The sequence below is a fragment of the Schistocerca americana genome, chromosome 8 (assembly GCF_021461395.2).
Source record: "Schistocerca americana isolate TAMUIC-IGC-003095 chromosome 8, iqSchAmer2.1, whole genome shotgun sequence".
NCBI classification, from domain to species: Eukaryota; Metazoa; Arthropoda; class Insecta; order Orthoptera; family Acrididae; genus Schistocerca; species Schistocerca americana.
In genome coordinates this window covers 60,074,394-60,202,548 of record NC_060126.1, presented here as the reverse complement: position 1 = coordinate 60,202,548, position 128,155 = coordinate 60,074,394, and the positions used below count along the sequence as shown (strand labels likewise).

General features: G+C 41.3%; 1 protein-coding gene across 1 annotated transcript; it reads left to right on the top strand.

Moving 5' to 3' along the window:
- Positions 1–7,929: 7,929 nt before the first annotated feature.
- LOC124545479 (sorting and assembly machinery component 50 homolog B) lies at positions 7,930–114,212 on the top strand. The gene is made up of 10 exons (XM_047124412.1): positions 7,930–8,086; positions 8,250–8,324; positions 8,413–8,466; positions 30,710–30,928; positions 59,843–60,054; positions 84,243–84,348; positions 95,531–95,800; positions 98,149–98,310; positions 110,031–110,157; positions 113,935–114,212. The coding sequence occupies exons 1-10, from the start codon at positions 8,066–8,068 to the stop codon at positions 114,120–114,122; spliced, it is 1,434 nt and encodes a 477-aa protein (XP_046980368.1). The 5' UTR covers positions 7,930–8,065; the 3' UTR covers positions 114,123–114,212.
- Positions 114,213–128,155: the final 13,943 nt, after the last annotated feature.

Below are 128,155 nucleotides of genomic sequence, written 5' to 3'. Positions count from 1 at the left end.
CGAACTGAACATTTATTTTCTCACGTTAAAGCAAAAATATTTTTTGTGAATCCTCTGTAAAGTACTGATCTATGTATTTATTTATTGAAACAAAGAGTACCTAATTTGTGTAGAATGTTTTAATTTCCACAGAAGGTAATTATAGTGTGCCTGTGAATTCACAGCTATTTGAGTATTATGTTCTGTTTTTACAAGATTTACTTCTCTGAGAGGCAATACCTCATCATTTGAGAGCATTATTTTGATGTGATGATGAAAGTGACAAATTTCTTAATTCTGACATCCACAAAACTTAGTGCTTGGATCATATGAAAACATTAAATAAAACCTGCATGGCAATGTGAACTGAAGCTGATAAACTAAACAACAAAAATTGAGAGTAAATTAATGTAGCCTAACAATTTTAAGAAGCACTAAAAATTGCATGAAAGCATATTATTTTTTATATTTGGTAAAAGGTTTTTCTCCAGAAACATTACTTTCTTTGTATGTCTAAAACAATACTAATTATGTCCAGGAAAAAAGAATGAGTCGGTCCGTTTTCTTTGTTCGGCAAAAAAGCGAAGCTTTCAGTGCTTTGTCACTAAGTTGTTGTATTGGTTGTTCTTAATCAGGGTGTGTGTACTGGAACAGAAGAGGGTGCAGTGTAATATGTACTACTACTATTTGTCAAGAAATAAGCATAAGTTGCATGTGTGCTAAGATGAATGTGGCTTATGGGACTGCTGTTTCTGTAAAGGATTGCATTCCATTACATTTAAAGAGAATACTGTCACATCCTATGCCTATGAATGCTAAAGTGTCTTTTGCATTATAATTAAGAATGGCTTTCTGGAAGTATTCTCAATTGTAAAAAGTGTTTTTCCCTTTTCGGAAATGGTGTGTCCTTTAAGTAACATGCTAAATATCATGATTCAGGCTGTGGAAACTTGTCTTCAACATCACAGATATGGAATAGCTTTATGAAGTCCTACAATACTGCATCTTCTCAAAGTTTCATTGAATAATGTAAAGTGAAATGTAGTTTCTTGTACCCGGGCATTGTATGTTTTCAAAACTGAACATGTATGAAATTTGTTGGAAAAAATTACTTGATTAGTGAAGTGATTCATTTATGGCTAGAGTTTTGTGGCGCCAACTTACATGGAAAGCCAGGATGTACGCTGGGTAGTTAAATTTGTTTGCTTGTCAGGTACCTGGCTGGCTAATTTCGATCAAATTAATATTATTGTATTCCATAATTGTTTTTTCTTATCCTGTTCGAGCCATACATTTAGGTAATTGTGTAATTTATTTAATGACAGTGCACCACTTAAGACGGTTAGTAGTTTATATAATTATTGTTAAAGTATATTTTAAGAATGTGTGTGCGTACCAGCACTTGAAAAGCGAGCTTATCTTTAATGAACTATTTGTTATCGATTGGTAGAAGAAGGGGTAAAACAAACTATAGATGCCTCTTTATACATTACCACCTCTGTAGTTGTTGAGCATATAAAAACAAAATGCATCCTTCAATAAAATGTTTCATTTCAACCTCCCTTCATTGTGATTTATCAAAATAATTTGTGAATTAAATTAATTAATATTTACCACTCTGTGTACAAAATAATTTTTTGTGATTAATGTGACAGGTAGCGAGTGGATCGACACCACAGATCAGTGCGCCCTGCCCATGTTAATCACCATTTTGTCATGAGGCTTGACACCTATACATCTATCTTTAGGAACCCCCATACTGTCTGCTTTGCTTGTAAGCTTCCCCTGCTGGGTTTATTAAACTAAAAAGAAATTGTGCAGAAAGAATTCCTCTATCAGCATGCAGAAGAGCTCCGGCAAATGTATGACTTAATAAAAATCTGGCTCATTTCGTCTGTGTATGAGGTAGATCATCATACATTTTTACCCTATGACCAGCTTTTCTGCTGCAATTTATAAGCTGCCCTTGTTTGAGTATACCGCACATGCATTCACTTGAAAAGTATTAATACCAGTTAGTGCAGTTAATTATGATCCCTGGCATGTGTGTTGAATTTGTCCACCCTGTAGGTACTTGAGTTTTAAATTGCTCCACAGTGGTGACAATTATGTTAGACATTCTCCGTTTTTTCCTTATGCTTAAGGGAATATCAGGGAATTTCAAACATGTCAGGGAAATATTGGGGAATTTTGGAAAAAAAAAAGCTGGAAAAATCTCGTCTTTGCCTCAGTAGATGCAATGGTTTGTTTACCGAGATGCCGTGCATTGTAACTGGTTGGGTGCAGCTGAGCACATGTGCTGCTTGCCTACTCCCTCATCCCTACTACTTCTCCCCTTCCTACCTCTCCCCTCAGCTTGCAGTCAGTGCTGCCACCACTTCTCGCCACTAGCGTAGCAACTACAGATGAGGAGGCAGGGAGGCATGAGGAGAGTTTGTTTGGATCTGATTCTTAGATACTGTAAATGCAGCGAGCAGAGACGGCGGTCATGTGTGCACGATTCGTCTCTGAGTGAATGTGTGTGCTCTTGTTATCTGACAAAGGCTATGGCTGAAAATTTAGTTGTGACAGTGTGACTGTCTTTTCTACGTGCCTGTCTGTGGCTTGGTGATCGCCTTTATGGATATTGATTTTTCAGAGTATTTGCACAAGTTATCTGTTGCATGGTTTGATCAATGCGGTCCCATTTCATCAACATGCTGTCGGTGACTCACTGGACACACTAGTGGATTTCTCCTACAGGCCAAAGCTGCAGGCCATTTCTGCGGGTATCTCTAATGGTTCGGGTCTACCTTTCGTTTCCCACTAATGTGCACGTACTGCTGATCAGATCTAATCTAACCGATCTGCACAGGCTGGGTCTGTTTGAGTGTGGCGTAAGGTAGTGAATTTTCGTGATTCGTGCATGGACCCAGGAAGCAGCACTCGTTGGCAGGTCAGAGGCCAAAGGTGACGGATTTCAGAAATTGTGACTGTCTCACGGCAAGTATGTTGCAAGATGCGGCATTTTATAGACTTACTTATTCTAGTACATTTTGACACTTTCTTACTTTATATATTAGAACAGATGGACGTTAAGAAGAAGAAAATTGTGGCAGTTGCTGGCGATTTGTACACTCTGTACTCAAATATTTCTTGAAAGAAAAATAATACCTGTAAAGAAATTGTGACACTGCTTAGAAACAGCAAGACTGGGCAGGCTTTTAGAAGTGTATGTCTGAGAAAGTCCAACTAGGCAGCTGCACCCTACCTGGCATAATTGTTCAGGTCGAGCTTAGAGAGAGGGAGGTAACAGACCAGATGACTGGTTGCCATTGTGAGGCCTGTCAACAAAAACTGGTGAGGCTGGGAAATACAGACCAGCCAAGTCTTGATTTTTGTTGTACTGGCAGTGGGCCATTATCTAAGACATGATTCTCTGCCTACCATTTTGCCTTCTAACGCACATTGACCCTACGATTTAAAAATATTGGCTATAAAAACCTACATAGGCCAGACTGTCCCATATTATTGGTCAGCAAAATGTTGGAAAGGCTAGTAATTAAGTACATCTACACAGTACACACAACAACACAATGGCTTAAGTAACATCTGGACAGATTTAGGGAATAACATTACTGGGAATCACAACTTGATGTTGCAAAATCATTAGATTGCACAAGGGTGGGGGGCGGCAACCAGAGTACTCGTCACAAATTACAAACTGCTGCAGTAATAGAAGACAGAGTAGGAGCTTGGGTAAGATTGTTTCTGCAGGAGAGAACAGAGGGTAATTTTTGCAAAGGAAGTCTCAGAGAATGTGGCAGAACTATTACTGGATTGAGTGATTTCGCTGGCATTACCTTGCAACAACATAGAGCTGGGTGGATACAAACGGCAGGAGCATTAATGTAAGCTAAGAGCCAGTTGGTTACTTTCTGTTGAAGGAAAATCCAGGACCACATTTGGATCCAAGTTAGGGTACGAGATACTTTTATCTGACACCTAATTTTAAGTAAATCAAACAATTAAAAATCCAGGATTGAATGTAACAATTTGTTGCTAATTTTAAATGTATAGGAGTGAAACTTCATACCAAATTTCATTAGGGTTTCCATGTGAGAGGGGCAGTTTGTAAGACACATGAGGTCCTCTTTCTGTTTATGATCAAGCTAGATGGACCAGTGGGTAGCACACTGGACTCTCATTCGGAAGCCCAACGGCTCAAACCCATATCTGGACTCTCAAATTTAGTTTTTCCGTGATTTCCCTAAATATCTCCAGGCAAATGCCGGGATAGTTCCTTTGAAAGGGCACAGCCAATTTCATTCTCCATTCGAGACTCAATCCAAGCTTGTGCTCTGTCTCTAATGACCTCAATGTCGACGGGACATTAGACCTGATCTTCTTTCCAGTAATGTGAATTTTAGGGGATGTTGAAGGAGAAGCAAGAGAATTGTTTCTTGACATGTCCTCATCTAAGCATAGTTTTTATTTATTTATTTATTCATTCATTCATCCAGGGAACACCTATGATACAGTATACATTATAAAACAATGAAAAACAATCTCTGCTATACATGTTCACAGAATACATATGTATATTTGGTGAATAACAGATCATCCACAATTGTGGTCGATTGCATCATTTACCAACTATCATTAACTGCTGTGGCATTCACGAGATCCAGCAGGGACTAAACAACACGTTTCAGGAGGATAGGACAGGTACTTGGCCATGACGTTGCTGAAAGAATCATCCTGGAATTTGCCTGAATGTAAGAAAACCACGGAAAACTTAAATCAAGATGTCAAGACAGAGTACACTCCATCGCAAGCATGAAGTCACTGTTATCAGCAGAAATGCTTCATTCCTTTTTTCCCCCATTGTACAACGTTATTTTGATCATACACAATTTGAATGAGAACTCATGCACCATAGGCATCCAAGGTGACTCCAGCAAAAATAAGAAGGGGAAAAAAATCCTCTGTTCAGTCCATTTGGAAAACTGAGTCAGCATCCCTACTAATGAGAGAGATGTTGAGTGCAGGATAATGACAAAACATTTCTATCATGCACCATGCATCTTGGCACATTTGCTTGTAAGAACATTTTTAGTTAGTTTCACGTTCCACAGATCATTTTGCATAGTAATTACGCCCCACCACCTAATGCACTTTGCAATAATAGAAATTCTTCTATGGAACAAGAGTTGTTAAGGAGAAACTTTTGGTTTGTTTTCAAATTTTACTTTGCTGTCTGTCAGACATTTTATATCCCTTGGTAAGTAATTAAAAATTTTAGCTGCAGCACTGTGCAGTCCTTTTTGTACTAAAGACAAACTTAATATGGAGTAACAAATGTAATTTTTTTCCTTCTGGCACTGTAATTTTGTACATTCCTGTTACTTTTGAACTGCAGTGCTACAATAAAATTCACTAGGGAAAAATACACTGTGAAACAGTAGTTAGAACATGCAAATTCTCAAACAGATGTCTATAAGATCATTAGTGAGCATCTTGTATTATTCTTACAGCACATCTTTGAGCTATGAAGACTTTCTACCTTAAAGATGTTACCCCAAATAATTTTTCCATATGACATTGTTGAATTAAAATATGCAATATATGTCAGATTATTGATTTCTCCCTTCCACAAGATTTCCAATGATTCTAGAAGCAAATGTGGTAGAATTGAGTTGTTTTAAGAGTTCCAAAATATGCTTTTTCAAGTTTATAAATTCTCATCAGTATGGGCAGCTTAGAATTTTAAAGGTACCACATTATTTTCTCACCATGTGTTACACTTATCATTGGTGTAGTACTGCTAGGTGTTTGGAATGAATATGTTGTCTTTCTAAAATTGAGAGGCCATTTGCAGGAAACCAGCACTGTTTACTGGTCATTCCTTCTGTTACTGTGTATATGCTTGGATTGATTACAATAAGTGTTGTCTGCAAAAAGAACTAATTCCGCTTGTCATATTAGTTGATCAAAGTATTATTGCACCTGGAAGTTTTTGTGAGATTTCATGAGGACATGCAGAAGCCCTTGATAGTATATGCACATTTGTCTTGAAATCATTCACAATGTGATGCATTTTCCTTACACACTATAGTATTTGTTTAGGGTAACACCATTGCCTGTTTTCAATAATGCCCACCAGAGGCCAAGTGCAATAATATCATGTCGGAGAAACATATTAGATGAAAGATCATTTACAGATATGAGGAACAATAGTGGACCTAAAATTGACCCTTGGGGAACTCTACACATGATTTCTTCCCAGTCAGAATAACATGCCTGGACTATATTGGTTGGATTACTAAGTACAACTTTCTACATTCTTTTGGTTAGATGACATTATCCATTGACTGGCTATACCATCAATCCCATAAAACCTCAATTTATCTAGGAGAATACTCTGATTCACACAGACACCTTAGGTTGTAGAAAATACCAGTTGGTACTATTTTTTATATTTAACGCACGCAAAATCTGGTAAGTGAACATGGAGCTGGAACATTATGATCATATACTGTAGTGTGACAGTGTTCTAGTTGCCCATTTTCATTATTAACTCCTACTCTGCCCTCTAGGTGATCTTTGTGCAGTACGCATTACTTATGAAGTATGGCTGCTCTTTTATAGAGATGTATTTTAGCAATTTTTTTGTCTCTTTGCACACTTCGTTATATAAATTTATTACCTGACAGAAGAAAATGCTGGTTTGAGTTTGGTTTTCAATGCAGTTCTTATAGCACGTGTAGCCATTTTACAAAGATTAGCCACAGGTTTTTTTCTGGGAAAATTTGAGGAATGCAGCCATTATTTTCATGATGGAGGAGCTATAATGGAACTCTTTGGAAAACTGGAGAAAAAAATAAGAGATAACATGTTTAGAGCCGTCGCTTGTTGCAATGCATGGGCTGGTGTACGTTGATTATGGAGGAGAGGCCAGATGCTAGAACATTTGCACAAAATAAATGTGGTACATTGAAACAAATATGTGGTCATATAGCCTTTAACTTGATTTTTTTTACATTTACACACTAAAGACTTATACGGACCAAAATTAAAAAAAAGCATTAAAGCTTCATTACAATTAAATGTGTCAATAATAATAACAAAAACAAATGAGGATGGCAACAATGGTAGTTATTCAAAGGCATCATGATAGCAATGGTGGTGTCTTATTATAATCAATTATTATTCGGCACTATTTGCCAATTTCGATCACATAGTAATTATCAAGAGTGTAAATGTATTCCGATGTTAAATAGTCAATAAAACAGAGCTGAATGGAGGCATGTAGGCTTACATAGTATCACAAATGTGAGAATACCGTAGGCGTGCATGCAACCATATAAACACAAGTAAAATCAACTGTTCGTGGTTTTATTGCTTCTTCCGCTCACACTCATTGTCATACCGTATATATAATAAAGGACGTATCATCTGCCATGCACTTCACTTTTGTCTGCACAGTATGGACGTAGATGTAGAAAGGTATGTGCAGGTATTTTCAAGTTAGTGACCACCAATTATTTTAACGACACCCATACGTCCCATATTTACTTACGCTCAACAGAGATCCTGTTTATCCAGTTTTCCAGTGATCATTGCAATTTTCAAACTAAATATAAACTCTGATTCTCATAAGTTCACTGGTATCAAAAACAGTAGTTAATGGTCTATTAATTAAAGAGTGGGCTAAAAAGAGAGGGTTTCAAGCTGCTCTTCGCTCACTTTGATTGAACTCACTTGCTACTGTACGAAAAGTAATTTTTCAACATGTTCCACAACTTGGAATAAACTGGCCATTGTCACAAATCTGAAAGATTCCTGAACTCCATAGAAGTTTGTTTCTGTTCTCAGAAAAAACCTAATAAAAATAGCGTGGGAACTATTCTCGTCAATAACACGTGTAATAAAATATGTAGGTCTCCTTTTTGAAATACATATTACTCCCGTCTGTGTGTTTACATCAGAGGACTATATCAAAGATGATGTAAGGGTGGGTGAGGTCGTACGCTGCTTCAAAAAATAATAGTAGAGACGCCGGGTTTGCGATTATGTGCAACATAGGAAAGTGACAGTTGGAACGATGGGGACAGTTTACGCAAAGGTAAAGGTTGTGTCTATTTTTCTATGTTTTTGTGTATTTTTACGTGAATGAGCTTCGTACTGTGTATTATGTGGTTATGGGTACATTTAGGCTTCATATAAAACAACTGATTCATTTGATAGGCATGTACTAGTTATCTCGCATGTATTTATTTGTGTTTTAGGAACAGTTTATTGAAAAGAACGAATCGTTCGGGAGTGGTAAACCGAGACATCTAAATTTAGGAACCAACGACCAAGTATGCTGAAGTCAACATATGAATGGAAGCTGTGTTTCAACGTTTGTATATGTGAAGAATACTATTTCAATGCCATTTTCGTTTACAGGAAGCCGAAGAATGCACAAGCGGTAAGAAGACAATAAAGTTGGAAGGCATACAGGTATGCGAATTACTTCGTAAAGCAGGGTATTGTAAATCGCTATACAGTAAATGATTACCATTATTAAAACGTGTGTACAGGCTGATGGTAATAAGGACTTGGGGCACTTGCGGAATGTAGGCTACGTTAATTATTGGAGAGATGCAATTGTGTTCGCTAGAGGGCATGATTATTTTGAAGCCCGACACAATCATCATGGGATAAGGGAGGGCAGTATTTTGTTTTTACTGCCTCACATGGTACATACGGCAAGAGAGTGAACCCAAAAGTGTCAGATGTCAAAACTATTTGTAAATTTCTTAACACGGAATTATTGTTGCCTGCTTTGTGGGAATGAAATGGGAGAGTGTCTAATATGAGTAGGAAGCATGTTCCCCACGTGCCCCATACATTGGCATGTTTGTGAATGTATAACAGTACACAGTTGCTGCTGATGATGCCTCAGCCCAGTGTAACATCCATCGCACGGCAATACTGGTATTGAAACTGCTGTGGGAACTACAGAAGATCCTCCAGCCAGTTTCCCCATTCCGAAGCTGTTGATACATATAGTTGATGTGTGATCTGTCAACTTCAGAGTGTAAATTGACAGGAGCTTCATCCAGTAATATAATGTAGGTACACTTATATGCAGTTGGTAACTGTTTGCTCCACTACCCTCATCAAGACGTTTAAATGAGCACTGATAATTGCTAATACTTTGGCTGCGCAACACTGTTTTTCCAATTCGGGTGTAGATGTAGAGATGTGCATATGATACAGCAGTTAAGGGAAGTTTGTCATTTAAATAGATGGCTCAGAGCAGAGTGGGCACTTAAGGTTAGAAATATCGGTTAATTATATGTTCATGGCCATTAAATGGTTCCTAGCCAATTCTTTGCCATTAGACTTTGAAAAAGCACATAATGTGCAATTCATAATTTGTAGGGCAGTGCCTGCTTAAAATATGATGAGCAGATAGGAGAAGCTGACTGTGTGAAGTTCTTGGGAGTACAGCCTGGTACTGGATACAATGGGGTGAAGCTTACCACAGAACTGCTGAAGTGTGTGAATAAATTTTTGTTTTGAATGCAGATGTCAGACGGGTATCTTCTGCAAATTCTTTAAAAAAGCTTTCATGAAAAATATCGTGTTCTAAACCAGATAAAAAAACGAGATTTGGTTTTGCAGTGCGAGAATATAAGCTCCCCACACCACTGTCCCCCTCCCCCCTCTCCTCCCCCTAAAAAAAAAAGGTGGAGGTGCATTTAAAATAAGCCCAAATTCTGATGACACTCAAATAAAATGTGACGTTGTTGACTGTGTTCTACAATTGTTTAGTACTCTGAGGAAGGTAATACTGAAAATCCTGATGGTTAGGAAGTGAGATGAGCCAGAACAACTTGGGGAAAAAAAACCGCTGTCTGTCTTTTGTCATGACTTATCATGACATATTTCAGCCTGTTTTCCTGTTACGCTAACTATAGAATCAAACTGATTATAAATTTAAAACACTGGACATCATGGTTGTAAAACTATTACAAAGCTTTACACCATTGTCACATTGTGGAACTGTGGGGAAATTCATAGCAGAGTGTATGACTTTTTTGGAAAGGATTTATGATATAGAAAATCTTGAGTATGTCTTTTTATTATGCAATGCTATTGACATGCTAGTTTAATTCCAGTTTAAAGTATAGCATATTGTGTGTTCACATAGTTTGTGGTTTATGTAAACTGAGGAAAAATTGTGTAAATGAGTTGCTATGCCCCATTGTGGTTTAACAACTGCCAGTTTCTTTCAGAGTGAGAAAACTGTCATTCCCATCGTGAAAAGGGGCTACGGGTGATAGCTATGCAGCAGCAGTTTCTTTACCACAGGTTCTCAAGAGTGATACGGGTTTACTTATACAGGATTTCAGACCTGATTGTACGTTTCTTGAAGTGTCAGAGAACAAAGCTGGAAAAGGCCTTTTTTAGAATTCTAAGATTATGTTTCTACTTTGAATTTTTTACAGGTTTCATTAATTTGATGTAGAATGCCATGAGGGAAACTATACTGCCAACGAGGCAGTGTCACTGAGAGTGCTGGAATAAATGCAGTAATGTGATGTTCCAAGCCCAACCCTTGTCACTCCTTGATGGCCAATAAATGAATTTTTTGGCCACGTAGGTGCATAAAGCTTATTAAACATCCTTTTCCTCAGCAGAATCCCGCAGATATTTCCAGTTCACCACTCTTTTTCATAAATGCATGCTGCATGTTGTCCTGGCTAGAGGCCCGATATGTTTCGCATCTACACTAAGAGCATTAATGGCCAGCCTGTGGTGATCCTTGTTCTTCTGCTTCTTGTGAGAGGTAGTGTGTCTGGAGCCGCAGTTCAGCTGCCTAAGGAGACACTGTAGTGAAAGTGAGGTTCAGCTATCATATCCAAGTATCTGCAAAAGTGTTATCAAATTTCCTTTAATCAACTAAAGAAGAAATTTAAGGAAATAAGTGTTACAAGAAGAGTTGTTTTAACATGGCGTACTTCAACAGGAACTAGATAAAATCATCATTTTTTGCCAATTGCTGAATCAACAATTCAGGTCAGCATATTTTCAGATGATGCAGATTCTGTTAAGGCCAAAATTAGTGACAGTAATGAAGGAGATATATCAACATTGTATCTCCAGCCAGGGCAACACACTACATACGTATATGAAAAAGAGTGGTGGATTGGAAATATTGAGAGACTTTCGCTGAGGTGATGGATGCTTTAATAAGCTTTGTGGACCCACAAGACCAAGCAAATTTATTTTAGTTTCCATCAAGTAGTGACAAGTGCTGAGTTCAAAAACAGCACATTATTGCGGTAATTCCAGCACCCTCAGTGACATCATCTGGCAGGCAGTATAGTTTTCCTAATGACATTCTACAGCAAATTAACCAAACCTGTAAAAAATTCAGGCAGCCTGAAGGAAACACAAGTGTAGAATCGTAAAAGACACTTTTCTAGCTTTGTCCTCTCGACACTTCCTAGAAATGTGTATCCAGGCCTGGGAATGTGTGATAAAGAAACCCACTGGTGGTTGTACTCTAAACTGGAATTAAACTAGGAAGTCAGTAGCACTGCTCAATAAAAAGACGTACACAGAATTTTCTGTAACATGAATCTCTTGTAAAAATTGTCAGGACATAGTCCATATCAATTCACGCAGACTAGGACAAAATCTTACCTTGTTATTGAATTTAGCAAACATTAAAGTGAAGGACTAAATAAGGAACATGTATTTTTTTTGTTTTCTATAAAAAAAAATTCTGCTCCGAAATACAGTCCTCCAAAGATGACGCTGCGCATACCATTTTGAAGAGAGGAATTTTGGAAAAAATTTAAAATGCTGTATCTCTGAAACAGTTCTAGATATTTTGTTGTTTTTTTTTTTTTATTTGAAATATAATTGCTTTACAATTACAAAGGAAACCCCCATTTAGACATTCTTTCACTATAGCATTCTAAACTTTTTTTTATAATTAGTGGATTTTTTTTTTTTCAAAAGTGCCAGTTCATAAAATTTTGATTTTTTTTTTTTTTCTCTCTCTTCTTTTTCTGTTGATTAATACCATATGGTTCTACATTCCCTGAAAAGGAGAGCCTCTACTTTTTGGTTGAACGGGTTTTATAAACAGTTGAAATTTTTGCCGTACATAAAACCTGTTTTATTACCACATTATTACATAACAGGCTCATAAAAATCAAAACTTAGCCGTATTTAACATAATTTTAGTTTTGAAAGGTGAGTAAGAGACTCATTTTTTCAAGCATTTTAAATGGTTCCAAAATGTATGTGAAAGGTCCGAAGACTTAGATTTAAATTTATACAACTTCTGTGCAATCTGTTTTGTACTTGGTGTGGAAGGATTGTTTTGTACCATGGTGCTTCAGCAGGCCGCCTACACCACCACAAGGCCCCTTCCCGTGACCAGAAGCACTGTATACCCAGCAACACTTGCTGTCTTTTTTTGAAAATATGTCACTTCTATAAAAATTAAAACCTGGTCATTACTCCAATGATACCTTTTACTTCTTGTGGGAGAATTACAGACCAGTTCTCAGCAAAATCACAGTGAAGCACTAAACATAATTCTTCAGCCTGTACACCCCCCTTTCACTTCTGCAGTGTGTTATTGTTGCAATTTCTTCAGATGCTGGTGTGCTACTGCTTTCACTGGCCATTTACCAAGTTCATCAGTGAAACTGTCAAGGCAACAGTTATCTTAATTGGTTTATTTTCCTCCTATGTCACATATGTAATTTCTGCTGAGCTATCTGCTACGTCTTCCAGGCCAAGAGTCTGTAAAGACGGCCTCCATTTCCGGGGCAGTCTCTTGCTTTACGTCACAGACTACTAATGACTTCACACCCTCAACCAAGGTATCATGTGTCACATGCTCCAGTAAGTTCTTCAGAGTTACCACACAAAGTTCAAACTCCATGCAGGATGCACATAAACAGACATCTCTAGATGGGTGTGGAACTACCCACTCAGGTTGTAGTGCATGAAAGTTTGATCTTCCAATATGTGAAGTTGTATAGTTGCTCTTAAAAATTACAAAAGTTTCTTTAATACTGCGAGTCATGTACCTCTTCACTTTCACAAGTGTTTGACCTTGAGCTGTTACAGTTATAGTGTCTTTTTTGTTGGTACTCTGGCGAGAACAGTCCCATTTATCTTCCAGATAAAAAGACTGCACTATTGAGACTTGAGCTGCTTCTACTGGATGACTGTAATAGGGATCTGGTCTTCTAAAGACTCCTTTCACAGACCTCACATTTCGTGATTTGTCTACCATGTACTTTGATACTGATGAAATGTGATTCAAAATTGTTTTCTTTGAAAATGTCTTAGGAATAATAGTTAAAACTTGCACCTTTTCACTGTTGGATGCACAATATTCAACAGCTGAATTGATATTTGTGAAAAATTCCTAGCAAGAGGTGCTAGAGTGATTTGGTTCATTTTCTTCTGAAGATGAAATTTCTACTTTGAAGAGTGTGGTCAGTTTTACTGTACTGTATTCATCCATAGCTGTAGCAATTTCTCTGCACTTTCTTGGTGCCTAGAGACTTCACTGTCAGTACTAACACCTACCTCTGTATTCGACTAAGTCAAGGTATTTAATTCTTCCTCTATTGATGCAAAATCAGCATCATCTGCACCATGGGAGTTCACCTTGTTCAGATATTGTCATTGTTGTTATTCTGTCAAAACACTTAGAACACAAAGAGTTGTCACTGGAAACCTCTTCACTTTGAAACATAGACTTCAAATGAGAACACTTATTCCCAACCTGAACAAAGTTTGCTTTTCTTTTTTTGTTTGTCTTATATATTACTCTTTTATGGTTATGCAAATAGTCAGCACACTTCACTCTCCTGTCCGCCCCTGGTAGCTGAGTGGTCAGCGTGATAGAATGTCGTACCTGACGGCCCGGGTTCGACTCCCGGCTGGGTTGGAGATTTTCTCCACCCAGGGACTGGGTGTTGGTGTTGTGTTGTCCTTATCATCATTTCATCCCCATTGACAAGCAAGTTGCCGAAGTGGCGTTAGCTCGAAAAACTTGCACCAGACGAATGGTCTACCTGACAGGAGGCCCTAGCCACACAACATTTCCATTTACTTCACTCTCCTGTGGCCCCAGTCAGAAGACATTTCAAACTGTGTCAACTGGCAAATTCCTCACAGAAGCACAGAACTCACTGGATGGCCTCAGATTTCTTAGAAGCCTCTTCAGTAAACAAATTAGCATTGAACAACTACAATACAGTAATCTGCAATGAACAACCACGACAAAGAAACTGACAGGGAACTACAACTAAGTGTAAGAAATGTCTGCAACAATGAAAGTGAAAAGAAATAACTGAAACAAAGAAAGTGGTAAGAAATAACTACAAGAAAGACAATAGAAATAAACATTGTAGTGAAGAAATTAGTAAGAAACAACTTCAGTGAACACACACATTACCCTTGAAAGTTACAAAAAATGATTTAAAAAAAAAAGTAAAACCTGTACAACTTAAAAGCAGAAGCTCTCCTATACAGAGAATATAGTACTGCATGGTGCTAATCAACAGAAAAAAATCTAACTTTCCTGGATTGGTATTTTTGAAAAAAAGTTTTTTCTTAAATTATAGAAAAATTCAAAAGGTGACAGTAAAAGAGCTTTGAGAGATATATCGAAACGGAGGATTCCATTGTAATCATAAAGCAGTTGTCTTTCAAATAAAAAAAAACTCTAACAAAATATCTAGACCTGTTACAAAGATACAGCATTTTAAAAAATTTTCTGAAATTCGCGTCTTCAAAATGGTGTTCACAGTGTCATCTTTGGAGGCCTGTATCTCAGAGCAGGAATTTTTTTTGGAGAAAAAAATACATGTTTCTTACTTACTCCTGAATTTTAACATATGCTAAATTCAATCACATCTGAGACTATGAAGGTAACGCCCCTGCCTGGAGTGATATGGATTATGCCTCAGGCAGACTGCTGTGAACTTCCCCCCAACTTGCACTTGCCAGTCATCAGTTATTTTGCTGCCCAAATAGCAAAAGTCCCCTTCAGGTGTCTCATTTATGAACCTAATTCCCTCAGTATCACCTTATTTTATTTGACTATATATCATTATCCTCTTTTTGCTTTTGTTTGTGTTCATCTTATATCTTCTGTTTAAGACACTGTCCATTCTGTTCAACTGCTCTGCCAAATTACAATGTCATTGGCTAACCTCAAAAGTTTTATTCTTCTCCCTGGACTTTAATTCTTACTCCAAAGTTTTCCATGGTTTCCTTTGCTGCTTGCTCAACGTACGGATTGAATAACATCGGCGGTAGGCCACAACCCTGTCTCACTCCCTTCCCAACCACTGTTTCCTTTTCATGCCCTTTGACTCTAAGGCTGTCTGTATTCTGCACAAGTTGTAAATAGTGTTTCACTCTCTGTGTTTTACCCCTGATGCCCTCAGAATTTCAAAGAGCATGTTCTGGTTAACATTGTTAACAACTTTTTGTAAGTCTACAAATCCTGTAAATTTCTTGAGAAGTGGTAGGGTCAGTATTGCCTCATGTTTTCCTAGATTTCTCCAGGATCCAAACTGCTCTTCCCCCAACCAATTTTTTCATTCTTATGTAAAGAATTCGTGGTGATATTTTGCAGCCATTAATTATTAAACTGGTAGTTCGGTAATATTCACACCTGTCAGAACCAGTCTTCTTTGGAACTGGAATTACTATGTTCTTCTTGAAGTCTGAGGGTATTTCACCTGTCTCATACAGCTTGCTCACCAGATGGAAGAGTTTTGTCATGGTTGGCTCTCCCAAGGCTATCAGTAGTTCTAATGGAATGTCATCTACTCCTGGGGTCTTGTTTCAAATTAGGTCTTTCAGCGCTTTGTCAAATTCTTCTTGCAGTAACATATCTGCCATCTCATCTTCATCTACATTCTCTTCTATTAACATAACATGGCCCTTGAGAACATCTCCCTTGTACAGAGTCTCTGTATACTCCTTCCACCTTTCAGGTTTCCCTTCTTTGCTTAGTACTGGTTTTCCATATGAGCTCTTGATATTGATACAGGTGGTTCTATTTTCCCCAAAGGCCTTTTTAATTTTCCTGCTGGCAGTATGCATCTATTCCCTAGTGGTATATGCTTCTAAGTTCTTACATTTGTATTATAGCCATTCCTACTTTGTCAGTTTGCATTTCCTGTCAATCTCATTTTTTAGACGTTTGTATTCCCTTTTGCCTACTTCTTTTACTGTATTTTTATGATGTCTCCTTTCCTCAGTTAAATTCAATGTATCTTGTGTTACCCAAGGACTTCTACAGCCCTCTTCTTTTTATCTAGTTGACCCTCTGCTGGCTTCACTATTTCATCTCTCAAAGTTACCCCTTCTTTTTCTACTGTATTCCTTTCACCTGTTCTTGTCAATTGTTGTGTAGTGCTGCCTGTGAAACTATCAATGATTTCTAGTTCTTTCAGTTTGTCAAGGTCTCATCTCCTTAATTTTGTATTTTTTTTGCAATTTCTTCAGTTTTAATCTACAGTTCATAACCAATAAATTGTAGTCAAGAGTCCACATCTAACCCTGGAAATGTCTTAAATCTTAAAATCTCTGTCTTATCTTTATTTAATCAGTTTGAAACCTTCCGGTGTCTCTAGGTCTCTTCCACGTATAAAACCTTCTTTCATGCTTTTTAAACCAAGTGTTAGCGATGATTACATTATGATTTGTGCAAAATTCTACCAGACGACTTCCTCTTTCTTTCCTAACATCCAGTCCATATTTACCCACTACTTTTCCTTCTCTTCCATCAATTTCTAGTTCCCCATCACAATTACATTTTTGTCTCCTGTAACTATCTGAATAATTTCTCTTATCATATGTTTCTTCAATCTCTCTATCATCTGTGAAGCTAGTTGGCCTATGAACTAGTACTGCTGTGCTGAGTGTGGGCATTGTGTCTGTGTTGCCTACAATAATGCGTTTACTATGCGGTTAATAGTAGCTTACCTGTGTTCCTATTTTTTTATTCATTATTGAACCTTCTCCTGATTTACTGCTATTTGACTTTGTATTTATAACCCTGTATTCACCCGGCCAGAAGTCCTTCTCCTGCTGCCACCGAACTTCACTAATTCCTACTATATCTAACTTTAACGTGTTCATTTTCTTTTTTAAATTTTCTAAGGTACCTGCCAGATTAAGGGATTTGACAGTCCGCACTATGATCTGTTTCTCCTGAGTAGCCCCCGCCCAAAGATCCAAATGGGGGAATATTTTACCTCCAGAATATTTTGCCCAACACAGTTCCATCATAATTTAACCATACAGTAGAGCGATGAAAAAAAAATTATGGCTGTAGTTTTCCCCTTGCTTTCAGCCGTTCAGAGTAGTAGCACAGTAAGGCTATTTTGGCTATTACAAGATCAGATCAGTCAGTCATCCCGACTGCTGCCCCTGCAAGTACTGAAAAGGCTGTTGCCCCTCTTCAGGAATCATACACATGTCTGGCCTCTCAACAGATACCCTTCTGTTGCGGTTTCATCTACGGTACGTTTATCTCTATCGCTGAGGCGCACACGCCTCCCCACCTCGGTTTATGGGGTGGAGGGGCAAGAATCACAAAAAACATAAAAGATACTGGCTACCTCCTTGGCTTCAAAAAATATGGTTACAAGTTAAATGTTCCCCCTCCTCTTGTTGCTCATTCTTCCACTCCTTATTTTTTGCTTCTTTCTTTGGTTTTACTGATTCCTCCTGGGATTGACTCTGGCACACCCTTGAATTGTCATAAATGTCTGGCATGTGTAGCTGTTGACCTCGTTAGCAGCTGTAGCTTCACTTTCACAGATAACGTGGTTTCAGTAACTTTTTGTGGCTCTTTGTGCCGTGTCAAAAGCTTCTGTCTCCTCCTTTTGGAGTATATGAACTCTACACCACCATCAACTGGTCCACATTGTATTGAAGTTAAGTTCCCATATGCTTCACTGCCTCTTCTTGGCTTTCCAATGCCATGGTGTTTGCTTATTGAACCTTTCCCAACTTGTCTCATAGTTCTCACAAATTCTTGGACTGACACTCAGCTCCAGTTCCCTCTTTGCTTAATCGTATTGAATGACAATGGCTTCTTTTTGCCATATACCATCTCGAATGGTGAAAATTCTGTGCTGGCATGTACTTTGAATTCTACACATTTACTACAAAAGATGAATGTGTCCCAGTCGGTATGGTATGAGTTAAAATAATAAGTAAGCATCCTTCCAGTTGTGCTGCCACTTGACTGAGATGAGGTGCACTAGTTCTTAATTTTTTGTCTTTCAACAACTGTCTCAGTTTCTTCATCATGTCTGACATGAAGTCTGTCCATTGATCCATTATTATTGTCTCTGGCACCCCAAACTCCAACACCCATATATTGACAAATGTTTGCATGACTGACTGCCTACTGGTCTGGCATCGACACCACCTCAATATAACATGAAGATGTCTGTTATATTAGCACAAAAGATCCCCTGCTGGAGTTTGGTTAAACAGCTGTAACATATCCAACCCAATAAGTGGAAATAGTTCAGTGTCTTCCAGCAACCTCTGCAGTAGTACTTGTTTCTGACGTAGATCTGCTTCTGATTTGTTAATCTGACTCTCCATGGCCAGACAAAATGTGATCGTGTATTTCACTTAGCTTCTCTGGCACAACAGCTTGTGGTCCTAATCCTGTCTCCTTGCATAACAGCCTGTCACACATGCTGAACTGCCGCTGCTTACTTAACTGCTCACATTCTCCATCAGCACTCTGCGCTGCTTGCCACTTGGCAAGGTCTAGTGCATGTACAGTTTCTACCTTCCTGGTTAGTGCGTCCACATTTCTGTCTCTCTTTCTAGTTTGTGGATTACTTCTTACACAGATTCACTGAGTTTTAATGTCCACTCTATAATTTCTTCAAACCTAGTAACTACTTCAAAGCGGCATGGTAAGTCACTCCTCCCAGACAGATAACACCCGAAGTATGTTACTCCATACATCCCTAATGTTGCCACTAAAGTTCCCATTAACAATGTAACTTCCTTGGTGCCAAAATTATCCACATTGATGGTTATTACCTTTCTTCCAACCCCTTTCTTGTATGTGTACAATACTTCGTCTTCCTAAACTACATCCAACAAATCATTATCCCCTAGCAGTTCCACTATACACAACTTACCAACTGGTAAGCCAGGCTCCACACTCACTCATACTGACTTCCCAGTGTATTTTGACACATAGTCATGTTAATTAAGCCTTAATGCTTGTGCTTAAGGTTTAACTGGACTGCCTTGTACAACAGACATTCCTCGTCACAAATCAACAGTGATGACATCTTTCCCTAGCTGTAATATTTGCCCACTAAGTTCCTCCACATGTCGTCAAAGGTCAATTATAAAATGGTGCTGTAGTAGAAAGTCCAACCCTAGAATCATTCTTTAGCCCTTGCTTACATGAGACACCTCTTCTATGTACTGCCTGAAATTGATTGCTTCCAATTGAAAATTCACCATTATCGATCTGACAAGGAAACCTCCCCATCGCACCCCTCTCAGATTTAGTTATAAGTTGGCACAGTGGATAGGCCTTGAAAAACTGAACACAGATCAATCGAGAAAACAGGAAGAAGTTGTGTGGAACTATGAAGAAAATAAGCAAAATATACAAACTGAGTAGTCCATGCGCCAGATAGGCAACATCAGGGATAGTGTTAGCGCAGGAACGTCGTGGTCCCGTGGTTAGCGTGAGCAGATGCGGAACGAGAGGTCCTGGGTTCAAGTCTTCCCTCGAGAGAAAAGTTTAATTTTTTATTTTCAGACAATTATTATCTGTCCGTCCATCCGATGCGAGGTAACTGCGCCGTAGTATGGGGACGCTACACCCAAACAAACATCGAAACACACGACGTCAGTCGACTACAGTGCACGGAAGAGAGAGTATTCCTGCTAACGAGGCTCCCTGGCTGGCAGTTGACTAATCGCTACTTTGGACGAAAGTGCATTAAATACGTGAGATGTATTCCGTGGGCAATATGAATCTAGCAAAACACAGAAACTTTGCGAAAATAAAGAAAGTAAACTTTTCACTCGAGGGAAGACTTGAACCAAGGACCTCTCGTTCCGCAGCTGCTCACGCTAACCACGGGACCACGGCGCTCCTGAGCTCAAATTATCCTTGATGTTGCCTATCTTGCGTATGGACTACTCAGTTTGTATATTTTGCTTATTTTTTTTCATAGTTCCACACTACTTCTTCCTGTTTTCTCGATTGATCTGTGTTCTGTTTTTCAAGGCCTATCCATTGTGCCAACTTATAACTAAATTTGAGGGGGGTGCGATGGGGAGGTTCCCTTGTGAGTGACTGTACATCATTATCCACTAACTCATGCAAATTATAACAGGATGAGCCCCGTTGCCTCCTTACCCACTAAATCTCTTGAGGCCACCGACACACAGGCCACGTGTCCAGCTAAAACGTATACCTTTTCCCATCTGCTGCACCCATTATGGCACGCACTGAGAATGCCTTGTGGCAGTTCTGGGGTGTCCTTCTGAGTTTATGGGTGGTTGTCATTACCCTGATGACCCCTACCATGGTTCCAGCAATACTGCAACTTGCTCCTACCACCCCTACTGTTATTACCATGAAACCACTGATAGTTCATTCCATTCCTATTATTCCATGATAAATGTTATTGCCTCTGCACCTTATATTTGCCACACACACACACACACACACACACACACACACACACACACACACACACATTTGCTCACTCTCTTATCACTGTCACAACATTGTTCTTTTCGGATTCCATTGCTAGTCTAACTGCTGCATGGAATCCCTGGTCATTTCAAGTGCTAAATCTCTCAGAAAACCATTGAATGCTCTGCTTGGTTTCCTGTAACAACACCCTGTTTGCCTCATCGTCCTGTGTCAGTTTATATGGATCCACATTAATTTTGCTACTCGTGTTCACAAAATCCTCTAGTGCTTCATTAGGCCTTAACTGATTACAAAAAACTGCACACTATTTTGTTCCTTACATATTTGCACCAATCCTTTTCCGAGCTGTTCAAAAGTTTCTGGCTTGTCCATTGCCTAGTTGCATCATACAAAGGACTTTGCTTCTTCTGACAGTGACAATCTTGCAATTTGAAATGACTTATTGTCCAACAAGTCCTCTCTGCTGATGACAAGAGATCCTCCACAAACTATAACACATTCTTGGATGACTATCACAAAAGGAAGTAGCGACATTTGCAACAGCTCGAACAATCCCTATACTCTGCAATTTTTACAACTTTAACTTCTCATTTTTCTCTACTAGCTCATTATTCGCAAATGTATTGTCTTTTCTTAACCAAACTACCTGATCAACTAACTATTGCATAGCTTCCTCACCATCTACATCTACATCTACATCTATACTCCGCGAGCCACCTTACGGTGTGTGGCGGAGGGTACTTATTGTACCACTATCTGATCCCCCCTTCCCTGTTCCATTCACGAATTGTGCGTGGGAAGAACGACTGCTTGTAAGTCTCCGTATTTGCTCTAATTTCTCGGATCTTTTCGTTGTGATCATTATGCGAGATATATGTGGGCGGTAGTAATATGTTGCCCATCTCTTCCCGGAATGTGCTCTCTCGTAATTTCGATAATAAACCTCTCCGTATTGCGTAACGCCTTTCTTGAAGTGTCCGCCACTGGAGCTTGTTCAGCATCTCCGTAACGCTCTCGCGCTGACTAAATGTCCCCATGACGAATCGCGCTGCTTTTCGCTGGATCATGTCTATCTCTTCTATTAATCCAACCTGGTAAGGGTCCCATACTGATGAGCAATACTCAAGAATCGGACGAACAAGCGTTTTGTAAGCTACTTCTTTCGTCGATGAGTCACATTTTCTTAGAATTCTTCCTATGAATCTCAACCTGGCGCCTGCTTTTCCCACTATTTGTTTTATGTGATCATTCCACTTCAGATCGCTCCGGATAGTAACTCCTAAGTATTTTACGGTCGTTATCGCTTCCAATGATTTACCACCTATGGCATAATCGTACTGGAATGGATTTCTACCCCTATGTATGCGCATTATATTACATTTATCTACGTTTAGGGAAAGCTGCCAGCTGTCGCACCATGCATTAATCCTCTGCAGGTCCTCCTGGAGTACGTACGAGTCTTCTGATGTTGCTACTTTCTTGTAGACAACCGTGTCATCTGCAAATAGCCTCACGGAGCTACCGATGTTGTCAACTAAGTCATTTATGTATATTGTAAACAATAAAGGTCCTATCACGCTTCCCTGCGGTACTCCCGAAATTACCTCTACATCTGCAGATTTTGAACCGTTAAGAATGACATGTTGTGTTCTTTCTTCTAGGAAATCCTGAATCCAATCACAAACCTGGTCCGATATTCCGTAAGCTCGTATTTTTTTTCACTAAACGTAAGTGCGGAACCGTATCAAATGCCTTCCTGAAGTCCAGGAATACGGCATCAATCTGCTCGCCAGTGTCTACGGCACTGTGAATTTCTTGGGCAAATAGGGCGAGCTGAGTTTCACATGATCTCTGTTTGCGGAATCCATGTTGGTTATGATGAAGGAGATTTGTATTATCTAAGAACGTCATAATACGAGAACACAAAACATGTTCCATTATTCTACAACAGATTGACGTAAGCGAAATAGGCCTATAATTATTCGCATCTGATTTATGACCCTTCTTGAAAATGGGAACGACCTGCGCTTTCTTCCAGTCGCTAGGTACTTTACGTTCTTCCAGCGATCTACGATAAATTGCTGATAGAAAGGGGGCAAGTTCTTTAGCATAATCACTGTAGAATCTTAAGGGTATCTCGTCTGGTCCGGATGCTTTTCCGCTACTAAGTGATAGCAGTTGTTTTTCAATTCCGATATCGTTTATTTCAATATTTTCCATTTTGGCGTCCGTGCGACGGCTGAAGTCAGGGACCGTGTTACGATTTTCCGCAGTGAAACAGTTTCGGAACACTGAATTCAGTATTTCTGCCTTTCTTTGGTCGTCCTCTGTTTCGGTGCCATCGTGGTCAACGAGTGACTGAATAGGGGATTTAGATCCGCTTACCGATTTTACATATGACCAAAACTTTTTAGGGTTCTTGTTTAGATTGTTTGCCAATGTTTTATGTTCGAATTCGTTGAATGCTTCTCTCATTGCTCTCTTTACGCTCTTTTTCACTTCGTTCAGCTTTTCCTTATCAGCTATGATTCGACTACTCTTAAACCTATGATGAAGCTTTCTTTGTTTCCGTAGTATCTTTCGTACATGATTGTTATACCACGGTGGATCTTTCCCCTCGTTTTGGACCTTAGTCGGTACGAACTTATCTAAGGCATACTGGACGATGTTTCTGAATATTTTCCATTTTTGTTCCACATCCTCTTCCTCAGAAATGAACGTTTGATGGTGGTCACTCAGATATTCTGCGATTTGTGCCCTATCACTCTTGTTAAGCAAATATATTTTCCTTCCTTTCTTGGCATCTCTTATTACACTTGTAGTCATTGATGCAACCACTGACTTATGATCACTGATACCCTCTTCTACATTCACGGAGTCGAAAAGTTCCGGTCTATTTGTTGCTATGAGGTCTAAAACATTAGCTTCACGAGTTGGTTCTCTAACTATCTGCTCGAAGTAATTCTCGGACAAGGCAGTCAGGATAATGTCACAAGAGTCTCTGTCCCTGGCTCCAGTTCTGATTGTGTGACTATCCCATTCTATACCTGGTAGATTGAAGTCTCCCCCTATTACAATAGTATGATCGCGAAACTTCTTCACGACGTTCTGCAGGTTCTCTCTGAGGCGCTCAACTACTACGGTTGCTGATGCAGGTGGTCTATAGAAGCATCCGACTATCATATCTGACCCACCTTTGATACTTAACTTAACCCAGATTATTTCACATTCGCATTCGCTAATAACTTCACTGGATATTATTGAATTCTTTACTGCTATAAATACTCCTCCACCATTGGCGTTTATCCTATCCTTGCGGTATATATTCCATTCTGTGTCTAGGATTTCGTTACTGTTCACTTCCGGTTTTAACCAACTTTCCGTTCCTAATACTATATGCGCACTATTTCCTTCAATAAGAGATACTAATTCAGGAACCTTGCCCTGGATACTCCTGCAGTTTACCAATATTACGTTAACTTTTCCTGTTTTTGGTCTCTGAGGACGGACGTTCTTTATCAACGATGATAATGTCCTCTCTGGTAAGCCGTCAGGTATTTTATCGTTTCGCCCAAGGGGGGGTCCCTCTAACCTAAAAAACCCCCGTGTGCACGCCACACGTACTCTGCTACCCTAGTAGCTGCTTCCGGTGTGTAGTGCACGCCTGACCTGTCTAGGGGGGCCCTACAGTTCTCCACCCAATAACGGAGGTCGATGAATTTGCAACCATTATAGTCGCAGAGTCGTCTGAGCCTCTGGTTTAGACCCTCCACACGGCTCCAAACCAGAGGACCGCGATCGACTCTGGGCACTATGCTGCAGATATTAAGCTCAGCTTGCACTCCGCGTGCGATGCTGGTTGTCTTCACCAAATCAGCCAGCCGCCGGAAGGAACCAAGGATGGCCTCAGAACCCAAGCGGCAGGTGTCATTCGTTCCGACATGTGGTACTATCTGCAGCCGGTCACACCCAGTGCGTTCAATAGCTGCCGGAAGGGCCTCCTCCACATTACAGAGGAGACCCCCCGGCAAGCACACCGAGTGCACACTGGCATTCTTCCCCGACCTACCCGCTATTTTCCTACGCGCGAGCCCACCACTGTCCGCCATTCACCCTGGAGTGATGGCTGACCGGTAAGATGCTCACTGCCGGAAGACGCAGCGACATCAGGGGTTCCATGTGATTCCAAGGCCACCGAAGTAGGCATAGGTCTCACCACAGTTGCTCCAACGCCACTACGAGCCGACGCCTGCGCCTCGAGCTCGATGAGCCTAACAGACAAAGCCTCCACCTGCCCCCGAAGAGTGGCCAATTCTCCTCGCGTCCGCTCACAACAACCACAGTCCCTACACATGACTATGTTTACCCTACTCTATACGGTGACAAATTCGCAAGATAATCTTCTGATGAGCTACTCTGATAATCAAGAAACACTCACTGAAATACGAGACGCGAGAACTATGCTAGGTTTTCCCAGAAAAACTATTTAAAAGCTAAACGCAGCAAATAAGTACAAAAACGCTTTATACAAACAGTACTCGCTGCTGCTGGTGCTCTCGCTCTGGCTGTCACAAGACAACTGCTGATTCAAGTGACTAGTGGCTAACGGCCGCGAAACAAACAAAAGACGGTTTTAGGGCGCTTTCTGTTCTAAACGATCAAGAAAACACTAAGAAATCTAACACGAAAACTACGTAAAGTTTTATCAAGAACTGTTAGTTACTATGCAGAGCAGATAAACACAAATAGAATCCCTTCCTTAGTGGAAGGTCGTAAACAAAATGCAAAATAAACGCTTTATACAAACAGTACTCGCAGCTGCTGGTGCTCTCGCTCTGGCTGTCACAAGACAACTCCAGTGAGAGCTTGTGTGTCTGATTTTGTCATAGCATCAACCATATATTTACGAATTCAGTAACAACTCAACAAGAACAGAACACTCCTTAGTTAACAACACTATCACAATTATTTCTTAAAATCAAGAGCCACCTGAACTCCCTGCACTGTCTCACCATACGATCAAAACAATGATTTGTAAAACAAACAACTGCAAGAAATTTGCCCCTAGGGGGCAGAATGCCTAAGTAAATTGCACTGTGCACATTATACGAACTCTAGCCATTGATCCTTAGAATTACCATTAAACCGGGATACGTCCACCGGTCCCTGTGGCCTCACCAAAGTACTTTACATTCATGATGACCTGTAACTCTCAACCCCCATGATAGTCACCAAAACACAAATAGTAGTCTCATTCATCCGCCAGTGAAGATCTGTAGGTTGCGGTTCGGATGTTGTTCTGTGGGGTCGGTACAGCCCCCACTGTCCACAGACGGCGACTTCAGTTCTTCTGACTCTGCTCTGGAGAGTTGGGGCTGATTTCTGTTGCGACTCTATAGGGTCAGCAGTGGAGCAATCAGTTGGTGTGGCCTGGTGACAAACTGGTAAAAGAGAGAAGTATTTTATTAGACTTCAAATATGTGTCTCGTTGTTGACAGTGTGAGGCAGTCACACCCCACACTGGTGCGGCAGACCGACGATAGCCAGCAAACGGCTGTCTTCCACCCCAGCGAAGAACTACACACGTCAGCACCCTGCGTCGCTGATGTCAGGCTGAGCAGCCTGCACTCTGTAGCGCGTCGAGGTCCTGATGTCAGTGGTGTGTTCCTTCTTCTTTCTGCGACCACATTCTGTTGCCAAGCACCCACAACTGTGTGACTGAGGTCTGTTTCACATACATCGCACAAAAGAGGGAAGACAGTCTTGTACGGGACACGACCCACTACCCTGTGGCAGGAATCTGGTGACGACAGGTCAGCAGTGCTGTGGCACCGAGTCCCAGAGAAAAGACTTAGTGCAGGTGGCAGCTGGCCTGACCCAGTCTCAAACCTGTGTCTGCAGCTGCCAATGCCCAATTGTCCCGTCATCTAATGTGGCCCTGATGTCGTTGTGGTGATGCTAGAGCCTGAATAAAACTGCTCCAAAATTCACAGCTCTTTATACGGCTCCAGGGTGCGTTTGTTGCACCATTATGTAGCCCCAGTCACTTATCTCATAAGTCACCATATCTCATGGTGCAGATTTTGCTGAGCACAGCTAGACCATCTCGCAATCCTTTTGCGTATTTGTTAATGTAACGTACATGTTGCCACACTGCGCTTACCGGGTGGCAGTAGCTAATGCAATGCTTCACGGTGGCTTTCTTGCAAATTGCTACACATTTCACTTAAAACTAGCTAACAACACTACACCATCAATGGCATGTGAATGCGATCGTGTTGCCTACCGGCTTAGCCGAAACCACTTTGCAGTGTTCTATATGGGTATGGCCACTAAGAAGCCGTCTGCCTGCATGTATGGCCATTGCCAAAGTGGCAGAGAGACAGCTGGTCCACCAAATACCAAGCATGCTGCCTAACACGGTGTGCTGAATCACAGTCTGTGCCATTTAGATCTCTTCAGTATCAGCTTTTCTGAATTATATAGGTGGGACCCTCACTGCAACATATGGTTTGTTACGCACCCCCTTCCCCCTTTGCACGCCCAACCCTTTTTCCCTCCCCTTGCTACAACTTTCGCTAGACCCTGTCCACCAGCTGCCTTTATCTTCTTTATTGTTCCCACTTCAGTGTCAAACTTGGCTTCTACCCCCCCCCCCCCCCCCCCCCCCCACCACATTTGAGGATTACGGTAATCCTTTCCCTTTCTCTACTGCTTTCCTCTCTCTCTCTCTCTCTCTCTCTCTCTCTCTCTCTCTCTCTCTCTCTCTCTCTCTCTCAACCCCAGCACAACTCTCCTGATTCTGTACCCAACATACCATCATCCTGCCCCCACCACAACAGTGCATACTCGCACAGCTGTGAGGCTGCCTGCCATCTTAGGTGGTGGTAGTGGGTCAAGAAATACAGGGCTATTACAAATGATTGAAGCGATTTCATAAATAGAAAAACTCATAAAGTTTTGTTCCGCTGAAGCCGCACTTCAGGTTTCTGCCGCCAGAGCGCTCGAGAGCGCAGTGAGACAAAATGGCGACAGGAGCTGAGAAAGCGTATGTCGTGCTTGAAATGCACTCACATCAGTCAGTCATAACAGTGCAACGACACTTCAGGACGAAGTTCAACAAAGATCCACCAACTGCTAACTCCATTCGGCGATGGTATGCGCAGTTTAAAGCTTCTGGATGCCTCTGTAAGGGGAAATCAATGGGTCGGCCTGCAGTGAGCGAAGAAACGGTTGAACGGGTGCGGGCAAGTTTCACGTGTAGCCCACGGAAGTCGACGAATAAAGCAAGCAGGGAGCTAAACGTACCACAGCCGACAGTTTAGAAAATCTTATGGAAAAGGCTAAAGCAGAAGCCTTACCGGTGAATTTTCGGTGCGGTTGCAACATCTCATGGAAGAGGATGCGTTCAGTGCAAAACTTGTTTTCAGTGATGAAGCAACATTTTTTCTTAATGGTGAAGTGAACAGACACAATGTGCGAATCTGGGCGGTAGAGAATCCTCACGCATTCGTGCAGCAAATTCGCAATTCACCAAAAGTTAACGTGTTTTGTGCAATCTCACGGTTTAAAGTTTACGGCCCCTTTTTCTTCTGCGAAAAAAACGTTACAGGACACGTGTATCTGGACATGCTGGAAAATTGGCTCATGCCACAACTGGAGACCGACAGCGCCGACTTCATCTTTCAACAGGATGGTGCTCCACCGCACTTCCATCATGATGTTCGGCATTTCTTAAACAGGAGATTGGAAAACCGATGGATCGGTCGTGGTGGAGATCATGATCAGCAATTCATGTCATGGTCTCCACGCTCTCCCGACTTAACCCCATGCGATTTCTTTCTGTGGGGTTATGTGAAAGATTCAGTGTTTAAACCTCCTCTACCAAGAAACGTGCCAGAACTGCGAGCTCGCATCAACGATGCTTTCGAACTCATTGATGGGGACATGCTGCGCCGAGTGTGGGAGGAACTTGATTATCGGCTTGATGTCTGCCGAATCACTGAAGGGGCACATATCGAACATTTGTGAATGCCTAAAAAAACTTTTTGAGTTTTTGTATGTGTGTGCAAAGCATTGTGAAAATATCTCAAATAATAAAGTTATTGTAGAGCTGTGAAATCGCTTCAATCATTTGTAATAACCCTGTATATGGAGAGGGAGAGAGAGGGGGGGGGGGGCGACAGAGAGAGAGAGAGAGAGAGAGAGAGAGAGAGAGAGAGAGAGAGAGAGAGAGAGGGGGGGGGGGGGGGGCGGGGGGTGAGGCCAGTAACCAACATGTGATGCCTCTCCCATGCTTCCTATTTTATCAGCGGGTTACTGGAAATAATAGTCCCCACTAAGGACATGGATTTACCTGGCACATAAGGTCTGAGGGAACTCAGGATGGACGCACAGTTCAAATATCTGATGAAAAATTTGGAATAATATTTTGCACCAAACCTTTAAATATTCCCAGGCTATCTAGCCATCCTGCACACAGTTCTACAAAGAATTTGGATTTGAGGTGGTATACAAAAAGTCATCGTGAAAGATTTTGATTATTTCAGTAATGGCAGTATCACTTGCACCCTTGCTCATCAATGAATTGACAACTGAACCTTTTTGTTGCTTGCTGGATACAGTCTTTGCTAGATCTGCATTATTTTTATTTTTTCTGATAGTTACATAATTCTACTATCAAAGCTAATAGAAAGGCTAGAACTAACTACAATTTCTTAAAATTGTAAAACATTTTCTGTAATGAATGTGTATTGCAGACAGGTCACTATTCTTCCACAAGCTTTTATAAAATGAATGAAAATTTATGCCAAATTCAGATTTTGACTCAGATTTCCTAGTTATCAGGAGCAGTCACTTTCATTTTATATAATTTCCTCTTCTGTTCATGTGTGATTCTGATTATTTGTACCCACACTGGCAGCCTGTCAATATTGGGGTGTGTTTTATATACGTTGCAGGAAATTAGCTTTTGTAAAATGTCATAGATGTGAAATATGTGAAAGTATTTTATGAATTGTTGAAGATGCGTGCACTGTACATCGCCTACCTCTGAGAGGCTCTCAAGGCTACTGTTGCAAAGGAATTCTAATGCTCATCACAAATCTAGGCATGTCAAGGTCACACTGCATACTTACAATATTGCAACCACATCTAAGTAGTGAATTGTGTAGACTGAGCAGCTGATAACAAAAATAGCAACAGCAAGGAGTGAGAATCAAAGTGGGGTGTAGCACAGGGAGCTGAGATCTGTAACCATGAGCTGCCTAGTTTAATAAGGGCGATTATGAGTGATTCTAAATTTCCTGGCTGTCTGTATACTCTTAAATTTCATTGTTAATCTTTCCCACCCTAACAACTAGGCCCTCATTATTTGATAGTCTGTCATCAGCAGCTTTCAAACTGAACAATTCACTTAAGACATCAATGAAAATATGTTACAGTGATGCAGCTATCCTATACACTTATTTGCAGAATCACGATTAAAAGTTAACTGAATGAAGAAAGGAGAATTTCTAAGACTTTATTTTCTGGAAAAAAGAGGAAGAAGAAAGAAGGAATATTGGTATGTAACATCCTGACTGTGGTGATGATCTCATTAGAGACTGAGCTCAAATGGTACCAAGGAGAGTAAGGAAATAGTCTGTACCAGTATCAACTCAATGTGGGCCGTGCCAGCTGTCAGCACAGCCATTTCCAAATGTGTGTTAACGTGCTTCACATTGTTGACAATGCATGGGAGGTTGTGATACTTAAACGCTTTCACAAAAGACTCATCAGTGCTGTGAATCTGAAGGTACTGTCGTCACCAGGCCACTGCTGCCATTATAGACTGCATTCTTGTCTGTATTGCTAGTGCCACACTGATTATCATCGCTAAATAAGGACCAGTCAGTTTTTTTGTATCAGTTGTTTTTTAAGTCTTTAGTTTGTATAAGATGTAATTAATGCTTTTACTTATTATCAATATAGGCTCGAGTGGACAAAATACATGTCGATGGATTAAATCGGACAAAAGATGACATAGTGGTGGAGACTGTGTCGGACTTGTTCAAGGCCCAAGACTTTCAGCAGGTGCTGCTAGGAGCACACAAAGTTCGTGAAAAACTTGACGCTCTGGGATGCTTCCGCAACATCGGTATCTACATCGATATAAGCAGCGGGCCCGGTGCTACTCCACATGGACTTGAGGTATGCCAGTATCTATCAGTTTCTTTGTTTGAAATATGAGATTCATTCTGAATGTTGATAGAATGTTTGGTTATTGAATGCTTGTTGGTATTTTGCAAAAGATAAGTTAGATTAGCAACTGATCTGATGTGTTTTATACCAAACCTCAATGGAGTGACACAGTTAAAAACAGGTAGGAGCCTGCCATCGCAATGTTCTAATAGGGGCTAGAGTGCGATATTGTGCTCTTGGTATTGATCTGTGAGCAAGAGGCTACAGAAGAGTAATTGAATCACAAAAGTTTTCAGAACCTTTGACGATTAAGTGCTTGGCAAACATGGCAACACCAGCCTTTGCGCTACTGTTCCCTTTTGCATGTAGTGAGTCTAACCTCCAATATTTTGTGTTCAATTATGTACACAATGGTAAGAAGAGATGGGCTTCAGAGTGGTGCAGCAACTGTCGTAGGAAAGCTGGACGGGAGCTGAAATGGTTAGTGACAACACAGCAAATGGTAGATTTACGTAACTTGTATTTCTTCAAATTTACGAAGACTCAATACAAACGGTGCAACAGGAAATAGACGAGCTGCCAATGTCAACAAGGATGAAGCACAAATGAAGGAGTTGTAGCATAGTGGCTCCAAGCACGAGTTGGCTGAGTTGCTGCTGCTGGCCATCCTCTATTGCGGTGGCAGAAGACCCTCGTGGTACAGAGCCTCTGGAAATGTAGCTTAGCGGACACGCACCATTGGGTCCGCACGATCCCACACGACCACTGTCTACATCAAACAGAAACTTGTAATTCCATTACCAACGTAATGATGCCAGTGGGGTGGTATTCATAAGTGATACCACACAATTATTCTTCATATTCCTCCAGGGGCCCATCTAGTAATGGCTGAATATGGACAAAATGAATCTGAGGACCCCGAGCTGCAGACTTGCCACTTTCAAAAGTCCTCTGGAATCATAAGCTCTGTGTATGCTTCGGCGACCATCGCTGGGCACGATAGTTGTATGTTTTGCCTGTATTGGTAGCTGGGAACTCTCAACCTTAATGATGCATGCTATGTGCATATGGGGTGGTTGGCTGTTGAAGTGAAATGATGATTAGCTTGTATCCTCTGAGGCACTTCCCTCACATTAGGTATGTGAGGCTTCGCCTGAGTTGCAGAATGTTCCCGTCGCTGCTGATGAGGAAAAAGTGAAGAACCTTTCAGTGGAAAGCGAACTACAGAGTCCACCAGCAAAATGTATACATTCTTTGGCAGGCTCTATTGAGATATCGATATTGTCATCCAATTTGAGGTAAGAGTGTGTTGTACTATGGTCTTTGGCTCAACAGATGTTAGTACTTTTTTCTCGGTATTGAGGAAACAAGATGGGTGGTCCACACTTGACATTCGAGTAAAGAAAATGTATTGTGAAGTGGTTTTTCAAGTTTGATAATGCCGTTGAAGTGCAGTGTCGGTGGAGGTGTGAGTTTGAAACAGAACTGCCAACCCGCCTAACAATTAAACACATAATTGACAAGTTTGAATTGCATGGAATGATTTTTGATATTCACAAAGGAAGATCAGAAAGACAGCGCACAGCCACAAGTCCTTCATTCGCTCTTGTGTTGGAAATGTTTATTAATTCTCCACAGAACTTTCCTATGCAGTGTGCACATGAAGTGGGGGTTAGCAGTACAAGTATACAAAGAATTCTGAAAGTGCAAAGTGGAAAGTTTACATTCCACAATTACTGCACGTGATTAATAATGATGATCCTGATCACCGAATGCAATTTTGCGAAGGGTATCGGCAAATGATAACTGATAATGAACAATATGTGTCAAAGGTAGTGTGGAGTGATGAGGCACAATTTGAAATGGAACCATGAATCATCATAACATTGTATACTGGACATCGGAAAATCCGCATGTATATGTGGATAAAGTGGTCAATCTACCAGGGATTCATGTGTGGTGTGGACTGTCACCTAGGGGCTTAGTAGGACCATGTTTCTTTGGTGCTACTGTCACTGGAGAAGTGTACATGGAAATGTTATGCACATCAATTTTGCCAGGTATATGTGTGCTTTATGGAGCTGATGAGGTCTTCTACCAACAGGACGGGGTGCCACCACACTACCACCTAGGTGTAAGAGCTTTCCTGGATGACAATTAAGATGGCCCATTGAGTTCCCTCCACAGGATCTAATACCTATCGACTTTTATGTGTGGGGAACTGTGAAAGATAATGTCTATCGATGTAAGCCAAACATGCTTTAGGAACTTCGCCAGGAGATTACAGCGACATGTGAAGCGATCGTTGACTGATTTAGTTGCAGTGACCGCTCATTGTTCTGTTAAGTATATAGCCGCCAATGGTGAACATTTTGAACATTTAAAGCAACCAAGTGCTATACACAAGGTTATACAATGAGTGTGATCAATTACACTGTTCGACATGCGTTCTATTTCTGATATTAAAGTATGTGCTTCTAGACCATTTTACTGTGGGAAATTCAAATATGTAAACAAAATATCGTTGTCAGGGATACTTTTTATGTAATGTGTATATATATGTACATTCACAATTCATGGCAAACACGGAGACGTCATAGAGAAATACGGGTATGTTGCTGCATCCAGTAGTGATGGAACGTGATAATTTATTGTGCAACAGCAGGTGGGAAGAATCAGACATCATTAGGTTATCCCCGCCACACCTATGTCGTTAAGACCACCAGAAACATCTCATCAGCTCGAACGGTGACAGCCGGTCGCTGCCTCAGCAGTAAAGCTTCACGCCTCCTAGGGGCAGGTGCATCGAGTTTACAACAGTGGCGTTAGCCGCTATTTGTGTCAGTCTTAACGAGTGGGTGTTTTGGCTGACAAGTAACTGTCATATTTCCGAGCACGGTTGAATTTTTTAGTTCCTGTGTGTAAACTGATTGAGCCCGGTGCTGAAGGTAAAACGACTGCGTGTTTTTACACATCAGCGTTCCTCTAGTTCCCTACTATTAATTTAATACAGGTGTATTACCAAAGTGGTGTTTTTAAATTTGCAGAAATGCCACGTCGTCGTGGATGTCGATATAAGCCGGACAACGTTTGCTACATCTGTGGGAAGTTAACTTCTGCCAGAAATAGGAAGAAAATTTCTTCAGTCATAAAGAAAGCATACAAACATTACTTTGGAGTTGAGGTAGGAGACCAAGATAAAGAATGGGCACCACATTTCTGTTGTGCTACATGTTACTGCAAACTAATTCAGTGGTGGAAAGGTAAAGAGAATGTGGCGTTGTTTGCTGTTCCCATGGTGTCGAGGGAGCCTAAGGACCATGTTACTGATTGTTATTTCTGTCTAACAAAAATTCAGGGTTTTACAAACAAAAAGTCGAAGAGGCACATTGTTTACCCAGATCTGCCTTCAGCAAGAATGCCAGTGCAGCATTCCGACAACCTTCCAGTACCTTCAAGAGCTCGAGGTCAAATTCCGAGTGACAGTGAAATAAGTAGTACCGAAGAAATCACAGATGATGATTCTTTATATCACTGCACAAGTGAGTCATCGCCACATTTGTTAACACAGGCAGATTTAAATGATTTAGTATGTGACCTAGGACTAAGTAAACAAAAGGCGCAGCTGCTTGGTTCAAGATTACGAGAGTATAATCTACTGCACCAAAGTACTAAAATCAGTGTGTTCAGGCACAGAGAACATGCCTTTATTTCTTATTTTTCAACTGACGAAGCACTGACATTTTGCAATGATGTTGCTGGCCTGATGAAAGTGCTGAACTTCACTTATTTTTCACAGGAGTGGAGACTTTTCATAGATGCATCGAAAACAAGTCTGAAGGGTGTTTTGCTCCATAACGGAAATAAAATACCCTCTGTTCCAGTAGCTTTATGCTAGTTTGACAAAAGAGAATTCTGAATTCGTACAAAGGATGCTAAATTCATTAAAATACAATGAACACAAATGGAAGATATGTGCAGATTTCAAGGTAATTGCTATGATACTGGGAATGCGACAAGGCTACCCAAAGTATGCCTGTTTTCTTTGCGAGTGGGATAGTCAAGACCGAAATTCTCACTACATGAAAAAGAAATGGCCTAGGCGAAGATGGAAAGTTGGCAAAAAGAATTTACAACGTGAAAGTCTGGTAGCTCCTGAATATATACTACTTCCACCGCTTCACATCAAACTTGGCCTGATGAAACAGTTCGTGAAGCCCATGGATCCAACAGGCTGTGGGTTTGCGTATCTAGCTACCAAATTCCCTCGTCTTTCAGCTGCAAAAATAAAGGAAGGTGTATTTGTGGGCCCACAAATCAGGGAGCTGCAGAAAGATGCAAATTTTGAAGCATGTTTAACTGACAAGGGAACCTCCCCATCGCACCCTCCTCAGATTTAGTTATAAGTTGGCACAGTGGATAGGCCTTGAAAAACTGAACACAGATCAATCGAGAAAATAAGAAGTTGTGTGGTACTATGAAAAAAAGTAAGCAAAATATACAAACTTAGTAGTCCATGTGAGAGATAGGCAACACCAAGGACCCTGGGAGCGTAATAGCGCCGTGGTCCCGTGTGGAACTAGAGGTCCTGTGGAACTAGAGGTCCTTGGTTCAAGTCTTCCCTCGAGTGAAAATTCTACTTTCTTTATTTTCGCAGAGTTATGATCTGTCCGTTCGTTCACTGACGTCTCTGTTCACTGTAATAAGTTTAGCGCCTGTGTTTTGCTACCGCACCGCAAAACAGTGCGATTGTTATTGAAGGCCCGAGCTATATTTGCTGGATTCATATTGCCCATGGAATACATCTCACGTATTTAATGCACTCTCGTTCAAAGTAGTGAACAGTCAACTGCCAGCCAGGGAGCCTCGTTAGCAGGAATACTCTCTCTTCCGTGCTCTGTAGTCGACTGACGTCGTGTGTTTCGATGTTTGTTTAGGTGTGGCGTCCCCATACTACGGCGCAGTTACCTTGCGTCGGACGGATGGACAGATAATAATTGTCTGAAAATAAAAAAAATTAAACTTTTCAGTCGATGGACGACTTGAACCAAGGACTTCTCTTTCCACAGCCGCTCACGCTAACCACGGGACCACGGCGCTGTTGAGTTCTTATTCTCCTTGATGTTGCATATGTTGCCCATTGACTACTCAGTTTGTATATTTTGCTTATTTTTTCATAGTTCCACACAACTTCTTCCTGTTTTCTCGATTGATCTGCATCCAGTTTTTCAAGGCCTATCCACTGTGCCAACTTATAACTGAATCTGAGGGGGTGCGACGGGGAGGTTCCCTTGTGAGAAAAAACCGCATGGGACTGTTTCAAGATGGTGTCAGAAAACTTCCTCAGAAGAAGAAGAAGAAGAAGAAGAAGAAGAGGTACTAACTACATAGCAATGGTGAAGGATATGATCAAAGCATATAAGGATTTGGGGTGCAATATGTCTTTGAAGGTACGTATGATGGACTCTCATCTGGACTACTTTACAGAGAGTTGTAGTGACGTATTGGATGAACATGGGGAAAGATTCCATAAAGACATTTCTACCATAGAAAGGCGCTATGAAGGGAAGTGGGTACCTTCTATGTTAGCAGATTATTGCTGGAATGTCATTCAAGAGAAGAAAGATTCTGAATACAAGAGAAAAAAGTGATATGCATTACAAGGCAGTGGCTCATTGTCAATTTTCTGTAATTTCTCATGTCAGATAAATGCTTCAAAGTGTATACACAAAGGTTACTGTGTTATATGGTATATCCCACCCTCCATTAAAGCGATGAACTTATAACATCATAAAGATGTGCATTTGTTTGCCGAATTTCATCTCACGTTTGCTGCACTAAATCAGAAGCTGAAAAGAGAAATAAAAGTGCGATTACTCATAAACTATCGCTGACAGAAAAAAAAAACCAAAAACAGTTTTCAATTCGGCACTCAAAATACAACTAGGATCACAATATTTATTATCAGAAATAGAAAAAAAACGTTTTCTATGTAGAACAGTGTTATTAAATGTAATCTGTCGCCAGTGGAAAAAGGAGGAATCCAAGACAAAGAAAAGAAAAGCAAATCTTGTCATATTTGCCAAGGTACTACAATCAACATTAAAGAATTATCCTGATTTTGGCAGGACTAAATGTGTGACAGGTGTGTTTTCTGAGGACATTACCACTCTGCAAAGTTATATTTGCTGAAGTACAGCTGGTTGCGGTACAAATGTATGCATCACAGAAAGTAGTGGTATGTTGTCTATACTTACCCCTGTGTGACTGGACTGTGGACGTAGAGGCTCTCAGACATTCTCAAACAACTTCCCCTCCCCTCCCAACTACTCTCCACTCTCTCCCACCACTCTCCCCCCGCTCCCACCACTCTCCCCCCGCTCCCACCACTCTCCCCCCGCTCCCGCCACTCTCCCCCCCGCTCCCGCCACTCTCCCCCCCGCTCCCGCCACTCTCCCCCCCGCTCCCGCCACTCTCCCCCCCGCTCCCGCCACTCTCCCCCCCGCTCCCGCCACTCTCCCCCCCGCTCCCGCCACTCTCCCCCCCGCTCCCGCCACTCTCCCCCCCGCTCCCGCCACTCTCCCCCCCGCTCCCGCCACTCTCCCCCCCGCTCCCGCCACTCTCCCCCCCGCTCCCGCCACTCTCCCCCCCGCTCCCGCCACTCTCCCCCCCGCTCCCGCCACTCTCCCCCCCGCTCCCGCCACTCTCCCCCCCGCTCCCGCCACTCTCCCCCCGCTCCCGCCACTCTCCCCCCGCTCCCGCCACTCTCCCCCCGCTCCCGCCACTCTCCCCCCCGCTCCCGCCACTCTCCCCCCCGCTCCCGCCACTCTCCCCCCCGCTCCCGCCACTCTCCCCCCCGCTCCCGCCACTCTCCCCCCCGCTCCCGCCACTCTCCCCCCCGCTCCCGCCACTCTCCCCCCCGCTCCCGCCACTCTCCCCCCCGCTCCCGCCACTCTCCCCCCCGCTCCCGCCACTCTCCCCCCCGCTCCCGCCACTCTCCCCCCCGCTCCCGCCACTCTCCCCCCCGCTCCCGCCACTCTCCCCCCCGCTCCCGCCACTCTCCCCCCCGCTCCCGCCACTCTCCCCCCCGCTCCCGCCACTCTCCCCCCCGCTCCCGCCACTCTCCCCCCCGCTCCCGCCACTCTCCCCCCCGCTCCCGCCACTCTCCCCCCCGCTCCCGCCACTCTCCCCCCCGCTCCCGCCACTCTCCCCCCCGCTCCCGCCACTCTCCCCCCCGCTCCCGCCACTCTCCCCCCCCGCTCCCGCCACTCTCCCCCCCCGCTCCCGCCACTCTCCCCCCCGCTCCCGCCACTCTCCCCCCCGCTCCCGCCACTCTCCCCCCCGCTCCCGCCACTCTCCCCCCCGCTCCCGCCACTCTCCCCCCCGCTCCCGCCACTCTCCCCCCCGCTCCCGCCACTCTCCCCCCCGCTCCCGCCACTCTCCCCCCCGCTCCCGCCACTCTCCCCCCCGCTCCCGCCACTCTCCCCCCCCGCTCCCGCCACTCTCCCCCCCGCTCCCGCCACTCTCCCCCCCGCGCCCGCCACTCTCCCCCCCGCTCCCGCCACTCTCCCCCCCCGCTCCCGCCACTCTCCCCCCCGCTCCCGCCACTCTCCCCCCCGCTCCCGCCACTCTCCCCCCCCGCTCCCGCCACTCTCCCCCCCGCTCCCGCCACTCTCCCCCCCCGCTCCCGCCACTCTCCCCCCCGCTCCCGCCACTCTCCCCCCCCGCTCCCGCCACTCTCCCCCCCCCCGCTCCCGCCACTCTCCCCCCCCCCGCTCCCGCCACTCTCCCCCCCCCGCTCCCGCCACTCTCCCCCCCCCGCTCCCGCCACTCTCCCCCCCCGCTCCCGCCACTCTCCCCCCCCCCGCTCCCGCCACTCTCCCCCCCCCCCGCTCCCGCCACTCTCCCCCCCCCCGCTCCCGCCACTCTCCCCCCCCCCCGCTCCCGCCACTCTCCCCCCCCGCCCCGCTCCCGCCACTCTCCCCCGCCCCGCTCCCGCCACTCTCCCCCCCCCCCCCGCTCCCGCCACTCTCCCCCCCCCCCCCCCCCCCCGCTCCCGCCACTCTCCCCCCCCCCCCGCTCCCGCCACTCTCCCCCCCCCCCCACCCCGCTCCCGCCACTCTCCCCCCCCCCCCACCACGCTCCCGCCACTCTCCCCCCCCCCCACCCCGCTCCCGCCACTCTCCCCCCCCCCCCACCCCGCTCCCGCCACTCTCCCCCCCCCCACCCCGCTCCCGCCACTCTCCCCCCCCCCACCCCGCTCCCGCCACTCTCCCCCCCCCCCACCCCGCTCCCGCCACTCTCCCCCCCCCCCCCCCCCGCTCCCGCCACTCCCCCCCCCCCCGCTCCCGCCACTCTCCCCCCCCCCCCCCCCCCCCCCCCCGCTTCCGCCACTCTCCCCCCCCCCGCTCCCGCCACTCTCCCCCCCCCCCCGCTCCCGCCACCTCCCTCCCCACCCCCCGCTCCCGCCACCCCCCTCCCCACCCCCCGCTCCCGCCACCCCCCTCCCCACCCCCCGCTCCCGCCACCCCCCTCCCCACCCCCCGCTCCCGCCCCCCCCCCCCCCGCTCCCGCCGCTCTCCCCCCCGCTCCCGCCGCTCTCCCCCCCGCTCCCGCCGCTCTCCCCCCGCTCCCGCCGCTCTCCCCCCGCTCCCGCCGCTCTCCCCCCGCTCCCGCCGCTCTCCCCCCGCTCCCGCCGCTCCCCCCCCCCCCCGCTCCCGCCGCTCCCCCCCCCCCCCGCTCCCGCCGCTCCCCCCCCCCCCCCCCCCCCCCCCCCCCCGCTCCCGCCATCCTCACCCCCCCCCCGCTCCCGCCACTCTCAACCCCCCCCTCCCCGCTCCCGCCACTCTCAACCCCCCCCCTCCCCGCTCCCGCCACTCTCAACCCCCCCCCTCCCCGCTCCCGCCACTCTCAACCCCCCCCCCCCCCCCCCCCCCCCCCGCTCCCGCCACTCTCACCTCTCACCCCCCCCCCCCCCCCGCTACTCTCACCCCCCCGCTCCCGCCACTCTCACCCCCCCGCTCCCGCCACTCTCACCCCCCCCCGCTCCCGCCACTCTCACCCCCCCGCTCCCGCCACTCTCACCCCCCCCCCCCTGCTCCCGCCACTCTCACCCCCCCCGCTCCCGCCACTCTCACCCTCCCCTCCCCCTCCCCTGCCCCTCCCCTCCCCCTCCCCCCCGCTCCCGCCACTCTCCCCTCCCCTCCCCCTCCCCCCGCTCCCGCCACTCTCCCCTCCCTTCCCCCCCCCCTCCCCCCCGCTCCCGCCACTCTCCCCTCCCTTCCCCCCCCCCTCCGCTCCCCCCCGCCCCGCTTCCTCGTCTCCTCCCCGCTTCCCCCTGCCCCATTGCCTCTGCCCCCCCCCCCCCCCCTCGCCCCATCGCCTCCCCCCACCCCATCCTCTCTCTCCCCTACGCTCCCCCTGCTCCCCTGTGGTGCTACAGAAGAATGCTGAAGATTAGATAGGTAGATCACATAACTAATGAGGAGGTATTGAATAGAATTCGGGAGAAGGAGAGTTTGTGGCACAACTTGACAAGAAGAAGGGACCGGTTGTTAGGACATGTTCTGAGGCATCAAGGGATCACAAATTAAGCATTGGAGAGCAGCGTGGAGGGTAAAAATCATAGAGGGAGACCAAGAGATGAGTACACTAAGCAGATTCAGAAGGATGTAGGTTGCAGTAAGTACTGGGAGATGAAGCAGCTTGCACAGGATAGGGTAGCATGGAGAGCTGCATCAAACCAGTCTCAGGACTGAAGACAACAACAACAACATGTGCTGAAGTAAAAAATTTCGCTGTATTCCGTGTGAAACTGGAGAAATGGCTTTGCAGTTACAATAGCAGAGTTTATAAGTAAATAATTCTAATAGCCAAAACAGATGATGATGATGATGATGTATTTTGAACACAGCTCTGAACAACCTTTTCATTTATTACAAAAGAAAGTTCCAATCTCCTGGGTACCAGGTCTTATAGGAGTCAAGTGGCATGAAGAAGCTGGCTGATTGGCCAAACAGGCATGCACAGGGCCTACAGTGACACAAGTCACTTAGGGAGGTCATTTGTCAGTGAGAGACTGGGTGTCTTACAGTGCAAAATGACAAATTAAGGGCCTGAAGACCCTAGCAAAATCAAAGATAAGGCACTACTCCTAATGTGTGGCTGCCTCCTGCTGTGAGAGCATTCACCAGTTTTTGATGCTTGCAGCGTACCACTTTCAATGCTTCACATTTTAATTTACTCAATTTTGTATACTGGGAAGAGTGATCTTTTTGGTTCATGTGAGAATTGCTCATCAATTTAGGCAACAATGTGACAAGTGTAACAAGTATTTTAAATTTTTGTTGAATATCATGCCCTCTTCCTAAAATGTTGGGGGGAGAAGGGGGAGAGGATATTTTATCTAAAGACTATTACCATTTAAACTGCAAAGAAACATGCGTGAATGTGTGTACATGCGCGGGCAGATGTGCACGTGTGCGGGTGCACGCGCACGTGCGTGTGCCCACATATCAATTTGTAGGGATACGAAATGTGTATCAATTTGTAGGGATACGAAATGTGTATCAATTTGTAGGGATACGAAATGTGGAATGCATATGTTCAGTTGCAGGTAAAGCAGGCAGCAAACTTTGTTTCATTGGTAGAATACTAAGGAAATATGATTAATGTATGCACAAATGAGACTGCCTACAAAATATCGTAAAACATTGATATGTGGGAACCGTACTAAATAGGACTAACAGGAAATAGAGAACATCTACAAAGAAGGGCAGAGGTATAGGATTGGTAAACAGGGTGCATGGGCTGCTGGAGTGGAATGCTGAACCATTTGAGGATACAAAAATTTATTTTCACCACGTTAATTAAAATAGAGCACTGGTATTAACACAATGATTAATTAGTATTTGCAAATTGTGGTGATCTACACAGATTATTCAATTGTATAAAAGCAATGAGAATAATTAAAAAAATTTTAAAAGAAAAATTGCCTTATGGCCCTAAATTTAAACTCATAAAAAATTACTTTACACAAATATAACTTAAACATAACTACAGATCTGAGCTCACTAGGCTATTATCAGGCCTTGTGAATATGAAAAATAACAATGTGTAAAAGCTGTTAGTTAAAAAAAATACTCAAATAGCAAGATCCCATAAATACATGACTTAACTATTATGGAAAGCATTCGGCAATATTATTTTATGATAGCCTGAAAGATCTACACAGCAATTAGCACATTCTCAATGTTTGACATTCACATTGGTCGCGCGTCTGAATTCTGTGCTTGAGAGCCTGCAAGCACCAATAACAGTTTCTATAACAAACAAACTCAGTATTAATACACAGTTCAAGAAACTACTCAGTAATAAAAAATTTGCTTCTCTCGCACCTCATAGCCTCATTCAACAACTTCATGATGAACTGTGTACCATTTTATTAATGGTCACAGTTATAATGATAGCTCAAAATTAAGCAAACTGCTGTACAAAATTTCATTAGTTTACAATGATAAATAGTGGCCACTATGATGCATTTAGTGCATGATAGGTCATACACTGCTGTGTATAAAATGTCGCTAACTTATCGAATTTTTCTTTAAACTTGAGGGAGGTAGATGTCCCTCTCCAAGTAATGGGACTGTATATACCTCATGCACTTTTGCTCACGTGCACGAATGATAAACCAAGAAAGAACTGTGCATAACATCTCTCATATCTCATAAATTGTTTGAAATACTGAAAGGAGAGTTTGGTAGATGATAGCACACAGGGAGGAGAGTATTTTGCCGTGCACTTAGTATGCTTGGTCATAAAATATGGCCCAAACTCGGTTGTGTTTTGGCAGCTGATGATACTTCTGCCAGGTGGGGAAGGGGGTAAGAGGTTGGGATAAAATAAATCTCCACTTCTGTTGCAATTTTGGCAGAATCCTATAAAACCTTGTTTTAGTAATGAATGGCTGGAACCAAAGGATTTTCTTTTTACATCTCAATGATCTGAGTAATGTAACAACATTCACACAAGATGGGGCACCATATTTTAGTTTGTATTTTTGTACAGACTGGAGGAATGAATAATGCACCTCTAATACCTTCCAGTTTGTCAAAGATATTGAGAGGATTCCTATAAGTCATCGAGTGATCACAGCTTCAGATTTATAAAATACTTGTTTTGTCTCAGAGAGAAATAATATTATAGTTCAACACCCCAGGGGACTCACAGCTCTTACTGGAGTTCATGTGTGGTGCACATGGGCCCCAAGTTATTTTGGACCTTTCTTTCTTCATGGGCCGCATTCCCTTCCCTGTGCCCCTCCCACCTTCCCCTCACTCCTGCCCCTTTGCCCCCACCTTCCCCCCTCTCTGTGTCCTTCCTTATGTTGGCTCAGTTATCCTGGTTTCTGCTGTCTCTTGCAATTTTGTTCCTCTCTCTCCTTTTTTGCATTTTTTGTCCCTCTTTTGGGGTTTGACCTCCCCTTCAAGATTTTCTCTCCATAGTATGAGCCAGCTGGGGAAGAACACCTTACTTAGAATATTTGGCGTGTGGCCATACCACGTCTTCCATCTTTCATAAGACACCATTGTCCTTATAAAGCCATACAGCCAGCATTGTAGCCAGTCCGTGTGGGGGGGTCATTATGTACCCTTTTGGGTGAGCCGCCTGAGAACACAGGGATTATACTTCTGATACCTGAGCTGCTACCTCCTTGAAACACCCAGGAGTGGTTACTTGTCATTCTGGAGTATTGGAACTCCTAGGAATGACAGCTGTGCGAGACGGCCCGTACTGTGTCTGGGTGGCGCCCACAGGGAGAGCCTATGAGATCGGAGTGGGTGGTATCTGGGTAGATGCTTTGCGTATGAAAATAATACTGGCCTTTCTTCTGTGGGTGTCTTTCCGTTGGGAATGGATCTTTTAATGCTGCTTCTTATGATCCTGCACACTGTGGCAACCTCCTGGGAGGAGGGGCTGGCTTGCCAGCTTGTGGTGGAACCCTTTTCCCACTACCTGGTGGTACCAGGACTGATGGGGACACTTTCAGTGTCCCAAGCCATTCTTTTTCATGGAAACTATTGAAGACAGGTTCGGCAAAATAGAGTCTCTGAGTAAGATGTGATTGGATTCACTTGTTGATTAAAATTTCTTGTGCCACTCAGTCTGCAGCCCTTTGTGCTTGTGTCCATGTTGAAGACATCCAGTGTCCATTACTCCTTATCTGTCTTTGAATTTGGTTCAGTGTGTTATTTCACATAGGTACCTCATCCTGCAAAGTGATGAGAAACTTCAGGGCAGTCTGAAACGGCGGAGCGTTTATTATGTTCAGCATGTTCAGAAAGGCTGTAAGAATAATCTCATCAATACCAGTGCTTTGATTCTGGCATTTGAGGGAGATAACCATGCAGAGAAGGTCAAAGGTATGGTTATTGGTGGATGTGAAGCCACATGTCCCACCACCCATGAGATGTTTTTGGCGTTTGCATTTGAGGAACAGGTCTGTTCACTGTACAGCAGACCCTCTCTGTGGGGAATGTGAATACCCACCCCATGAGGCGAGCCCCTGGGTTCCACTACCTGTGTGTGTTAAGTGTCATCTCCATCACTCTCTACGCTCGCCAGGTTGCCCAGTTTATGAGAGGGAAAAGATCATTTGTTCTACAGTGTGGCTTTTCAGCAATATGATCATCGTCACCCTGTGTCTATGACATTTAACTTTTCCTCTGTTAGATCCTTTCCCATTCCTCCCTCCTCCTTACTTAATCCCACCCCCTGTTCTCTCCTCCTCCCCTGCAGTTCTCACACTCTCCCTTTTGGGTACTGCTCCTCCTACTCCACTGAAGAGATGTTCCACTGTATTGGTTTCTGCTGTCGATGGGCAGCCTCCTCTCAGGTACCCCCTCCTTGGCATCTCCCAGACTGGAGGCCTCAATGCTTATCCAATGGAAAGTAATGGATATTACCGTCACCTTCTGGACTAGCAATTTCTTATTTCCTAGTATTCTGCAGCTGGGTTCACCCACCAGGAATCTCATTTTACTGTTGCTCACTCACCGGCCCTTTGTGGGTTCCATGATCTCTGTCAGAACCAGGTAGACTGTTTTGGGTCTTCCAGTGGCGTTTCCATATTGGGCCACACAGACATTGTTTGTACCTAGATTCCCCTTTGTACCACATTGGAAGCAATTTCTGTCTGCGTTCAGTTAGTCAGGAGTCACGGTTTGCAGTCCCTCATCTCCCTCCTGACGAGCCAGCTATGCCCACTGCCCTAACTGCCCTCCTCCAACAACTCCCCCTTCCCTTCCTTCCTCTGTGGGGATTGTAATGCCCATCATCCCTTCTGGGGCAGTGCTTTCTCATCTAACAGGGATCTCCTAATAGACCAGTTTCTTGTGGACCATGACCTGTGCATTCTTAATGATGATTTCCCTACCCATTTTAGTGCCGCTTATGGCATTTTCTCTGCCATTGATCTTTTGCTCACTGCCACTCGCCTTCTCCCTTCGTTATATTGCTCTCCGCACAGTGACCACTGTGATTGCGACTACTTGTCCCCTTCCTGGCCTCCAATGACCAGGTTCCTGATGACCACCCTGACTACACCATGGGAGGAGGGCCAGGCTTGCTGTCTTGGGATGAAACACTTTCCCCAATACCTCGGCTGTACTAGGACGAATGGCGACACATTCACCACCACAAAGCCATTGTTTCTTGTGGAGAATATTGAGGACAAGTTTGGTGAAGTGAAGTCTCTTAGATGCAGTCGGGCTCCCTGTTGATCAAAGCCTCTTCTGTCTCCCAATCTGCAACTGCTTGTGCTTGTGATCATCTTGGCAATATCCCAGTGTCTATAACTTCTCACCCATCTCTGAATATGGTCCAGAAAGTGATTTTTTTTTGTAGAGACCTCATCCTGCAAACTGATGAGGAATTCTGGGCTAATCTGGAGCAATGCGGCATTCATTTTGTTCGACATGTGCAGAAGGGTCGCAAAGATAACCACACTGATATTGGCGCCTTCATTCTGGCTTACGAGGGGGATACCCTCCCAGAGGAGGTCAAGGTTATGTGCTACAGGTGTGACGTGAAGTCATATGTCCCACCATCCATGAGGTGCTTTTGGTGCTTGCGTTTTGGGCATATGTCTTCGCGCTATACGGCGGAACCTCTGAGTGGTGACTGTGGGCATCCACTCCATGAGGGAGGCCCCTGTGTTCCGCCACCTGTGAGTGGCAATTGTCACGACTGCCACTCCCCTCCCTCACCGGGTTGCCCAGCTTACAAAACAGAAAAGAAGATTCAAGAGTACAAGTTCCTGGATCGGCTGTCTCATGCGGAGGCTCGCCAAAAGTTTGAGACACTCCATCCAGTGTCATTATCTTCCACTTCTGCATCTTTTACATCCTTTTCCCCTCCTACCTCTTCCTTACCCCAGCCCCTCTCCCCTCCCCCTCGCCTACAGTTCCCACGACCTCCCATCCGGGAGCTGCTTCCCCTCCCCACCCAAAGAAGTGCCCCCCCTTCTTCGACACCTTCTGGTGATTGCTCTCCCTTCTGGGACCCTCTCCCCGGTCTCTCTCAGGCCGGAAGACTCTTACCACCATTCGGCCACGAGACGCACCATCTGTGCGCCCCAGTGTCGCCTGCTCTTATTTCGGTTGCAGCCCTCCTCCAGCTCTGAAAGAGGAGGAGGAGGAGGAGAAACATAAGTCCAAAGACAAGACCCTCCAGTGCCCCTGGAGGTGCCATCTACCCCTCGCAACCTGAGTCTCCCATCTTATTTTTGGATTTCACCCCATCCTTGTCGGTGACGACCGCTGACTGAGTGACATGACCCCTCAGCTTCTTTATGTCTAACCTGGACTCAAGCCACACAATCATCCAGTGGAATTGCAACAGATACTATCGTCACCTCCCAGAAATACAACATCTTGTCTCCTCCTATTCTGCATTCCATCTTGTTCTTCAAGAAATGCATTTCCATGATGACCACGGCAGCCAGGTGACGAGCTCGAGTTTTGGTGTTCTCGTAAAGATAAGTCATTTTAGATTATAAAAACATATAGTTTACTACTGATTAAAAATGTGGTAAGTAGGTGCATTAGTGTGCCTTTTAAGTGTACCATTAAAGGTTTCATTTTTCTTTACGTAGTATAGCAGAAAATGCGAAAAGATCGTACAGTCATATTTTCCGTTTACGTTTTGCCGCAGCAAATCTATAGAATTTCGTTTAGTTGTTCTTTGCTCTCTCGAGCAATTTAACTGTAGCACACCTCTTCATTATTTAACTAGCATTTATGGAAGGTAGTGTAAAGTTTAAGTTGTTATTTCAGAAACTTTGCATGTTTTTGTTTACACACAGTTGCGTATAGGCCAAATTTGTGGAACCATATTTTCGTGTTTATCTGTAGTTTAACTGACTTATTCTTAATATACTATTATGCTTATCATGAGCGTAAAGTGCTTGACTTGCCGTAGAATTGTTAGGTTGGGGCTTTGGTGTGATGGGTGCTGTAGTTTTTTCCATGTGGGTGACTGTAGTGGCGTGGGAATAGGGGAAGTAAATGAGACTCATCAGTGGTTTTGTAGGATTTGTAGTAGAGATAGGAAGATACTAGAACAGGAGGGGAAAATTGCTGCCCATCAGGTTGAGTTAGAAAAGGCCAGGGAAGATCTTGACAGGTTAAGGAGGGAGAAGGGTAAAGAGAGGTGGGAAGTGGCAACAGGCAACAGGAGGAACAGGCCTAGAACTTTGTCTGACAGCTTCGTGGTGAATGTGGAAAATAGATTTGACCTGTTGCTTCAGTTAGAAGCTGGTGACCCTCAAGCAGTTGCAGGTGTAGACAGGGCACAACAAACTTTCAGCAGCAAAATGAAAAGTAAGAATGTAGGGAAATCAGTAAAGAGAAAGAAAGTATTGTTGTTAAGTAGTTCCCATGGAGGAGGTGTTGGCCTACTTTTGCAGGATGAACTAGGATCAGATTACCAGGTCACCAATTTTTTAAACGTAGTGCTGGTCTGGAGCAGGTGACAGAGGATTTAGGATCACTTTCCAAAGATTTCACAAAGAAAGACACCGTGGTTATAGTGGGTGGGGCAGGTAATAGTATTGACAGAGATCCTGGGTACAGTATAGAGTGTGACCTGGCAAAGATTGTTAGCACACTGGACTCGCATTCGGGAGGACGACGGTTCAATCCCGTCTCCGGCCATCCTGATTTAGGTTTTCCGTGATTTCCCTAAATCGTTTCAGGCAAATGCTGGGATGGTTCCTTTGAAAGGGCACGGCCGATTTCCTTCCCAATCCTTCCCTAACCTGAGCTTGCGCTCCGTCTCTAATGACCTCGTTGTCGATGGGACGTTAAACACTAAGCACCACCACCACTGGCAAAGATTGCATCAGCATCGAAGCATACTAGTGTTGAGTTTGTATCTGTTCTTGGGCACCACGACCGACCTCATTTGAACTCTTCTGTCAAGAGAGTTAATTTGGAGTTGTAACGGCTGCTTATGTCGGGTGCAGGGTCACACATTGGTGTGGCTCCTGTTGATTCTCTCAATAGGTGGGGTTATACTAAGCATGGCCTTCACCTCAACAGGAAGGGGAAGGGTAAACTGGCTGGGAAAATAGCAGGAAAGTTAAAGGGGAGAGGTACTGTCGTGAGTGATAAAATACCAGTGGTTATAAGGTTCAGAAACGACCCTTTTTTAGGGTAGCGAGGACAGAAAGAAACCAAATTTTAAGAGAGGTTAGGACTGAGACAAACCTTCAGTTTGAGAAAGAAACCAAAAAAACATAATCCTAGCTTATTACATTGGCATAAACAGCTATTGGTTAAGAATTTTCAACAGTCAGCAGATATTTTAACTCTACCCAATTTTAATTCAGTCAGTGTGAAATGTCAGCTATCTTTATTGCATCAAAATATTCGAGGACTAAGAAATAAAATGAATGAATTAATTAATTATCTGCATAGATGAATTAGTCTTCAGACCCAGCTGACATAATCTGCCTCTCTGAACATCATGTGACCACTGGTATAGAACTTTTAAGTGCTACATGGTTTAGGTTAGCATCTCACTTTTCTAGATCAGAAATAGAGAAAGGAGGAGTTGCCACATTCATCAGGAATTGTCATAAATCTAAGAACATAGACAGTCATAAATTTTGCCTAGAACAGCACATGAAAGCATGTGCAACAGAAGTAGAATTTCACAAAAAATCCTTAATAATGTTAAGTGTATATAGAGCACAGGTGCTGGTAACTTTAATCTGTTTGTAAACCACCTTGAAGCTGTACTGGCCCATTTAACAACCAAAAACAAAGAAATAGTGGTTGCAGGTGATTTCAATGTAGATTTCCTTAAAGACTCTCCCAATAAGAACTTATTTGAGTTAGTAACACTATCATTCAACTTAATTCCCACAGTAAAGTTCCCCTCTAGGGTAGCCAATTGCTCACAAACAGCCATTGATAATATCTTTATAGAAAAGTCCTATGAACAAAATTATATTACAAAACCAATAGTCAATGGCCTCTCAGACCATAACATGCAGTTCCTTCTGTTAAATGTTAATACTGAACAGGATATAAAATCTGTTAAATCTGAGCTCAAGAGGGTAATCAATAAGCCAAAAATTGATTATTTTAGGACACTCCTCAGAGACATTCACTGGACTGATGTTTACAGTGCTCATGGCATGAATGAAAAATATAACACTTTTCCTAATAAAGTGCTTACCTTATTTGAACACTGTTTTCCCCCCAAAACTTACCAAAGTTAGAGCAGAGTCTACAAAGAAGCCATGGATTACTCAAGGAATAGGGGTACCTTGTAAAACAAAAAGAAAACTGTATCTGTCATTCCGAAACAGTTCCGATGTTGATGCTATAGCACATTACAAGAAATACTGCAAAATATTAAAGACTGTAATACAGACATCAAAGCAAATATATTACAAGGAAAAGATAGTCATATCAGATATCAAAATAAAGACAGTATGGGATATAGTGATGGAGGAGACCAGTAGAACCAGACATGAAGAGGGACAAATAGCACTAAGAGTAAATGATACATTGGTAACAGATGTGTATAGTGTTGCAGAGTTTTCTAACAAACATTTTATAACTGTTACTGAAAAGATGGGGTTGTCAGGTTCTATAGATGCTGCTATGGAATAGCTCAGACCAGATATTTCAAGTAACTTCCATAATATGAATCTGACCCTCACTACCCCAGCAGAAATAATGTCCATCATAAAATCTTTAAAATCAAAAACATCTAGTGGGTATGATGAAATATCAACAAAGTTAATTAAAGAATGTGATTCTGAGTTAAGTAACATATTAAGCTATCTGTGTAACCAATTGTTTATCAGTGGAATATTTCCTAAACGGTTGAAATATGCTGAAGTTAAGCCACTGTTTAAGAAGAGAGATAAAGAAATAGCATCAAATTTCCATCCAATTTCACTTTTGCCAGCATTTTCAAAAATTTTAGAAAAAGTAATGTACAATCGGCTTTATAACCATCTTATCTCAAATAACATACTGTCAAAGTCACAGTTCGGATTTCTAAAGGGTTCTGATATTGAGAAGGCTATCTACACTTACAGTGAAAATGTGCTTAATTCATTAGACAAAAAATTGCAGGCTACTGGTATATTTTGTGATGTGCCAAAGGTATTTGACTGTGTAAATCACAATATCCTATTAAGTAAATTAGAATATTATAGTGTAACAGAAAATGCTGCAAAATGGTTCATGTGTCTGGCAGGAAACAAGGGGTATTATTAGGAAAGAGACATGTATCAAGCATCATACAACTGGTAACTTAATACATGTGAGGTCCCACAAGGTTCCATTTTAGGGCCCTTACTTTTTCTTGTGTATATCAATGACCTTTCATCAGTAACATTACCAGATTTGTTTGTTGATCATACAAACATTGCAATAAATAGCAAATCAGTTGTACTCTTAGAAAGATCAGCTAATAAAATATTTGTGGACATTAATCGCTGGTTCCTAGCCAATTCCTTGTCACTAAACTTTGAAAAAAAAACACACTACATGCAGTTCAGAACTTATAAGAGGTGTCCCACGAGTATATGCCTAACATATGATGACCAGCAGATAGAAGAAGTGGACAGTGTTAAATTCTTGGGATTACAGCTTGACAATAAATTCAACTGGGAGGAGCACATCACATCACAGAACTGCTGAAGCGTCTTAACAAATCTCTATTTGCAGTGCGAATTGTGTCAGACATAAGGGATATAAAAATGAAAAAGCTGGCATACTATGCTTACCTTGATTCCATAATGTCATATGGGATTGTTTTTTGGGGTAATTCATCAAGCCAAGCTAAAGTTTTCCGGGCACTAAAACGTGCAGTAAGAATTATATGGGGTGTGAACTCAAGAACATCCTGCAGAAGCCTGTTTAGGGTACTAGGGATACTAACTACTGCTTCCCCAATATATTTATTCCTTAATGAAATTTGTCATTAAAAATATCACTTTTTCAAACCAACAGCTCAATTCATGGAATCAATACTAGAAATAAGAATGATCTTCACAAGGATTTAAAGTCACTTAGTCTTGTACAAAAAGGTGTGCATTATTCAGGAACACACATTTTCTATAACTTGCCAGCAGCCATAAAAAGCTTAACAACCAATGAAATTCAGTTTAAGAGAAGCCTAAAGGATTTCTTGGTGGCCAACTCCTACTTCATTGGTGAATTTCTCAGTAGAACCAACTGATTTTTATATAACTTCTGCACCATTTCAGTGCAGTAATGTGTTCATTGTAAATAAGTGTCATAGTAGTTGTATTACATGTTTATTACCTTATAAATAAATAAAAAACTTTATCTTAAATTCAGTGCATTAGTATTTGTAAAATGATTCTTTCATATAGTGTTCATTAAAAAAAAATGACGATCATTCCACTTGGGACCTGTGGAATGGTACATTAGCCTATTTGTTTGAGTTGTAAATATTTGTCACGTATTATTGTTTTTCTGACATGTTCTACATCCTGGAGGACCTCCTCACTACGGATCAATTGGAATGAAAGCAAATCTAATCTAATCTAATCTAATCTAATCTAATCTAATCTAATCTAATCTAATCTAATCTCCAACATTTCATGGTTATCGGGCATTCTGTCAGAACCGTGTCTGCCCTGGTGCAGCGTCTGACGGGGTCTGCACTTTGGTTTACTCCGATGTCATTAGTGACTACATCCCCCTACATACCAACCTGGAAGCAATATAGGTTAGAGTGCAAATGACTCTGGCAGTCACTATTTGCAATGTCTACCTCCCTCCCTTATGTTGAACTGCTACCTTAATCCAGCATCTCCCGCCACAATTTCTCCTCCTTTGGGACTTCAATGCCCACCACCCACTGTGAGGGAGTGCCACTTCAACTGCTAGAGATCTCCGTATTGACCAGTTTGTTACGGACCTTGGTTTGTCTCCCCTCAGTGATGGTTCCCGTACCCACGTCAATGTCACTCGTGGCACCTTTACTGCTATCGATCTCACAGTCTTCTCCCCTGCTCTCGTGGCTTCCCTACATTGGTCATTCCACAATGACGTTTGTGACAGTGACCACTTTCCGGTGATTCTTTCATTCCCCTGCTGTTGCCAGGCAGACAGGCTCCCATGTTGGGCATTCAGCAGGGCCAATTTTCCTTTATATATTGTCTGCTGTGCACTTCAGCAGCTCCCTCTTGAATTCCATTGATGCAATCATGCAAGGCGTCTCTGGCACTATTCTTTATGCTGCTGGCACTGCTGTACCCCTATCCACAGGTCCCCCTCATCATCAGCTGGTAGGTACTGTGGTGGACAGAGGATGTCGCAGCCGCTGTCCAGGACTGCCGATGGGCGCTGCAGCGATTTAAACACCACCCTTCACAGACCAACCTCCTCGCTTTTAAGTGTCTCCATACTAAAGCACGTGACCTTATTAAGCAGAGTACAAAGGAATTCTGGGGGCACTGTTTCCCCCCTGGGATGTGTGCCTCTTCATTACAGGTTTGGTCCAAGGTCTGTAGCCTTCTGGGCTGTCCAGAGTCTTAACCTCCAAGGTGCTCTGTGCACTGATCCATTGGTCCTCGCAGAACACCTCATGACACACTTTGCGATGGCAACGGCTTCTTCTTGCTGTCCTGCTACCTTTCTCCAGCAGAAACGCAGAGTTGAGCAGACCCCCCTCTGTTTCGTAGCGCACCACGCTGAGCCGTATAACGAACCCTTCACTGAATGGGAATTCTTGCAGGCTCTTACTTCTTCACAAGACATGGCCCCAGAACTGAATTCCATCCATAACCAGATGATTCAACACTTGGATGTTCCCCATAGGCAACATCCCCTCAAGATCTTCAACCGTGTTTGGCCGAGGGGTGCTTCTCTGTCACAATCATGAGACAGTATAGTTATCCCTGCCCTTAAGTCTGGGAAGAACCCAATGTCTCTCAATAGCTACCGCCCAGTTCATCTGATGAATGTGCTTTGTTAACTGCTCGAGAGGGTGGCTACCTTCAGATTATGTTGGGTACTTAAATCTTCGGACCTTTTGTCCCCTTATCAGTGTGGTTTCGAGGCAGGACAATCCCCAACTGAATATTTATTCAGATTGTAAACGGTCATCTGATAGGCTTTTACTGACTGTCGGCATCATGTTGCGGTCTTCTTTGACCAACATAAGGCATATTACATGGCTTGGCACCATCGCATTTTAGTCGCCCTTCATGACACGGGCTTCCGTGGTCCCTTTCAGATTTTTACCCGTGAGTTTTTATCTCACCGGCTCTTCTGGGTTTGAGTTGGTGCTTCACTCAGCACCCCTCAGATTCAAGAGAATGGTATCTGACAGGGTGCTATTCTAAATGTCACACTCTTCCTTGTAGCCATCAATGGGCTTGTAATATCTGTTGGGCCTTTGGTTACCCCAATGTTGTACGTCAACAGATTTTTGCATCTGATGCAACTCCCGCTCTGCAGCATGTGCTGAGTGCTGTCTCCAAGGCACCGTCTGCTGGGCCTCTATATTGGGGCACCTCCCATGTCTTCTAGATTTCTCCCTCCAAAATTTGGGTTCAGCATTTTTGCTGTCAACCCACAGTACATCCCGATCCCGAACTTGATTTAGGCAACCAGCTCCTCGATGTTGTAGCACAGTCCCATTTCTTGGGCCCTATTTTTGATAAAAAGCTGACATGATTGCCCCAATTCGCCACCTAAAGACTACATGCATGTGTAAGCATAATGCTCTCCATCTCCTGGCCCACACATCTTGGGGTGCAGATCATACCACTCTTCTCCATCTTCACTGTGCTCTGGTCTTGTCCACACTAGATTATGGTAGTCAGATTTATGGCTTAGCAGCTCCTACCACTTTGCAACTGCTTGAGTCTGTTCACCATTGTGGGGTGCATCTGGCTATTGGTGCCTTTCACACTAGTCCCATTGACAGTTGCCTCACAGAAGTGACGATTTCCCCCTTTACAAATATGACGGAGCCAACTCTTGGTTTCTTATGCAGTCGCCATTCGCCAGTTCCCTGACCATCCCGTGTGCCTTGTCCTGTTTGCCAACGAGGGATGTCGTTCTCCCGACACCCGCCCACAGGTGAGATTGCTGGTTGGCATGCGTCTCACTTCCCTCTGTCGGGATCTCCATCCCCACTCACAGGAATGCACCCCATGTCTTCTCCCATACCTCCTCTTGGAAGGTGCCTAGACCACAAATTAGGACCAATCCGTTCCAGGGTCATAAGATTTGTCACCCCTACGGTTTTCCGGTGTGCATGCCATCCTTGCAGAGTTCCAGGGTGACACTTTCTTCTACACTGATGGTTCTAAGACAATCGATAAGGTGGGATACGCTTTCACGTCTCCTACTGGCTTAGAACACCATTTATTGCTGGGATCATGTAGTGTGTTCACAGCAGAGTTTCTAGCCATTCACAGAGCCCTCCAGTTTGTTTCTCATGCCTCCCTCCACAGTGTTTTGAATTTGTTCAGACTCAGTCAGCAGCTTGTAGGCTATCGACTGATGCTATTCTCGCCACCCTTCGGTCTCTGCTATCCATGAGCTTCTCTCTGCCCTTGGCCGTGCCACCTACTCAGTTGTCTTTCTCTGGGTCCCAAGTCGTGGACATCCCAGGGAATGAACTGGCTGACCGTTTGGCTAGAGAAGCAGGTACTACAGCTTGGTGCTCTTCCTTCCTCTCCTCTTGGAAGGAGTCCACTGATTTGTCTTCTACGCATTGGTCATACTAGCCTCTCATTGTTTCCTCCTATGTAATGAACCACTCCCATGATGTGATCATGGACCCAGACTGACAGAAACCCATATATTAGTGGAATGTCCATTTCTTTTGATCCTTGATGGTAAGTATAGTCTTCTCGATTCCTTGAGTTTAATATTAGCAGACAATTCATGGATCGTTGAATCTATTCCTCAGCTTCCTCCGTGAAAGTGGTTTTTATTTCCAGATATAAGGTTTTACTTTACTCCTGGAGCAGGGGCAGGGTAATTGCAGTTGGGATCTCACTTCATGTCTTCTTGGTCTGGGACCCCATGACCACTCCCCCATGGAAAGACTGCCCCTTTTTGTTCCAGTTTTTAGGTTTGCACTCACCTTTTATGCCTTTTACTATATGTGTTTTGACTTAATTATTTTATAATTTGACTCCCCTGACTGGATCCGTCCACTTTTAGCGGCCGCTCTTTCTTCTGTGACTAACTTCAGAATTGCGGGACTGATGACCCTCACCATTTGGTCCCATGAACCCTCTCAATCAATCAATCAATCAATCATTTATTCTTTTTGACAACAAGCTTACTTGGTTGCTTCATATCAGTGCCTTTATCGGGCCTTAGTCCTGTCCTGTCCTGTCCTGTCTGGACTGTGGTTGCCATGTTTGTGGCTCAGCTGTTTGCTCCACACTGCTCCTCTTGAACTCCGTATACCATTGGCATATCTGTTTGGCTGCCAGTGACTTTCACACCAGCCTTGTCAATAGTCTTCTGTTTGATGCAGGGACCCCTCCCTGGCAGTTACAGCTCTTGGTTTTCTATGCTGTTGCTGTCCGCTTTTTCCCTGCTTACCATTCCTATTCTATTCTTTTCACAGCTTCAGGACATCTCTTGCCTCCTGCCTGCCCTCAGGTGGGTTTATTGGTTGGGCTCCATCTCGTTTCTCTCCACTGCGATTTCCATGTTCCCTCTTTGTCCTGTTCCCCACATTCTCACCCGAACACCCCATCCTCTTGGTTAGTTCCTCAGCTCCAGATTTGAATGGCTTTCTCATGTAGTCTGAAAGTCTCCATCACTCCAATGGTGTTCTGTGATTGTTTTTGCCCATTTTTATGGGAATTGTGGAATACTATTGCTTTTTTACACTGATTACTCTAAATCTGTTGATCACGTGGAATATGCCTTCACATCTTCCGTTGATACAGACCACCACCTTGTGGTGTTCATTGATGGCCATTTACCAGGCCCTATACTTTATTAAATGGTCCTCCCTCCCCTGAATTTTATCATGTTTGGACTCAATGAGTTTCCTTTGGGCTTTTGCCTGCCACCATTTGGTCTCTGCCATGTACAGCCTTCTCACCAATCTTAACCGTGCTGCTTGTTTGGTTGATTTTCTTTGTGTTCCTAGCCAAGTGGATATCACAGGCTTGCTGATGGAGCAGCCAAGTACACCCTCCCTCCTCCCCCAACTCAACCTCTGTGATCTCTCGAGGGGCAGATTTGCCGGCTTCATGTCAAATTCCTTTTTGCTCAGTCATGGGCTGACTCTTGAGGAGTCAGCAAACAGTCTGACGAACTTTGTGCATTCTTCCCTCTGCCTCTCCTGGCGGGAATCCACCATCCTCTGCCTTCTTTGTATCAACCATATTGGGTCGACACATGGTGTTTTACTGTGCAATGAGTGCTCCCCCCCCCCCCCCCCCTCTCTTTTTGGTGTTATGCTGTCCACTGTCTCAGTGACCCATATTTTGCTGGAATGCCCCCCTCCCCCTCCCTCACCTTTTCGCCTTTCACGTTAAATATGCCCTCCCATCCTCCTCAGTGGGTGTTAACGGGTGACCCTCATACAGTTATGTCTGCCTTCAGTCTTCTTCCTAAAAGTGGTTTGTCCTTCCAGAATGAAGCATATGAATTTCCTTCTGAACTTGAGAGTCCCTCGGTTAGCATTGACATTGGTTGGTTGGCCTTTGGCATTGCCTCCACACCGGCCAGCCCTTCCCCCAAATTTTACTTATGTTTTGTCTGGTCTTTTGTGCCATTTTCTTTCCCCTTTTCTTATCTTCTTCCCCTGTTGTCCTCTTTGTGTCATGACAATGGTATGACATGAGGACTGGGATGGGTTGGCAGCAGTGCCAGTGCCCTGTTGCACATAGCGCCTTTTGGGGCCCCCTGTTCTCGCCCCTCCTTATCTGCCACCAATCACTCCTGTTCCTTACTCCTTCTGCTGTTCAGACATTCCTTCTGTCTCTTTGTTTGCTGTTTTCCATTCCCACTGACTGAATTGTTCTGTTAGTGTCCCCCCCCCCCCCCTTAGGTGTTGGCACTTTGGATCGTGGGACTGATGACCTCGTTGTTTGGTGCCTTCCCTTACTCTCCTCCCAATCAACTATTCTAATTCAGAAAAGGAGTATACCTCTAGTTCTGTTAAGAAACACAGTTGTTTGCTTTAATGAGCCACTTGTAACTTCTCAAGATGAAAATAGGTTATACCTTCAATTTGTCAAGAGATTGGAATGAAAAAGTTTATGGAATTGCTGTGAGTGCAGAGGATTAAAAAAAGGACAGTACATTACGTGCTTTGTTTTATTTTATATTATTCTTATGTATTATTTATTTATTCATTCATTTGTTTCTCTTGCTTTGAGAAGTGTCTGCAGTGGTGGGTTTTAAGTTACACCTAAACCGTTCGTATTGTCATGTTAAAATTTGCTTCTTTTGCCAAAACACAACAGTGTTTACAAAGATTCTTCATGCCAACCAGCATGGATTCCGAAAACTTTGATTGTGATAAACTGTACACGCTCCTTTCTCATATGACGTACTGAAAGCTGTGGATCAAGCCAGTCAGATAGATGCAATATGTCTTGATTTCTGAAAAGCATTTGATTCAGTACCACATCTACATTTACTGTCAAAAGTATGACCATATGGAGTATCAAGTGAAATTTGTGACTGGATTGAGAATTTTTTTGGCAGAGAGGACACAGTATGTTGCCTTGCATGGAGTGTCATCGACAAATGTAGAAATTATTTTGGGTGTGCCTCAGGGAAGTGAATTGGAACCCTCACTTCACATTGTGTGTTCATGACCTTGTGGTCAGTATTAATCGTAACCTCAAGACTTTTTGCAGATAATGCAGATACCTATAACGGAACATTGTGTGATCTACGAAAGAGATTGCATACAAATCACTTGTCGACCTATTCTAGAATATTGCTTCAGTGTGCGGGATACGTACCAAATAAGACTGACAGGACTTATTTATTGTATGCAGAAAAGGGCAGCACGAATGGTCACAAGTTTATTTGATTTTGGGGAGAGTGTCACAAAGATGCTGAAGAAACTGAACCAACAGACGCTTGAAGATAGATGTACACTACACCAAGAAAGCCTACTTACAAGCTTTCAAGAATTGGCTCCAAATGTACTACAACCTACTATGTATTGTTCGCATAGGGATTGCGAGGATAAGAATAGATTAATTACAGCATGCACAGACACATGTAAACATTCATTCTTTCTCAGCTCCGTACGTGAATGGAATAGGAAGGAATCCTAATAACTTCACTGTGGTTTGTGGAGTACATATGTAGATGTAGAATAGTTTTTAAAAAATCATTTGAGGAAGACTCCAGAGCAGTGAGTGGGTGCAAGAGATTCTGTTTCCCTGTGTGAACATGCATTCAACTATCTGTCATCAGATGGCAGTAGGACACCTGATAAGGTCAACGCAGGTAGCATTTGGAGAACACTACAAGGGACATAGCCCTGGGCTATCGTGCAAAAATGTGCAAGCTTCCCAGCAGGGAAGCAGCCTAGCAGAAATGATCCTGCTTGGAAACAATTTCATGAGCTGAAAAGTAAATTTACAGCTAATCTTAATCTGTGTGAGACAGTCTTAAATGAGGAATTTAGGAATATTGTACAATCCCCTTTGTATTGCTCCCACAGGGATCATGGAAGACAATAGTAGACTCATCTTAGTGTGCATGGAATCTGTGCCAGGAACCATTCTTTCTGCGCACCATATATGAATGGAAGGGCAGGGAGGGGCAGTGGAGGATCTAAACATCATTCAACTGGAGGACGTTGTGAAGGATTCATCAGAAATCTGTGGCAAATGACTGTGATGATAGAGTATAATGTGTTACTTTCAAGGGCTTGTCATCTTATATCATTGTCTGACACCACCATCACCACCACCACCACCACCACCACCACCACCACCACCAGTTTTCTGCTATATGTATATGTCCTTTGCACCTCCAAAAGGTGCTCCTTCACTTCCTTCTGAATGTTGCTGTATGTGCTACTGTCAAAGATATGAAGTGTCTTCCCTCCTTGCCTCCAGTTCCTTTGCACATACCCTGCTGGAACTGGTTTTGGAAATCCTTCCTTCCTTTCTTTGTGTGTGTCAGTTCCAGACACATTTAGTCTGTGCCCTATCCAGAGACATGTTCCTATTTATTGTAGCTTTTGTGAAAATGTAACCACATGGTGACATATTGTGTGTTTCTTCATTGGTCATCTTAATTCCTTTTCAGAGTATATTTGTTGTTGAACACAACAGAAAACACATCACCTCTTATATCACACCAAGTATACAATATTTGTATTACACTTGTATGTTTGTTGAAATAGGTAACATTCCATGTTCGTGAACTGAAACGTCTGATGGGAGGAGTGAACACAATGGTGGGAAACAACGAGGGATCTCTGGTTGTCGGACTACGGGCACCTAATCTGCTTGGTCGTGGGGAGAAAGTCAACTTCGAGTACAGATATGGTTCCAAGAGAACGACTGGCATCGATATTGCATTTAGCAAGCCTCTTCGTGGAAAATGGAGTCCAGTGTAAGTTGTGTGCTTGTTTGTTTGGTGTAATATACCAATCATAAAAGTTTTGTACTACCTGAAAATCTGTAGAAGTATGTGGACTTACATTAAAGAGGAATAGGGATCAAAACAATAAACGTATAAAAAAAACATAAATAGACTAGATGTCGAGTCGCAGACAGGCACAATAAAATGACTGCTATGCATTTAAGCTTTTGGACAAAAGACCTTTTTCTGAAGGAGAAAACTCTCGTCATGCCCTGAAATGGAGAATATCGTACCCACTATTCTTCCCACCTTTGCCCAGTGATATTCCACCACTGACCCAACCTACACAGTATCCCTGTCCGTCTCTACTCCAGCTCTGCTCCTAACATCTTATCTCGTGGCTCATATCCCTGCAATAGACCTAGATGCAAGATTTTTCCCATACATCCTCCCACCATCACCTACTCCAGACTGATCACAAGCATCACCTATCCCATCAAAGGTAGGGCTACCTGCGAAATCAGTCATGTGATCTACAAATTAAGTTGCAACTATTGTGCGGTTTTCTACATGGACATAACAAACAACAAGCTGCCTGTCTACATGAATAACCACTGACAAACTGCGGCTGAGAGACAGCTGGAGCACCGAGTTGATGAACGTGCTGCCCAGCATGATGTGCTTCATTTTGAGTTGCACAGGTAGCAACTCTCCATGCAGTGTATCCTACATTCCTGTAATCCCTCTGGCCTCAAGATTCACTAGTCCTAGTCCTAGTCCTTCATCTACCTATGCACTTCCCTGGTTCCACTCCAGGACTGCACAGCCTGTTATTCAACCAGTGTACCCAGTGATCTTTTTCCCCTCCTCTACTTCTCTTTATCTTTCCCCTCCCTCCTCTCTCCAATCTCCCAAGTGCAACTAGCAGCCCTGCCCCCTTGCTACCATCTTCCTGCATGTTCACACAAGCAGCACATGTCCTGCTATCCCTTTGCCTTCCCATTCCAGCCTTCCTCATATTCTCCACTGCCCACTGAATGCTTTTCCCATCAGGCACATCAGTCAGCCTAGCCTCGGCTGCCAGAAACTTTGTGTGTGTGTGTGTGTGTGTGTGTGTGTGTGTGTGTGTGTGTGTGTGTGTTTCTCCCTCTTATAGAAGTGGTTGAGGTGTAGCTGCTCCAGTCTTGCCTGATTGACAGCAGCCATCTTGAAATCATCCAGTTTGTGAGAAAGAGTGTTCCTGCAGTAGAGCATTGTGAGTTCCAACTGATGCATAGCACACACTGCCAGGTTCATGCTGACAGTTGTGCAGGCTATTTGGTTTGGTCGATTACTTCTGCCTGGGGTGAGGTGGACACAGTGTGCTCATGGTTATTGTCTCGAAAGGTGGAACCGTTGCAGAAACATTGACTTTGGGATTGGCCAATAAATACGAAGATCCTAATTGTGCACAGCCCTCAAATTACCCTCAATAGTGACAAGAAGCATCAGACAGTACACAATACTGATCCAAAACGTGAGTGATCCACCTACCTGTTGCACTTGCGTGCTCGGCACTTGGGCATTGTTACCCAGTCCTGGTTTTTGGGACTCCTCTCTGTTAAGGAGCTGACATGGCTCACCCATATTCATTAACTAAAGACCAATTGCAATTGTGGCTCAATTGCAAGCGAAAGCTTATCTCCCCCCCCCAACCCCCCCAACCCCTCCCCCACCCCGCACTGCTTTGTTGTCAATCCTCTAGGTGTGCAGATGATGGTCCTTTCTTTGTATTTACTATTTGCTGGGGTCTAGTCTCACTCCAGTTGAACAGTGGTTACCAGGTTTGTGGCTCTGCAGAATGTTTGGCTTTGAAATCATTGAACCCAGTTCATCATTGTGGAGTATGATTACCCACTGGCATCTTCTGGACTAGTCCTGTAGGCAGCCTCCTTGCCAAAGTGGGAATCTTACCTCTTCAGTTCTGATGGTACCACCTCTTACTCACTTAAAGTTACCATCTGACAATTTCCCAACCATCTAACTTACCAAACTCATTTTGCATAGAAGGAGCAGTGACGTCGTGACATCCACTCTCATGTGGAATTTCCAGTTCGAATATGTTTCAAGACTGTTTGCTGGGATCTCCATACAACCCCTGTAGAATATGCCCCCTTGTTTCCCACCAGTCCCCTCCCCCACCCAATCTTCCTCTTTGTTTAGTACCCAGACCACAAATTAGGACTAGTATTTAAAGTTTGTCACCACCTGATGTATTGGCAGGATTACCAGGCTGCTACCTTCATTTATACTGATGCCTATAAAACTGTGGGTAGGAAATGATTTTGATAAAACTGGCCTTCCTTGACTGTGTTGTAATTTTTAGTGATCCAGTGAGCAGGCTGTTGGTCACTGTTACTTGTTGTGGGGCAGTGAGTTAATTAATAAAATATATTGTGTTTCTTAGCTGATCACTGACTTTTTACAAGAGCCTGAAAATTATTTTTGCTGTCAGCCAGAAAGTGATGGAGAACATATTGACCATAGTTTCCAGTCTGCAAGTCTACATTGTTCTTGCGCTCATTGAAAGAAAAGTTTCTTATCACTATTTAGTGAGCAGGATCAGGAACTACGATTATAAATAAAAGTTCTTGAACTTAATCTGATTCATATATTCAGTAACAGTTCACACACTCCATACAAATACTTCCAGAAATGACTTCCTGACACTTAAGTCTATATTCGATGTTAACAAATTTCTCTTCTTCAGAAACGCTTTCCTTGCCATTGCCAGTCTACATTTTATATCCTCTCTACTTCGACCATCATCAGTTATTTTGCTCCCCAAATAGCAAAACTCCTTTACTACTTTGTGTCTCATTTCCTAATCTAATTCCCTCGGCATCACCCGACTTAATTCGACTACATTCCATTATCCTCATTTTGCTTTTGTTGATGTTCATCTTATACCCTCCTTTCAAGATACTGTCCATTCCGTTAAACTGTTCTTCCATATCCTTTGCTGTCTCTGACAGAATTTCAATGTCATCGGCAACCCCAAAGTTTTTATTTCTTCTCCATGGATTTTAATACCTACTCCGAACTTTTCTTTTGTTTCCTTTACTGCTTGCTCAATATACAGATTGAATAACATCGGGGATAGGCTACAACTCTGTCTCACTCCATTCCCAACCACTGCTTCCCTTTCATGCCTCTCGACTCTTATAACTGCCATCTGGTTTCTGTACAAATTGTAAATAGCCTTTCGCTCCCTGTATTTTACCCTTGCCACCTTCAGATTTTGAAAGAGAGTATTCCAGTTAACATTGCCAAAAGCTTTCTCTAAGTCTACAAATGCTAGAAACGTAGGTTTGCCTTTCCTTAATCTTTCTTCTAAGAGAAGTCGTAAGGTCAGCATTGCCTCATCTGTTCCAATATTTCTACGGAATCCAAACTGATCTTCCCCGAGATCGGCTTCTACCAGTTTTTCCATTCGTTTGTAAAGAATTCGTGTTAGTATTTTGCAGCTGTGACTTATTAAACTGATAGTTCTGTAATTTTCACATCTGTCAACACCTGCTTTCTTTCGGATTGGAATTATGATATTCTCCTTGAAGTCAGAGGGTATTTCGCCTGTCTCATACATCTTGCTTACCAGATGGTAGAATTTTGTCAGGACTGGCTCTCCCAAGGCCCTTAGTTGTTCTAATGGAATGTTGTCTACTCCCGGGGCCTTGTTTCGACTGAGGTCTTTCAGTGCTCTGTCACTCTCTTCATGCAGCATCGTACCTCCAATTTCACCTTCATCTACATCCTCTTCCATTTCTGTAATATTGTCCTCAAGTACATCGCCCTTGTATAGACCCTCTATATACTCCTTCCACCTTTCTGTTTTCCCTTCTTTTGCTTAGAACTGGGTTTCCATCTGAGCTCGTGATATGCATACAAGTGGTTCTCTTTTCTCCAAAGGTCTCTTTAATTTTCCTGTAGGCAGCATCTATCTTACCCCTAGTGATATATGCCTCTACATCCTTACATTTGTCCTCTAGCCATCCCTGCTTAGCCATTTTGCACTTCCTGTCGATCTTGTTTTTGAGACGTTTGTATTCCTTTTTGCCTGCTTCATTTACTGCATTTTTATATTTTCGCCTTTCATCAATTAAATTCAATATTTCTTCTTTTACCCAAGGGTTTATACTAGCCCTCGCCTTTTTACCTACTTGATCCTCTGCTGCCTTCACTACTTCATCCCTCAGAGCAGGGCCGGCCAGAAATTCTGCACGTGTGTGGTGCTCCTGCACATGTGCAACTTCCGGGTCATAGCGTGCACGCTGCAGCCGTCAACGTTCATGTAGTGCATGTTTCTACGCACAGATGTCGCTTTATCCACTTGCTGGGATACTCTGGCGCATTCTAGTGCTCTTTCCACAGCTTGCAAGCCAACCATGGGAAGGTATTTCATGTATTAAACATTTAAAATACTGTCACAGTCTACTCATTGAGACGTCTACTTTTATGTTAACAGTTTAACCCCCAGTTAACAACCGTGTTTTTTTTTTTTTTTAAGCGTAATGTTTTTGATATAGTATTTAAGAAAGAGAGCACTTACCGACTTCCAACGAACCTTATTCATGATTTGAAATAACATTAAACTAAGGCAAGGTTTCCTATAACTAATTCTCGGTGCCCTCAGTTACACCCACTTAATTTATGTCTCACTGACCTCTGAACAGAATAACCGCAGACCTCTCGATGATCACCTGTTATTTCAGTACCATTATTGCTATATCTTTCATCAGTTACGTCTGAAATCTGCATAATAACCGACAATTAGATGAATGTTATGTTTTATCGACTTCAGCTGAGCGTAGCCCTTCACACATTAAAAAAAAAAATCCCTAAATGTAAGTATACATTGGAACAATCGATTTAATGACCAACTTTCCTGATAATAATGTAACATTGAGCAGAATGAGTCAATAATGCACAGTTAGTAAACAATAATTTTTAATTATGAAAGGAATAAATCCAAACACGTTTACACTGGTCATGAGAATTAATAATCGAGTTGATGTGTCTCATCCATTTTCTTAAGGACATTTAATTTTGCTTGCCGTTCTTCACTGTTGAGTACACTACATTCGTCTTTGTCATATTTATTGTAGTGTCTTTCAATTGAAAACTTACGCTGGCCGCCTATTATTCGGCGGCACAGCAAACATTGTGAGTTTTCACCAACGGATACAAAAAAGAATTGCAGTTCCCAGTCATTTTTAAACGACTGAGAACATAGATCTCCCGTCCTTTGCTTTTTCGCAGTACCTGGCATTTCTCAGTACTTCTCTGTTAAGGTTACGGTTACCAGGGGTAAAAGAGACTGGGTATGTTGCGCTCTTGCTTGCACCACATAAAGAGGGAAGTCGAGCTGCCGCCGTTCATTTAGGACACATGTCTAATAACAGATGTCGCTGTCGCACACATGCGCACATGAGCAGCACTTCCGCACGTCTGCACACTGTGCAGCGTTTGGCCAGCCCTGCCTCAGAGCTACCCATTCTTCTTCTACTGTACTTCTTTCCCCCATTCCTGTCAATTGTTCCCTTATGCTCTCCCTGGAACTCTGTACAACCTCTGGTTTAGTCAGTTTATCCAGGACGTTATTCTTCCAAATTTAGTTTTTAGTAAATTACTTGAAAACTATTAGAGATAGGGTCACGTAGTTAATGTTTTCACATCAAACTGAAGCTTCATACCAGCTTTCATCTTTCTGAGTCTAATGTTTAGTGCCTTCAATTTTTCATAAAAATGCAGATTTTGACTAAAATATTGCTCTGATCAAGTTGAGACTTGTAACAGTTGATTGTGACGTACATTTGCACACTCTGAAAAATTTTTGGCTTTCTAGCTTTATTATTTAACACCACTTGTATTTTGCTTAAAACAATGTATTTAGTGAAACGTATTCATCAAATGTTCATGAGATTCAACAGTGTTAACGTTAGTATACTGAAACATATGTTGACAAAATTTTGGAAAAGCTAATTTAATTTTTAATTTCATTCTTAGATTATGGTGCTACGCATAGGCACGTTATGATGTGGCACTAGTAGCAGTGAACTGGGGTAATTTATGGTACACTCACTTTGCCTCTGTATCTCTCAAATGATACAGCGCATGTTACACCCCATCACTCCGTATTTGTCTTTGTGAAAAAATTTATGTTTGAACAAAATTAAATATTAGAAACAAGGGATGCTACTATAGCTCTTTAAAAAAAAAAAAATACTTTTTCGATTTAGATTTTTCAGTCTCTACCAGAAAGAGAAACACACAAAAGATTTCACTTTTCAGTACTCACTTATTTAATCACAATCGTGGACACCACGGTGAGTGTCCATATGAACCACTTTCACTAAAATGTTAGAGGTAGAGGTGGAAAGTTACTTTGCTGTTTTTCATGATAACAAAAGGGAAAGGGGAGGATTCACTTTAGATTGTACCCTCCTCCTCCTCCTTGCACCTGAGAAACAGGTAACATAGCCTAAGCTTCTGTTCTCAACTTACATCTAAGGGCGGGCAAAACACATTCTATAAACTATTCTCCTTCTATCGTTTAAATAAACAGTTGAGAAGCTACCAGAAATAATTTATTTTTTTAAATTTAGTGTTTGGAAAATTATCAACTTCCTCAAAACCATTATTGGCAATAATTTACTTTATTATTGAATCATGCACTTTGCATACTTTTTTTTACCATAGCTATTATCTTCTGAAAGTCAGCATAGGATTTTTTGTCAGTCGCATTTTGGGCTAGTTTGCAGTTTACTTTATTATTTTAGATACTGCTGTAAATAGAAAATTGAGTAACCTTTGTAAGTTCCATCTTCATACGGCTCAATTATCATGTGGATTAGAAGTAATTTGTTTGACAGCAGTTATTTTGCTGTGTCAGAGGTATAATTAGAAAGCTGTTTTTATTATTACATACAAATATTCTACAAGCTGAATTTCTTAACGTATTTGTTTACCTGTATTTCATTGTCTGTATTTATCTGTTAGTTGACCACCTTGCTTAAGCAAGATCATGTGTTTCTCAAGCGTCTTTACTAGACATGAGGGAATTACTCATTAATTTTCCACCTTTCACCATATTTGTCAGCCTACTGACGTCATTACTCCTATTTCTCTCTATTTTCGTTTATTCATATATTTCTGCACTTCTTTCTCCCTGTTATCTTCATCAGCCTGCCGACTCATTATTTACTTATATTTTTGATGTGATTCTCGCACCACTTCCACACACCTCCTCCAATTAATATCAAACACTTTGGCTAGCATCTGGTGGCACCTTTTTAGTACTTGCCCGTACCTTTAGACAATCTTAACCCCAACTGAAAATTATTAATTTATGCAGAGTCTGTTTCAAATTTTAGCAATTTACAGCTTCAATAACTTCTCTTAACACAAAATATTTTGTATTTTGTAGATAGTAATCCTTTTAATGGATTGTATGAATTATTTATTTACTTCAGCCATTTTCCGTCATTAGTGCTCATATGTTACCCAGTGTTATTTTAACATTTAGAATTTACTATTGTAAACTACCTTTGTGCTCAGATGGCAAAGACTACCAAATCCACCGGTTAGTCCCTCAACCATTAGGGGTAAGACCCAATGGGACCTGGGGCAAGTAAAGCTAGCAACCTGCTTCCCTGGTACTTTAAATATGATGCTGGCAACAATCAGAGCAAAATGCCTCGGACCTTTGGAGGTGACGGAGCCCCACCTCCAATTGACAAACTAGGGACTCCTAAGATACGACTCGGCAAACGAATGGTAACGAGATGGGGAGCTATTAATATCACTGGGGGCTACTCTGGGAAGAAGGTAGAGTTGGCAGAGGCTGCAAGTAAGATGGGGTTGGACGTTTTAGCTGTTAGTGACATTCGGGTAAGGGGTGAGAAAGAAGAGGAAGTGGGAGAATACAAGGTTTATCTGTCAGGAGTCAAAGCAGGAATAGCACAATGGGGTGTAGGGCTTTACATCAGGAAAGAAATGGAATCCAGTGTAGTTGCAGTAAGATACGTAAACTAACGACTGATGTGGATAGATTTGACAGTGTCTAACAAGAACATTAGGATTGTGTCAGTATATTCGCATTGTGAAGGGACAGATCAAGATAAGATGGATAGTTTTTATGACGCACTCAGTGACATAGTTGTTAGAGTAAAGGGCAAGGACAGTGTTCTGCTCATGGGTGATTTTAATGCCAGGATTGGAAATCGAACAGAAGGGTATGAAAAGGTTATGGGTAAATTTGGAGAGGATATGGAGGCCAACAGGAATGGGAAACAACTCTTGGATTTCTGTGCCAATATGGGCTTAGTAATCACAAACTCATTTTTTAAACATAAGAACGTTCACCAGTATACTTGGGAAGGCAGGGGAACCAATCTGTCATTGACTATATAATAACAGATCAGGAATTCAGGAAGGCTGTGAGGGACACACGTGTATTCAGGGGATTCTTTGATGACACTGATCACTATTTAATCTGCAGTGAAATTGGTATTGTGAGGCCGAAAGTGCAGCAGGTCAGGTCCATATGTAGGAGGATAAGAGTGGAGAAACTTCAGGATAAGGAAATCAGGCACAAGTACATAACAGTGATCTCAGAAAGGTACCAGTTAGTTGAATGTAGGCAATTACAGTCATTGGAAAAGGAATGGACAAGGTACAGGGACACAGTACTAGAAGTGACTAAAGAATGTCTTGGAACAGTAGTGTGTAAAGGTAGGATGAAGCAAACAGCTTGGTGGAATGACACAGTCAAGGCAGCCTGTAAAAGAAAAAAGAAGCCGTATCAAAAATGGCTACATACTAGAACTCAGGTAGACAGAGAAAGTTATGTTGAAGAAAGAAACAAAGCCAAACAGATTATTGCAGCATCCAAGAAGAAATCTTGGGAAGACTTTGGAAACAGGTTGGAGACTTTGGGTCAAGCTGCTGGAAAACCATTCTGGAGTGTAATTAGCAGTCTCAAAAGGGAGGTAAGAAGGAAATGATAAGTATTATGGACAGGTCAGGAAAACTGCTGGTGAATCCTGTTGATGCCTTGGGCAGATGGAGGGAATATTTTTAAGAGTTGCTCAATGTAGGTGAAAATACGATGAGTAATGTTTCAGATTTCAATGTACAATGGGATAGGAATGATGATGATGATGGAAATAGGATCACATTTGAGGAAGTGGAGAAAATGGTCAATATATTGCAGTGCAATAAAGCGGCTGGGGTAGATGAAAGTAAGTCGGAACTCATCAAATACAGTGGAATGTCAGGTCTTAAATGGCTACACAGGATAATTGAAATGGCGTGGGAGTCGGGACAGGTTCCATCAGACTGGACGAAAGCAGTAATCACACCAATCTTTAAACGTGGAAACAGAAAAGATTGTAACAACTACAGAGGTATCTCTTTAATCACCGTTGTGGTTAAAATCTTCTCAGGTATTGTTGAAAGGAAAGTGCGAGTATTAGTTGAGGACAAATTGGATGAAAATCAGTGTGGGTTTAGGCCTCTTAGAGGTTGTCAGGACCAGATCTTTAGATTACGGCAAATAATGGAGAAGTGTTACGAGTGGAACAGGGAATTGTATCTATGCTTTATAGATCTAGAAAAGGCATATGACCGGGTTCCTAGAAGGAATTTATTGTCTGTTCTACGAGATTATGGAATAGGAGGCAAACTTTTGCAAGCAATTAAAGGCCTTTACATGGATAGTCAGTCAGCAGTTAAGAGTTGACGGTAAATTGAGTTCATGGTTCAGAGTAGTTTCAGGCGTAAGACAAGGCTGCAACCTGTCTCCACTGTTGTTCATATTATTTATGGATCATATATTGAAAGCAATAGGCTCGCTGGGTGAGATTAAGATATGTGAACACAAAATAAGCAGTCTCGCATATGCGGATGACTTAGTTGTGATGGCAGATTTGATTGAAAGTTTGCAAAGTAATATTTCAGAGCTAGATCAGAAATGTAAGGACTATGGTATGAAGATTAACATCTCCAAAATGAAAGTAATGGCAGTGGGAAAGAGAGATAAACGGATTGAGTGCCAAATAGGAAGAACAAAGTTAGAACAGGTGGACAGTTTCAAGTACTTAGGATGCATATTCTCACTGGATGGCAACATAGTAAAAGAACTGGAAGCGAGGTGTAGCAAAGCTAATGCGGTGAGCGCTCAGCTACGATCTACTCTCTTCTGCAAGAAGGAAGTCAGTACCAAGACTAAGTTATCTGTGCACCGTTCAATCTTTCGACCAACTTTGTTGTATGGGAGCGAAAGCTGGGTGGATTCAGGTTACCTTATCAATAAGGTTGAGGTTACGGATATGAAAGTAGCTAGGATGATTGAAGGTACTAGTAGATGGGAACAATGGCAGGAGGGTGTCCACAATGAGGAAATCAAAGAAAAACTGGGAATGAACTCTATAGATGTAGCAGTCAGGGCGAACAGGCTTAGATGGTGGGGTCCTGTTACACGCATGGGAGAAGCAAGGTTACCCAAGAGACTCGTGGGTTCAGCAGTAGAGGGTAGGAGTAGTCGGGGTAGACCAAGGAGAAGATACCTGGATTCGTTTAAGAATGATTTTGAAGTAATAGGCTTAACATCAGAAGAGGTATCAATGTTAGCACTGAATAGGGGATCATGGAGGAATTTTATATGGGGGACTATGCTCCAGACTGAACGCTGAAAGGCATAATCAGTCTTAAATGGTGGTGGTGGTGGTGGTGGTGGTGGTGATGAAACTACCTCTCATATTCTCATGTAAGTCGTCATTTGTGTGTAGTCATTTTCGAGAATAATTCTTACCCACTAGTAAGACATTACAGACTTATAGCATATGTACAACATGAAGACATGTATTCCTTACTTGTTATGATAGGACAGAATAAGAGAATGAAATAAAGTTTCATCCATCTGGGACCACACAGTACGCCAAACTGTCTACCTGCCAAAGAGCGGCAGGCTCCATACATAGACTAGTTACTGTCGTTTCCAAATCACTTCAGATCTACAATGTTTCATAGACCTAGTGTATTTCATAGACCTTGCATATTCCAAATGGTATGCATTTGCATGAGGCCTACTTATTATCCTGAATGGTCCTTGATAAACATGCATAAAGTTCTTTGTTTCCACTGAGATTTTTCTCTAGTTTCGACTAACACAAGATCACCAAAACTAAAACTAGTGGGGAAGCTTTTGCATCATACCATCTTTCTCTGTCTGAAGCTCTTTTATCAGCAATTTGATGTTTTGGGCGCACCTTAGCCTCTATTTCTTTTAGGATATAATTCTCTTCCGCACTAGCATTATTACTGAATTCAGTACCTTCCTGCAAGTATCCTTTATTCCTTATTACTCTAATAGGCTGTTTCCATGCTTCATTATTACTGCCTCTCTGTTTATCAGAAATTTGATCTATTGTTAAGTCACCTATATCAACTGGTATCAAAGCCTCAGGTTATACTGACCTAGAAACTTTTCCAGTAGCACCTTTTATTTTTAAACCACTTCCTTTCATGACAGTAAATTAATTTTTATTAGGGTTAGAATCAAAGAATGCTTGGGACAAAGAACTTACTTCAGTGCCACTCTCAAGAAGACAACTCTTTGTTACTTCTGAGATATCAGTTTTTATAACAGGATGAGTTACTCTAGTTTCCTCAAAAAAGTCATCTAACAAATCCTTTTCAGTCTGTTTCCAGCTAAAGTAATTTTATTCAATTGCAAGTACATTCACACACAGATTCATGGGTCATCAATTTCTACATTCTCAGTTACTTTTTCAAACCTGCCCACCCATTTTAAATCAGAGCACTTGACAACTTCCTCTACTTTCATTTGGTGCACATCAACTAAACTACTCTCTACCTGTAAGCAACTGCATCCCTACATTTTTACAATTTGTGGCAAGTCAATACAGCTAATAGGTTCCTTGACCTCGTTAATACTACTATCCCCTTCATCCATCAATCTGTCCTCTTCAAAACCTTGCATAACTGACTCTACTTCCTCTATTGAAACTTTTGCCTTCAGTTAGCCATCACTGTCGAAGATGTGAGCGTTTAACTCATCTTCATCCTTATCAGCTCCATACCTGTTAATTTCTTCCTCCCTGTTATCTAATGCATTTTCTTTCTCCTCCTTGACTCATTTTCCTAAAATGTCCAAAATGCTGTCAATTAGATAATGAGAATGGATTAGCACATTACTGGCACTCTGTTCGTATTTTATCATCCCTGTTACTTGTTTGTGTGTGCTGACTGACTGTGGTTTGTGCTTTTGTTACGGGCTGTGTTACTGTTTCTGCCTTGTGAGTGCCAGTTTCCTTATAGACAGGACGTAGTTTCTCACATGCAGACTGTTATGTTCATTTGATACAGAATCAGATAGGGCAGCATTCTGTTCACTGTCATGTCTCAGTGGCACATTATTTACATTTCTGCTTTCGTCATAATAATTACTGTGGCTGTCAATCCCCTCTTCCTCTACAATGGCTCTGACTACGATAATTAGATCTTGTATCCTGAACCTCTATAATTCTAACATTCATGTTTCCACTGTCATTATTTCTGTTGTTTAGATGATTGTTGGAAGACCTATTATTACTTTGCACCTGCTCCTCAGCAGCAGCAGCAGTTACTTTTTGTACTCGCTCCAGATATTCAATGAATCTATTCACATTATCTGTAAGAGCGGAAATGACGCTTTTCTTCCAAAACCAAGGCAGTTTACCTTCTGGTCCCTTGATAATCTTTTCCAGTTTCATCCTTTCTGTCAGATGTGACAGCTGTGAAACCAACTTTCTAGAGAATTCTTTTACTGATTTACATCCTGGAGCAAACTTTTTGTCTCTCCAAAACTCTCTCAATACATTGTTTTGTTTGTTATGTGCCACAGACTCATTAAGAAATGCAGTTTTAAATTCAGAAAGATTTTTGATTTTAATCATTACATCAGCTGACCATTGCAAAGCATCTCCTGACAAATGACCTCTTACGAAAGAAATTTTTTCTCATTCCAACCATGTGGTAGGCAAAACATCTTCAGAATCTTAGGTAGTTCGTGCAGCAATGTTGACCATTGTACTGCGGTGGTGTAAAAGTTAGCATTTCTGCCTAGAAAGCAAGAAGACCCGGGTTCGAGTCCCAGCTGCAGCACAAATTTTAATTCATTTTGTGTGCTTCAATCATTATCTTCAGAATCTTTCCAGAACTGCAATGGGTGAATTTATTTGCCTTGATCAAAACGTAAAAATTGACAACATCCGATGAAAGTGGCATCAACTGAAGCAACATGTTGTACAGTGGTATTATAAGAACTACCAGAGGTTACTTTATTTTTCTATGTTAGTAATACTAGTTCTTCTACTTGTAGTTCCACTGCTTCCACTCTGTCAGAAGATCTTGTGTCAACATCCTCACATAATTTCACACAATCAGACTTTGCTTTCTTTATATCTTTATGACAAGCATTTACTTTTGTAGTTGCCTCTTCAAATCAATTAGAACAAAGTTTGGATTTGTTGCCTATTCTTTCTGACAACCTCCCTTCTACAGGCGCATCTGCGTCTTTGACAACTTTGCGAGCTTCGCTAATTTTGCTTTTGAAAGTTCTATGCAGTTTATTGAGCCGTTGCTCTAATTTGACTTGCAGATCATGGTGGTTATCATCAATTTTTATAATTCAAACTATTCAGTTTCGAGGTCATTTCATCTTTCAATGCTTTATTAATATCCTTTAGTTCTTTACTATTAGATTCAATGTTACTATTTAACTGTTTATTACTAGATTACATTTTATTGTTCAGTTCTTTATGATGTGGTTCCAGTTTAGAAAACAGTAGTTGCATTCCTTTTGGTACCTGTAAATTTCCACTTGTCATTTCCATCTATTTTTAAAGGAATTTCTAGCATTCCCTGACTTGACTGAATTTGTCATATTGAACTCAGTTTCATTATCTGATAACTCTATTAATTCCCCTTTTCCTTTTTTTTACCCCTAATTCAGGTACCTCGTCATGAGAAAATGGTTCTAACTTTGCAGTAATACTGAACTTTACTTCTGATTCTGGTTTTATTACTTTGATGGAACCATCCTTATTAATTTCAGTTTCTGATTCTGAGGATTTGTCATCAGAGACTGGTTCCATATTACTTTTCGCATTATTCTTAGCAATACATTTCATCTTAATTAGTCTACTGGAAGCAACTAACAAATACTTTACATATTCATGACTTAACTTAATTGCCTGACCTAGATGAATGATGCTGGCGCGGTGCACCAGCATACGTGATATGAAGCATCATGACGTCATGCAGGCAGCAGCAGCAGTAGCAGCTGTGGCGGTGAGGATGACGATGAATGTCACCTACTGCAGTAGCTACGGAGGGCGGGACGCTGGGCACCGATGAGCATGCGCAGTAGCTTGCAGGTGGCTCACAGATCCATAGATCCATGCAGCTCCGTGATGATGCACCGTCATCTTCTAACCTCAGTGCTGGTGGTAGCTGTGATCTAGTATCATCTTCTACCATCACCATCAAGGTTAATGTGGCTAACATTAACAGTTTAGGTCCCATACTCAGAGCAAATCTTAGCACTGTTCTCACACTGGTTTCGGCATATTTCACTTTGGTATCTTGTTGGTGCCTACTGAGTTCGCTGTTTTGTATCGGTCACTTTCACTGCTCAAATTCCCGGCTGATATGCACCACATATGGGATGGCAGGTTAATTAGTAGAAATAAGAATATTCACTGTCTTTTATGAGAGCCTGAAAACTATTTTTGCGGTCAGCCAGAAAACGATGGAGAACTTACTGACCGTAGTTTCCAGTCTGCAAGTACATATTCTTCTTGTGCTCACTGAAAAAAATGTTTCTACTCTCTATTCAGTCAGCAGGATCAGGAATTACAATCGTAAATAAATCTGATTGTAATCTAACTGTAATAGTTCACACGCAAAACATTCCTGACGACGACGACGACGACGATGATGATGATGATGATGATGATGATGATGTCCCTACCGTAAACAGCACTAATAGCAGTTCAGAGGTGACCTGTACAGCAAGTTCCAATTGAAATAGTCATCTGATCATCAAAGTTAATTGTTCGCCACAAAAGTGGAAAATAACCTCATGACTTGCCATGCGGTTTTGTTAACATTATGGGTGGCACACAAACAGTTACTCCCATGAAATCTAAGCGATCCAGGATGGTGTACAGTCCTCGTGAATTCACTCCCTACTTGTACTTAAACATGCGTTTAGCAGCAGACTTGCTGTGACATCATCCAATGCAGCCGGCATTTGACTGATGTGGACCGATTGATAGCTGGGTGTGAAGTGTGTGTTTTTCAGAAATCTAAATTATCCAGGATGGTGTACAGTTCTCAAGAGTTTACTTACTATTTGTACCGAAATCGTGCATTTAGTAGCATACTGGCAGTGACATCACCGGAGGCAGCGTGTAAGCTGGCGTTTGACTGATGCAGACACAGTGATAGCTCAGTGCAAGGGGTGTGTGTGTGTGTGTGTGTGTGTGTGTGTGTGTGTGTGTCATTGCCTCTCAGGCCATATTTGTACACGGACGCAGTGGAATGCCGAATGGAACATCTGCCATTATCTGGTCTATGCCCAGGCAGCAGCAGCTAAATGGCTGCTTTCTTGGACACACATTATTTCATAACCCTGTTGTGTATCGATTTACAATCTTCATAATTTTTATGTGAATGGAGTTGAGTTGGCTTTAATTGGAGAAAATTTTTTAGCTCAACTTCATTTAAATTTTGCTGGCTAGAATTTTTAGAATGGAACCATCAGTAGAACATGACCACTGAACTATTTCTTTAAGGTTGTTGTATTGATCGTTATTTAAATCAAGGTCCCAAAACTTGTTATATCTTTATTATTTAATGGGTGTAATCAAGTGCTGTAATCGGAACTTTGTATCATTAATGATACTTATTCTATTACAAATAAAGACATTTCTGTTCCAAATTTAATTTTTAGTAAATTACTTGAAAACTATTAGAGATAGCAGAATAGGGTCTCACAGTTAATGTTTTCATATCAAACTGAAGCTTCATACCAGTTTTCATCTTTCTGAGTCTAATGTTTAGCACCTTCAATTTTTCATAAAAATGCAGATTTTGACCAAAATATTGCTCTGATCAAGTTGAGACTTGTAACAGTTGATTGTGACATACATTTGCTTCTTAGATTATTGCACAGGAGCATTGTGATGATGTGGCACTAGTAGCAGTGGAATGGGGTAATTTCTGGCACACTCGCTTTGCCTCTGTATCTCTCAAATGATGCAGCACTTGTTTCGCTACATCGTATTACTGTGTAATTTCTGCAGTTGGGATCTCCTCTCTGATGTTAGTCATCGTGCCTCTTTAGTCCCCCCCTCCCCCCCCCCCCCCCCCCCCCCCCCCCCCCCGTGCCCCCCGGTTCTAAGTCATGTTGGTATCATTAATAAATTTGCCAACCATTTGATTAGAAAATGATTATTCACCAAATATTCACTTTGGCAATCACAGGTGCACAGTGTTGTGGATGCAAATAACACTTCTCCTCACAAAGAGATCAAAGATACTGTCCTCTGTAACAAATGCTGCACTATCGAGGACATACACCGCATGGCACTCCTCTTTTCATTCCTCTGGAAGAAATCTACTCTCTTATGTCACCTCTGCATTGATCCTACCAGATTAACCCACAGTCCTATCTTTTGCAGTGAACCACATGCACATTCTGGTTTTAGAGCCTTGCACACATTAGCTCACATCCTGGTGGAATGCCTGTCTCCTTCCTCCTAACCCTTGCCCCCCAACCCCCTCCCTATCATCCAAGTTTTACTTCTGTACGTTACTTCACTCCAGGCAAATACCTTCAGTCTATATTAAAGGTTAATAAATTCAATGTTAGTAAATTTCTCTTTCTCAGAAACGCTTTTCTTGCCGTTACCAGTCTACATTGTATTCCTCTATACTTCGGCTGTCATCAGTTAATTTGCTGCCCAAATAGCAAAACCTATCCACTACTTTGTGCCTCATTTCCTAATTTAATTCCCTCAGCATCACCTGATTTGACAACATTCCATTATCCTTGTCTTGCTTCTGTTGATATTCATCTTGTATCCCTCTTTCAAGACACTGTCCATTCCATTCAGCTGCTCTTTCAAGTCCTTTGCTGGCTCTGACAGAATTAAGTCAGCAGCAAACCTCAAAGTTTTTATTTATTCTCCCTGAACTTTTTAATTCCTACTCCAAATTTTTCTTTGGTTTCCTTTACTGCATGCTCAATGTACAGATTGAATAACTTTGGGGATAGGATACAGCCCTGTCTCACTCTTTACTCATCTGCTGCTTGCCTTTCATCCCCCTTGGTCCTTAAAACTCACATCTGATTTCTATAGAAGCTGTAAATAGCTTTCACTCCCTATATTTTACCCCCGCTACCTTCAGAATTTCAAAGAGAGTATTCCAGTCAACATTGTGAAAAGCTTCCCCCAAGTCTACAAACGGTGTAAACGTAGCTTTGCCTTTACTTAACCTATCATCTAAGATAAGCAGTAGGGTGAGTTTAGCCTCTTGTGTTCCTACATTTCTCCCAAATCCAACCTGACCTTCCTCGAGGTTGCTTTCTACGAGGTGCAGAGTGCCAGGGGACACTTGCCTCTCCCTACAAACCTACTGACTTGATTATTTCTCTCACCTTAGTTTGTTATTGTCAGTCCAAGTGATGCTCATTATGGTTTTAGCCTTCACACATTTTTGTATTATGAATCTCCTGGTTAGAATGCCTTCTTTCCTCCACGCCCTTAACTGGGTTGGTGCGGGTAATGTACTGGTAAGGTCTCTTTTGCTACAGGTGAGTCCTGGACAAGCTCATGTCTGCTCTCTGACCTGCATACCAGGCAGTTGAGTTGTTCCAGTCCAGGGTGATGTTGAGTGACAAGGGATACTCCTTTCTAGCTGGCTTTTGGGGTTAATGTGAGGATTTGGGGGTGTGTGGGGATATGGCACAGGAAATCTGTTTGTGGACTAGGTCTGGGTTATAGAGCTTGTCTGTGAAGGCCTTTGTGAGACCTTAACCATACTGTCAAAGGCAGTTCTTGTGATTGCAGATACACCATGTCCAGGTGGCCAGGCTGTGTGGTAGGGATTTTTGTGTGTGTGTGTGTGTGTGTGTGTGTGTGTGTGTGTGAAAGGGATGACCGCTGTCAAAATCCATATACTGTTGGCCCCCCTTCAGACCTGAATTTTTTCTGGAGGAAAATTTTTATTTATGTGGTAATCCTCTTAGGTGATTTTTTAAATGATTTTAGATGCAAAATTCGGACAAAGATATGTACTCATTTTCAAAACATACTTTATAAACTTGGCTTCATTTTATGGACTAAAATAACTAATGACAAAATAGTCTCTGTTGTAATAATTAGTAAAAGATCATTCAATAATTACTGTGCAAAATAACAATATGAATATTCTATTATATAGTGGAATATAGTGAACCAACCACATCTGTGTATTCTGGTGGTCACATGCTCCTGCACACTGCTATGTTGCTTTACTGATATTTTCATCGTGATGCCAAATAGCTGGCAGCACTTTCGCCTGATGAAAAGATTGAACATCATTCATTGTAGCCATAGGGTCTAAAAGCATTAAAGTGGACACAGCTATCAGACTGGAGAAGCTCAATGTCCAGGAAGGGGGCACGCTGTGTTAAGGAGGACCATGCGAAGCTGATGGGACAGAAGGCCCTGAGACTGTGAAGGAATGCGGGTAAGGTATCCTGGCTCTGAGCCCAGATTGTGGAGATGTCAATGAACCTGAACCAGACTATTAGTTTGGGGTTTTGGGAGGCTAAGAAGGTTAGTGCTAGATGGCCCATAAACAGGTTGGCATAGGAAGCTGCCATGTGGATGCCCGTGGCTGTGCTGTAGATGGAAAGAATGCATACTTTATGGTGATCACAAATTGTTCGTGTGGTGTATACAACAGTGGAATAGGAGGCCATGCTGCAAACATCTGAATTTTGCTGCTAGACTTTCGTGTAACTTCTCTTAGCTTGAGAGTTGGTAAAGTTAAATAGAAATTTTTGTCTAGTTTTACTGTATAAAATGCATGACTGGTTAATGTCTTAACATAGCTCCATGCACAGGCCAAAACTTTCAGAAAAAGTTCCAGTGCAGACAAAGTGACATAAAGAGCATTTAGTGAATCATCTGCAGTTGAATGTTGCATTTCTTCCTCACAGAACTTAACAAATTCTTATCAACACCTGATAATTTATAAAGTATTTCATTACTAGGATGTAATTTGTACCACCATCAGTGATCTAGTTTCCAATATATTCTGTGCGAGATGAACTCCTAATCTTTTCTGGAAAGGGGTCCTCATGGGATATAATGTACATATTCCTCAGTGAAACTTCATCACTCTTTGTGTTTGATTTAGTTGTACCATTTTAAAGAACAATAATTTTCCAGTGTTCCTGCAATAGAATTATTTATGTTACCACCTGCGAATTTCTGCTTCTTATTTTTGTGACGAGCAATTAAAAGGACTATCAGTTTGATAGTGAAAGCATATTGAGGAATGTGGAAGTTATGTAGATAAAATAAATTCTATTTTGATATAATTTAGAAACCTCATTACTCCTTATAGTGAAGGGATTGAAAGGTAATTATGCATCTACCCAATTGTGGCTCTAGATTTTTGTCCGTCCCGAAGAGGATAGCAGATCCGTGAGGTGAGCTAGGCCCAGATATTTTTTTTTCTTTTTTTCCCCAATTCTGTTGCTCAGTGCCTCCCCTATATACGTTTACTCACACCAAATTTTATTTTGTATTTCTTATCGACTTTAACATTGCAGATATGTCACATTTGATTTCATCAGCTACCATCCAGTATATAGACATTTCTTGTTCATTTACTTGGTGGACCACGACTTGGTAGCAAAGTAATCACACCCATATTTTTCATTCACCACTTTCTCAGACATGACACCAATGCTTCTTCAATGGAACTGTAACGGCTACTATCGTCATTTGACCAGTGATTTGATCTAATGGCTACTTACACTGTAATTGGCATAGTGCTTCAGGAAACACAGTTTATGGTAACACACATCCCTGCCCTGAAAAACTGCCAGCCCTACTGTACTAGTCGCGTTAATATGGAGAGTGTGTCCTGTGGTGTCTGTACCATCACATGCTCCGATATTTTCAGTGAGCTGGTGCTCGTTACCAGTGCACTAGAAGTCGTGGGTGTTATTGTCTACTTACTAGTTTGCATGACAATATATAATGTTTATCTACCCCCAGACAGACCTTTGCATTATCATAAGCTTTTAGAGTTTGTGGCAATCACCCTGCCCCCTTCCTCTTGTTGGAGGCTTGAATGCCCATAATTCTTTGTGGGATGGCGACACTGTGTCTCACAAGAGGCAGAGTACTAGAAAAACTCCTTTCAGAATTGAACGTTGCAACTCATTTCATTGTGGCCCACGGAATATTTTCAGCTATTGATCTCGTAGTTTGCAGCCCAGGTATCTTATCCTTGATTCAGAGGTGTGCCTATAGCGATCTTTGTGACCGTGGCCATTTTCTTATTGTTCTCTCCCTCTCCACTTAGACATCTAGAACATGCTCCATGTTGGTCACTTTGGAAAGCTGATTGGCAGGCTTTCTCCTCTGCAGTCACTTTTGCAGCAAATTTCTACAGGATACTATTGATATTATTACTCATGTTGCAGCAGAAAAGTACTCTGCTCCTCGGGCTCATCCCGATATCCGGCAGTGCCATGGTAATCTGAAGATATAGCCCCAGCTATCAGGGAATGCTGCAGGACACTTTAGTGGCACAAGTGCCTTCCTATGTGGGTAATTTAATAGCATTCAAGAGACTCCGGGCAAAAACGCAGTTTTTAATAAAGAAAAGGAAACAGGAGTGTTGGGAGCAATATGTCTCAGCTATGCGAACCCACACGTCATTGTCCCAAGTATCGACTAAACTCCAACGCATTTGCGGCCATCCATCACCCATGGTAGTTCCTGGTATCCTTGCCAATGGTAACATCTGCACTGATCCTGTGGTACGTGCCGAATGTTTTGCAGCACAAGTGTCAGCTTGCAGTAATTATTATCCTCATTTCCTGGTCCGGAAACACCTTATTGAGCAGCGTCCGCAACCTTTCTGTGCATACAGCTCTCACAGCTTCGCAGTGATTTTGCAGTGTGTTGCGATACAGTCCTGGACTTGATAAAATCCACGACCAAATGCTCAAACACCTTCATGCCAACAGCATGAAACATATCCTCTGGCTTTTTTATCGCATTTGGCAGGAGGGAGTAATCCCCCCCCCCCCCCCACCCCACCCCCACCATCCCTCCCCTGTGCAATTGGTGGGAAGGTATCATTATCCCTGTCCTGAAACTGGGAAAAGATCCACATATTCTAACTGATTACTGGCCAGTCTCTTTAACGAATGGGCTGTGTAAGCTATTCGAACAAATGATCAACTGCTGTTTTTGTTGGTGCTTTAAAGCCAGAGCGCATATTTCAGGATCCCAAAGCAGCTTTTGGGCTTCCTGGTTCACCATACATCACTTGGTTCGTTCGGAATCCGCAGTGCGCAATGCTTTTGCGTGTCGCCATCTGATTGCCATGTTTTTTCATCTACAGAAGGAATGCGATGACACCTGGCGACATCACTTCCTCTCTACACTGCGTAAGTGGGGATTCCGAGGCAGGTTACCAATTTTTATCGAGCATTTCCTATCTCTCCAATGTTTTTTGGGTCCAGATAGGTTCGAATCTCGTAAACCACTATGTGCAGGAAGCTGGAGTCCCTCAGGATCAGTTCTGACTGTAACGCTGTTTGCTGTCGCCATCAATGGTATCGTAAATGCAGTGGGTCATACAGTCTCTCTGCCACTGTGTGTGGACGACCTTCGCCTGTACTATGTCTCTGATTACTTGAACTTCTAAGTGCCAGCTTCAGGGGGCTGTCTGGAGTGTCTGTGACTAGTCTCTGAACCACAGCTATCAGTTTTCCCCTACAAAGTCACAATTTATTCATTTTTGTTGACTTCGTACTGTGCACCCACACCCCAGAAATTGATCTACATGACTAGTTACTTGAAGTCGCTGACACCTTCTAATTCTTAGGTATTTTATTTGACCACATGCTAACTGCACTGGGCAGCCACATGTCTGCCAGTTCAAGGTAACTTGCATGAAGAAGCTGAATGCTCTCAGTTTTCTTAGTCACACCTCGTGCAGCACAGGCCACCCAGTGTTTCTGACATTTTACAAAGAGCTGATTTTATCCCGCTTGGACTATGGGTGTGTTGCCTATGAGTTAGCAGCACTGTACGCACTGAGCATTCAACACAATGGCAATGGTGACCTTCTGTACGAACCCTGTTGACAGCCTCCTGGTGGAAGCTGGTGACCCCCCCCCCCCCCTTCCGGTTGCGGGTTAGACGATAGCAGCTTCTGGCAAGTTATGTAGTCAAAGTCTGAGATATGTCTGCCTATGCATATCGCTCATCACTGTTCCATAACCAACAGTTCAGGCTGTTTGCGCATTACCCAAAACTGGGAAGACCACACAGGATCCGACTCGATTTTCTATTGGAGGACCTCCAATAGTCTCTGTTAGTTGGTGTTCCTAGAGCTCCCTCTCGACATTTCCCATGTGCTGTACCATGTCCTGTGATATGGATGGACCTCTTTTGTGACCCCATGAAGGATGCTGATCCCATCCTTCTCCGACACCTGTTTCTGTCAATCCTCCACCGTTATTCTAATTCGGTATGCATCTGCACAGGTGGATCAAAAGTCAACGACAGGGTTGGTTACGCTTGTGCACATACAAGGGGACATGAGAAGTACTCTCTGCCGAGTTCCTGCAGTGTATACACTGCAGAGTTGGTTGTCATCTTTCAGGCATTGCGGTACGTCAAATCCCAGGCCAAAATGAACTTTTTGATCTGTAGTGATTCCATGACTTGCTTAAAAGGAATAACTTTGTGCTATCCCAAAAATCTTTTGGTTGCAGACATCCAGGATCTACTGGCTGCCCTCTGAAACTCTGGAAAGATGGTGAGCTTCATCTGGACAACGAGCCACTTAGGCATTCCAGGAAATGAACTTGCCGACCCTAGTTAAAGACCCAACTACAGGACATCAACTTCATGCTGGGATACTAGACCCAGACTTACGATTACACTTCTGATGCAATATTTTCGGGGTCTGGGAATTTGAATGGCAGACTACTACGGCCCAAAACAAGTTGAGAGTGATTAAAGTGTCCATTAAGGTGTGGCATACATCTTTACACGTCTCTTGGAAAGATGCCATTGTGTTGTCTCTCCTACGTATTGGCTACATGAGAGACACCCACAGAGTTTCTTCTGTGTCAGGAGGATCCTCCTCGCTCCAGCTGCGGTAGTCTACTGACAACAATGCACGTCCCTGTCGAGTGTGCCCTGCTGGCCGATCTGCGGCACGCTCTTAGCTTGCCTACTTCACTACCTCAGGTGCTTGCGGATGACATGATAGCTGCTACCAAAGTGTTGCATCTCCTGAGGGAGACCGGATTTTACTCTAACCTTTAATACTCTTCCATTTTCAGTGTTACGGGCGGTTGTGAGGGTGAGAGCCCCCCTCTGTGGCCGGTACCCACCAAGCAACTGTAGGTTACTTTCTTCCCCTCTCACCTTGTTGTGCTTTTAGCCCCCCTGTACAAGATGCTGCCGGGTTTATTTATTTTCTTTCATCTGTTGTGGTACAACTGCTGTCATGCCCTTTTAAACTCTTTGACTTGCTTATATAGTTTGAGCAGCCTAGTCCCCATTATTTTTGCATTTTACCTTTTGACATGTTTCGCTTATGATAAGGAGGGACTGATGACCCCATTGTGTTGGTCCCTTAAGCACACAATCATCATCTTGACTAGCCAGTCATTGAGTTTCTTTGGAAAGCTACTGTCATATACAATGTACTGTAGGTTATTCGGCTGACTTCTTGTTATTCTTGTAATTGCATACTTGTGCCATAGATGCGTAATTTCATGAATTGTTCCATTAGCAGGTGTAGCTTCAGTGGCTATTAAAATTTATAAATACATTACGATATATATTTTTCAGGTTTACAACATCAGTCTTCCAGAGAGGTGCTGAATGGCCACCGTCAGCGTACAAGCAAATGGACCGGGGCATTCTTCTCGATCTTGCCTTTTCATCCTCTTCATCGGTATGAATAAATTTATTGAAAAACTAACTAGAACTTATTTATTTTACTTATTATTGTATACAAATGATTATTTAAAAAAAAAAAAAAAAAAAAAAAAAAAAAAAATCTAACTTAATGCAGTCATTTGATTTTAAAAGTATAGTGTGAAAAATTGTGAAATGGGATCTTCTCCTGGAGGTGTTTACACCAATGAACCACAGTTATTTCAAAAGGAAACTTTATTTATTTACTAAAATAAGGGAAAGGCTACCATTCTGCTATGATGGACTGTTGTGTGGAGCATAGGAACACCTAACTGAGGATGGTATTCAGACTAGCTTTCACACTCTTGTTCTTTTTATAATAAAAGTCTGCACAGCCACTCACATTAAGCACTTAGAGATCCAAATGTGCACACCCACAGCTGCAGCGAAACATCATTTATTGACAGCGTTGTATGGCACAAAGTGTTGACAGACATCCGAAGTGCTGAGGACTCAATACGTGTCATGGAAATGCAGATACTGAGCAGGTCATTAGACATTTCCCTGCTCAATCACACGAACAAGATCATGAGTTGACAATTAACTGGAGTGACGCCAGTCAATGGAAAGATGCAAGAATGGAGACTTCATCTTACTGGCACCACCTACTTCAGCTAAGCCTTTCATCTCACTGTCGAAGGCCAGAGACAACAAAGAAGAACTCAATTATGGTGGCTATACAGTATAAAAGCAGTTGTAAGATCAAAAAGACAAAATCCACAGGGAGCGTTAAAACTGTAAGAAATGGCGTGCATTGACCCAAAAAGCAGACCCTCCTCCAATGGGATGGTACTGAGGAGGAGGAGGAGGAGATTGAGATTATTGAAAGCAGTTTCCTGGTCTGACGGAGATGGGAACGGGATAGGGAAGGATGCACACATTATTCCGTGCGGGAATTTTGATTATTATACATTGCTGATTCAGCTCTCTTCCTTCCCATGCCCTTTTACCTTTGTTACTGTCTTTCTTTACTTATCTACAACTTATTGTCCATTCTTTATTCCTTAATATTTCTGTCATTTCTTCTCCTCTGTGCTACCTGCCTTCAAAACACATACTGGCCACCCTCTATTTTGCTAGTTGAACCTCTGCTGTTGTAATGGCCTACCACACTAATAAGTGCCAAATTACAACTCTTGCGGCAGTGACCCCTCGTCGAACATGTCACTTAATGAGCTTACCTTTAAAATTGGCATCTCAGACTGTCGCCCATCTTGCTGCAAGAGCACTCACCTTTTCTAAATCCCTCATTCCTTCATCCTCACCATAACCTTACAATACTAGCTCGAACCATACTTGATGACCTCCAGTCATTTTGCAAAATCGTTTTACTGTGTGACCACAACTTCCTGAATACCATCGTAGAAACTCTTGCTCTTAGGAAAGTTGGGATAGCATCATGTGATGAGGCTGTCCCAGATACTCCTGTCTTCTGCCTACGTGAGATTTACCTTCGGCAAAAAAAAAAAAACCCTACTGCTATGATCCGACCACACCATTAACCCATAATTGCTTCCGCAACCATGTCTTGCTAACATATTCCACTTTCCATTCCTCCAAAATTTGCTCCACCATCCATGAAACACACTGCCCCTGAACGCCCATCTTCTAACACTGTTGTAAAATTTCCTGCCAAAACTCTGACTTCTGCAGAAGTCTCATAACTTCTAAAGGCCTCATCTTTGTCACAAAACTGATGTTCAACCATGCTGGACCTGAAAAGGACCTCTTTCCTTTACTCATTCCCTGGAGGGGAAACATGTCCTCTCCCTACACTCCACTGACAGCAGCTAACAAAAATTCCACATAGAACCGTGTTTAAAACAGTTCTAACCTCCCTCCAACACTGATCCTCCTCTCCTCCCACCCAGTTATCCTGTGGGAACTTTGGGAATTCCTCCCTTCTTACTTGGCTTCACCTTCCTTTTTTAAATCCCTACCCAGTGAGTCCAACTTCACTCCTATGAAATACATAGCTATCGTTATTAGCTGCAACAAATGAGAAGGTGTGCTCTGTTGGTGCTCAACATTTTAGCAATTTTGATCGAGATAAACTTGTGCTGCTGTGTTTTTCCTCAGCAATTTTGATCGAGATAAACTCATGCTGCAGTGTTTTTCTTCAGTACACCAGAGTAGAAGTGTGCACAGTATCAGCTAAGCGAAAATCTGTGCAATACACACATTTATTTATATATAAAAACAGACTTTGGAATTTGCCTTTATGCGAGACCGTGTGTAAAACATCAGTGTGTGCCAAATTGAAGTTCTGCATTCTCTTATTTTACTGTTTACATCACTTCTGCCTAATCTCTTACTGATGGCGTCGATACCCATTTGTTTTGCGATATATTGTGAAGTTTTCAACAGTTATGAGTGCCGTGATAAACTCTTACTGCTGCGCGGGGTAGCCGCGTGGTCTGAGGCACCTTGTCTCAGTCCACGCGGCTCCCCGTGTCGGGAGGGAGGGGGGGGAGGGGCGGTGTATAACGTAAGTTAAATTAAGGTTATAATAGAGGGAAACATTCCACGTAGGAAATATATATCTAAAAACAAAGATGATGTGACTTACCAAATGAAAGTGCTAGCAGGTCGACAGACACACAAACAAACACCAACATACACACAAAATTCAAGCCTTCGCAACAAACTGTTGCCTCATCAGGAAAGAGGGAAGGAGAGGGAAAGACGAAAGGATGTGGGTTTAAAGGGAGAGGGTAAGGAGTCATTCCAATCCCGGGAGCAGAAAGACTTACCTTAGGGGGAAAAAAGGACGGGTATACACTCGCGCACACACACACACATCCATCCACACATATACAGACACGCGTGAGTGTATACTTGTCCTTTTTTTCCCCTAAGGTAAGTCTTTTCGCTTCCGGGGGTTGGAATGACTCCTTACCCGCTCCCTTAAAACCCACATCCTTTCGTCTTTCCCTCTCCTTCCCTCTTTCCTGATGAAGCTTGATATTTGTGTGTTTTTTATTGTCTCCTATCAACATACCAACGCTTTTGTTTGGTAAGTTACAGCGTCTTTGTTTATAGATATATTTTTTCCACATGGAATGTTTCCCTTGGTCAGAAAATGTCTGAAACGCTTGCAGGGATGTTGCATGGCAGGTTGTACTGAGATATGAATGTTACAAAAAAATTCAATACGTTGCGCCATTTCCGAGTTATTTAGCATTGAAGTTAGCCAATCAGATCGTCGCACGCGTAAATTCAAGTTTCAGCTAACGAGACAAAGCACTCGTTGGGCAACACCTCCCCTGGCAGGCCGCTTGAATGCGAGCACGCGACGCCCCGATTGGCTAAATTCTATGCTAAATAACTCGGAAACGGAGCAACGTATCGAATTTCTTTCTTAACATTTATGTCTCAGTACAACCTGCCCTGTAATATCCCTACAAGCATTTAACACATTTTCTGACCATCCTGTATATAGTGGTGGATGGTGGTGGTAGTAGTAGTAGTAGTAGTAGTAGTAGTAGTAGTCCTTTCCATAAGGTAGCTGATAAATGCTTGCATTTTCTTAAAACTCATTATAAATTCTATAAACAATTTTCCATTAAAAATAGTTTCGAACTTATCAATAAAATCAGAAATACACCAATGACTGATGAAATGATATTTGTTTCTCTGGATGTCGTCAACTTATACACAATAATATCTATTGATAAAACTGTTCAAGTCATTCAGCATAATTTAATGGAACAAAACAAGCTTTCTGTGAGGGAAGTAGATCAATTCATTGGGCTACTTACCATAATTTTGAAATTTAACTACTTTAAATTTAATGGGGACATTTATTCCGAACAAGATGGTCTCAGTATGGGGAGCTCAATATCTGGAATGTTGCTGACAGCTTCATTAATTATCTAGAAAACAGATTCTTTTCTGAAAATCCTTCGTTGGCAGACAAAATTGTATATTACTTTAGGTACATAGATGACACACTGCTGCTAATACAGGGTAATGATGATGTCATCAACAATATAGTAGCCAAATTTAATAACTTGCATCAAACAATTAAATTTACTTGTGAGACTGAAACAAATAAATCTTATTACTTTTCTAGATCTATCAATTCGGAATGAAAATTGTAGGCACACATTTGGTATCTTTCGCAGAGAGACTTGTACTGATGGCATTGTGCATTTCACTTCAAACCATCCAGTTCAACATAAAATGGCGTTTTTCAATTTTGCTATCAATCGGTTGTTCAGAATTCTGTTGTCAAAAGACGAACACGATGATGAAATGGCAACAATAAGGCACATTGCAAAAGTGAATAACTATTCACATGATTTTTTAGGTACAATATATATAAGAACATAGCCAATAAATACAAAAATAGGATGACTCTTTACAATAATATGGCTTCTAAAGAAAATACTAAGTTTGTTAGTTTACCTTACTATGGTGAAATGAGTACTAAGATTGCAACTATCCTTAGAAAGTACAATGTGAAAGTGTCTTTTGGAACCAAAAATAACTTGGGATGTGTTTTGCAACACTATGTAGATGCAAAGAACATATTTCATGCTTCTGGAGTTTATAAAATTGATTGCATAGACTGAAGGGCTGTTTATGTTGGCCAAGCAGGAAGGAGGCTGGAAATAAGGTTTTGGGGAACAGGTCGCGTTGGTAAGAAAAGATACCACAGAGAAATCGGGTATGTCTGCCTGTTTACTTACAACAAACATAAGGTGCTGACTTTGACATCTAATGTGAGGTTGCTGCATAAATGCGAGAAGGGCAGGTTCCTTGAGTTCCTAGAAGAGCTGGAGATCTTCTGCCATCACAAGAATGCAAACAGCAACCTGATTTTTTTTTTATAGTGACCTGATCATTACACTGTTTTGGGAAAATACACTGTTCTGGGAATTGCTTGAAAACTTGTTGCTAGGAAGTAATGTAAGGTTTGACCCAGGGGGAAGGAAGTAGCTCCTGCCATCTTGCCAATATGTAGCAGCCATTAGCATAATACTGTATGAGTATGATGGTTATAACATTGAACCTACAGAGCTTTCTCCATGGTACATTAGCTCAGATGCATGTACATTGTTAATAACAGCAATTCAGTGTATTGGTTTTATTGTATTTATAAGAAAACTCAGTTTGAAGTGGCAAAGAGATTAGTACCCTCTACATCTGTAAAGGGATAGCAAAGTTACACCAACCATCTGTCTGGCTGACATTTGGTGCCATCTATGAACTATTTAGTAAATAAGAGGAACAATATACCTGTTATGATGTTTAAATAAAGGGAGAAAAATAATACAAAGATAAAAACATTTAAATCAAATCAACTCAAATAGTTGCATATAGCATGTCGCTTCTTGTGTCTAAAAAAAAACAGTTTTACCCATCTGACATTACTTAGATGTTTAAAGAACAAACAAACTGACTCGCAAGGAGTGAACCTGGAAATTTTTTTACATATATTTTCTATATTTAATGGCAAACATGAAATAAGTCGGACAGCAATGCAAAGAATTTATACTCACGTTTTATTTTATCTAATTCCCATGTAAATTTGAAGTGTTTTACTTCCCTTTAATATTATATATGTAGTTCATATAGAGGGCGCCATACAACCAACCAATGTGTTCTCCACACAGCCTACCTTCTTTATACAGTAGTATTCAAAGAACTGTGACTGATGCCCGAACAACAGGGACTTACATGCATTGAGAATATAAAATAGTGGTATGTAATACACAAGCCATATAAGTTATGTCATTAGTTGTATCTTTTTTTTATATCATCTGACTATGTGCTTCTTGTATTTTTAGCCTTGAGAATGGCTAGCTACTAGCCGAAATCTGGATTTGTGTGATAAAATCTAAAAAAGGATGACTGATTGCTGCACTCTATAATTTATGTGTCACATAACAGTCGCTGAGTGCACCCATTTTCCGAATGGAAGGTAACCTCACTTATTTATGGGTCATCTGGAGGAATGTTTCCTATCCATTCAACACCTAAAATTCCTTGTCTAGTTCAGATTTATTGAAGACAGTTTTGTGATCTAGGCTCGTGGTGTGTCTCCTTCCTCCATAACCTCAATGCCTACTCGAAATCCACTTCATCTGGCCTTCTCAACTTAATGAGCAACCTTCGTATATGTTGATTTCCTCAAAAACACCAACCGCCTACAGTATTTCCACTCTAACAGCTGTCACCTATTCCATCTCAGAAAGTCTCTTCCATGCAGCCTCTCCACCCAGGGACGCCACATGTGCAGCGGTAGGCAGGTGTCGAAATATCCTGATAATCTTACCAGAGCTTTTATCGACGGACAGTATCCTGCTCAGCTCATCTCCCGTGCCATCTCCTCCTCTGTGAACCAGCCACCAAAGAGCACTGCTCCGATCACCCAGCATCACTCTTGTCTTGAGAAACTCAACACCATCCTTCACCAGGACTTCAACTACATCTCATCGTGCCCAGAGATGAAGGATATCATTCTCAAAATGTCACCCACATCAGTGAAAGTAGTTTTATGCTGCCCACACAACTTGACATCGTATCCTTGTTCATCCCTATTACAATCGTGTTCCTAACTGTGCTCCCCATGGGTAGTGGCAGCTGGTGATCATGTATTAATGTGCTACAGGACACTTCTAGTATTGCACTAAAATCATGCCATTTCTCTTCAAATACAAGCTGGAACTTGCACAAAAATTATGCCATTTCTCTTCAAATGTGAACTGGAAATCACACTAAAATTACACCAGTTCTCTTTGAATGTGTGCTAGTATGCAAATATAATGCATGAAAACAAGTTTTGTAGTGCTCTCTACTCAATAACACGAAACCACTGTGAGGTGCTGAAACAATGGTCAACCACACTAGTCAACTCAGAGAAGGAATGCAGCTGCCTGTTTTAGACTGCCCATGCTCTGCTGTGACGTCATCCCTGCTGGCACTGATGGTGCTAAGTTGCTCACAGCAGTAGGTCAGTATTTTTCTTTGAACACTCCATGTAAAGTATTAAGCAAGCATAGAGTACGAGGGATTTTAGAGCACCACTTGGCATAATGATTCTGTGGCTGAGTGATCTAGCATATAGAGCAGCAATTCATTGGCTCCGGTTCAAATGCCGCTCCTACCAACATTTATTTTATTTTATTCCTTTCAGTGTTAAACAATTCATTATAAAATTTGACCCTTCAACTGGTGCAGATCTGCTCTCTGCATTCTGTGCTGAGAACAGCTTTGTTGTTGCTGTACTGCTTGCATAGTTCTGCTATCTATGCAGAGAGATGGCGTTTCAGCTGCTACGAAATACTTCCTATCTGATTTTAAGAAAATTATTTACTGAAGCAACTTGATGTATCGTAGAGTTTGATGTCATTGCTCGATAAAGATCTGAGTTTCTTTTTGTTATTCGTCATAGTTACTGTGCTGCATCAAATTAAATAAAACATAGCATGAAATTTTAAGAGTTTGCAGAGGCAAAAACATATCATGTAAACTCTGCATATGCTTGATTTTAGCTCATACATTATTGTATACGAAATATAGATGAGATATTGAAATTTTATTTAAAATTGAGAGTAGAATGCTATCTCATTTTGTTTTCGAGATATTGGTTTTTATGTCCATCAGATGATTGCATGCGACATGTCCATTTCTGTTCCTGCGCATCAGGAATTGTGTGGTCATAACAACCATAATATTTCATGAATAGTTAAATAACTCAAGGAGGTTTGGGTTGAACATCCCGTGCACGTCAAGGTTGTTAGAGACAGAGTACAAGCTTGGATGATGTTATGAATGGGGAAGGAAATGGGTCATGCACTTTTAAAGGAACCATTCCGGCACTCGCCTGGAGCAATTTAGGTAAATCACAGAAAACCTAAATCTAGATGGCTGGACACGGATTTGAACCGATGTCCTGCCGAATGAAAGTCCACTGTGCTAAACGAGGTATTTTGTAAATGATAGCGTGCAAAGAGGCACTTATATTTAATGGTAAGTACTCAAAACTTTTTTATTCATGCAGATTTGGAAATAACTTGTCCATAGCATTGATTGGGTCAGAACAAGATGCGCAAACATGCCAATAAGTTCTCTAAATGTAGAGAATGAGGATGGTGGTGTAGGAGGGCACTTTGGGTGTACCTGTGAGATGTGCTCAGCTGATGCAGCTGGTAAAGACGTGGGCTGTGGCTCTGCTCTGAAATAATTTCTCTCTTTAGCAAACTGCATTGTGGTATGAATGTATCATTCTGGAAATGGGCAGAAAAAAAAGTTTATGGGGTGGGGGGGGAGAGAGAGAAAGGTTTATGAAGGAAGGGGACAGAGCAGGGGGAGGGGTCGGGTGCAGAGAAGAGGGAATGCCGGGGGGGGGGGGGGGGGGGGGGGGGATCCTTGCTGAAGTTCACAAACTGTTTATTTTTTAGAAATGAATTTCGTGTTTTGTGTGGTAATATGGAACTTGAAATATTCTTAAATATAGTTCACATATCCTGTTGTGAGGACTCTATACAGGGTGTTACAAAAAGGTTCAGCCAAACTTTCAAGAAACATTCCTCACACACAAGTAAAGAAAGATGTTATGTGGACATGTGTCCAGAAACGCTTAATTTCCATGTTAGAGCTCATTTTATTACTTCTCTTCAAATCACATTAATCATGGAATGGAAACACACAGCAACAGAATGTACCAGCGTGACTTCAAACACTTTGTTACAGGAAATGTTCAAAATGTCCTCCGTTAGCGAGGATACATGCATCCACCCTCCGTCGCATGGAATCCCTGATGCGCTGATGCAGCCCTGGAGAATGGCGTATTGTATCACAGCCATCCACAATTCGAGCACGGAGAGTCTCTACATTTGGTACCGGGGTTGCGTAGACAAGAGCTTTCAAATGCCCCCATAAATGAAAGTCAAGAGGGTTGAGGTCAGGAGAGCGGGGAGGCCATGGAATTGGTCCGCCTCTACCAATCCAGCGGTCACCGAATCTGTTGTTGAGAAGCGTGCGAACACTTCGACTGAAATGTACAGGAGCTCCATCGTGCATGAACTACATGTTGTGTCGTTCTTGTAAAGGCACATGTTCTAGCAGCACCGGTAGAGTATCCCGTATGAAATCATGATAACGTGCTCCATTGAGCGTAGGTGGAGGAACATGGGGCCCAATCAAGACATCACCAACAATGCCTGCCCAATCGTTGACAGAAAATCTGTGTTGATGACGTGATTGCACAATTGCGTGCAGATTCGTGTCAGCCCAAAAATGTTGATTGTGAAAATTTACAATTTGATCACGTTGGAATGAAGCCTCATCCGTAAAGAGAACATTTGCACTGAAATGAGGATTGACATATTGTTGGATGAACCATTCGCAGAAGTGTACCCGTGGAGGCCAATCAACTGCTGATAGTGCCTGCACATGCTGTACATGGTACGGAAACAACTGGTTCTCCCGTAGCACTCTCCATACAGTGACGTGGTCAACGTCACCTTGTACAGCAGCAACTTCTCTGACACTGACATTAGGGTTATCGTCAACTGCATGAAGAATTGTCTCGTCCATTGCAGTTGTCCTCGTCGTTCTAGGTCTTCCCCAGTCGCGAGTCATAGGCTGGAATGTTCCGTGCTCCCTAAGACGCCGATCAATTGCTTCGAACGTCTTTCTGTCAGGACACCTTCATTCTGGAAATCTGTCTCGATACAAACGTACCGCGCCATGGCTATTGCCCCGTGCTAATCCATACATCAAATGGGCATCTGCCAAATCCGCATTTGTAAACATTGCACTGACTGCAAAACCACGTTCGTGATGAACACTAACCTGTTGATGCTACGTACTGATGTGCTTGATGCTAGTACTGTAGAGCAATGAGTCGCGTGTGAACACATGCACCGAAGTCAACATTACCTTACTTCAACTGGGCCAACTGGCAGTGAATCGAGGAAGTACAGTACATACTGACGAAACTAAAATGAGCTCCAACATGGAAATTAAGCGTTTCTGGACACATGTCCACATAACATCTTTTCTTTATTTGTGTGTGAGGAATGTTTCCTGAAAGTTTGACCGTACCTTTTTGTAACACCCTGTATTCATAGATCAGATGAAGATCTTCTGTTGAAATTGTAACATTAAGCTGACATTTAGTAGTATTACTCTTTGTGTTTTCGCAATCATTCTGCTGCAGCTGCTTTGTGTTTCCTTGGTGCCAGATATTTGTGAGCAGTGTACGTGTTGGACAATAGTAGAGTGCATTGTCCAAATAAAATTGTGCTGATGATTATAGGCCAGACGAACAGCTCAGGCAAGCCAGTTTGATCATTAGTGCTTAAAATAAGAATGAAGTGCAGAATTTTTATTACTAAAATTTACAAAAAATTGCAGAACGTATTTACATGTTGAATAGTAGTGCTTCTGAATTTTCTATTCTGTTCTCAATATTATTAAGGTGTTATACGTTATGCATATTACTCGTCTGACTTTCCTGCTCTGCTAATGAACATTGCAACCTTCTGCACCTAGAGGGCACTGAATTGTAGCTTGTGATGTGGCACTTCACACTGTAACTATATGTCACTGAGTAGGAGACCCTCAGAAAACTGAAAGCATGAATTTGAAGAGTTCGTACACTCATGGAATACCCTCTCCTTCGGCATGACAGTGTCAAGCCACAGCCGGATGCTGTGACACTTGTAACAATCCGATGTCTTCCGTTTACTGTCATCGATCATCCTCTGTACGGTCCTGACTTGGCCCCTTCGGATTTTCATCTGTTTCAAAAACTTAAAGAACACCCCAGAAGACTTCATTTTGATAGTGAAGAAGTTGTGTAACAGGGGTGAGACTGTGGCTCCATCAACATAATTAAACATTCTATAGTGACAGTATCAGCGAATTGGTCTCTCATTGAGAGAAATGTATTTGTTGCCAGGGTAACTGTGTTGTGAAATAAATATGTAGACATTTAGGATAAAGATGAAGAAAGTTAATAACGTATGTTTTGTTTAAAAAGTTTTAAGTTTTCACATAAGAAAGTCAGTGACATTACTTTTCAGCTTGCCCTCATATAAAATGTTTATGTATCTCTATCACTGTGTGTGTGTGTGTGTGTGTGTGTGTGTGTGTGTGTGTGCGTGTTTTAATTTTTTTTTAACATTGTGTTGTTGTTACAGATACAGCATAACTTACAGTGGGAGGGTAATTACCGTGATCTATCGTGTCTCACACGAGCTGCAGCATTTGCTGTGCGAGAGCAAGCTGGTCCGACCCTCAAATCGAGCATTCGACACATTATCACTGCTGACAGACGTGACGCTCCCATATTTCCATCAAAGGGTGGACTGTTTCAGCTGACAACCGAGTTTGCAGGACTCGGTGGTAACATAGGGTTTCTGAAGAACGAGCTCATGCTGCAGGCTAATGTGCCTCTGTTGGAGGGAATAGTGAGTAATGGCAAGAAATAAAACATTATAATCAAATTCATAAACTTAAGAATGAGTCAAATCTTTAAAAGGAAGGATTTGCAAAATGAAATTAGTTTCATATTTGTAACAGTATTATGGAAAGGAAAATTGCTACTCACCATATAGCGGAGATGGTGAGTCGCAGATAGGCACAACAAAAACACACTCACGTTAAAGCTTTCGGCCATTAAGGCCTTCGGCAACAAAACAAAACACACACACACACACACACACACACTTACTCACTCTGCAGCGTGGTTTCAGCACTTGGTAATGAAAAGGGTTCCTGAACAGTTTAATGAGAAGAGATGATAATAACAAATATTTTCTTCAAAGCAAAGAGACATAGGGCAGGGCCTGAGAACACATTGGGAGGCCATCTTTGTAATTTTATGTCCTTTCATTTTCATTCATGGTCAAGGATAAACCTTATCTGTGGATATTGGAAGCTAGTATTTTATTTGCTCAGCCAGACATTTATGACATTAATAGTTTCATATGCCCTGTTTGATATTGTTAATTCTGAGATTTCTTCATGGACAAAAATGTACATAGTATGTTACAGTCTCTCTCAAGCAGGTTTGCAGTCAGTAGCAGAACAAATGGTGCAGTGATTAGGGCACTGGACATATTTCCTGAAGCTGTATTATTTTACTCCATCGCCAGCCATTCCAATTTAAATTTTCAGTAGTTACTGTAAATAACTGCAGTGTATTGTTGATGTGTATTCTCAGCTACAGATTGTAGTTTGTTCTGTTTTTCTCCTTGTTTAGCTGACCTTGTGCTGTATATATAATGTTCTTGACAAAAAGTTAAAACTTTATTTCCCTTCCATCATATTTATGAAAAATGAGATACAGGTCAAATCAATGCAAGGGTAAATTGTCATAATCACTCTAATATTGTCCATCTAAAGGATTGGAGAAGCGATTGTGAAGGTAACCATTAACACTATGTAGTATGCATCACACAAGTATGAGAAATGTAATCCACAGGCAGGAGTTGAGTTCCCATCATTTGGCTGTCTTTGTTCAACCCTTCATACAGCCACACTCAAAAAGCACAAAGTAATCATAAAATTAAAATATAATAAAAATATTCAGACATAAACTTCACATCTTACTTTAAAATCAGCAATACCTGATTGTTTCGCTTTGCCATCTTATTGCCCATTCACTGAAGTGCTCCTTTCCTATAGTGATAACATGGGCCACATCTGCTTCAAGTCAAAATAGCTGCATTGTCATGCACTAGCTAGTTCTTTAAACAAGTAAGCTGCCCAACTGACAGCACTGGGCCATTAGCAGCCCCATAGTATTCCAAGGAACATGTAGAAACAACAAACCAATGGTGTCTATGCAAACTGCTCATGCATGGTGGATTACTGCTAACCTCAAAAAAGACCTATAACCTGTAGAAAAAAGCGTTAACTGCTCTTTCCTGTTTTTATTTTAAGCACATTATCAAATCTATCTCAGTGAGTTGTGGGGGAGAGCAGTAATGCTTTCTTTCACGGATTTATGGTTTGTTCTTGAGGGAAGCAGTAATGTACATGAACATTTGGCATAGATACTGTTGGTTTGTTGTTTCTTCATGTTCCCTGTAATGGAATGCTATGGAATGGCTGTTGGCTCAGTTCACTCAGTGAAAGCCATACACTTGATTGTAGTGCACAGAAAGGTGGGGGGAAAGGTGACTGTTTTGGCATGAAGCAGATGTGGCTGGTGTTATCACTACAGGAAAGAAGCACTCCGGTGACAGGACGGTAGTATAGAGAAGTGAAACAGACAATCAGGCATTGCTGAATTTAAAGTGAGATGTTGACTTTATGTTCAAGTATTTATATTATGCCTTTATTTTATGACTACTTTGTGATTTTTACCTGTAAATGTGTGTGTGTGTGTGTGTGTGTGTGTGTGTGTGCGTGCGCATCACTGCCAGAAAAAGAGGGTTTAATGGGCTTTACCATATGAAAAAGGGAACCTAACACAGACTACAAAAATTCTCAGTTTTTAAAACAATTTTAAAAGTTGAATTAAGAATAAGAGTAAGAATAAGAATCTTTATTAGCCGTTAAGTATTTTCTCATACAATGGGCTTTGTCAACAAGTTCAATTACAGTATAAAGATGGTGAATTATAGCATTATCATAATACAAAAATAGGTTTAATTGGATATAAATGTGTAGGACTTAATTTCTGCAGTTTTATATTTAATATTCAGATTTTTTCCCATTAAATTTAGTAATTATTAAATTTTTCAGTTCTATAAATAATGGATGTGTTAAGTAAAAAGATAATGACCATTCTCTTGTTTTGTGTTGTTAGGTTATTCAGGGTGGAGTTCAAGGTGGACTGCTGACACACTTAGCTGGAGATAAGCAAGTGAACATCTGTGACCGGTTTTTCCTCGGTGGACCACTCAATTTAAGAGGGTTTGAGCTTAGAGGAGCCGGTCCTCACTCTGATGGGAATGCCCTTGGTGCTGATGTGAGTTGTCAGACATTATTATTATTATTATTATTATTATTATTATTATTATTATTTTAAGCAATAGCTATGAAAGAGAGACAAAAAATTTTGAAGTGGTAATGCTGTAGGTGTCCTTCTGCATTAAATATTGAAATTTTAGGTCACACCATGTGTGTGTTGCTAACAAAAATTTTTCAGTTGTGGCTTTATGCAAGTTTTGGAAAATGTAGATGAAAGTCAATGCTGTAGATGGCATTCTGAACAATGAAACACACACACACACACACACACACACACACACACACACACACACACACACACAGTGTTTTGACAATGGAAGTACAATTAAATGTGTCAACAAGAGAAATGTGGTCGTTACTCATAAATGGGGATGCTTCTTCAAATGAGAAAAGGTTGACAACTCGCACAAAAATGAACTGCCAATTCTGTTGGAATTTTGGTTGAATCTCTGTAACCCATCATATTTTTAACACTGAACGACTATAATGGAAACTTACCAAAGGATTTTATCCCTTCTCTTGATCTGAGCAGTATTCTTTCATGCGGAATTATAGGCACATGCCGGATGCTGGTTACTCACCTATGGCTTGCCAAACTGACAGTGTGTGATTGTGAATAAAATAGTTGTTACTGAGAAAAATAAACAATTGATCTATCGCACAACACAATGCTCAGTGTATTGTCAGCAGTGGTGGATAATGCGAGTGACAGGAATGCAGAAGCTAACCATGTGTGCCTTGTGAGCTGGAGTTCGAAAAACAGTCATGAAAGTAGATCTGCCTTTGTCAGCAGGACATTTCAACAAATTAAATATATCTAATCACCACACCCTTTTAGGATATTCCTACTTCTGTGATAATACTGACCATTTTTTTTTTCCATTTGTATAATTAGTTTATTAGTGCTGGTAATGTGCACACAACAATTGAAATGCTTTTTCTCATTGTGGCGAGCCAATTAAAACATTGCTATTTGTGACTTTTTTCCGGCTGTTTCTATCTTGCAGTAAAATGTGATGTCCACATGTACATAGTATAATGTCTCTTATTACATCCATATCCAAGTAAAGATAGTGAAACTTATGTACTTCATTGGACACTTTTTACCAGAAGCACAAACAGGTCATATCTGTGGAAATTACGCATTTTCAACTTTTTGCAATGGATTGTAGAGATATGTCAGCATAACAGGCAGCAAGTAGATAACCTTGTTTTACTTTCCTGCTTTGCTCCTACTCCTAAATCACGATTTTATAGTATTCCTCAGTTCCATATTCACTGCCCTCACGATGAATTGTCTGTCCCTTCTTACGATCTGAAAACATTGTGGAGGCAGAAGATATAATGCCAATGGCTAATGGCCCACCAAATACTGAACTGAGCGTTGTTCTTGACGAAAGAAGAAACAAAACCAAAGAACTGTACAGATATTTGTAACTGAAAACTATTATGTTCTAACTAAAATAGGTGGAGCACTTAAATGGCGAAAAACGAAACAGTACTCAGTGATAATGAAATTCAGTATACCATAAGGCTATATTTTTCAGACGGGCAATACTTCCACTGCCCATATGTGCCATGCCGAAGTGAGCATATGGCAGGATTGTCATCCCGCTCCCCTCCTCACCCCTCCCGCAGTGCTCATGTGGCACGCGGCACGAGAAACTGTGCCACAACCACAACACCATGCGACCCTGCGCAGGCGTGTGTCTCGTCCCAATTTGCGTGGTCCCATTTGAACCTGTGAAGTTAAAAGAACATGCACTGTGGTGCGTCGCACCACACATGCTATACGCATCTCAATTTGCGCGTAGCCTTAAGGATTCTCCTCAGTACAAGTATCTTCCCACAATGTTTGGCTTCCTAAATTGTGTTCCCCCATTCTCTCCAGATGCGAATCTGTCGAGAATCACTCTCCAGACCAAATTAGGACTCATCTGTGAAAAAGATCATTGGCTCACTGTTTCAACATGCAGGTTGCATGTTGACGACTCCTCTCTAGATGTTTCCTCCTGTGAAGGCTCGTCAGAGGTACACACACCACAGGTCTCTGACAATAAAAGCCATTCTGCTGAAGCCTTCTGTACACGTTTGCCTCAGTACAACACGCCCAGTTGATGCTAGTTGCTGTGTAGTACTAAGGTGGTACCATAGTGCCCTTACAGTCAAATAAAGACGCCTTTTTATGGTGTCACCTGTGGTCAGCCCTGCCCTGGTCTCGGGATACAGTTTTGGTCTCTATAAACTGTCACCACATCCGGGAAACAACAGAATGATTCACATTAATCCATCGGGCCACATAATTTTGTGACTGTTCTGTTTCCATTTTTCCGGTGGCCCTCCATTGCAGAGAGTTGTTAGGCATCTTCTCTGCACTGTACTGCACTGTATGTTACTGTGTACACTACAGTTGTGCATATGGGACTACCCAGCGAACACTATCCCATTTGATAGGTGGCTGGTGTCTTCTTCATTGGCATGGTTGTCCGTTGATCGGGATGCCAACTTCCATCCAGAACACAATTGTATGGACATCTGCTGACAGTTTGTATGTTTATATCATGGATGAGAGACAGTATGGTGAAACAGCAGTTTGTTGCTGTAACACGTAGTGTGCAGCTAACATAATGTTATGGCACTTGGAGGAAATGTGAAAGTGCAGCAAGCGTAATATTACGTTGTATCAGTTACAATTATTATCCGTGGCATGAGAAGTATATTTATGACTCCCGCGAAGTGTTTGTGGTCTACAGACATTGTAGCCTCTGCTGTGACCAATAGATGGCAGTAGTGGATTCACTGGAAAAATTCTTCCTTACTGAAACCTATGTTATTGCTGTTTACTTCGTAGGCTTTACCTGAAGTTTGAGTTCTCTCTGTTTCGTGTGTTGTTGTGTAGATTTTGTGTTCAAAACGTGTAGTGGAGAAGAGAAACATTGGGAGCAAATGATTTACAAAGTCCTTGATGAGTCTGCAGATGACAAAAATGGAGTATTTGATGACGATTCAGATTATACGTCATCTGGAAATAGTAGTAAGTCAAGATTTGTTTGCAGTTGAGTTGCTGCATACATTTATCAACTTCAAACAAATCAACAGATTTTGTAGTTATCAATTATTCTCCTGCAGATGTACCAGGAAACCTGTTAAGAATGGAAAGAGGTGTGAAGGTGTCTTTGATGGTGACTGGACCTATGCAGACGAAATTCCTTATGTAGCTATATACAACGGCCCTCATGGAGTGACACATAATGGAACACTTGATGAACCTTTAGATGTATTCTATTATGAGAAGAAAAGTTGCTACTCATCATATAGTGGAGATGCTGAGTACATTGTTTAGATGTATTCTTTTGTTTCTTTGACAGTGCTCTAATAACACCTATGAAGGAACAAACAAATTGTTATGCCAGGCAAAAACTTGCAAAGTTGAGGTCTGACAATAAGCTTCTGCCTAATTCAAGGTTCAAACAATGGAAAATGGTGACAAAAGCAGAAATGAAAAAATTGTTGCTATTTTTCTGCATATGACAATAAGTGAGAGATGAGACATGAAGAATCACTGGAGCACTAATCCTGTTGTCAGCTGTAATTTTTACCCCACAGTTTTTTTCAAGGGAGAGATTTATAAATATATTATCCATGTTTCATCGGAGTGACAACAAACAAGCAAAGAAGAAAGTTGAAAAAGGATATTGATGTCCTTTATATAGTTAGACCTCTCCTCATTTTAATAAGAGAAAAATTTCAAAGTATGTATCCAGAAGGAGCTGTAAAAGTCAGTGAAGGAATTTGTCCCTTCAGGGGAAGGATAGGCTACAAGGTTTATATGACCAGTAAACCAAATAAGTATGGTATGAAGCTATTGAAGCTGTATATCTTGGATGAATCCAGAACAGATTTTATATGGAATTTTGAAATGTACCATGGAAAAGATGAACAACAAGATAACAGTGCTTCTAGTGTTGTGATGAGTTTGACCAGCAAGGTGCTGGGTAAAAGGCACCCTGTGTATGTCGACTGTTTGTACAGGAGTGTACAGTTGAGAATACTGGTATTGTCGGGACAGTAATGAAGAACGGGAAAGGACTGCCAAAAACACTAAAGGAGGCAAAGCTAAGAAAAGGGGAATAAGTTTTCCGCTTCAAAGAGAACACGCTTGCTGTGCACTGGAAGGATAAGATGATGATTGGATGATCAGAATGAGACACACAGCAACAATGCAGAGTATCACAACAAAAAAATCAACAGAAAAAATTAAACTTGCAGCAATTCTTGATTATAATCAACACAATGCTGGGGTGGACCTATTTGACCAACAACTGTCATGTGGTGCTCTGGACCGAAAACAGTGAAGTGATGGAGGAAACTGGCTTTATACTGAATTGTAATGGCAGTATCAAAAGCCTGCATACTGCACAATTATAACAAAGAAGAAACTAACAACAAGAAATTTCATACAGATAATATATAAAAGATTGGTGTTGTAGAGCTTTTCTTGGGGCTCTGGAAAAGTAGCTTGACTCTCAAAAAAACACTTCCCTAATCATGTCACCATTCCAGAAGGAATGAAAAAAGGTCAGTGAAAAGGAAAAATTTTTAACAGGGAAGGCTTGGAGGTAGGACAACTCATTTGAGTGCACCAAATGTAATGTCAGGCTGTGTATCTCTCCTTGCTTAAAGTTGTACTGTACTGTGCTCCATTATGAACACTAATATGCACTTCTGTCTTATGTTTTGTGTTGTAAATATGGTGTAAAAAAGAATTAAACAGAAAGATCACTTGTTTGCTTATGTATGTCAGTAGTGGAGTTCTTTTTCAGTACCCCCCCCCCCCCCCCCTACCCCCCCGTCCCCGTCCCCCTTGCAATAAGTACCACTGAATCGAAATTTCACATGTGTATTTAGTTTTGACACTATCAGTACCAAAATTATTGTGTATAAAGTAGAAAGTCCAATAAATCTAGCAATTTTTTGAAATGCGAACAACAGATTTTTATACTTATGTTATAAGTTCCACAAAAACAGAAATTTCTGCCAGTCCTCAGGAAATAGAATAGAATCTTTATTGTCACACGACACGTTATATACAATCATTTGATTGAAACATTCTTGACTCATCAATGAATAATTCTATGCCTATATAAGTATACCTAAAACAAAATACATTTAAATAAAGCATATGGATGCTCCCAGAAGCACATTACAACATAAAACGATAATTACATGTTAGATTTCTTCTTTTTTCTTTAAATTTCCACAGTGGTTTGAAATCATTCTTTTGAAGTATTTTTCATGTCTGTTTCTGTAGTTTATAAATATGGGTATACTTCAAAGACCACATACTTCCATAAAAGTAATATATATGTTTACATCTAGATATTTAGATAGGTAGTTCACACGACACTTAGTTTATAAGTATGGACACATATAAAAAGAACATATACTTCCATTAAAAGGGAACATAAGCATACACATAGAACTTAATGTAGAAAAAACAGGAAAAAAGACAAATGTAATATCTCCTACTTGTCCTCCTTGTTTAAAAAATCATCTATGCTGTAGTAGCATTTGCTTTTTAAATATTTTTCAGTGTTTGCACTGGTGGATTCTAGCTTGCAGCCCTTCAACTTGGAATGTATTTTATTGCTAAGCTTCAAAGCCATGTAATATGGAGTATTTTCAAATAATGTTAGTCTGTGGCGAGGTAACATGTAATTTTGTTTGTTCCTTGTTTCATAAGCATGTGTAAAAGAATTTCCCTCAAACAGACATGGATTTTTTTAATTCAAAGAGAAGTGTTTCATATATAAATATGGAAGGAAGTGTTAGTATGTCAAAGGTTGCAAATAAAGGTATGCATGAGTGTCTATTGTTTGTTCCAGTCATAGCTTCCTTTTTCAACTCCCCAGAATATTCAACAGTTTGTTTGGTCCTGAAGTGTACAATTTGTGTTTTTGTTAAGTTTAGTTTCATAGCATAATTATTTATTCAATTTTCTAGTTCTTGAAGAGTCTGTTTTGTTTTCTGTGCTAATTCTTCAGTGTTTCTACAGCAGACTACTGCTGTTGAGTCATCTGCATACAGAACAGTATCTGAAGTTACCTTACCTAGCATTTCATTTAAATAACACAGAAATAGTAATGGGCGTAGTATGGACCCCTGGGGTACACCTGCTTGTGTTCCCTTCCAACTAGAGCAAGCTTTCTCGCCCCCTTATGTTTCCTATTTTTGAGATATTACTTGAACCAATCCAAAGATTTTTCATGGAAGCCATTAAGAAGCTAATTTGAGGAGCAGCTGCTAATGGTTTACCATGTCATATGCCTTACTGAGGTCACAGAAGATATCGGATACACTCTCCCTGTTATCGAGGCATTTGGTTATTTTAGTGATTAGTTCATTAATAGTGTGCATAGTGCTTTGGCCCTTCCTAAGTCCATACTGATTATTAAGAAAAATGTTATGTTTTTTGTTATATTTTTCTAGTTGGTTACTCACTACTTGCTCAGATATTTTAGAAATAATTGCTAGTATTGATACTGGGCGAAAATTTCCTCGAACTTCCACGTACTTCAGCCTACCTGGAAAGCAGCCCTCATCAAACGATTGATTTAGTGACAGAGTTGGGGTGCAATATTATCACATCCTGCCTTTATTATTTTTGTTGGGACTTCATCACATCGCCCATGATTTGAGATTTTTTAGGGATTTTATAATGTTAGCCACCTCATAGCAGGATACATGAGTGAATTTGAATTCTACTGATCTTTGCTGCATTATATAGGGACTTACGTGTGAAAAGTGGAACGTGGATGGTAAATAGTTTGGACAATTGAAGAGATTGGAAGCTTTCGAAATGTGGTGGTACAGAAGAATGCTGAAGATTAGGTGGGTAGATCACATAACTAATGAGGAGATATTGAATAGAATTGGGGAGAAGAGAAATTTGTGACACACCTTGACTAGAAGAAGGGATCGATTGGTAGGACATGTTCTGAGTCATCAAGGGATCACCAATTTAGTATTGGAGGGCAGCATGGAGGGTAAAAATCGTAGAGGGAGACCAAGAGATGAATACACTAAGCAGATTCAGAAAGATGTTTGTTGCAGTAGTTATTCAGAGATGAAGAAGCTTGCACAGGATAGAATAGCATGAAGAACTGCATCAAACCAGTCTCTGGACTGAAGACAACAACAACGTGTAGAGGAGGGAGTTTGTCAATTTTGTGAGAATTTATGAAATATGTGTTGAATTCTTCACAAATATGTCTAGAATTTGTAACCATTTCCTCATCTATTTCTAACGTGTGATTAAAACTTTTTGTTTTTTACTGCACCTATTTCACTCCTGACAATTTGCCATACAACTTTTGATTTATTTGTGGCATCTGATATGTATTTACTGTTTGCCGTTTGTATTGCGTGCCTGTGTTTCTACTCTACCAAATATTCTTTTGTATTTATTTACATAGCTGACAAACTCTGCATCATGGTTGTTCTTTGCTTGCATGTGCAGTTTACTCTTTCTAATACTGGAGATCCTGAAGCCTTCAGTTATCCGTGAGTTCTTTTCCGAGTTTTTGTCATGTGATGTTATGAAGGGAAAGCATTCATTGAAAACACTCATGAATTCTGATACAAAAGCAATGTAGTTTGTGTTTACTAACTACCGCTTTCTGAAAGACCAGGATGTTTCATTTAGTCTTGAGACAAATGTATTCACATTGTCTTGGCTGAAGTTCCTGACTCGTTTCACTGTTACAGTTTTATCTAAATTTGGCAATGGGATAAAAAGGGCTGAATGGTCAGATTATACCTAATTCTAAGATGAACTATATTATCTGTACATGTTGCAGAAGATGCTGTTATTCTAGTGTACTCAATAAAGTTTAATATTAAGCCATTTTATGATAACATGTCCTTCAGAGAAATTGCAAACCTGTCATCAGCTCTTACATTTATGTTGAAGTCAGCACAAATTATGACCTTTTTACATAACTTTTCTACCTGCAATCTATACAGCGAGGTTTCAAATTTGTCTAAAAATGCGCATGTAGAGGACTAGTCAGGGAAATGATATATACTAATAATTAATATGCCATATTTCAAGTAATTAAAAGTCTGCCTGACTTCAAAGCTTAGTGATTCTTCCACTAGAATGCACGATCCTTCAAAACAGTTTTTCTACATAAACTCACTGCTAAATTGTAACCTAAAAGTGAGTTTATCAAGTTTATATTTTCACTTTTAAGCCAGAGCTCATTTAAACGTAAAACTTTTACAGAACATGTGTTCTCCAGAAATACTTCTGGTTCATACAATTTGTTAATCATTCCTACTGATAGACTGCCTATGTTAAGATGTATTATGAAATTATTACGAATTAAATCAAACAGAGAATCATTTAATTGGTCATAGAATGTGGCACCTGAGTGGGTCTTTAATTCTAAATTGCATACCATTATTTTGTGTCTCACGGACCAAATTCCATGGGAGTTGGTCCACGCTATTAGTTTCCCTGTGAAGGATCACCCAGCACAATAACAGACTTATTTCTACTTTTGTTGACAAGAGAGATATCTTCAAGAGCATTGCTTATGTTAGAAGATAGCATCCTTTTACTGTATTTGTTGAGATGCATTCCATGGTATGTGAAACAGGTTCTTTCATAGTTAGTAATGTCTATCGCCTTAACATTCACAAACTTGTCGCAGAAGTTTTTCAGCTTCAAATTAGTTAGTATAATTTAATTGTTAATGCACGACCAGTCTGGTAAGTCATATCTTAGTGGCAATGTTGTTACGATGACATTGGTGAAATACAGGAACCGCTGCACTTTAAACATCTTCCTGGTAAAGGCACCGGCTTTGTTCCTGTAGATGTTATTAGCACCCTCTATGAGCACAGCACAATTAGTCCTTGTGAAATCAGAACATTCTTTGTTAACACTCATCGCTAAGCTATCGAAATTTGATCGCGGTTTTACACTGCCAGAAACTTGCACACTGTCATTCACATTGTTTGCCAATAATTCCAGAATGTTTCATGTATTGCCAAATAGTTTCACTTCTTTATTTTTGGACCGTGTGTGTGTGTGTGTGTGTGTGTGTGTGTGTGTGTGTGTGTGTGTAATGACATAAGATTCTTCTGCATTCACCAGTATATTATAAGTTTGCTGAGGCAAATGTAAATGAACTGTCTGTCAACTTTACACGGGTAGGAACAAACACACTTATGTATATTCTGAAAGTGCTTCATTAAAATTACATGGTTAATTATCTACTATTAGCAAAGGTAGACTGTTGACAGACCATTATTATTGAAGTTGAGTCCCATATGTTCTGTGGTGGTTAACTGAGATTCCATTTGTGATTACCAAAATAATACTGTCTCTCAGTTCCAACATGGCTGAATACACATTTTCTTTCTTTCTTTTTTTTCCCCTTTTTGTCTGCTCGTATTACAAAAACTTTCAGAGTTCAGATTATTGTTCACTAGTTGCACATGAGTTTAGAATAGGTCACACTTGTATTCAATTAATACCACATTCAAATCACATTCGGCACTTAATAGCAGTGCCACAGTGTTAGAGCACTGCAAACTTCTGTTCACACAACATAACCAGTGACTCACTCAGACTCCAGGTCCACAGTGAGCAACAAAGCTAAAACTGTGGCGGCAGTGGCCCGACTGCATTCAATAGAGTAGGCACATCACTTCGAATGCCCAAAGATAATTTTATGCTGGAATGAAAGTGTTCTTACACTACTCTTTTCTAAAGCCGGTTAGTTTAATGGAATAAGTTTCAGATATACATTGACTTTCGGATTTCAGTCCATATTTATGACTGGTGAGGCTTTGCAAGTGAGCCACGATATGTTGTGCAAAATTATCTTTGACAAACATGTTTTTCTTTGAGTTGTGCAGATCCTTGGAGTGTGGCATGAGCCAGTTCGTTCCTTGTTATTGGTATGTGCTAACATATTGCACATGTGCTTGAATAAAATACTGCCAATCTCTTCTACAACTAACGTGAGTGTTATTCCTTGGTACCTGCCCATCCAGAATTCCTACAAACATGTTTCACCATTTTTGAACTGAAGCTTTATTAATCTTGTTTCATTAACTTATGTTATCTGCCTGCAAATTTTGATAGGGTGAACTTTTTTGCATTCAATAACCAAATACTCTATGCACCTCTCACTTGGTGTGATTATAAATTTTGTCATGCATTTCAAAATTGCACAAAAAAACAGTTAATGACTGTTCCTGCTCACTGTTAGCATCATTCGGGCACCAAGGAATATCTGTGACACAGCAGCAGGGATGGTGGAAGAATTGCACCTTTCTCAGCTCAATATGTTCTTTACTTTTAGAATGATATTCAGTTTTCAGGCAGTGAGTGGTTGACAGGCACACAAACTGGACTGAAGATTTGCTACTGTTCTTTAGATTGAAACAATTTTGTTATGTTAATGCAGAAAGTGCCTCACCGAAAGAGAAATGTGATCTTTAACTGTAACCTTTTATTAACAAATATAACTTGATATGACAAGGTTAAGAAAATAGTATACATGGTCAACTCAGGGTGTTAACACTTTGGAGACTAGCCACTTAGAAGAATATTGGGCCTAGAAAACCAGCCATTTATGCCGTTATTTAAGATGTCACTGTCACATATGTAATTGATGGATCTTCAAGGGTAATACATAAAGAAAAGGCCAAGCTTCAAGATTTGTTTTTCGTATCTACTTTAGTTCTCTGCCAGATTACAAATTTTAAAATAGTGCCAGCAAGTGCCATGTGAGTTACTGAAAAAATTTTTACCTATTGACCTTCCAAAATTTCTTTCTCGCACAACAAACATGATGTATTTGTGGCAAAATCATAGCAAACTGCAAAACCTAATGAGTACACACAAGAAATTATGTCAGTGTGATCATATTGGCAACAGCAGCTGTTATATTCATGACTTTCTTTGGAAATAATTCTAGAAATTGACAACAGAAAGCAGCACTAATTGAGGGGCAGGTGGCGAGACATCCATACATTGTTCTCATACAAAATAAATCCAGTTTTCGAGTGATAGGTGGCTCACACATTGAGAAAGTTGCAGCCATATTTCTACTCAGGTGTGCTCTTTTTTTAACAGTAAGTTGCAGCCTGAGCTATGCTCAGGCTTGGTCTCCAAAATGTTGAACTGCATTGGCTTCAACATTTACTAACAAATGTATATATATGAAGGAACTGTGCATTACTATGCAGCTAAAAAAGGTTGCATGTTTTCATGTAAATACAGGTAACCTGTCTACCATCATCATCATCAATATCAAAAAGCAGATTTGTAAGTTGTCATTTATCAATTCAGATATTGATTTTAAACTTGGCTGAATCGAAGACTGAAAACAACTGTGCTCATAAAATACCACTTGTACTATTTCGCCTGGCTGCATACTGTAATTGTGAAATGCTGTGCTGGTCAGTGATTTTTGTAGTAGAATGCTAAATGTTGTATATACAAATTTATTTTATTTTATTTTTTATTTATTTATTTATTGTGACAGAGGGATGTAGCAGAGCTTATGCTTATGCTGATTGATTTATGGTTTGGGAATTTCTTTTAAACTGTAAGTACTATAGATGCTCAACTGAAAGTTAAAAAAGCAGACAGATGGTCACAAAGTGATGAAGGGACTTTTCACTTGTGTGTCACAGGTGTACTGGGCTGCAGCCGTGCATTTGTACACTCCGCTACCATTCAGGCCGGGCAAAGGCAGCCTGGGGGACCTGTTTCGCACACACGTATTCTTCAATTGTGGGAATATCGGAAACTTCAGGTTCAGTAAGTAACAGTACTGCAATCATTTCACTTTGGAGTTTTGTTTTTAGACAAATATCGAGATGAGATTAACCTGAGAGGCCACCCACATGAGCAGCTATCACTTGTCAACTTATAAGTTGTTTATTTTTGTAACTTTTATATCTTTAAAATGTGTAAAAAAAATGCACGTGATACTTTGTAATGCGGTTTAGTGTAAAATTGTTATCATCAATATAATTCTCCTTCTCCAGTGAAAAAAAAATTCTAATTGTACACCTTATGTAGAGGAGTCGTTGAGTAGCAGATGTGTACTTTTAAAAAAGTGTGTTGGACATATTAGCTGTCATAATAAGTAGTTCATTAGATGTAGAAAAAATGAAACACTCAAAAAAATGGTCATAATTCTGATAGTACAAAGTTATGACTTTCTGAATTTAGAGCTTTTAAACGTTTGTCCGCATTGGTTGTAACTTGCTCTGCCCCTCTGGAGTCACTTTAATGCAAGAGTGCCAAATCTGTACATAGGTGTGAGTAAGAAGTTTGTGAAATACTGTTTTGACATTGGGAACATGCTTTTCTCACTGTGCGAAAATGTGCAGTTTCTTACGTGCAGCTGGCATTTGAAATCTGTTTCCTTTGAACATTTTTATGTTGCGATTCACAAATGCAGCACAAGTGAATGAAATGAATGAATGTGTCATTAAAGAAGTAGCCTGGTGCTGTTTAATTATTAACATTGCTGTTATGTATTATTTTATTTGTATTTTAAAACTGACACTGTTAAAATGTATTACATTTCCAGGAGAGGCACTATTCTTCAACATGATTGACAAAATTAAATTGTAAATCGAAAATCATTAACTTAATTTCGTAATAATTTGTCAGTTGCTTATGTTTTTTCATTTTTATTCTGAGTCATATATATATATATAGCTGCTGAATGTCAGTATAAGAGTATTTTTAAAATAATATTTTGTATTTGTGTACATGAGGTTGACATACTATGCAGTCATATCATTCATTACTTTTCGCATGGAATAACATGTTCTGAAGTAAGATTTCAAAACACAGTGGGTAGATGTGTCCATGTCCCCTCTTCTTACCTTGCGTTCAACATCACGTGAATATGAAGGCTCTGCTTATCATTCCACTGTACAGTACTTTGTGCTCTAGTATTAGATGACTGCAATGTGGTGGAGTGAGTGACAATCGGTATATGCAAAAATTTAAAAGCTGTACATTCAGAAAGTCATAACTGTGAACTATCAGAATTATGGACCAAATTTTTGCACGGGATCAATTTCTGGATCTTATATCTTGCAAGTAAATTTTTTCCTCCTCAAAATATGAGACCAAGGTGGTGACATTTCATTGTTAGGTAAGCAATGGTCTTTTGCAGGGTGGGTAGTAGTACACAGAAGTAGTGTAGGGTGGGGAGGGGAAGGGACAGCAGGGTAGGGATGGGGGGGATGATGCTAGTGCAGCCTGTGGGAGCACTTAGGGATGTGATGGGGACAGAGTAGTGGGCTGGCTGGTTTAGCATTGGGAGGCTGCCCTGGGGAGGGGAGAAAGGAAAAGGACTAAGCAGTTGTGCTGATGGGAGAGGAGCTCTATAGTGAAAGTTGAGGACAGGGAGGATTCTGGAACGAAGGCTGTGTTGCAGGGAGAGTTCCCATCTGTTCAGTTCAGAAAAGCTGATGTTGGTCGGAAGAATCCAGATGGCACAGGCTGTGAAGCAGTCCTTGAAGTCCACCATATTGTCATGGGCAGCACACTCTGCAACTGGATGGTCCAATTGTCTCTCAGCCACAGTTTAGCAGTGGCCATTTGTGTAGACAGACAGCAAGTTAGTGGTCATGTCTACGTAGAATGTGGCAAAGTGGTTTCAGTTGGTTGGTGGATCACGTGGCTGCTTTGACGGGTGGATCTGCATTAGATGGGGGCAGGAAGTGCTTCTGGAAGGACTGGAGTGGGTGGTGATGAGAGGATGTACTAGTCAGGTCTTGCACTTTGGTCTGTTGAGTCATGGGGGAGGCTTATCAACACACAAACTAATAACAGATGCCCAAAATATTCTCCTGTTCCTTCTATACATACATGCACTTACTGAATCATGTACTATTGCATCCACTCAAATACTCCGACAGTTTGGAATGGTTTTTGAGGTATTCATGACATGATGATGAAGAGTTTCTACATCCGGGTGATCTGTTGCATAGCCTAATTATTTAAGGTGCCCCCAGAGATATAATTCAAAGGGATTGAGGGGGTAACATGCAGGCCATGGAACAGATTTTCCATTACCTATCCATTCGGCATATACCTGCCAGTGGATCTCAAACATTGAGATTGAAATGTGCTGGAGCACGGTCATGCTTGAATGGCATTTCTTCTTAATCTCAAGGGCACATCTTGCAGCAGGTCTTGGACGTTGTTCTGAGTGAAGTCCCTGTAAACAGCACCTGTAAGATGTGCTGGGAGAACACGTGGCCCTACCAGTCTGTCACCTACAATTCCAACCCACACATTAATGTTGAACTGATGTTGAAGTCTAACTTGTTGTAGAAATTTGTTATTCTGTCTTTTCCAAACACTGCCACGTTGGTCAACAAAACTGAAGAGACACACAGGTCGGCAGTTTGTATGTGACAAACCATTGCCAAAAGATGTATGGTGGGTGACTGGCAGGTGTAAGGCCCTGCACATGTTGAAGATGATATGGGTACACAAGTTGCTCCTCAAGTATCTTCCTTGCTGGACTTGGAGGTGTACCACACGACAGGGTCACTTCTTCGACAGCCCTTATAATGTGCTGTCCCTCATCGCATGGTCTTCATCAATCAGTAGTCTGTTGTGCTATAGATCCTTTTTAGGCAAGATGATGAAACACAGTGGCAAAGGGTGGATGACGATGCACTTTGGTTTGAAAGCGCTTTCTGCAGCCTCATGCCTATTATCATTCGTTTGGTACTACATAAAAGTTATGTCACCTGATTACATAATAAATAACCTGCCATGTTTTAACTGAGCACTTTCAGTTTAAGTTACTACTCTTTAGGACTCAGTGAGTTAGACGGGTACATAGATAAGTGAAGTTGTTAGGTTGTACTAGGAAAGCTGCTAAACATTAATTTTCATTAATAATTCAAAAACAAATAATTTTTGTACATAAATTTTTGTGAACTTTTTCCATTGTTTTGGCATAAGGAACCTGTCCTCAAAGTTTCTAAAAATATTTGTTGAAACAGCGTGTTTTGCCTCGGTTTCAGATTTGCTTTTCTAACTGAGAAGCACGATTAGTTACACGTGTGCATGTATCCCATTCTGTTGCTGCTTGTTCGTAACTATTCTGCCATCTCCACTGCTTTCTCTGTCTGTTGTCACCGTTTGCCATTACAAGAAGCTGCACTTTCATGGAAGTTTGGAGATTTGGTGTGTTTGTGATTTAAAGTATCAGGATATGGGATGTTTGTTAAAATCAACATTTGAGAGTTGTTGGTGGTGTAATACTTCAAAATGGGTATTTTTTTTATTGTTTATGATAACAGAAATAGCATGTCTACCCACATTAGTTTAGAGCCTTGTGTTAAAATAAATCTTATTTAACTTCTAAATTGCACATAGATATGGGGCAGCAAGTTGTATATGAAACAGAAAATTCACAGACTAGACTTTAATCTTTCTCAGTTAATGGTATTAATGATATAAAAACAAAATATTTTTATCAGTCAGTCTCGGGACAAATTGACTGTGACACAGTTTTGATTTTTTGATCAAAGCGAGTGATTTTTGTTTCAGCGGAGGATTATCAGCGCAACTTCGAGCAGTTGGCAAACAACTTGAGATCAGCATACGGACTCGGTGTAGCATTGAGGATAGGGCAGGTGGCTCGACTTGAGCTGAATTACTGCATACCAGTCCGCATTGCTGCAGGGGATCGACCGTGTTCTGGAGTGCAGTTTGGCGTCGGTGTAAATTTCTTGTAGAATATGATGTTGTTGTTGTGACTCCTCTGTGGGGCATTGTTGCAGCAGTGCGTGTACAAGCTCTTGAAATATAGTTTAGTTTCTGAGCTATGACTGGTGTTATATTTTATCCTGTGTTGAACTATTACAAATAAATTGTTACTCCATCAGTTCTTCACTTTCCTTCTGTTTGCAGTTTAACAGTTAGATTACTCTTATTGGTTTTAATTTTGATGTCTTTCTGTAACATCCTTTTGACACTTTTGCACTAACAGTTTCCATTTTTTTCAGTTGTTGACACATTTTGTGGTATGAGATTCAATCTGTTTTATATCCTTGCAGTGTAAGTGTCGTTTTCATGGTTTTGGAAGTGTGTGTTAGCTGTTGTAGCTTTAGCTGCCCAGAATGTGTGTTGATCGAATCATGATTGAAGGTACACAACGTAGTAGCGACCTCACAAGTTCTCTTCAATAGCAGGTAAATGATTTGTGATACACACTTCACATATTTTCAGTAACAAACCATGAAAATGGAGACTCTTGAAACCTGCTTTGTAATGTTGATGCTGCAGTGAGAATGCCTTCTGTAGAGCACAATTAAACAGCTATAACACCTCTTTTTTCAACCATTTATACTTTCCCTTTTTATAGGTAGTAACTAAGGAAATGGTCTGCATGATTTATTTACTTAATGTATTTATTATTATTATAATCCAGGTTTTGGATTATGTCATCGGTTTTTCTACATGTTTTCTGTGTGGCAACTAAATTGGCATTATGTATGGTAGAAATTATTTGTATCATTTTGGTCTTCAATGCTCTCCATAATTGTGCGAGAGGTTCACCCATTTGTTAATATTTAGTTTGAAACACGTTTCATTTTGCATTCTTTAACTTTGCCAGAAATCCTATGTTTTGTTGCAGTGATCCACAAACCCGAATTTTCTTTGTAAGCTTATGCTCCACAAATTCTAAATTGTTGTTGTAATTATCCATGTGTAGATGATTACTAGAGACCGGATTATATGCATTTGCATATTTGGATCCATTTCACCAGCTATTGCATATTTTAACTAAAAACCAGTGACGATGCATAATTCTGCTCTATGTTTACGATATTTTAAAAATTTTGACGGGCGCTCTCTAGCTCAGTCTAGTTTTGATGTCTCACAGATTGGCCGTGACCTAGAACTGCATGCAATGGCTAATCAAGAGGCCACTGCCCACCGAAATCATTACAGAAGAGGAACAGGAACAGGAACAGGCAGACAGTCAGTCCTCCTGTGCCAGCGTCCCTGGGTAATCCCCTCCACTGTCATACCTTACACGTCGGCAAAATTAAATTAAACTACACAAGCTTTTAGTCGCATGTCCATTGCTTCAGTTTAGCTTTCTATTTACTTGTGCACAGTTGAACGTGTTTACAACAAGTAGTGTGTAACTTGTTATGTGCCATGCTGGCAAAAAAAGAAACGTCATTTGTGGATAGCTGACCATCCTGGAACATTTACATATGACAAAATTGATTTATATTGTCGAGTTTGCGAGAAAAATTTTTCGTGCAAAAAAAAGTTTCAAATAGACCAGCATGTCAACAGCAAGTTGCAGTAGCGGGGATTTGTCCAAAGGTAACCAAAAAAGTCTGTTTAAAATGGATCTATGTGAAGCATTCATTGCAAGCAATATTCCTCTTCACAAACCAGAGACTGAAAGTAGTGCTAGACAGTTGTAAGGTTCCTTTTCATTTAACACACGACTGGTTTCACAAACTTATAAACCCTGTCCTCAAAGGCTTCCTGCACAATTATTGCTTAAATCAAAATATACCAGATGAATCAACATTGCATAAAAATTACATATTGACAATTTATGTAAATGTTCTGGAAGAAAGACGCGATGAACTCGAGGACAGCAATATCTGGATCTCCGTTGACGAAACTACAGACACTTGTGGTCATTTCATCGCAAATTTAATTGTTGGTGCTTTGGAAGAAGAGCCTTCTTCTTCCTATTTAATTTCCTGCAAAGAACTTGAAAAAGCAAATCATTCTACTATCATAAGATTTGTGAGTGAGGGTATTAAAAAATATTTCCAGAATGTTCTGCAAATTAAAGGGAGTTTGTGTTTCTTTCAGATGCTTCCCCCTATATGATCAAAGCAGAAAAAGCCCTCTGTGTATTTTATCCCAGTTTGATTCATGTGACTTGCTTTGCTCATGGAGTACATCGCCTTGCTGAAGAAATACGTGAATGTAAATGAACTGATTTCATCCACAAAGAAAAGTTAACAAATGTGCCTTTACCTCCCGAACCAGTGGTAACTCATTGGGGTAGATGGATCAAAGCTGTATTGTTTTGCATTGAACATTTCGAGGCCAGTAGAGGGGTAGTGCAGAGGCTTTGGTATTTTGCCAGTGCAGGGAAGATTTTAATGATTCCGGTATCAAAAAGACATTGCTGTGATTAGCACCCATTTTCCCCGTATACCTGCAAGTATTAAAATGCTTGAAACTCAAGGTTTGGTATTGAATAAATCTATTCAGTTAATGAATAAAATTATTCTAATGAACTCCTCATTGTCTGAGGTACTCCCAAGAAAACTTAAAGAAAAGTTTGAAAACATTTTAAACAATAACCCAGGCTTTGGACCCTTGTGCGAAATTGATAGTTTTATTAATGGGATGGGTTAACTTTTACCAGAAACAATAAGAGGCCACCCAAATTCAAACACTGCCCACTTACCCTAGTTGATGTACAACAGTCCTTTTGTGCTTATAAAAAAGTTCTGAGTGACCGTAGACACAATCTTACTATTGAAGATTTGGAACAGTACTTGGTCCATTATGTTCACAATAGTAGACAAATGTAAAATTTTAAATGATGCTTTGGTCCAATAGTATTAATTAAAAGTTAATGCTGTTCATAAAACTTCATAATTGCACGTTGTTTTTTAAATAAAATATTGTGGAGTTTCTGAGCATGCACCTCTGTGTGATACATCATGAAGTTGGTCCTGTACATATCGTTTCGCTGTGACTCACTTTTATCGCATCCGCTTGTTATCAACAACAATACCAAAGAAGGAACAATTCTTGAAACATGGTACACGTCCCCATTTTGCAAATTTTTAGAAAATAATCCCAGAAGGCTTCCTTCCCAACCTGTACCAGAAAGTATTCAGAAAATATTAGCATTCTAAATGTACCGATTTTTCATGTGGCCAGCCCTCTTCCTTGTAATTGATATGCTCAGGTTCATCTTTGAGATATAATGCGTGCAGTAACTACTACCGTATTTACTCGAATCTAAGCCGCACCTGAAAAATGAGACTCGAAATAAAGGAAAAAAAATTCTCGAATCTAAGCCGCACCTGAAATCTAAGACTCGAAATTCAAGGGGAGAAAAAAGTTTTAGGCCACTCCTCCAAATCAAAACAAAGTTGGTCCATTGTAATATGACACACAATTTAGGTCGAATGAATGACGATGCAGCTACAGTAGTTTGGTTCGAGTCATAAGCTTAGCAGTTAAGCTTTACCAGGTAGCCATTGCTATGCGTCAGGCGCTCCATCCGTATTTATACGGGTACCCTTCCTTTTTCACGCGCTTCGTCTGGTTTGAATCGATTGCTTATTTTGCTTTGATCTGATAAGTGCCGTTTTCTTTGTTATAGGTGTTTACGCCACTCTAAGCTGAAAATGCATTACTGTACTGTGTCATGCATTGTTTGTCGCATTTTGATAATGAGTGTTTACGGCCTGTCGCCACTCGCGGCATGGGTTGCTTTTGTGCGCGCTACCGCCGCTTACAATAATAAAAAAGAGAGGAATTGTCTCATAACCGAAACAACGGCAAGAGACTGCTATTCGTTGTTACTTACACTGCTGCTTTCTTTAATAATGATCAACAAGAACCAAATAATAGACTGCGTATGACAGAACATAGTTCTGAACGAGAGTTAGTCGAAAAATTTTCTCCGTTTGAAAATCTTTGCGGCCGCTTCTTTAGTACATCAAATTCTGCACAGAAATTAGTCACCTTAGATTTAAAAATCTAGTCAGTTGCCGTACTTCATTTCTGACTGTCACTATTAGGCATAAGAATAATACGAATATAAACATGAAACGATACGTATATTCTTCCGCGTTTGCTGTTGTCTCACTCTAGTTTCGTAGTTTATTAGGCAGACAGGATTTAAATGAGATAGCAGCAAACACGAAAGAATACATGGCAAAATGTTTATATTTGTATTATTCTTATAGTGAAGAGAATACCGCATGTGATTCACATTTCATCAGGTTCCTATTAGGAACCATCTCTTCTCACAGGTAGGAAAAAAATTCAGAACGTAGAGTTGGCCATATTGACAAACATCCCAAACAGTCTCGCCAGTCGGATTTTCGTATTACATTGAAATTCTGCTACATTCGAAGATGAACAATACGGAATTTGTATTTACTTCGTTGAATAATGTATGAAAATGCATTTACTGACGCAGAGGTTTTGGCGCCAGTATTTATCTTTGTGCTTACAAAGCATGCCTGTGTAGCGCTACATATATATTCGACGGCAGAAGTTAGCTGTGGCGGCACCTACCAACATTTTTCAGAACTTCCGCTTGCTTTGCACTCGATTCTAAGCCGCAGGCGGTTTTTTGGATTACAAAAACCGGAAAAAAAGTGCGGCTTAGATTCGAGTAAATACGGTATGTTTTTTTATTATTGGGTCTTGCATATTTCGACACTGTTAATGCATTTTTAAGCATTTTTCATGCATGGATATTTTAAGTTTTTTTTTTAATTTTTTTTTAATGCGTATAATCCAGTCTGTAATGATGACATTTTCTAGAGACGTGTCAGTTTCCATTACTGCATCCTTTAGAGATTGCCCAAAGCCAGAGTATATTTCAGTATATTTCGAAGGAGGGAATATATCCCATTATGGCATCACACAGCATCTGGACAAATATACCATATTTTGTAATTTTCGATGGGCTATAAACTATAAAATGTAATCGTCCATGCTGTGGTATCATCCCTTCTTTGATCAAGGTGTTTTGACCAAGATAACATTTTCCTGAAACCTTAGAGAAATAATCAATTATAGTTTGCACCTTGAAGAGTCAGTCAGCATTATCCAGTTTATTATTGTTATCTGAAAAGTGAACAAATCATAATATTTGTCGAAATCTATTACGAGAGATTGTTTTGCAAAATATTGGTATTTCCAATAATGGATTTGTCGGCCAATAAGTCTTCAAACACCCCCCCCCTCCCCCCCCCCCCCCTAAGAATTACAAGCCCAAAACATTTTCTAAAAAACATTTTCTAACTTTGGCTGCCTTCATGTCGACAAATTTGCCACTTTTCCTTCTGATTGTTACCTATTCATTTTTGTACTAATAGATTCAAACAAATACTTCAATGACATCCTCAATTCCTATATATCTCTAGAAAATACGTTAGGATCCAGAGATCCTTCAGATTCATTATTGGTCCTCAGTAAATCCACATCTGACCAATCTGCACTGCAGTCATCATCCGATTCTTCTGTCTCACTTGGTAATGGTAGCGTTCGCCAGATTCTCAGTGTAGACAGAGGATGAGATGGTCAGATGAAGTTAACCGACACTTCATGTTCTGTTATTACCAAGCAACAAACTTAGGAACCAACACAACTGGATACAGATCACAAGTATACACAAAATTTATTACCAGATACCCAGAATTAAAATTTTTAACAGAACAACAACTAGCTGATCAGATCCGTGTAATAATAAAAAATAACATGATACCACAGTCAGAATTAGAAAACATCAAACAACAAGTACAACAGATACTGGAACAAAATAATGTGCAATCAGAAGAAGAAGAAAATACAGTAATGGACTCAAACATCCCAGAGCAAACAAACAAAGAACACCACGCATCAATGAAACAATCAGAGGAAAACGAAATCTTAAGACAGCCACCAGAACAAGCACAAATAGAACATGAAGTGACACACAGGTTAGACATAGAAGAAAAATTTCAGCTAACATATATAGAATAGAAAAACACAAATACAGACATTAGACCATTCTTGCATAGACCACCAAATAACCCACAAGTCGAAACAACTATCAACACAATCGTACACAACAAAATAAATGAAAATACAACTGTGGAAGAGTTACAACTACTGGTTTATCTAGGAGCACTCACTACACTAAATATACACACTAGGCAGAGATCAGAACAAACCAACACACAGAAGAAACCCTCAAAACCAGCATGGCAACACAGGCTACAGATCAGAATAGAAAAACTGAGAAAAGACATCGGACAACTGACACAATTTATAAGAAATGAAATCTCAGACAAAAAACAAAAAAGGTTAGGTAAAATCTCACAACCAGAAGTGATAGAGCAATTAGATGAAAAGAAGCAGAAATTACAAGCATTGCCCAAACGACTTAGAAGATACAAAAAAAGTGAAAACAGAAGGAAACAAAACCAGACATTCAACACAAACCAAAAGAAATTTTATCAGACAATAGATAACACACACATTACAATAGACAACCCACCAAACATAACAGACATGGAGCACTTCTGGAGCAACATATAGTCAAACCCGGTACAACATAACAGGCATGCACGGTGGATACAAGCAGAAACAGACACATACAAGATGATACCACAAATGCCCGAAGTGATAATTTTGCAACATGAAGTCAGCCGAGCAATTAATTCTACGCACAATTGGAAAGCCCCTGGAAAAGATAAAATAGCAAATTTCTGGCTAAAGTAGTTCACCTCAGCACATTCACATCTAACTAAATTATTTAACAGTTACATTGCAGACCCATACACATTGCCTGATACACTTACACAGGGAATAACTTATCTGAAACCTAAAGATCAAGCAGACACAGCAAACCCACAAAATATCACCCCATAACATGCCTACCAACAATATACAAAATATTAACTTCAGTCATTACACAGAAATTAATGACACATAAAACACGGAACAAAATTATAAATGAAGAAGAAAAAGGCTGTTGCAAAGGAGCACGAGGATGTAAAGAGCAACTGATAATAGATGCAGAGGTGACATATCAAGCTAAAACTAAACAAAGATTGCTACACTACGCATACATTGATTACCAAAAAGCTTTTGATAGTGTACCCCATTCATGGTTACTACAGATATTGGAAATATACAAAGTAGATCCTAAATTGATATAGTTCCTAAACATAGTAATGAAAAGTTGGAAAAACACACTAAATATCCAAACAAATTCAAATAATATCACATCACGGCCAATACAGATTAAGCGTGGAATATACCAAGGAGACTCATCAAGTCCTTTCTGGTTCTGCCTTGCTCTGAACCCACTATCCAACATGCTAAATAATACAAATTATGGATATAATATTACTGGAACATACCAACACAAAATCACACATTTGCTATACAACTCAATCAATTACTAAAGATAACAGAAGTATTCAGCAATGATATAAATATGGTTTTTGGAACAGACAAATGTAAGAAAAATAGCATAGTCAAGGGAAAACACACTAAACAAGAAGATTACTTATTGGATAACCACAGCAACAGCGTAGAAGCAATGGAGAAAACAGATGCCTATAAATATATAGGATACAGACAAAAATAGGAATAGATAATACAAATATTAAAGAAGAACTAAAAGAAAAATATAGACAAAGACTAACAAAAATACTGAAAACAGAATTGACAGCAAGAAACAAGACAAAAGCTGTAAATACTTATGCTATACCAATATTGACCTACTCATTTGGATTAGTGAAATGGAGTAACACAGACCTAGAAGCACTCAATACACTTACACGATCACAATGCCACAAATATTATCACATACATTCAGCAGCAGAAAGATTCTCATTAAGCAGAAAGGAAGGAGGAAGGGGATTTATTGACATAAAAAACCTACATTGTGGACAGGTAGACAATTTAAGAAAATTCTTTATAGAACGAGCAGAAACTAGCAAAATACACAAAGCAATCACTCATATAAATACATCGGCTACACCGTTGTAATTTCATAACCACTTCTACAACCCTTTAGATCACATAACATCAACAGATACGAAGAAAGTAAATTGGAAAAAGAAAACACTACATGGCAAGCACCCATATCATCTAACACAGCCACACATCAATCAAGACGCATCCAACACATGGCTAAGAAAGGAAAATATATACAGTGAGACGGAAGGATTCATGATTGCAATACAGGATCAAACAATAAACACCAGATATTACAGCAAGCGTATTATTAAAGATCCCAATACCACAACAGATAAATGCAGACTTCGCAAACAACAAATAGAAACAGCAGATCACATCACAAGCTGATTTACAATACTAGCAAATACAGAATACCCCAGAAGACATGACAATGTAGCAAAAATAATACATCAACAACTTGCCTTACAACATAAACTAATAAAACAACACGTTCCCACATACAAGTATGCACCACAAAATGTACTGGAGAATGACGAATACAAATTATACTGGAACAGAAACATTATAACAGATAAAACAACAGCTCATAACAAACCTGACATCATACTCACCAATAAAAAGAAGAAATTAACACAACTAATTGAAATATCCATACCCAATACAGCAAATATACAGAAGAAAACAGGAGAAAAAATTGAAAAATACATCCAACTGGCTGAGGAAGTCAAGGACATGTGGCATCAGGATAAAGTTGACATCATACCAATTATACTATCAACTACAGGAGTCATACCACACAATATCCACCAGTACATCAACGCAATACAGCTGCATCCAAACGTATATATACAACTACAGAAATCTGTAATTATTGATACATGTTCAATTACCCGAAAGTTCCTAAATGCTATGTAACATATACCATACAGTCAAAAGGAAGTCACGCTTGATTGAGGTCCGCGTCACTTTCCATTTTTAACCAGACATAACGTCTGAGAAAGGAAAGAAATAATAATAGTAATAATAACAGTAACGATGGCAACAACAACAACGTCTGTCACTTCACATAACACTTTTGAACTACAATGCTTTTTTTTCTTTCCTTATGTGGAAAACCTAGTTCCCAAAGACCAGCCAATTATAATACTGTGCTAGTAATTATGATCCAATTTCTCTGGTTTCTTATTTACCAAAGTAATTATAAGTTGTGTACAAAAGCAAATATGTCTGCATTTTTTAAATAATAATAACTTGACTAAGTCTCAGTATGGTTTCAGGCCCCAACTCTCAGCAGTCAAAGCTGCTGGAAGTGTTATTTCTTTTGTGCAAGCCTTTTTGAATCAAAATTATCTGGTTGTAGGAACAGCAACATCCCTGACCAGTGAGAGCAACTGTGTGCCCTCTATATGACGGTTCAGGGCATGCAGGGGCTGTCAGGAGCTCTTGACTTCTTGTTGAAATACAGTGACAGTGACCATTTCGGTAGAATCTGCATTAATTCAGAGTTGCACATTGGGAGAGGCTGTGACAATGTCGCAGCTTGCACAAGGGCATCCTCAATGTGTTCAAAGACTCATAGCATATCTAGCACCTACACTCATGCTCATAAATGAAGGCTAATTGCAGAATGTGGTGCCACACAACATGCCACTACATAAAACTGGCGCTAAGAGCATAGGCACATAGGGAACACATACAACACAGATCTGTAAGTCCACGGTATTGGTGATAAGTTGAGAAAACCGTCCCGAAACACATGTGCTACAAAACACCACTGTTTCCTGCTCATGTACCCTGACATCAATATAAGATATGATCACCATGCACATGTACACAGGTCACACAACAAGTTGGCATACTCTGGATCAGGTGGTCGAGCAGATGCTGGGGTATAGCCTCCCATCTTGCACCAGTACCTGTCAGAGCTTCTGAAGTGTCAAGGGGTTTGAAGACGTGCAGCGATACGTTGCATTCCAGACGTGCTCAATGGGGTTTAGATCTAGAGAACAGGCAGGCTACACCATTCACCTGATATCTTCTGTTTCAAGGTTCTCCTCCATGATGGCAGCTTGGTGGGGCCATGTGTTATCATCCATCAGGAGGAAGGTGGGACCACTGCACCCCTGAAAAGGCGGACATACTGTTGCAAAATGACGTTCCGATACACCTGACCTGTTACAGTTCCTCTGTCAAAGACATGCAGGGGTGTACGTACACCAATCATAATAGCACCCCCTGTAAGCAGGTGATCCTGGGTTCGAGTCCAGGTTGGGATCAAAGTTGTAAAACACGAGATCCAGTTGAACTGCCACTTGTCAGACACTTTTAGTAGCAGAAAATATCAATAGGGATGTGTTATTTGGCCTAGACTGGCTATCAGAATTTAACGTCATATTGAATTTTGAGTAGAATTTTCTTTGTTTTGGGAAAGGTGACTACAAATCTTGTGTAAAGTTTGTGATGGACAGCTATATTGGTAAACAAACAATTGAGACTCAATGTTTACGATTAACAGCAACAGCACAGTTGTCACCAGAGATTGAAAATTTAGTGCCTTGAGGAAATTCTAGACACACTCGTATTTTCACCGTCTCAAACACACGTTATTTTAGAGATAAGGGTGGTAAAGCAGAACTATGTCTACTGTCCCACAGTTATGTGTGTACAGGACGGACAGGTATTGGATGGACGATCGGCGCGAGCAGGTAGCCAGTGAGCCCACCTGAGAAGTTACACGTACTGCCCATGGAGTAAACGCATCATACTCTGTGAAATTAAAAAACATTGTTGGTATAAACATTTGAAGGTTGTTGAAAGAAGAGACTTTTATTCATTCCCATCGCTTACTCTTGTAAAGTCAGCACATAGTTGACTTGTTAAACTCTGAGATATTTGTGAATGTATTTATTGAAAAAGTAATTAATTGTTTCTGACGTTAAGTAGATGTACGGGAACTTACTAAATGTCAATATTCATGTTCCAAAGGATTGAGAGAATCTCAGTGTATATAGTTGCTTTGTCCACTTGAAATGTACAATAGCTGTTGCATAATTGATTAATTAACTGCTAAAGTAAATTGTCGCATAAAAACTGCCAAAACGTGGTGACCAAAGTGAGCAGGACATGAAAAGGAGGAATTTTTTTTGAAGAGGATTGAGATAAGAAAAAGTTGAGAGTTGCCAGAGCAATCCATAATAACAAAATGAATAAATTGGTCAGCAACATTCGATACAGATGATTTGGGTGTGGGGAGAAAAATCCTCACACACGCAGTAACCAGCCGATGTCAAAGCATTAACTAGCCGACGCTGATGCAGTAACCAGCCGACGCTGATGCAGTAACCAGCCGATGCCGACGCAGCAACCAGCTGATGCCGACACAGTGACCAGCAAACAACGATGCAGTAACCAGCCGACGCAGTTGCAGGAGCACGCCATCATTGCTGGTTGCTGCTTGAGTTGCTGACTTCGGGCCCGCTGACACCGATGCCGATGCTGTGATCAATGTGTGACGTTGCCAGTGCCCGTGTAGTTCGCCGGTGCTGTTCTTACACCTCACTGACACAACCTAAAATCTTATGCTGAGTGAGCTCAAGATGATAACTATTTGAATGTGAGCTAAGGTGGTTATTACTTATAGAGGTGATTTTTTTTTTTTTTTTTTTTTTTTTTTTAAAGGTTAACAAGAGCTAGAAGCAAGATGAGTAGGAATCAAGAGCAACAATTAGCAGAACCAGTCACAGCTATCTGGGTGACTAGGGAAACGCCAGACTGGTCTGAATTAGTAAATTTAATTAAAGCACAAAATGCTTCTTTGAAAGATGAACTGTGTACGAATTTAAACCTTAAGTTAGATTCAGTGAATATCCAATTAAATAGAAAATAAGATGCTCAGAGTGAAAGTTTGTCTGCTAAGCATGGAATTCAATACTCTGAATAATAAAGTTCAGAATCTGAAAGTAGAGTTAAAGAGTGAACTATCCAGTTCTTTGAATACTCATGTCAATCAATTATTTGCTGAATTTAACTAAAGACAGGAGGAGGAATTACAGAATTTGACCAAGAAACTAGAATTTGACATTGAAGACAAGTGTAGCAGTGTAGAGTTGTAGTTTAATGAAAAATTAGGATCATTTAAAAATGTGGGTAACGTTACATTAAACGCAGTGAAACAAAGGTTACATACTTTAAATGATTCCATTGAATGACAAGACAAACTGTTCCCTATTGTCCAATAACATTTGCAGGAGTCCTAACTATTGTAAATGTGGCAGAAAGAGATTTTAAGGAAAACCTAGCAACCTCAGACACTATAAATATAAGCGGCCTGGAGGAACAAGTAGAGGAATTAATCGACCGGAAAGTGGCTGAGAGGGTAAACACAGATAACGTTCCACCACGTTTAGCGTCGGAACTTGACGATACTAAAAAAGTTGAAGACGATTCGTGGAAAGAATTCAAACTAGTCCAGGGTGGATTATAACATAAAATAATTTTTCCTAATGTGGTGTTATGTAGTAAAGGGGTGATTGTTTTGTTGTGGTGAGACTTTTACATAAAATTTAATGAAAAGTACTAGAATGCAGTTGCTCAGGTGAGGTTAATATCAGATCCATGGGATCCAGGCTGAGTCACATCTGTTCCCCAGGGATATTAACAATCTGTGTTAACAGGCAGAGTGACAACTGTCGGATCCCGAGTTGGGTTTAGTGTTACTTCCTTACTTGTTTTCCCACACCGGATTCTCTTGAAGTCTCACCCTATTATACTATCATACACTTTAGTACTTCTCTTAACAGGGCAAAGAATGAAGTGTTGCAGCAAATCACTAATATCAAGGTCATACTCCTTGTGGAGGTAGCTATAAGTGGTCTTGTCATTATATTCAGTCTTACGTGGTTTACGGATAATTCCTCTTTGTATATTCCCCCATGATGAACTGGGTTGTTATATCAAGTCAAGACTGAAGCATTAGGTAATGTATCATAATATATGAATTAGCAGCATGCTCTGTTCTATTCTCGATGTAAAAGGGATGTGGATGATACAATACAGGGTGTGATGATACAATACATATGTTATATAATAGAAGGAAACAGTCCACGTGGGGAAAAAAATATATCTAAAAACAAAGATAATGTGACTTACCAAACAAAAGCGCTGGCACGTTGATAGACACACAAACATACACACAAAATTCTAGCTTTCGCAACCAACGGTTGCCTCGTCAGGAAAGAGGGAAGGAGAGGGAAAGACGAAAGGATTTGGGTTTTAAGGGAGGGGGTAAGGAGTCATTCCAATCCCGGGAGCGGAAAGACTTACCTTAGGGGGAAAAAAGGACAGGTATACACTCGCGCGCGCGCGCGCACACACACACACACACACACACACACACACACACACACACACACACACACACACACACACACACACAGACATATTTAAAGACAGAGTTTGGGCAGAGATGTCAGTCGAGGCAGAAGTGCAGAGGCAAAGATGTTGTTGAATGACAGGTGAGGTATGAGTGGCGGCAACTTGAAATTAGCGGAGATTGAGGCCTGGTGGATAACGGGAAGAGAGGATATATTGAAGAGCAAGTTCCCATCTCTGGAGTTCGGATAGGTTGGTGTTAGTGGGAAGTATCCAGATAACCCGGACGGTGTAACACTGTGCCAAGATGTGCTGGCCGTGCACCAAGGCATGTTTAGCCACAGGGTGATCCTCATTACCAACAAACACTGTCTGCCTGTGTCCATTCATGCGAATAGACAGTTTGTTGCTGGTCATTCCCACATAGAATGCGTCACAGTGTAGGCAGGTCAGTTGGTAGATCACGTGGGTGCTTTCACACGTAGCTCCGCCTTTGATCGTGTACACCTTCCGGGTTACAGGACTGGAGTAGGTGGTGGTGGGAGGGTGCATGGGACAGGTTTTACACCGGGGGCGGTTACAAGGGTAGGAGCCAGAGGGTAGGGAAGGTGGTTTGGGGATTTCATAGGGATGAACTAAGAGGTTACGAAGGTTAGGTGGACGGCGGAAAGACACTCTTGGTGGG

Coding starts and splice junctions, on each gene's coding strand:
- LOC124545479 (XM_047124412.1), top strand. CDS start 8,066: ATGGGGACAGTTTACGCAAAG. Junction 8,467..30,709: donor TAAAGTTGGAAGGCATACAG/GTATGCGAATTA, acceptor TTATCAATATAG/GCTCGAGTGGACAAAATACA. Junction 84,349..95,530: donor CCTTTTCATCCTCTTCATCG/GTATGAATAAAT, acceptor TTGTTGTTACAG/ATACAGCATAACTTACAGTG.